The sequence below is a fragment of the Melanostigma gelatinosum genome (assembly GCF_949748355.1).
Source record: "Melanostigma gelatinosum genome assembly, chromosome: 3".
NCBI lineage: Eukaryota > Metazoa > Chordata > Actinopteri > Perciformes > Zoarcidae > Melanostigma > Melanostigma gelatinosum.
Window position 1 is genome coordinate 21,240,407 of NC_136636.1, and position 127,334 is coordinate 21,367,740.

The window sequence follows — 127,334 nt, forward strand, 5'->3', positions numbered from 1 at the left end:
GTGAATTATTCAGACGTGCCGTCTTGTTGAAGTTTAAAATTCTCAAAGTAAAATATGACCACTCATGTTTTCTGGTGGAACTGCAATCCAAGGTTGCAGAGTATAGCTGTGTTTTTAAGAGTTTTTTCGGAGGGTTGGATAATGTTGTCTCTTGTGTGTGCATGCAGTCTTAGAAATTATGCGGGGCATGTATCACTCCCTCTCAGGTAATTGTACACTACAATGGTCCACAATTCAAAATAATAACAGTACAATTCATTTTGGAGTGATGCAATTACTGTGATTAAAAGCCCAGTCGATAAGTAGTTTTGGGTAGAAGTTCAGATTCCGAAATTGAAATTGATAATTCTGTCTTCTGGGTTACACTTGGTTATCTTTCAGCCAGTCGCCAAGGAGGATACATTAAAGAGGCTCACAGTTATAGTTTGTCCTCAAACCCGGAAAAAGTTTGGCCCAAGTTAAGAAGCAGTGTTACTCGAGTTTTTCGAGGAATCTTTTTGACTTTACATGCTTGAAAATGATCAAGAAAAAATTACTTTGGAAGTTCAAAGTCAACAAATGAGAGTGTGTAGCCCACTGTGTCCATCGCATGTCAAACACACACGTCATACGCTTGTCTTTTGTCTGTTCCTTCCTAGTGCTCACGTTTCTTCTAAAAATCAGATCAAGTCAGAAAGTAAAAGCCCCCCTCTCTTGCTCTTCTTGTTACCTCTATGGATGGTGTGTGCGTTTACTGACTTGAGTCGAAACCAATGAAAAATGACGTGATTAAAAAAAAAAAGACGACAGAATTCAAGACAGACCTCAAAAGGTCAGCCATGAGGAAATGGATTATGTAAGCTTTGATCACTGAATCGTGGAAGCTGTTCCGCCGTGGAGCAGGTCCAAGTGCTCATCTGCTTCTAACTTCTCGGTCAAATGAATACCCGCGTGCTCGTTAGCAGCTTATGTTGAAGCAGTCGTTCGCTATCTCCGCCCGTCTCTCAGCCCGGAAGTGGGGGCCTGTCTTGGCAGGGGTTGGGTTTTAATTGAAATTGATCTTGTCTCCAGAGAAGGAAGCTGATGTAATGGATAGGCAATGTCGCGTATAGCTGCCTGCAAATATCCCATTGGGTCCTTAATGGTGTTTGAGGGCCCATCGGTCTAGAATTGTACAAAACAAAGCCTCTCTTGTTAACCTGCTCTTATGACACAAGACGTCTCGGCAGAAAAACGCACACCGATGCATGTTAGAGCACCGAACGCATCCTTCAGGAAGCTACGACTGTTGCATTTTATGTTCATTGCTACTCGTTTATGGTATTTCGTCGGCCTCACTTGCTGTGTAAACATCTAATAAAGCCATTATTTCAGCTTTAACTGTTCCCTTCACCGCTCTCATTTTATTACCTCTCTCCCCTGCCTCTCCATATCCCGCAATCTCTCTTTATAGTGCAACTATTCACCGTCTGTGTAGGTGTGTATCAGTGGAAAATTGCTTCTTCTTTCTTTCTTCTTTCTCTCTCTTCAAGTGGGAAAGTAATGACGAGGCGTTGAAGTGCGCAGAGGCTTGTCCTTCGGCATCAGGCTCAGATTGTCCGAGTGCAATTGTCCCGGCTCTTCGTGTACACCTCTAATTGAATTGAATTGAATCAGAAGCAATTGAACCCCCCAATCTGCTTTCTATTGAGTCAGATGTGTGAGGTGAGTGTGTTTATCTCTTTCCCTGCCGCGCTGAAAGGAAAGCCACTCGCTCTTCCTCGCACCAGGTGTCCCCGAGACAGGTCAACACAGAATCTGTACCGTGGGTTTCTGCCACTCGAGCTGTGTCGCCATTGATGGCTTTGCACCCACGACGCCTCAGCGAGCTCAACACAAACCCTCTCTCTTCTTCACGGCTAAAGGTCTTGTCAGTCCTAATCTCCGACACAGCCCCGTGTTACGGATCGGACAGTTGAATCCCAATAGCGGGGGAACATTTTACTTCCTCGTTCCTGTGAGAGACTTTGGCAGAGGACAATACAATGAAAAAAGACTTCCCTGTAGCGAGGTGTTCACATTCTCTCCCTCTCTGCTTCTCTCACCCATTATTGAGAGAAGGAAACCAGCGTCCACGTCACAGTGTGCTATAAATGGATGTGCCTAGGATGACGTGTAGTCAAGGAAACCATTTTAAATAGTTTGTTTATTTCTCTTTCTTTTGCAGAGGAAGCTTTCTGCGTGCTCCGAGTGGGACTGAGCAGAGTGGCGCTTGTACAAGATGAATTTAATAAGCGTTGTTCCCTCGATATTTAAACCGGTCAAAAGAAGAAAATGACTTCATGATGCTCCTGAAGATTTCGTTAGAGCCCGATTCAGTGGAGTTCCTTCTGCCTCTGACTTTGGCAACGACTGCGATGTGGGAGAATTACAGAGTGATTCATCTCACCACTGAGGTATCTGGCTCAGTCATCGAGCAGCAGTACACAAACTATCCTACTCTCATCCTGTGAGTAGGATCCCGGCTCCAACGTCGCCCTCTGAGAGCAAGTCTGATATTTAGTGGTTGTGTCTGTGTAGAGCTAGTGGAGGAATGTCAAGCTTTTAAAGTGGAAGATTAAAATGGGCACATTTCTTTAATTTGAGGTTGCAACTTTATATCAGATAATGCTTTTTTATTTTCATTAGTAAAGATGGTATTTATCCACCAAAAGAAAAGTGTTTTTGTCAGTCCTAAGGTTCATTATCTTTTCCTTACCGCCTCCTAATTTTGTGCCCTCAGCTGCTGCTCAAAATTATTGCATGTTGCAATTAGTACTCGCATCATTATTTTGTGCCCCACTGTACAGTTACAGTACCGTAGATTTCATGCCTCAGACCTACCAGCGCCCTTCTTCAGGCTGTGTTTATCACCCCTGAACAAACGCAAAGTTAATTAATGAAAGAACAATAAGCCGCGCTAATTAGTGAGCTGTTAAAATCTCTGAAAGTGCGTTCGTCCGACTCGGACACTAGTCCTCACACCTCAAAATGATTTGGTTTGTGCTTCCCTCTTGTGAACGTATAAGCGGCTTATGCGTTTGCCAAACATTGATTTGATCTTCTCCGCTGACACGTGTGCGCTGTGATGGTCATGCTTGTAATCCTGTTGGGTAAATATGCTTAGCTGTGAAAGCAGATTAAGACATGGCTCTGTTTTCTTGGCCAGATATTCCCAGTGGCCCGGGTGATCTAAGCAGGAGCTTTTGAAACATCTGTCCAGTGCTGTTGTGTTTAAGCATGACCTAAGGCTGATGTTCGATCAAATGTAGTATGAAAAATATAAGCATTGCTCATGTTACCGTTGTTATTGATTTCAGGGGAAAAGGCACTCCTAACTTTAGATATTGCCTCCTAACCATCAGACCTTTTCTTCAGTATTACAGTCATCCGGCTGATATTGTCTGCACATGGTAACAATGCACAGGAAGTGGAAGCCGCTTTTCACCCCCGATGCATGTGAGGGCGTAAAGCATGTGTAAAATGACTTAGAAATCAAAGAGTGCACCTATTTAAAATATGTTGTATGAAACATATTAAAAGTATTTTCATTTCGTTTTTCGCGCCATCAATATTTGTTGTCAAGAACAGCTCTGACTCAGATTTAAGCATGATAAGGAACACGTGCTGGAAGTCTTTCACCCTCGAGTCCAAGACGTTCCTCTGCAAAGGTGAATGAACCGGTCTCCGGTTACTGTGCATCTGTAAACAGCAGCTAATTACAAGATTTATGCAGTCATACTGTATAATCTGGGAAAATTGCAACAGGCCTGGACATAAATCAGCTAAAACTTAAAACCAACATCATGAACAAGAACAGGTTGTTGTTCAAATGGTTTCTATATCATGATGCATCTGAAGCAGACTGATAGGTACAAGACTTTTACAACGAACTAGTGTACGATATACCGATACTCTGCTGGGGTGTCTGTATCAGCAGCTGTTTTACCAAAAAGAAGAAATTATTTTTAAACGCTGTTTAATGTCATATCTGGTTGCAACAAGGAAGTTAAATATCAAATAAATCACTGAAACTCATGTAAAGGGGACAGAGGATTACTGTATACCATGTACATTTTTTAAGTTATACATTTTTACATTTTAATGAATAGAAACAATGATTTAAAGTTCCATGTACTGTCATCTATTATTCCACAGCTTTTCGTGACGTTTTTAGATTATTGCCGTGGCATCATTTCAGTATCGGTATCGAGATGTTTAGGCAGGGTGTTGTACCGAAGTCACAATTTTGCTATTGTGACAACCAACAAAGACTAACGGGTGCCTCTATCATTTCCATTTGGCTGTAGCCGACCTTTTCTTGTGAGCAGCTTTATCACAGAGTGAACTGTCAGCCAGGCGAGGTGAGAGCAGCATGCCTGGTGAAGGCTGCGTCAGGCTGAGGAGGGGTAGTGGACTGGAAGAGGGCAGAGCTCTGCCAGTGGGCACCGCAGTCTGGCACATGAGCAGCCAAGTGGAAAAGGGCAGTCTGGTGAATGTGGGACTGAGCAGTGATGTGTGGTGGATTGATTCGAGAAGGCACCAACACAAATACATAATATAATGTAATATATATATATATATATATATATATATATATATATATATATATATATATACATATATATATATATATATATATATATATATATACATATATATATATATATATATATATATATATATATATATATATGTATATGAAGGAGGATCTTCCTAAGAGATATAAATAGTGGAACAAATCATCATTAGTGCAAAACCACAAACATTCTGTGTGTAAATGCAGTCGGATCGTATTTGGTCAATGATCCATAAACATTTTCAATAATCATCAGTGAGTATGTTATACCAAAAGTGTAAGTGAAGCTGAACCCACATTGCTACCCAGAATAAAAGCCGATCCTAATTGGTGTAAAGGACTGTGAGCAGATATCCCGATTACTCACGAATCTAGTCTCGCAAATTCGGATTGAAAGTCAAACGCTGACGTTTCATCGTGTCGGCTCACATCAAACAGGATCAGAGCCAGCAGGACTCACTGGTGTCTCCCTCACCCCCTACTTACACTACATTAAAGACACGGTCCATAAATACAGGCTCTCAGCATGAGGCCAATCGTTCAACGGGCACAAAAAAAAAGCAAACATTGCAGCAAATCCATGCTGTGGTATTTACACATGCGACACACAAAGAGACAACACAGCGAGGGGGACGAGACGGCAAGAGAAAGGAAGAAGAGAGGGAAGGACGGCAGACCCACTGCTTGCTACATATTGGACAGGAGTGCCGTTGCCATGGCAACCGGCAGTCCTCGATCGGTATTTGGAGCAGCGGGGGGAATTACTGCAGAGGATTTGATGTTCAGTACACATCTGGGGTCAGCTAATATGCCGCTACAATCACTCCCTTTTGCTGGCTTTCACACCGCGCTCAGCGATCCCTTGTTTTGGGACCCAGCGGCTGGCACCCGAAGCCACCGGCGTCAACATCTCTCACCGAGTGCCAGATTAACCGACGGTTCCCTTCATCCCGACAGATGTTTGTGCCGCCAAGTACAATGTCGGCACTGGCGGACGTAAACAGAGCATGTGTTAGTTTCAGGGTAGCACTCATCATTGGCTCTGTGATAGTGTTTTGCTTTTCTTCTTGTCCAGCCTTTGTTCAAGGTCAGACTGCATATGAATGAAAGCAGCAGAAATACAGTTGGCTGTTACATATTTGTCAATATAATTGTTGCCGTGTTGGATAGAACATGGTGTATGACAATGTTATTCACCATCCATTTTAGGGCAAAATATAAAAAAGAGAGAGTGTCTGTGATGTTTTTTGAATGTGTGTCTGAAGTGTGTGTGTGTACCTGCTGTGTAAAAGAAGAGATGTTTACTCAGACAATGAACAGACGGGGGAGACACGCCATCGCTACATGTTGTGATTTGATGTATTCACCGGAGTGATTCCAGATGCAGAAGCCGAACCCTCAGAGCTGTAGAAGCTTGGTTTCTGAAGCTGCTTCACCCACCTGAAAGGTCAACTCCAAATACTATTCCTCCAATTTAGGGACACTGATGCGGATCACTTAAATGTCATTTGAATTGGCTTGTCCAATATTGATCACAGATTGACTTCTGCTCTTTAACATTATCCATCCCATTATCCGTTATCCCCAGAGGGTTGCGCCGTGGCTGGAGGCGTTCCCAGATGACATTCTGCGAGAGGCGCGGGGGGGAACTCTGGTCGGCAGTTAATCACAGGGCTGACACATGGAGACACATTGATGCGCGCATTTACGCTTCCAGGCAATTTAGAGTCGCCAATTAATCTAACATGCATGTATTTTTTGGACTGTGGGAGGAAGCAGACACGGGGAGAATGTGCAAACACACAGAAGGAACTCTCTTGCTGTGTGAGTGCTAACCACCGCACCACATACATACATGATATGATGCATTAAACCCTGCAAACCCTTTGCTGTATGAATGTATGATATTCAAGAGCTGTACTGGGCAACCCAACAAAGTAGAGGATAAGGCTGGTGATAGTCCATGTTTCCCTTTTTTTATTATCAATTAATAACATTAGAAGACTAAATCCAATCCACTTCCTCTGTGCCTCTGGGCCACACTGTGACACTGGGTAACATGTTCCATCATTACCATGAACATGGGTACGGTTGTTTATTCAGTGTGAACTGCGCATATACAGATATTTCATGGTTAGGGTACGTCATGTAGGTTTTTGTTAAGTCAGGAATAAACCCAAACACCCATTTAGGAAAAAAAACAACGAAGTATTTTGAAGCCACTTCCCGCTGTGCCCACAAAAGCAACTGCAGAGCTTCACGGCATCGTCTGGGAGCCTTTTGTGATTTGATAAACAAGCTTCATATATTTGTGTAATGATGTTTTTCTGTGCTGGACACGCTCCACTAAACAGAACTTCAAATAAATAGCTTTTTAAATTTCAAAGCAAACACTCTTCTATCGCTCTCTCTCTCCCCCTTTTATTCACGGGTTTCAACTTTTCACTTTGGATCCTGTCATTCTTTATACTTGAGTTGATGAATCTGCTAAAAGGGTTCAATGTCACACCAGCATTTGTCATTTAAATATTTGAATGTCGGTTTCACTTCCAGCAGGAAAAGAGAATGGCAAGCACTTTTATTCCATTTTTAGCCTCTGGTTGTAGATCCGCACCACTTCCACATCCTTCACCACACACTTTCCCTTCCCCCTGTGTATACTGTACACTAGGACGGACACACACACACACACACACACACACACACACACACACACACACACACACACACACACACACACACACACACACACACACACACACACACACACACATACATACTATAGACCTGCAGAAAAGATTTTATCCAAGTCTTTGAAGTCTATACACCACAAAATGTTCCCGAAAATAATTAGGAATAAGGAAGAAGAAGAAGAATATGATGATTTAGCAACGACCGGGTGCGGACTAAAGCAGCCAACTTAACTATGAATAGATTCCTTCTCATCTTTAAGTGCCTCATAGTCTCCGTCCAGAAGCTGTATTCAAAGACCCATTCACTCAACGGCACCACAAGAGACCAACATACAAACACAATAGTTTTATTAAAACATTACGATTACTGTGTGCTATTTTCACAGATGCATTATGGTTGTAAAAGCTATATTGGCAATTAGCAAGGCATTATGGTTAGTTTGTGAAATAGTCAAACAACAGGCAGCATGATTTCTCTACCTACAAACTCATCATTGCTTTGTTGTCTTATCAACAGACAGGGTGATTAGTTTAGAACTGAGTGGCTGCAACATCTCCCCCATCATTTTTTGTAAGCTGAGCAGGATAAACAAACTCATTCAGCAACATAATGCTCGTGGCAATCAATTTTTCACAAGTAAAACTCAAACAATGCACCGCAGCTGCCGCTGCTGCTGCTAGCATTCAATAAGGAGCTCTGGCTGAAACACACTGTCATTGTTGAAATTGACATGGATTAGGTTTCCCATGTTGATACTTTCTGCTGTGCGATGAAGTGGGTGGAGTGTGACCAGACACATCCATTCATTGAGCAAAGGTTGTAGGAGGTTTAACCCTGGGCCTGAGTTTTATGGTGGAAGTGATTTGAAAGAAAAGGGGTTCTACATCAAACACAGTGCACGCCAGAAAAGTAGGTAGGCCTGGTGGCAAGTATCTGTTGTTAGACTGACGGCAGCATTAAGGGAGGGACCCACAGTTCCTGTGATAACAGAATGTTGGACAGAATTGCGAAATTGCCATTGGCAATTAGCAAACCCTTTGCTAAGCCCCGCCCTTCCCCCACTGGTACTCTGTCAAGCTGTCAGATGGAGCCCACACAGTCACTAACTGCACTCCCAGCTAAAATCGAAGTAATTTATCTAAGTTTTGGTAAAACGAAGAAGCAATTTCAGCGACAAGCCGAGAGAACGGTCTGCAATATGCATTTTTACGTTGTATCGAGAATTTCAAACTGATTCAGCAGCGAAAACGGGTTAAAACTAGAACGATGCACCCGGTGGAATGCAGATTTCCACCAGGTGTGTCTGCAACAACCTCTGCTGTATTGTACATTTGAATTATTGCACTTCATTCTTAGCAGCATGTGAACACATTTAGTATTCAGTATAGCTTGTGTTGCATAGAAGTGCAAACAATAGTTATTAATTTGCTAGGGTACTTTGCTAATGTTAGCTCCACTGGTTTTTACATGAAAACTAAACGTTTTACAAACTTATATCTCTTTCCAACCCCTCCGGGTAATGAGCATCACTATTATATATGTGCCCCAAGAGCAATGTTTAACCATCACTAGTGAACGGCCGAATAGTTGTAGGCACAGGTCGGAGCCAGCCGATGCTACGCTATGATTGGCCAGTCTGCGCTTGAGGGGCGGGACTTGAAGGGTCAATCGAGAATTTGAATTGCTATAGACCATTTCACAGTTGGAAACATAAACATTCCAAACGTGTTCCAGGTCATTCCCTGTTGCAGTGTATATGAATGACATGAGCTTACAGGAAGTAAACATGGACCCAAAATGTTGCCTCGCATTGCAATTCTGTCGAAACGGTCTATAACACAGATTTCATAAGGTGCATCAGTTACTGGCAGTTTTGATTTGTAGATTGTATATAAAGATGGACATCGTGACGGCTCCCCCTGGTGGCTGGCTGCAGTATAGGTCATAAATCCTGCCCTCTCCACAACAGCGGGCGGGACAATAGCCAGACTAAGATTGTTGATTTGTTGAAAATTGAAGATTTGTACAGACTTATCCCAACTGTATGAAAAAAAATCATGATGTGAGTTTTTAGTTTATACACTTATTCATTTTGGGTTTTATGAAAAGCTATATTTTTAGGTTTAGTGTCATTTGGAGATGATGATTCATACTTGGTAGTTCAACATGTAGATAAAAAACAAAATGCTCAAACCTCTTCGTCTGAATTCATTGTAGTTGTTCCCCCATTCAAAGAGGAGAGTTGTAGAAGGTGCACGGGTGTGTAGGCTTAGATATGATGGGAAAGCGCTTCAGTTATATTTAGTCTATAATAAACACACACATTGACCACTGAATGACAATATTCTAAAGAAAATGAAGAGGTTGAGATGCATCATTTTATAAAAGGTGGTTTTCCGTTTTTTGTAACAGCAATAGAGACTCTCTCTCCAAAACATGCTGTGCCCTCAAGCAGGACTTTTGGCTTTACTGACTCTTTTTGTCTCTCTTGTTTGAAGAACAATAACCAGGTTTCCTACAGGGGATTGCAAGGGCACAAACAAATGGTCCTTGTTTGGCTCTCTTCTCGTGAGTCGTGCACAGGCTACAAAACCAAAGGAGGAAAGACTCGTACAGTTTGTGAAATATGTTTATTTGCTTTATTCACAGTCAGATGAGAACATCAATATTACGTTGATGGGTCCAGGGTGTGTTTGGACTCGCTGAGCTTTAGAGCCTTGAAGCTAGGGAAACAAAATGGGGTGTCAAAATAATAATAATATATGATAATATTTTCCTTTGTTGAGGTGGCTCCTTCAAACGAGGGCATGCATGTCCTTATGTCTCCTCCTCTCCCTCCTCTTGTTTACTCGGGGACTAATGAACTTACTTCTTCTGTATATAATTAGAGTTCAGCGAGTCACTTGTTTTTGTGCAGGATGCTGCATTCCCACATGCAGGCTATTTACCATCATACAAACAACACAGATTGTCCATTCATCTTCAAGTTGATCAAGCTAACTTCGGTTAGATTAGACCAAAGTTAATCGACAGGACATGTATGCAAAATGTTAGTACAGCAAAACTGACATTTTATTTTGTAATATTTCTTTAGAATTAAAAATATTTAGTTTATTTTAGTGAGGAAACCGAGGGAAATTCCTGAAATCCTGGATTCATGCAGCCCCAGTGATAGTCCGTCAGGACATTTGTCATTAAAAGCAATCCTAGGGCACGATGCCATTTCATTTATGAGTTCCCTCTATCCCTCTCCCTCGTCAAATAAACAGCCCCCTGCTCATTACTGCTGGTTATAGTCTCAGAAAACACTTTCTCTCTGCAGAATTCCGGGCTATTGTAACACTTTTATTTATTTCTCATTTAAGCCCATTTCCCCTCATGGTAGCAAAGTTAATATTTCATAAGACCCACGAGCTGACATCATCTTAAGGTAGTGCACGTCCACAAGAGCTCCAAACAGTCTCTGGTAGACGTTTGTGTGCTATTTCTGAGCCTCTGCAGAACATGTTGTCATCTTGTTTTTCTCTACTTTGAATGTATTCAGTTGGATGCTACGTGCACTCCAGCACTAAAGACTAATGGAGGTGTATGATATCGTGCACACTGAGCCGATAAAGAGCTCGGATTACTAAACAGAGAAAAGTAGTGTTTGCTTTTTAATCCGAAAATGGCAGAATCTTGCAAATCTGAGACTAAGACTGATAGAAGATGCTGAATAGTCATCTTAGTCTTTATTGGTCTTGAATTACAACATATATTCTCTTGTGAACAAGTGAACTACCACCCTAAAAAGAGGCTGACACGACCCTTGATCTATTGTGCCTCCAACTAAATAACATTGATTGACAAAAATGTCCATTGATCTCCCCACCTGCAAACTAGTTTTCACTATTTTCTCTTTTATATGGCTCCTTACATTTTGTGATGTGACAAAACATATCAATACTATATTATTATAGTTTCAGAAAAAAGTAATTGCTTTGGAGAGGAAAGACGTGCACAAAGTGTGAGCACCATAAGAAACTCTCAAAATCCAACATCTATTAAATTGCATATTGCAAAAAAGGTGGATTCACTGTCGAGGGTCGGAGTTGGGAAGAAGCTTAGAATTCGGGTCTGCAAAGGAGGCAGGATCAGTACACCGTCTGAGAAGAAGGTCTGCCCAGGAGGCTCCACTCGCCAACAGAGTTACCCCATAGCTTAATTTCTAGCTTACGTTATAATTACATCACACCTTTGCATGGTTCTTGGTACAAACACCCTCCTATGGAGTGGTCTCGTGTGACGTCACAGTTTAGCTGTCGGCCATGTTGGAGTACACACAAAGCCACTGGCATGCACGGCTGAGTCGCATAACCTATCGGTGGTGAACTTTTGTGCTGTCTTTGGTTGTGGCAGCAGAGCTGATAGAGACAAGAAATCATTCTTTCGTTTGCCAGCGGTCATTACACATCAAGGAAATGACACGAAGGAGCTATCCAAGCGACGTCGCCAGAAATGGCTGTCACGCATCTCTCGAGATATAAAGGAATGGAATTTGGCGTACACTAGAGTATGTGCGGATCACTTTATAAGTGGTCAGTGATTTTATTTACAAATTCGTTTGTGAACAGTATTTAATAAAGGAAATATAAATTAAACTTGGACATGAGAAGGTTACCGAAGCTTCATCGGCCCGTGACAGCAGTCGGTGCCAGAGACGTGTCGAGCGTGTACAACAGGCGAAACACAGAGATGCAGCCTCAGCATTGCTTGATATGAGTTTAACGTCAGATCATATATATATATATATATATGTATATATATATATATATGTATATATATATATATATATATGTGTGGGGGGGGGGATGAAGTTAGGAGTTAGTTGAAAGTGAATTCCTACACACACCGCACACAATGACATGCACGTACAATGTAAACAAACACACGTGTCTGTTTGCGCTGAGTAAACATTGAATATTGCTAAATATCGGACCAGATCTGTATATATTTACTCTTCCAATGACGAGATGAGAATTGTCGACGACCGTTGCTTTGACGTCTCGGACCCATCCACTGACAAACTGATTATAAGCGTCGAGCCCTTTGTAGCACTCCAGCTCGTCTTTTGTGTAAGGACTGGGGGTGTTCACGAGATACGCGTAGATGTTGGCGTAGTTTACCGATGGAAGATAAGTAGGATCGGCACTGAAACGATCTGCACTCATCGTATAGGGATCCAAGTTACCAATAACCTTCAATTTGGCCAGGTAGCGAACCTTTGATGCACTATCCAGTGATTCAAAGTATGGTATTTTCGCCGCACTTCCTTGTTTACGCGACGCCATGTAGGATCTGTATGTACTCCAACATGGCCGACCGACCTCGTAACTAAGGAGATCGTGACGTCGGTGAGACCACTCCATATGTGACAGACGCTAACACAACAAGGTAAAGGCTCTTGGGGCTGATGTGGTTTTGCCTCTTAACACTTACTAGGTTACATCATCTTCTCCTTGATGCTCTTTTCTTTTTTTCTTCCTCTGCTCCCTCAGCCTCTGTCACCCTATCCTGTCCACTTGATATTAACCTCTCTGGTAACACTTTATTTGAAGAGGTGTGCTTCAGACTGATGTGGTGGCTTGAATCTTCCCCACGGAGAGAGAAGGCCGGAGCGCATGCTCCAACTGCTGTTTACAGTAGCGTCGCTTCTTAATGAATCTACCAAAAACTGGTTTACAATTAAAAATAATTTAATCCTACTGAAGCTAATACAATTCCACAATGAAGTACACTACTAACAGAATATAAAATATAACATGATCCGCGGAAAAGCTGTTCACTAGCACCTCAGCATGGAGACATCGTGTCCAGGCTGAGGGCAAAGCAGGAAGAGAGAACAACTTTCCGAAGCCCTTCCTCATACAGTTTGAAACTCCCCCCCTTTTGTCCTTCCTGATTCCCATTGGCTATCTTAAACAGTCTCCTCCTCCTCGCAGGACCCTCGCACAGGTGTGATCTGTAATTGCCTGTCTAGAAATCTCTCTGTCCCTAAGGCTTACTCTAAATACATTCAATGACTGTCTTTTATGGCTTCACCCTTTTATGATAAACATTCTATGTAAAAGATAAGAATTGGCTCAGTCACTCATTCTGTGACCTCGGCACGCTCCGTCAAAGCCCCCAACTCCCCTCACTGCTGAGTCAGCAGCTGGTTTCTGAGGTTGTACCAGTGTGCGTGTGTCAGGTGGGAACAGGTGACGCCGCAGGGTGCAGGTAGACCTCACTGTGTCACTTTCGCTCCACCTCACTTCAAGTTTGTTTGGAGATGCCGCCCTCTCTCCTCCAGGCTTCTTCAAGCCTGTGTGAGCTGCATGGGACTTTGGGAGAAACTGGCTGGAGGCAGGACATGCTGGCACTCACTGTGAGACTTACTGTATATCAATTGTCTTCAATGCATGTGTAATCCTCAAATAGTATAATCCTCAGATTACACTGGAGCTTTTCTGGTCCAACGTTCAGTAGCTCAAAAACATATGGTCTTCTAACAAATAAGACTACACATGTGTATTCCTGTTGTGCACTTTGTTATCAGCGATTTAGACAAAAACAGTCCAACAGCGTTATTAACAACTTCTCAATGAGAGGATTTGGAATTTATAAATTCCTCGAAGAAGTATTTTTGGTCTTTCTGTCTGTCTTGTCTTGACCTCTCCCTTTTACCTACTGAACCCTTTGAAATGTAGCAGCTATTCACGGTGCTATTTTGACAAATTACACATCTACACACACACCCACACACACGTAGATAATGCAGTGTGACAGAGTAAGTGCTAACAAGCAAAGCGAGGCAGGGAGAGTTCAATCTGTCCCGAGTATCAGAGTCAAATGTAAGACATTCACATTAGCATTACATTATATTCACCTCCGCTCATGAAACATTCATCCTCCCTAAATATTGCATATGTTGTGAAATTTTGTTGATACATCAACCTCCTAGGATAACTGAGCAGGGATCAATTATTCATGTTATTCTCAGAAAGACAGCAGCCAAGAAAGCCAAAAGCTGTGTTTGTAATTAAACAGTCTGGAAAAGTTTGAATCTGGATGTGACCCTAATACGCACCGTGATAAACAACACTGCGATTCATGTGCCAGGTTTTTTTTAATCTATCATTTAAGCAAGTGCAGTAGAAAATGGCCAAAATCAAACTGTTTTGAAAGTAAAGCTTGTATAGTTTGCCTCCAGTCATTCAGGATAATAGGTGATGTGTGCTTACTGAAGATTTCTGTGTCCGCAGCTTCAGTTTCCTAAAAACGGAGAAGTTGAAACCAGTAACTAAATAAGTTCATAGCAGGCAATATTGTTTGACTCATATTCTCAACAAGCTGTGGCCAAGGATGATAACGAGTCCTCCAAATTAAAAGACAAAATACATCATTTCTTTGTATTTGCCATCCAGAGCGACACATCAGCGTTGTCGGCATTACGCCAGCAGCGGCTGCTGTAGCCTGGTGACGCTTGAGGAGCTACAGAGGTCTGGTATGCTCACTGCTTTCTGACTCCACATTGTTTTTTCCATTTTCACATTTGTCGTTTTCAGCCCCAAACAATGCTGACTCAAGTGACATCACTTGAGTAGATTTATCAGACTTCACAGCTCTCTGTTGTGCCACAAAAGGCTGTATACAACGTTTTCCACATCTGCAGTAGTATTCCCCAAGACCTATAAACAGACTTTGATGTGTAAACTGAATACTGATCTTACATTTGGGCATTGAAAAGTCCCTAGATCTTAAAAAAGATCAAGATAAAACATGTGTTTATACTATCAGTGGATGCATGTAGAAGATACAATCAATGAGAATACATGAGAAGAGTCTAATTTCAATTCTTAGCTGTTCTTGTAATGTCAGCTGATGTGAATTACAAAGTAAAGACACATGTGCCAGCTTTGAACACAGCCAGTTAAGTTGGCAAGCCAGCCAGCAAAACAACCTTCATCAGGCAGACGATAGCTTCCCCAGATGCAGCACTGCCTTTCTTTTCTTTTCTTTATCTGGTAATGTTCAATCTAAATTTCAAAGTCAGAGGAGTAGGTGGATGTCCAATGAGTGTGTGTGTTTGTGCCAGTGAGGCTCTTTCCAAGATGCCAGAGCCAATCACCACACGGAGTTTAGTGCCTCTCCGCTCCCTGCACCAGTGGGCAGATAAGATTATAGCATTTGGATTCAGAAGACATTCTGTCACTTCAAGCTGACTAAGTCTACACTGCACCCGTTAAAACTTGAGCAGCACGATATCAACAACATGCTGCTGCCATTTTTTTATTTTATTTGTGGATGCAATAAAGGTTTGCTGGGATTTCTTCAGTGTCTGACTGTAGTTTCACTTCTGTGTGTGTGTGTGTGTGTGTGTGTGTGTGTGGCTGCTGCTGATGTAGCAACTGTATTGACTGAGTTTTTGTGGCGACAGAAAACTTAACAAAATTCAATCTGCATAGACCGCCATGTTGAAATGCCAACTTTACAGCTGAAATGAACATTTTCACAGCCTGGTACGTTTTTGGTCTCTATAGTTAGACAAGGTAGGCGCTGGGAGGAGGGAGGGCGTGAACTTTCTCTTATTTCATAACGTAGATTAGTCCCAAACTGGCACTCTATCTTTAAATTGGCCTTTTAATATGATGGCTGTTTTAAAGTAGATGGGGTTTTGAGACATTTTGAGCCAGGAAATGCAGATTTTCATGAAATTTGGTAAGAAATGTCAATATCAACACCAGTATTGATGAGTTTCATCCCAGTACACTTATATAGTATCTTGAAAAACACGTTTAAGTTTGCAGTCTTTAATGATAGAGTTTGAATGACACAATGTCATGATCCAGGATACATGTCCATTACAGAGAAGGCAACGCACTGCCAATGTGTGACTCTATAGCTCTAAATGATCTACCTCCCTGATATAGTCTTAATTCTATCAGCCACGGGCCGAGCCGTAATCTTATTATCTGTTGTTAACAGAGTTGGGGTTGGGTGGGGGCTCGGCAGCGATGAGGATCTCCACAGGGCAGATTACCTCTGCATTATCCACTCAGAATAGGACATTATCACCTATCACAAGCCAGAGGTGTCAATTGATCCAATCAGATTGTCCCTGCAGTGATGCGGGCCACTCCCATCGCCAGTTAATTACAGCGAAGACGAGACAATTTACCTCCGTGGGACGAGCTAGTGCCGCCTGCTGGTCCGTGGCTGTACTGCTCAACAACGTGTGACCCCTGTGGAGGTTGAGTCATTTTACTTCTTGCCCAGTGACTTTCAGATGTAAGCAGCAGCTGTTCCACTGCGACTTCCAGGGAATCCATGAGTGTATTTATTAATAGATTATAAAGCTCAGCCTTGTTCCGAAGTCTTTCACTTGATTTACAGATAGAAAGGAAATGGCCTCTCTTCAGTTAAAACATTGTACTGGGCCACGAGATAATGAACCTCTGTGATCTTACACAATATGTCCTTTAAGGGCCATTTCAGCTTTTTTAAACCTGGGTCTTGTTTTCTGTTATCGTGGCACTTAGTAGATCCCTGTACAGTCAACAACAATAGCAAATCCAGGGGACCACTTTCTGTGTTTACTTTCATTTGAACTGGCATTTGACTGGATTTATGTTAAATATATGTTTAGCTGGGGGCTCGTGCTGCTTGCCAGGATATTTGTTATTTGATATTTGACCAGTGGGAAGTCACATGACCCGAAATCAGAATGGACGCAATTATGAGAAAGAAATCTTTATCTTTCGGCAGCTGAAAACTGTTTCTGGACATTGACATGTCGTCACCTTTTATGTTGATACGGTGAAAGCTTGCTTATCTACACCTCCAGCAGTTACAGAGCAGCGTTATCATTTATTTTGCGTCGTGTTTGTGTCCACCCGATGAACATAGGTCCAACATTTACTCTGTTACCTCTGTTTTGGTCTCAACTAACTCTGAAGGGAAATATCTGGCTCTTAAGCACTAATGGCTCCAGTATGTCCACCAGCTAGTTGTTGACTGAGCAGCTCGTGTACAATGGATTTGTAGAACTTTTCTATTAAAACAGCTGCCTGCTGCGACCAAAGAGGATGCTTTGAGAGCGGTGAAAGTGAACCAAAACAGTTAAGTTGCTCCCGAACAACTAATCGATGAGCTGGAGCTCTATATCAGTAAAGCTGAGGAGAACTTTGGATTCCCTTTTATATTGTCAAATTGTTTTCACATTGTCATTTGATACATTGTAATTCTAAAAATATTGAGCCACATTAAGCGCTGGGTGATGGAAAAGCCACCAAAGGACAAATAATGAAGGAATCCCACAAGGTATTGTGATGAGCTTCAAATAGAGTGCATTACTCTTTCAGAAAGAATAAATGACAAAACATCCATGTGCAAATAAGGAGCATTTGATTTCCTGTCATCCTGAGATATCGTCCAAGTGGAAACCACAGAAACCACAAAAAACAGCCACATGCAGACGTACTCTTTGTTTCTGCAACTGTGGCTCAGTGGTTCAAATGCGTTGGCTGCTTTTCTTTTGCACTAGATAGTAGTACCTGAAAACTGGAGACCAAAGCAGCTAAAAATATCAGCCGTGAACAGACACACCTTCTATCTCGGAGGGGATCTTTTCATCATGTAATAATTCTCCCTTGCATCGTGGTGTATAAATAAGAAAAACATAAAGTAAATTCGCCCAAAATAATAGGAAAGGGGAATATAAATGTGATATCAAAGGAGAGGAAAGCTTACCGAATGTCACCTGCCCTGACTGGCCATCTTCGATATACTTGCTCAACTTGCTCTGTACTTGAATTCACATTGAGAAAGATATAAAAGGAACACAATTCAAAGGGATATTTCAGTCTCACGTTGATGTGTTTATTTTGGGACAATGTCGCACTAACACAGACACTAAACAGTATTGGCTTTACTCGTCTCGACACCCAATTATTGTCCCACGGAGAAGGGTTGTTGGCGGATGTTAAGTATTTGCTGTCCGTCAATGCTGCACCCAGCGTTGAGCCATTCACCAACGCCATTCGGCTGCACATGATTTACTGGAAGCAGCCGGAACAGTGGCTGAGCACCAGTCGAGTAATCAACATCATGTGGAGACGTGGCCACACTGGTCATGAAGGTCTGGTGGAAAATCAAATCAAATTGCTTGTGAGTTTGTAACTGGCTTAAATGCACAACATGGTGTACTCTACTAACTACCCCATCGATGTCTGAGTGCCCCTCCCCCTCCTGAGTGCTTGTGGTGGAAATGTCAGCTTAGCGAGGGGCTAGCCTAGGTACACTGTTGCAGAACAGACAAAAATAGAAACAAAGGTCAATGTGGCATAAAATTAAATCAGATTGCTTAATGTGAGAACAGTAATGAGGTGACCTTCCATGAGGAACGCAGGCCTTGTGATCTTATCGCACAAAAAGCAGATGGATGAAGGAAAAGGTTTCTCAGATATGAACAATACTAAGTAAGACCTTTTAAAAACACGAGTGAGGCATTATTTCATCTGTTGCGTATTTTTTAGAATTGTTGCATGTTTTAGTTTTGCTCACAATAAAAGAGGTTCAATTGTATTTTGTTGCATTTGCCACTTTTCTGTAGTTCTGGTCTCATAATCGCTGGCCTGGTTGTGCATGCCTCGTACATTTGTACCGCTGCACAGGAGCGGAGCAGATAAACGATGGCACGCCACGTCTGGACCTCATATCCTGTGGCCCTTTTATGGGAAATAGTGTGTTACAAACCAGGCAGAGATCACACCTGGCCGCTAAATATGCACGGTTGGATAGCCTTGCAGTTATATATTCCGTTTGTTGCACTTTTTGACGTTGTGTTCTTCAACTAAATATAAATGTTCTGATACAAAAACAACTTCCATGAAGAAAATGTGTCTTTTATTTATGGTGGACTCGCCCATCATTTTGTTTAGATTATTATTATTACCAAAGACAAACTAAAACAACCTGGGCAGGTAGCGTACACAGTAGGGATGCACAATGCAGGTAAAGGCTGTTCATCAAACAAAACAAACATTGATGTGAACATTTCCTCCGATATGACATGTTAAATAAACATAATTATGACATACATAACAGAGATGCAACCAAAAATCTGTCTCATTGGTCACACCACTGAACTTGACATTTAGTGTGTGTGTGTGTGTGTGTGTGTGTGTGTGTGTGTGTGTGTGTGTGTGTGTGTGTGTGTGTGTGTGTGTGTGTGTGTACCAATGTGAAACATTAGTCTGGAGCCCTGTTTTCATGTAACTAGTTGTCTTGTTTTGCCCAGTGAATGTGTAAAAACCAATGGATTTTATGTCTGCATCTGCCAGCAGGCATAATAATATATGCTAATTCCACCACAGGAGAAACTTGATGTTCTCTGCAATTAAGTGGAAAAAGGTTATTATTAAGTTACACCTGTTTGACTATCTCTGCCAAAGTACATTGGAAGTAATTCAGCTTTTATCTGTGTATATTTAACATTTTTGACCAATGTTTACGATATAAATAGACTAACTGGACTATTCTTGTTTTATTTAGACTATCTGTCTCTGTCCATCTCACAATACTAAGCATCAGGACCATCAAATTACAACATTAAAGCAGAGCTAACCGCAAACACAGCCAAAAGATTGTCTTACTAAGACAATCCCTCTGATCATGTTTCTGTGAAGCCTGAACCAAACATTAATTTGTGTTCCACTGGATAAATCGCCCCCTTTCCATCTCAGTCAAGTGTCTCCTTTCTGACGTAAACAGATGTTCTGTGCTCTAAAGCAGCTTACATGAGCGGCCCACAGAAACCTTCAGCATGTCGCTCCGAGGAAGGAGCTCCCGACAGTACATCATGTACCGGCTCATCGGTGCACTGTTTGAGGGATGTTGGAGTGCTTCTTATTATAAAACCTATACATGTGTACTCTTGTATTATTAGGTTTACTGGTATAGATGGTCACCAATTCAGGTCAAGTGTGTACATAGCCATATTTGCACATCACTGTGTTCCAACATTAGAGAGAGAGACAGAGAGAGACAGAGAGATTTAAGCATATTAAAATGAATTCATATTGAGAGAGAAACTAAATGAGATTTGGAGACGGAGCAAAAGAGAGACGGAGAGAGAGAGTCCAGCAGGTGGAGGTGGTGTTGATATGGAAGTTAGTACTGGTAAATTCAATCTAACACGCACTCTTATGTGTCTGAACAAAATCAAATTGTTTCGTTCGTCTCTAGTGATTTTACATCATTGATGATCAGAAACCGCAGCATCGTTCTCCTATTTGTCCGTGTTCAATAGTCAATAGCTCAATAGTTCTGTCAGGTTCACCTTTTTAACGTGGGAAGATGTCAGAGTCTCCCTCCCCTCTCTCTCACACACACACACACACACACACTCAGATAAGCTACACACTTACGCTGTAAGATCAAGGAAGATAGCCAACAATACGAGACTACACCATCATGATACTGTGTGTTGCACACGATGACAATGATGACACAATACATTGTAGTCCGACCAATAATAGAGTTTTGAGGCTGATACTCATATATGAACTCTTATATACCATATAGTAACCATACAGTATAACACAGACATTTTTGATGATGAATCCTTTTTTTTATTGTTATTGTGACTGAAGCAGTGGGCGGGACCCTGCACCTGAATAATCAGAGCTCTCTGGTGAACAAACGATGTAACGTTGACGCTGTTTCTAAATTACTAGCACTCCCATACTGCAGTTTGGCATTTCTGCAGCACGATTTATTGTTGCTTATGGGCCAACGTTTACAGCATTAGATATTGCAAGCATTGATGATGAGTGATCTTTCTACGATAGTTAGCTACACGACAGTTCTCCAACTCATGCAGTTTTGTGAAATGCATTATGTTGTAAGCAAAGAACAGAGACCTTGTTTTTCAAATACAGCATCCGTGATATTTACAAATTTAAGTTTATCAAAATAATTTGCATAACAAATTACTGTCAAGTATTGAACGTTCCAGTGTAAAACCTAAATAAATATGTTCACCATCCTGTAGATTTGATGTAGATTTTAACCTGCTCGCTCATATTTGATTTTTAAAGGGAAACTGTCATTTTTCAACCTTTTTTGTGACTAATTGACTAATGGGGAAAACATTTAAATTTTTTATTAAATGGGCTGCAATGTAAGCCCTGGGTGCAATTCCTCAGTCAACGTAAGTGCAATAAAAGGGCTTATTTTTGCCGCTGACAGGGTCAGATTGTTATGATAAGTGTCTGACAACATTATGGTTTTCTTACCTTTTCACTTGATCTGGTCTGTCCTTAGAAGTCGCGTCCTGAAGTTTTACGAGAGGTGACTTGTTGCTGGAAAACAATGGTGGAAACGTGAGAGAGAGTTAGAGAGAGAGAGTTTTGTGGGAGTACAGAAAACGTAGCTTAGTGTTGATCTAAAAGAATTTCGATGTCATGGCTCAATATTTAGCTCATTTTGACAAAGTAGGCCCATTAGTCACTGAATCACAAAAACATGAGCAAATAGGGTCCGGGTTTAAAAATGTCAAAGTGTCCCATTAATGTTTAATATATATACTATGATAATATATTGAATTTCAAGAAATGTAATGATTTCGCTTTTGTAATTAACGTCACTTCTGCATAAGGATATTAGAGCGATTGAATGAAACCACTTTGGAAAATGAAAAACTCTCAACGAGCCAAATTTCAAGTTAAAGGAGAGAGGGGAACATTCCTTCACCTTACGTTGATTGATTGGTGTGCGGCTGCTAACTTTTATGTCTTCATGATCATAATATTGGCTCCCGCTGATTGCGAAGGTCATTTCACCAAATTATCTCCAGGAATGTATTGTGTGACATTCAAACGATATGGGGCTACTGTAGGAGCGTAACAGTGGACTAATGCACCAAATGACTGATTGAACACAAATACTATACAGTAGCACTACTACGGTTTTTGCCATAAGTCTATCACTATCAGCACTGCAGCCGACTCTGTCCCTTATATAACAAGTTCTAATTGCCTGCAGCTTTGTGCTGCTTTTACTTTCGTCTGATTTCTTTGGTATTAAATGTAACTGCCCTCGACATATACATGAACACATCTGTCTCTGCCGACAGTACACATATACACTACCCTTTAACATGTAGTGAGAGTACATGACCTCAGTCGTTGTTTTTTTTGTGAGACGCAGCGGCTGCTGTGGAAAGATTAGGCGATTAGGAAGACAGCGCTCTGCGATTGGCCAGCAGGCCTCATCGGATAAAACATGTTGAGAGCAAACAACAGCCCGGCTCTGGCCAGACCACTTTGATCTCCTCGCTCTTTACCGAAGAGGCTACAAGAATCTGCCTCACATCTTCAGATGCCTGTCTCGGAATCAAAGCCCCGTCAGTGGAGGGGGCCTCGTTTCTCAGGACTGCCCCGGCTATTCTCAGATTAATTACTCAACAGCCCCTCTGAGGGCCGAGAGGTTCTGCCAGCCGTGCAGGTTTTAACACTTAACAAATCTCTGACACCAAACACATGCAGTAGACTCTCTGCTCCGATGAACAATATCTTATGTTGTTGTAACAGTATCCAATCAGCCCGGGCTAACCAGGTCTGGGGACAGATTTTGAGCTTTTAGAAGGTTTCATGCAATTGTGCTGACTTGATTTCTGCCCCTCTCTCTTTTTCCCTTCGTCCCTCCATCACGTTTCCCACTCACGTTGGTTAATGATGGCCAGAGAACGTTCGTTCATATTGCAAAAATCAGCCTTTCCCAACCGACGAAGCGATGTGATTAGATTAGTCTTCTGAAGGACAAATTTCAGAAAAGCGGGTCGATTCAATAAAGAGAATTGTACACACTGGGTGTAAACTTATTTCATTCAGTAGCGTCAGGTTAACTGATGCACAGCAGTAGATGGAATCCACCCGGCCTCTCCCGAATAACATCCATTATTGTCCACAGCCTGCTGTAAATTACCCCTCAGGAGACCGGGGCTACATTCATATAGTTGCCATGTCATTTTCTTGAGCCCGTCCCAACACAATTTCATAAAAATAAACCAATAACTGTGTCCTTTAGCATGCGTGCATGTATGCGTTTGTCCTCAGGCTTGCCGTATAGGAGGATATGAGGCAGTTCTTTGAGCAGAGCCTGATCACATCTACAGTTGAGAGGAAGAGAGAATAAGACACATGGGAAATACAATCGAGCTGAACTCATCAACAGCAGTGCTTGGGTATTGTGCCAACAAACTGCATTCTCAAATTGTTTCACCATGCGCTCTGCAATAACACTCTCTTGCACATCAGCCTCCCTTTGTGTTTGTGGAAGTCATTTTCATGTTTGCATATTTCATCCCCGATATGGCCGAGACAGAAAACCAAAAATGCATTATTTATCACAATGCAGCTTCAATTAGATCCATCACAGCAGAATAAAGATTTAACTTACGAGGGATATTTTGAGCAGATGATATAGAATCTACACATGTAGCATGATTCTTTATTACGTGTCTAAGTTAACCCAGTGCTGTGTTTGTGTGAAGGGAACACAAACCTGTTGTGAACGTCGACATTTTTGGGATCAAATTGGTGGATTGTGTCTAATGCTGACTGAGCCTTTTTCTGACTGTGATTTTTTTTTTTTGACAGATCATTATTTGAATTATTTAAGTGTAAGTGGCTCCTCTCACTCAACATATTTTTTGATTCCAGACACTGAGGGAATTCAGACAGAATATTAAAGATGTCGTTTCATTTCAAAACTTTTTTGACGCTCCTTTCGCCTCACACTTGGAGATGAGTCGCAAATAACCACCTTCTTTAAACTTCCTGAGGATTTTAGTTAATCTTTAGTCTTTGTATCGTTTGTTGTCCTGTTGGAGTTTAACTCTGTGTGCATGCCAGGGCTTTAGTTTTTCTGTGGCGGCTGGAGGCTGTAAAATGCCGCATGCCCTTGTCAACGTTTGGAGGTGCTCAGACAGACCATAATGATCTGGCAGCGGTCCAAGAATCTGCAACACACGAGGAGACAAGTCTGCTACTGATACTGTAGGTTGGAAGTGGTTGTCCTCTTCATCTATCTCATCCTTCAACAACCCCGGCTCCTTGAGGACCGCTGTAACATAAGCTCTATATGTCCGACAGTTTGGTCCTGAAAAACAACCTGGACCTGCTCCAAAATGTACAAGATCTTGGGATGTAATAAGAAATTCCTGTAATTAATAACTGTAAAGCCAAGTTTGGACCTTTGCATTTCCACTTACATTCTGTAAGCATCCTTGCATGATGTGTATGTGTGATGTGTACATGATGTCTTATCAAAACAATCAGTAAAAAACTTTATTGTTCATCACAAGGCATTGGAAATGTGTCTTTGACATGGCTAACACTGGACACATTGAGTAAAAACAGTAACACAATCACTGCAAACAAATTGTTCATGCAAAGGTGTTCTCTGTCTAACAAGGGAGCAAAGTTTGGACTTCAGGAAATATTTTTTGGAAAAGATATTTGGCACGTAAGACCACAGACTATTACACGACGTATACCGTGTTAGCTAGTGAGATTTAGAGAAAGATTTTGTTAGTTTTGAACGGAGCCAGGCTGGCGGTTTCTCCCCATTTCAAGTCTTTATGCTAAACTAAGCTAACCGGCTGCTAGCATTAGCTTCAAATTTAACGTACAGACAGAGTGGTATCAGTTTTCATCAATATCCTGTGTGTTTATTTAGCTTCAGCTTGTGCTGTACCTTATATAAGGGTGCTAGGAAGTTTTGTACTTCTTGTAAGCCCGGAAGTTAGTATTGCACTGGTTCCCTCGATAAAAAGCCAATGGGATGTTTCCATTGGATTAATGCAGAAAACAATGTTACACGTTTTGTTCAGCAAGATAATCTTCAGAAATGGTAGAACCACTTTTAGGATTTCTGAAGCGGGAATGTAATCAGCAGAAGTAAAACGCAAATGTTAGACTATTAACGAACTACACAACAGTCCAATGAGCACGAGTAAACACAACAAGACGAGTCGGCGTGATGACGTTTTGTAGTCTCATTTAACCACTTGTTAGCCACCCCCTTTTTTTAGGATGCGTAAAAGCTTAAAAAATCATGAGAGGGGTATTTACTGACATTATGTCATAGAACAAAACTTTGAAATTACTTGTGTTAACCACAGTCCTCATTTTGGCCATCTGACAAACAAAATAACATGTATAAAGAACATCGTCTTTGAGACAAGAATGCTAATGATCATTTGGGGGTTTTAAGACTCATTCCTGCATTACTTTATTACACGGGTTAAGATTTAGTGGACGGTACAGTCTATTTTAGCATCATCTCAGATGCGTTGCACCATCGCACACTGATTCCTTCTCATTGATTCATTGAGTCAGATGGAGAACTTACAGTTTTTGCCCAAAATCCTACGTGAGCTTTGCATCTTGTCTTCGTTGTTATAACCCAGCTCACATCCGTTTTGTCTTGAAGGTCAGCACCCTTCCTTCATCTCTCTCCCGTCCCCAGGTCACGAGAGGTCAGCAAGCCCTGCTCAGGCCCGTAATTGAATATCTCTTTAACCATGGCCTGTCATCATTAAAAGTATTTGGAGTGTGTACGTTGTCCTGCTTCATTATAGGCTCTCGGGGAGAGCGGACCGGGTCAATATGACCTTAGCATGGTTCCATTTAGTAAAACATTACTCAACAAAGATTTCCCCGTTCCGGCTCTGAGTTCATGACATTTAAATGAGCCTGCAATCGAACCCCTTCGAAATGGAAATGTAGCCTTTCTGTTTCGACAAAACCTTTTGAAAATTGTTCTCTCGTCGGTGATTAATTGGTAGTAGAAGTAGTCCTCTGAGGAAAACGCAATGAAATTGCCCACAAGTATGTTGACACATGAATGCCGGCTCACACGCATGTAATCAGGCACAGATAACATGTACAACTTCATGCACTTCATGTAGAATATTCTCTTATTTGTCTCTCTGACAGGCTCTCTTTCCGTCTGTGTCTCCTCATCTTATCGGTCACATGCTGCCAAACCCACAACCTTGTAGTATCTACACCAGATTTTTTATTTTTTGTCATCGACTCTGGCTTTTGACAACGCCCCTAGGCTCAAGTGCATGTATTTTTACGCTTTCTCTCAAACACACTCAGGAGAAAGGTCCCAATTTTAGTGTCATTGTAAAATAACATGCATCTACTATGGTTACGGTCTTCACTGCCTCAACCTCCCATCCTGTAGAAGAGTTGCTTTTGGCAGTGTCTGAGTGGTGTAAGGGTTTGTCCTAATCCAATAACAGGGCTCTGTTTGTAGACAAGACACTGTTAAGTTGTCAGCTGAGTGTCTGAGTGCGTCAGAAGTGCATGCACAGAATAGTGCCCACAGAACAATTCGAATGGTATTCATAGACTCTGATGGCTTGGATTGAGCCAAATAAGGAATGTATATGACCTTTTTATTTTATTTTTATTGTACTATATTCATCCCAGAAGGGGAAATTGGTCTCTGCCCCGTCCCTGTATCTAGGGAGCAGTGGGCTGCCCATTACAGGCGCCCGGGGAGCAGTTAGGGGTTCAGTGTCTTGCTCAGGGACACTTCAACACAGGACGACCCTCTGAATTTCCTTCTTTGGATAACATAGTTAAATGTTATTTAATTTGAAGCACTCTTTAAGCCAGCCACCTCACCTCTACTTGATTAAATATGTTTCTGTTTGTAAATCCCAGGATGGAAAACAACATTTCAAATCGCGTTGCGTGTCGAAGTTTTAACTGCTGTAGCTTGAAGTAACTTTTTTTTATATCTTTCTCAAACATTATATCTCATGCTGCGTTCACATTCATGTTTGGTGTGAACGCACCATAAGAATGCATTCTAACATCGACTTTTATAAGTGTTCTCTGTCATAACTCCATCCAGTCTTATCAGTGCATTTCCTTTGGTTTTGAGAGGCGGGCCTTCTGTTTGTTCTTGCTCTCTATTGGAAAACAGCTGCTGTGCCAACAGGTCCCTCTGCTCCAGTGCACTCGATGCTTGTCCGCCGTCCTCCTCGTACATCCCTCTTTGTCATTGCCTTGAAAGCACGATGTATTCTCGTTACCCAACATATGAAGACATGAATGGCGCAAAGACAAAGCTATTTTGATGTCAAATCATCCCATTTTGGGTCCAAACCCTTGCTCTATTTCAGATACCATAATGTACTCTGTCACGGTTTTGTATTGGCTGTTCCTTGAAAATCCAGCCGACTGGTGTAAAGGAGGTGGTGACTGGCAGATGAATGCAAGACACCACTTTCTCGAAATGGTGAGCAGCCGTTGCGAATTGAATGCATGTCGTTGCCACACCATCTGCCTGATGGGTACACGCTCTCACCTGTCCCTTGTTCTATTTAGGTGATACATCGACCACCTTGTCCCCGTCCTCTCCCTTCTTCTCCTCCATAAAGCTCAGAACAGGGACCATTTCAACAACTGATCACATAAAAGACAGTTTCATACAACGCTCCGGCATTATATGATGGCATCGTAAGTGAATCAACAGAGGATTTATCGAGTTACATGGGCGGTATGCATCAGCCCTTCAAGTATGATTCATTTAGAAAATCCTAATTCATGCGCTACGTTATAAAGGAGCCCTATTTGAAGGTCTCCGTTGTCAAACATTACATTGCTCAACAATGTAAGAATTACACAAATTTGAAGTTGGCTCCTTGCCGACCCCCTTAATCAAAGAGAGAGAGAGAGAGAAAGAGAGAGAGAGAGAGAAGGGCACTTTATTCACACTTATCAATTTTTACAGTTAAAGCGCGAATGCACTAAAATCACTGATTGCTCCGTTTACACACCCACACATAACCCATCAAGTAAACACCTGCGCAAACACCAATTTATCTTTTACAATGGAACAAACAATATTTTTAAAACACCAACATCGTTTAAAAGCGTCTAAATCTCCAATGTGTGTGTAAAACCTGAACTCTAGCCAGAGTCTGGCCCTGATATTACATAGCCAGACTGCCCCGGCCTCCTGCCCCTCCCCGGTCTCCACTCTGGCCTTTCTACTCAAATAAATGGCCATTTTGGCTTCCCCCGAAAGATAGTTCAGTAGCTGCCACTTTTCATTTTCTGCTTTCTTATAGGCAGCTCCCATGATAAAAACCCTTTCAGTAAAAACCATGTTAAAAAGACTAAAAACCAATGTTAAAAGAGAGAAGAAGCTCGCGAGCCTCTTACACTCAGTAAAAACATGGTAGATAGTCTCCCGGAGACCGCAGAAGGGGCAACAGCTCAAAACAGTGGGATTAAGAACCGAAATAAAAGCGTTGGAGGCGACAGCACCGTGTAAAATCCTCCACTGGAGGTTGGCAGTCCGTTTCTTCAGGGGAGGCTTGTATAAAATCCTCCACTGTGGGCCAGGCCCGCCTTGTCCCAGTCTGCCTGACCACACAGTGGGGTGCCGGTTGCACAGTCCAGACCTGTTTGTGCTCTTGACACAATTAAAATTGTCTGCCTTGTGTAATGTCAGAGTCTCCGGGCACGTCGTAGCGAGCAGGGGGCCGGTGAGTTCCCCTAGCCACGGGCTCAGGGAGATATCAGGTAACGGGTCTGCAGGGTCCGGCTCAACTCCTCGGCTGTAGTCCATGAGGAGGCTCCTCTCCTTCCAGTTCAGCCTCTGCCTCCACAGCTCCAGGAGCCTCCTCGCCACCCGGACAGACTGCAGACCCAGTAGAGAGCCCAGGGCCGGGCATCGCTCAGCGTCGGCCCCACTGCATCCACCAGCTGCTGCAGGCACAGGGCTGGTGACCTCAGCAGCGCCCCCGTCAGGCCAGGGGTGACGCTGCTGCTGATGTCCAGCTTGGCCCTGTGAATCAAAGGTTCTCTCAGCAACCAGTACAGAGAGTTAGACTGTGGGCACCTCTTCCGAGTAAAAAGGGCCCAAGACTTAAAAACACCCTGATAAAATGGAGGCAACCCACTTAACTTTAAAATACTAGAATCAATTAAAAACAGAGCAGTATCCAACCCCAGGTCATTTGCACGCCTGAGGATGCAGCTGCCCACATCTCGCCACACAAAACCTTCCGGACTTGTGAGGTACTTCTGTAAAAGTGTCTAAAAGTGGCCGTCCGGCTGGCTAGGTGGACGAGGCCCTGTCCCCCCTCCTCTCTGGCTAAAAACAGCACCCCCTGTGGCACCCAGTGTAGACCCTCCCAAAACAAATCCAACATTTTCCTCTGTATGTCGGCTAAAAAACCTGAGGGAGGGTCTAGGCAGGTTAGTCTGTGCCACAGTTTGGATGCTATGAGATTATTTAAAACCAGTACCCTACCTTTAAAAGACATCTGAGGAAGCAGCCACTTCCACCTGGAAAGTTTCCCCTCAATCTTTTCTGTGACGCCCTCCCAGTTCTTCTGGACTATGTTCTCTTGCCCAAGATGTATCCCCAGGTATTTAAAACCGTCCTTCCTCCACACAAGGCTCTGGGGGAGAACTGGGAGGCCGCCACGCCATTCACCGACAGCGAGAGCCTCGCTTTTCCTCCAGTTCACCCTCGCTGCCGATGCCCTACTAAAAACCCCCACAATGTTCGTTAAAAGGTCTGCATCCCTCTGGTCCTTAATAAAAACAACAATATCATCAGCATACGCAGATAAAATCATGTTCTTACTAAAACCAGGTAAAACCAGCCCCTGCAAGCTAGCGCGTATCTTGATGAGGAGGGGCTCCAGGGAGAGCATCCCGGACAGGGCACAACCCTGCCGGACCCCTCTACCCACTCTAAAAGGAGCACACAGACTGCCGTTTCTCTTCAGCACACTCTCAACCTCATTGTACAACACCTTGATCTTAGCTATGAAGCCAGCGCTGAACCCAAACTTCTCCATAACTGTCCAGAGGAAGCTGTGTTCAACGCGGTCAAAAGCCTTTTCCTGATCTAGAGAAATCAGACCAGTGTCGATATCCAAAGAGCTGGAGACCTCCAAAACGTCCCGAATGAGGTAGACATTGTCTACCATGGACCTGCCGGGCACACAGTAGGTCTGGTCCCGATAGATGACCTGCTCCATAGCTTCCCTCCGCCTGGAGGCAAAGAGCTTGGACAGGAGCTTGTAATCCACACACAGTAGAGACACAGGACGCCAGTTTCCGATGTCCTGCAGGAACATCGGCATGGAACCAGAGGCCAGACTCTCATTAAAAACGTCCAGTATGTCGCTGGCAAACACATCCCAGTACGCTTTAAAAAACCCTACGGAGAGGCCATCGACGCCGGGAGCACGCCGCCCCTGCATCCCCTGCAAGGCGGCACTGAGCTCCGGCAAGCTTATGGGCCTGTCAAGCTCCCTGTTTGTCCCCTCAGAGACCTGAGGTAGCCCCCCACAGAACTCCTCTATGAGGGGTTCCTCCTCCCTGTACTCACTTGTATACAGGGATGAGTAAAAGCCCACAGCTCGCCTCCAAATCTGGCTTGGTTCCACAACCGGCTGTCCCGTGTCTGCCAACAGTGAGTGGATCACCCTCCCCTGCCCACTCTTCCTCTCCAGGCCGAAGAAGAAGCCAGAGGGAGTATCCATCTCCGTGATGCTCTGGAATCGGGACCTGACCAATGCACCCTGAACTTTAACGTCCAACAGGTCGGCCAGAGCCATCTTTTTTCCTTTGAGGACTTCAATATGTCCTCGATCTCCTGTGGACTCGCTTAAACTTTCTAGGTCCACTATATCAGTCTCCAGGTCCTTCATAGATCCGGTAATGTCTCGGGTGACGTTGAAAGTGTGCTGCTGGCAAAGGAGCCTAATCTCAACCTTACCACGGTCCCACCACTGCCTACGACTGTTAAAATCACTCTTCCTCAGCCTAAAAACACCCCAGAAATAGATAAGGGCCTCTCTAAAATTCTTATCAAAGGTTAAAACTGAATTAAAATGCCAATACGCACTTCTGGGTAAAACATTCCTAATAAAAACATTACATAAAAGCAAAGAATGGTCAGTAAAACTGGCAGGAACAATACTGCACATTTTAAAAATATTAAAATTATGCTTAAAAACATAAAAGCGGTCTAACCTGGCTGAGGAGATCCTACCCTCTCTAAAATGGGACCATGTGTACTGTCGGCAGTCAGGGTGCATCCTCCTCCACACGTCCACCAGGCCATGAGAGTGGACCAGCTGCCTCAGGACATGCTGGGAAGCTGGATGTGGCTCTGTGTGGTTACGGTCTTTAAGATCGTCCACCGTACAGTTAAAATCCCCACCCAAGAATAAAAAATCCTCCGAGGCACAGCCACTTAAAACATCATTAACTTTTTGTAAAAACAGCTTCCTCTCTGCACCGGTTGCCGGAGCATACACATTGATAAAAACCACTGTAAAAAGGTCGAACCGTGCTTTAACTAAAAACAACCTCCCCTCGATGATGTGTTTGACCTCCAGTGAATTCGGGGTAAAAGACCTGGAGAAGAGGAAACGTACCACACACCACAGCATTTATACCCAAAGCTAGTTTGCAATGCTCATTACCTGGATTGTGGGTACATCACCATGAGAGCTCAGTGTGTGAGGCACATTCACATCCATGCAGTTGTAAACAATTAACATTTCACTGTAATTCAAAGTTGTTTACCTGTAAAAAAAACAAGAAAGAAATCTGTTTTCCCATGTAGCCGGTGAACCAGGATAATTTATTAGCATGATGTCATGTCATGCTCATGCACATCGAACCAATCAGATTGCTTGCTTGAAACTACGCTTCGTATAATGAACATCAGGCGGTGATAAGCAGGCTGTTCAGGACACAACTCAACTGAATGTAAAGGCTCGTCCCTCGTGGATAATTTAATTTGTGCTTGTCTGTTGTTACAAACAAACTGCTGGCTCTGATGTGAGAGTACTCATGAACGAAGAGAGAGAAATGTATCTGTGCACACAGCTCAGCAGAGAAACGTATCGTCAAGGTATTGGTTCTTCTCTGTCAAGGTAATTGTACCTTGACAAAACCAGTTTTGTTTGAGACATCCGTAACAAATGTAGTCACTGGAGCCGAGCGTGCAGTTATATTTTTCCTCCTTCTCTTTTTGTGGGAATCTATTCTGTCCATCGGCGCTACCATGACTAAAACCAAGATTAATTGCTTTCATATCTCTGGTGTGGGATCACAACCGCCGGGACACACATAGAATCACACGCACGCAGGGCGTCTCCACACGGTCCACAGTGTACCAGATCAAAATTAATCAGCGTGCATCAATATGAGACCGGCCTAATTGACAGTGAGGCGTCAATGCTGTGCCGACGCCATACAGCATCTTTACACTCTAAAGGACGGATTAAAAGACAAATGTAAAAAGATGAAGACCCATGCTCTGTTTTGCACTTGTGCATATACAAAACCAAACTGATGGCCGTATTTGCTGATACGGCGTGTCTTTTAGAAGTGTGTCTGAGGACATGGCTCTCCATGTTATATATCATAACTGCATACAGATGATGTCGATAGTGCTCGTTCACCCCTTGAAGGGAACGGAGGGTCTATTTGCATCTGACATTAAAGTAGGGCGAGAGCGCAGCGGCTTATTACAAAGCTGACAGGAGAAAAAGCCGATGCATAATGCACCTGTGTGGACAGAAAGAGCGGCGAGGCTAACGCCGGCTCTCTCTTTAACAACATCTTCCCCAATCACCTCTGTGTCTGACAGCTGCGATGAAGAGAGCGAGGGCAGAGATATAGAAGTAATCACACTCCTGCTTGAATGTGCAATCACTTTGGCAGCTACAGTGACTGAGCATCATTCTCTGACCAGGGGACAGTGAGTGTTTTTCTGTATCTGTGAGTGGGAGAGATCGAGATCAGGAGTGAAAAAGGAAAAAAGAAAGAAAAAAAGAGACCGAGAGAAGGAAAAGAGGGGAGGAGGGAGAGAGCAAGTGTGCAGCTTTGAGGCGTTCCATCATCACCAAACTCCTGCAGCTTCCCTCTTCCCTCCTCCTCCTCCTCCTCCTCCTCCTCGTCCTCCTCATGTAGCGAGAGAGAGCAACAGAGAGAGTGGGGGGGCAGCAACAGACAGAGAGAGAGAGAGAGAGAGAGAGAGTCAAGCTTACAAGCCAGCGGAGAAGAGACGTCAAGAGGAGGATCTACAGAGGGAGGGGAAAAAAAATCCTTCTCTCTCTTCTGCTGCCTCTCTTGGTGCATCCTACGGGCAGCGCGGAGCGAGGAGGATCCGGCTGGCATATTTTCTACGCTGCTTCCCCGTGATTTCTGCGGCCGTATCACAGTGGGCAGGGAGAGCCGCCGAGAGCTCGATCGGTGACACGCTCCGCAGTAGAAGAAGAGTACCGTGGAGGAGCCGGGATGCTTAACAACCTGACCGACACAGAGGAGGGAGACGGGGGAGCGCAAAGCCAGGGTGAGTGATGGGATGTGTCACGCAGTCACGTGCATATATGAGCAGATATGCAGAAACAGGGGCATTCATATGGCAACACAAGGCACATAGATACTGTACATCTGCTCACGCACAGAGGGAGAATGAATAAATGTAGCACATGAAATGCCTCGTAAAGCACACACACTGTGCACAATTTGGGTTTACACTGATGGGAGTGAGCAAGTGTGTGTGTGTGTGTGTGTGTGTGTGTGTGTGTGTGTGTGTGTGTGTGTTACAGCACTGTACAGTGGTCTGCCTGCTTGCTTCCTCTGCTGCTGCTCCTACTGCAAGGCTGTTGTGACAAGAATAGTAATGGGCTCACTCCATACGGTGGATGGTTAATGTAAAGGTATTACAGCTTTGCCCAGCACACACACACACACACACACACACACACACGAATACACGCACACACAAACAGAGACATACAATGAAATATGCATACGTGCCCGCACAATACGGAACGTTTTCCTGCGCTGCCGTCCGATGGTTCATTTCTTCTTCCCGGTAAACATAAATGTTCCCACCACATATGGCACTCGGTGGACAGGCAGTATGGGCATGTGTATGCTCTCACACACACACACACACACACACACACACACACACACACACACACACACACACACACACACACACACACACTAGCCACTCAGAATTACAGATGCCGAGCCACCATTGCTGTTAATCCCATCGCCCCCAGCTGTCAAAATCAGCCCTCCATCCAATCCCCATCATCAGCCCAGTCCTCCGTCTCTGCAGGCTTTCTGGAGAAAACCTGTAGGTTGCTGGTTTGTGCAGAGCTGTGTCGGGAGTGCTCTTACAGTATACCGGCTGTTCACCAGAGAGCGCATACCTTCTCAGGCCCAGATGGAAATCTAACCTGTTCTTTTAAGTGCAAGGGAGAGGCACTGCACATTTTTGGAACATTATTCATGAGGTCATGAATGCCGTTAAAGTCCCACATATATGTTTGGTTTGGCAACCTTTCTAAAACCCATCAGCTCCTTTGAACCGAGGATAAATCTTCAGGCGCTGCACACCAGCAGTATTTTATTTTCCTCTCTGCTATATGTTGAGGATTGTTGTTGCTCTACACACATCTCTCTCTCTTTCTCTCTCACTCTCTCGTTCACTGCCCTCGTTTTCTTCCCTCTCTCTACATTCGTCTCAGCTTTTCTCTCACTCTTTCATGTCTCCCGTTCTGCGCTATGGTACAAATCTCCATGCTGTTAGGACTCTCAGGGATGCACTGGAGAGACAGGTTGCGGATGAGAGAACAATCACTATGCTGCTTCTCCTACCTGTGAGGGCTTAATGATAAAAATAGACCAGTGCTGGGAACATGAATATTTAACTTAATGCGGGCATCTCTTTTTTTTTGTCTGTGTGTGTGTGTGTGTGTGTGTGGGGGGGGGTATTACAATGGAGCGCTAAGAGCACGGACAGCGGTTGTAAGACGTCGGCGACAGGGTTGAAGCATGACCCCAATTATAACTACGACGAATTGAAACCATCAGGGGCAGGTTACCGAGCATGCCATAAAGCCACGCAACTGAGCATGCGGAAGCATTCAGCTAACAAGATTACGTAGAATACTGTCTCTGGATGAGCTTCTACCTGTTAGCGCTGTCGAACTTACCGTCCCAATTGACATATACGTGTGTGCATCCATGCGTGCGCAGAATGGAGTTTTAAAGTCAGCACGCATGTACATACTGAGACACACGCTATCTGTGTGTGTGTGGTCGTAGCTCATCGCCTCTCCTCCTTTATGTCTATGACTCTTTCATTCGTCACGCTGTCCCTTTTTATCTTTTCCATAGATGTAACCTTTGCAAGTAACAAAGGGCCGTGTTGGGACCCTCAAGAGAGCCGGATAAGTGCTCACCACCACCACCACCTCTTCCCGCTTCCAACACGTCTCTCTGTTCCTCTTGTCACTCTCTCCATACCTCTCTCTTTTTGTCACTCTGCAGTAGCAGCATCTCTCAGGATAGGACCTCATTCACACACACACACACACACACACACACACACACATCTATCCCCCTCATCCCTTTCATCTGAATCACAGGCCTGCTAAGCTAGCTGTGCAACAACCTGAATAACTCTGTTTAGTCATCAGTACTGTGCAGGCTTCTCGCCTCTTTACAGTAGGAATGTCAGAGGCTGTCGCTGTCCGCTCTCCCCCGGTGCTGAAAAGCGGCTCCCCCACTCACCCCCGCGCCTGACTCCTGTAGTGTGTACATCCTGGAGCTGAGGGCTGCCTAGCGCTGTCCACGGTGCTGATTTATAGCCTTCATTACACGGCTGGGTCACAGCCCGGGAGAGGAAAGCAGAGAGTTACACACAGCATTCAGGGTGGAGATGTTTGTGCGTGTTTGTAGAGGTGTGTTTTCGCACTGCGCACCTTTTTTTTATTTTATTTTTTTTTACGAGCACGCAAAGAAGAAAGGGCCATAAAAAGGTTGTAAGGCAAGAAGCGGATTCATGTTGAGTCAAGGCCAGATTTACATATTGTTGTCATGTTGTTCTCCCACCATATTGTTAATTATCTGCAGATTAGCCAGCGGTGCAAGGACGTGGGTTGCAATCACGAGTTGAAGGGAAGGCGAAGTTTTCGTGAACCATTTGCTGCTCAGATGGGGTTTTGATGTCTTGTTTCTTACAAGCACAAGCCGGGAAGCTGTTACTGTCTGAAAGGTGTTGTGATGCAGGATGATGGACACCTAAAGTGAAGAGTTGTTTCCTTGACAGGTCTAGAATGATGGATGTTGCGGCTCGTTTTTTTTTTTAGGTCAGATTGTGATGAGAGAGTCATAGGTTCTCTCTTTCTTTTGGTGTTTAAATGTGGAGAGGAGCATTTTTTTGTATTTTCATATCGTAACAAATTTGCTACATCTTCTGAATCGTGTACATTTTGATCCTGTCGTCGTTGCAATGAGCTATAGTGTCAACAGCGTTTGCCCGGACAGTCGGAGCACTCATTGTACATAACGCAGCATTAAGAGGAGCTGTTCTGGGTTCTTGTTAGCAAGCTGAAGTGGTTTCATGCTACTTCTCCAAATGTTTGTCGCTGTCTGCAGTTTTTCATTCATGTATTCAGTTGCTCATTACCGTGTCAGTTCAGTTCATTCGCTCCAGTTTAATGAGTGAGTAGTTTTTCGTAACGTGTGCATAATTGAGTATTGCTCATGAGTTCTGCCTGGACGGCCTCTGGCTCAGCAGGTCAGCCGAGCTGCTGATAGCCGGCTTACTCCACATAGATCACAGTCTGGAGTCTTATTTAGAAAACATTTCAAAGATTATTGCCTCTGTTGGATTCGATTACGTTTTATTGATCCCATGCAGAGAAAGGGAACTGTCACAGTAGTATAAGTACAAGAACAAATGTATAGTACAGATAAAAATATCATGTACCATCAACATCTGCTATACGCAAACAAAAATGCATATTACTATATGTAAATAGAAACGTACATTTAAACTGTGAAGGGTAGTGAGACTAAAACATTTATATACAGTAAGTGAGGAGACATTACAGTTGCAAGGAAAAATAAAAGTTGTAATTCGTAAAAGTTAATTCCTGATTTATTTGGCGACACCTAATGTTACTGTGGTAATAGCAAGTGCTGGTTATAGCAACTTCAGTGCAGCCAAACAAACTTAGATAAAGAAGTCGGTCAAGAAGATTCCATGCTGCACTTGGAACGAGTAGTTTTCTAACAGCAGAGAACACCGTCCACCTGCAGCTCCTCCTCTAGCAGCGTACTGTGGCTAATCGCTAGAATATTCCAAACCGACAAAAAAAAAGCCCAAACCCTCATTTTATAGACGCCTCTTTAGATTAAAGATCACGTTAAATATAACGAATGCATTGCGTTTCCTGTGATTGTTTCACAATAAAAAGGCACCTGTGTTTCGCCAGTTGACCACTTTTAATGTGAAGCAGCAACGGTAGGAAATGTCCGGTTTGCATTAGCAGCTACTTTACACAGCTCTGATACGGCGTTGGAAGGGTGAACAGTGAGGCCGATATCAGTGAGATGAAATTGCAAGCGGTAAATCTGGATTACATACACACCTCATTTCCTGTGAATCCCTCGTGCGTTTGAAAGCAATTTGAATATGACGCGGGAATGGAGGACTCCGCCACTAACAATGTTATTAACACATGGAATGGCTATTGCTGACAAGATCCCAACCATACATAATATACAAATTTAATAAAAAAAAATAGATTATGACCTTAAATACAAAAGACTTGACTGCTTGTGATCAGATGTTTTTTTTTCTTTGTCCCACTGTTTAATAACTTTCCCTTCGCTTGCTGTCAGATTTGTGTTTAATCAGTGTCAGTAGTGTTTAAGCCCCATTGGGAGCTTTACATTGCTCGTTTATGTATTTAGGACTGGATTTCGTACCGGAGTAAGAAACATGAAGGCAATGGCCTCAGTGTTACTGTCCTGCAGGTAAATGCAATGAATGTTAACATCTGTGAAGTGCATGATGTCGAACCAAGCTGAATTTGGAGAAGTTTGTGTTCAATACATTAAACCATGGCGTCATTCCATCTACATAATCACTGATCCATTCATCCATCTAGATAAATAATCTGTATCTATTGTTTTAGTCATTTAGTCTAGTTCCAACCTCTCATCAGGTAAATTATGTGTGTTTTTGTTTGTTTTGTATGACAGTTAACAGAATGTTTTGGGGTTTTGTATTGCTGGTCAAATAAACAACGAGCAATCCATCCATTCACTCATCCATCCATCCATCCCTCCATTCACTCATCCATCTATCCCTCCACCCATCCATCCATCCACTCCTCAATCCATCCACTCATCCCTCTATCCAACCATCCATCCATCATCCACTCCTCCATCCACCCACTCATCCATCCATCCATCAACTCCTCCATCCATCCACTCATCCACCCATACATCCATCCACTTATCCATCCATTCACTCATCCACCCACCCATCCATCCATTCACTCATCCATCCATCCCTCCACCCATCAATCCATCCACTCCTCAATCCATCCACTCATCCCTCTATCCAACCATCCATCCATCATCCACTCCTCCATCCACCCACTCATCCATCCATCCATCAACTCCTCCATCCATCCACTCATCCACCCATACATCCATCCACTTATCCATCCATTCACTCATCCATCTATCCCTCCACCCATCCATGCCTTCATCCATTCACTCATCTCTTCATCCATCCATCCACTCCTCCATCCATTCACTCATCCCTCCACCCATCCATCCATCCATGCCTTCATCCATTCACTCATCTCTTCATCCATCCATCGCCTCTCTCCAGTCAGTCTACTCTTGGTCAAGGCTGTGAATATGGTTGTAATGATATTTTAGTTTGGGCTGACTGCATAATACTGCAAAATGCTCCCCGGGGCCGTCTCCTAGGGAGGCAGTTGTTGTGCCTGCTCAACGTCATTATTCTCCGTCTACCCGCTCTGCGACTTATCTACTGTGAATATGGAGAGAGAGAGAGAGCAGAAATGCGCTGTAAGTGATAGAGATTGCTGGCTAATACAGAACCACAGGCACTTGTTACTTGGGAAGGTAGCTCTCTGGCTGCACACAAAAAAAATGCATTTTCAGTAGCTTAGCGCTAAAGTGTATCATCTCCACATGAGTAGCCAGACACATAGGCCTGTTGTAGCCTGCAGTACAGCACTGTGTAGGTCAAGTTCAATAATCTCATTGCTGTGTCAACCAGAAAATTGTCTGAACCATAGTGTGTTAGTAATAATGTGTACATATGCGTAAGATGCATCTTTCTAAGATGAATGTGTGCATTTAAAGGCATTGTTACAACTCCCACCGCTCTTATTTTATACATTTAATTGTAATTTATTTGATGTTTTTATTTCATTTGGTAATTGTTTTTATGAAACTCACAGTACTCACAGTTATGCCCATCATATTCATATTTTAGCAACATAATTTAGTTTTTATTATTCTTAAAAAATAATAAAATGTCATCAAGATCAACCCAGTTTAATGGTGTAGCAGGACAATGCTGTCCACTGCATTACAGTTTTTCCTGTATTAGATGCTCTAGCTATTCTAGCTAAATTTTTTTGCTCTATTTCTAGCCCGATACCATGGCCACAAGAAACACCTGCTTATGAGTCAGAGCTATTTTTCATCAGTGTACCAACCGTACAAATGGCTCCTGAAATCCAAATGTAGATTCTAATTACGTATACTTAATTGAATTGAATAAAGGTAGATATGAATGAAACATGGCTACAATGGCTTACGTAACGATGGGGCAGATTAATTGGTTTTCTTGCTAATTAGAGTATGGTTACCATCAGAAGTGGGTGACCAGACATAATGGGCGGGTATTCATTCATTTGTTTTGTCAATTAAAAAGCAGGAGAGTGTATAATCAGCAGTGAAGGGCTCTGCTTCCCCAAAGCTTGACTCACACTGTTCTGATGAAAAGCAGGGGGGCTCATGCACACACAAAAAAAAACATGTTTGAGAGACCTCCATTAGTCATACTTTCCCTTTTTAAAGTCTTTTATGCACAATGTCATTTTAGGAATGTAGTTTAATTGCATTTTAGACTCAAAGACAGAAAGCAGGATCACTGCCTTTCATCTGGAACACATAAATACGTTGACTACGTTAGTTCTGTGCATCGCTATAAAACCAGCGGTGGAAGCATATGGGCGCTAAAGGGTTTCTGAGGTAAAAGATTTCAAATGGATGGATGGTCTCGGAGAGAAATAGATGGCTGGTTTTATGGAGGTCAGTGGAAGGGAAAGAAAGTGATTAATCATGCCAGAAGAAGCTCAACCAAGCTGAACACAGGAACCAACGTCATCTCTCTCTCTTTTAGAACAATGTACTGGAACGCCGTGGTTGTTTCTGCATCATTACTGTATGAGACAACCACACAGGTCAAACTGTTTCAACAGTTAAACACATAAGAATAGAGTGAGACTCTTCATAAAGGCAGAATAATGAATACAAGACAGTTATATGGTATGAAACATGACAATTTTGATAAAGAATATATTCATTAATAATCGAAAAGACATGTATGTAATATCCTTTTACAGTGAAAAAGAGAAGAAGCAAAGGAATAAGCAAATGGTAAAAACAGCAGATGACTTTACAAACTAACCTGTTGTAATAGTGCTCTGGTGCAGTGGGTTTACATATAATTGTAAAAGTACGTATATAATCTTCAAATAAAATAGCAGAAAGAAAAGTAGCTCTTAAATGATCTTGTATCATCAACACATAATTGAATACCTGAATAATTAAAGAGCAATTTACTTTCGAGTTCATTGTAGTCCATCTTCATCATATTGCAGGACACCCTCAGTGTATTATTGCTCATAGCATGGCCCACAAACAAAGGCAAGGTATTTTAAAGTATTGAGAGTAATGTGCCAACAGACAGCAGCTGCACATGTAAGTGTAGTATTTTCTCGGACCACGGTGTAGCTGCTCTATCTACATCTGACGACCTTCATCAGTCTTTAAACCTGGGCTAGTTGTTATTGCGGAGCCAATGGGTCACAATAATATCAGTGTTAAACAGAAACCTTTGGCGTCAAGTTTAAGTCCTTTAAGGCCTTTTTCTCCAAGTTCACCAATTTCCCTTCTAGTACTCAGAAATCCATGAAAGAGGAGGCAGAAATATAATCGTCAACATGCAGCTCAAAACAGCTAAAGTAGATTACAACATCAAAACACAACTCTTTCGAATGCATTGCATATGTTACAGCACTATAAACTGACAATTCAACACTTTATCTGCTGGTCTTAAAGATGTGAGCTGTCCCTGAATGCGCGCAGCTTCTTATCAAGAGGAATCCGTTCGGTTCAGGTGCAGCTCCGTGTGTGAATCTGCACACAGCAGATAAAGTAAATCAAAACCAGTCCAGTGGAGCTGACGGCTCACGCTGCGCACCGGTGACACATCCTCGGCTTCCTGCGGCTCCTTATTGAAGTGACCGAAGTCCTTGATGAGTCTTCCAATTTCCACTTCATCTGACATTACTGTGAACCCACCTGTACCGGGAGATGGAACCATAATGAAAAGCCCCGTATTGATTTGCTCTCACTCATATACCTATTTGTGCTGGTGTGCGGTTGAGACCGGCCTCAGCACCGTGATACCCGCTCGGCTGTGTAACACGACAATCAGGTGTGTGTGTGTGTGTGTGTGTGTGTGTCAGAGCCTGGTTACATCCCATTATATCAAGCTGTTTTCCATTGGCTCAGGAGAGAAAAATAACCGAGTAGGTGATGTGGATTACCATGGTTACAGTCTGGTCTGTTGGAAATGTTCCATATATTTGTTAAATATGAACCCTTTCTACTGAGGTTAAACATGACAAACACGATACAGCAGGGCTGCTTCTCTTCTGCCGTTCACTTGTTTCTGCAGGTGAATCACTGATGTGGTAGATTCATCGCATGTATTTAAGGTATTTAAGTTGGGGACTTTCCCTGGTGGATAAATCATTTGCATTTCACAAAGCGAAGAGAGAAGTCACGTTGCCTTCTTTTCAAGCTCACGCGCTACCTCGGCACTCTCTCCGTCTCTCCGAGGAAGGCTAAACAATCCTCTCAGCTCCATCTTTAATTGCCTAGGTAACCACCAGCCAACTGAAAAAGTTTTCTTCTTCTTTCATCTTGATGGTAGTTGTTATGCAGTATGCGCTTTGCCGTCAAGTGTGTACTTGGCCCTGAGCATGTGTGTGTGTGTACTGTAACTCATGCATAAGCACGTGATACCTTTTAATGTATGTGCATGCTAATATTGGCAAAACAAATAAAAACAGCGGGACCTGTAGAAGAAAACCGCTGGTGTCGAAGTCAGACAGCCAGCAGCAGTGGAGAAACTCGTTATTGTGTGTGTGGGGTCGTGCGACGTGGACGTACAGCTTCAGCTGTGGAAACCCCAGTTTGTGTGTGTGTGTGTGTGTGGGGGGGAGGATCCTCTGTTGTACATCATGGCATTGTGGGATTGCTGTGTCTTTAAACTAGAAAGCGGCTTAATTGGAGGGTATGAGTGGGCAGAGGGACTGCAAGGCGACCGCGAGGCCAGCGGTGGAGGTTTCTGTAGAACCGAGAAACATTGCCTGGACGAAAATCAAACACAAGTCTTGTAATTGGGCAGTGTAGGGGTGCGAGGGAGGGGCACAGAGAGGGAGCAATCCCTCACAGTCTGCTTCATCGCCAGGACACTAATTCTGGCCAGCAGTGGATTCGCGACACACACACACACACACACACACACACACACACACACACACACACACACACATAATGTTTGGGATGGACTGGAATTGCTAATGAGGCAGATGGGCACGGCATCAACATCATGCGTTTGCATGAGAACTTCAGTGCACAGATTGAAGTTCAGATCATTTCACAGCTTTGATGGTGAAAACGTTACCCCTGATGAATTACTGACGCAGTGGAATGAACAAGTGAAAGTAATGAGGCTACTCTTAAAAGCAGAGGGAGCACAGAGAAAGGCAGGGACACGTTGGAGGAGGAAGACATAACGGCAAATTCAAATGATTTTCTCCTCCCTTCATCTTAGATTCAGACATTGAAACGAGTTTTTCTACATCAGTGAAGAAAGTATCCGGTGTTGGTCATGTCCACACTTAAATATATATTTTAAAGTGTACAGAGTTGATGGACTTTTAATGCTAACAAGCTAAGCAAGGGGTGGGAGGTACAGCATTAGGGCTGCAACGATTATATTTTAATTAATAATAAAAAAAGAAAGAGTTTATCAATTACTCATTGCGACAATGAAATACTAAAGAAATATTTTAGTTTTTTTTAAATGCCACATTTTATAATGTTTAATTTTGTCCGACCAACAGTCCAAAACTCGATATTCAATATTGAAGATATAAATATTCAACTAAAAACTATACAAAAATGGAGAAAAGCAGTATATCCCTAAATTAAGACAAATTCTACAATAATCTGATAATTGAAATTTTTGAAAATCATTTTCTGTCAACGAATCTATTCATTGATAAGAAAAGTTGATGATGCTGTTGATATTGACCATCTGATTTGTTAAAGACACAGTGCCTCTCATTCGTTCATTGCCACAATCTGCTGCCCAGATGCCACCGTCCTATGAAGGCCGACATTGAGTATAAATCTCCTCATTTGCATGATTGACCCCATTACAAACCAATGGCCCATTTGAAATTTTGTCTTTAAAGATGAAATAGCCAGAACTGGTGATGAAGTTTTAGCGGGTCCCGTCTTTCCAGTTTTCCTGTTAGTTCCTGTCCATTAGGGTACCCAGAGCGTCATTAGAGGATATTAAGGTTTGTTAGTGGAAATGGTTTGGCATAATGAAACGTCTCTTTCCAAGGCTTATAATGGGGCGCCTCGGCTTGTTTCTAACTTCATTTCAAACATCCACAGGGTGATTTGAGGGCGACTGTTTCAAGAGGAACCATTATGTTCTTTATTATCGTGCCAAACAATGAAATTATTGATGATTCATAAATATAATGAAACGGGTGAATCCCAGTGTTCTATATGTAGTCAAATACTGTTTTGTTAGCAGGTTGTTAGCAGGTTGTCACCCCTTTATCCTGCCTCCCCTTCATACATTGCTTTAAGTGTCAGATACATGTACAAGGACGTTATCTATGTGGGTATGTATCTATGTATGTATCTATCTATGTATGTATCTATGTATGTATGTATCTATGTATGTATGTATCTATGTGTATATCTATGTATGTATGTTAGGGGTGTAACGATACGCGTATTCGTATTGAACCGTTCGGTTGGAGGCTCACGGTTCGGTATGCATGACGAACCGAATACGTTTGAAAAAAAAACAAAACCTTTATTTAACCAGGTAGTCCCATTGAGATCAAAAATCTCTTTTGCAAGATGTAAGTAACAATACAAGATGTAAGCAAGATGTAATTAACAATACAAGATGTAAGCAAGATGTAAGTAACAATACAAGATGTAAGCAAGATGTAAGTAACAATACAAGATGTAAGCAAGATGTAAGTAACAATACAAGATGTAAGCAAGATGTAAGTAACAATACTACAGAATATTCAGGAGCAGTTTTTGTTTTTTATGCTTGTGTTGCTAAGAAGACACCCCAGAAGATGAGTCACTCAGGTACAGTTCCATCATTGTTCAAAGTCAAAGAATGACTTCATGATGTTAGTTGTAATGAATAAATATATTTTAAAATCAAGTTCATTTCTCTAATGTATGTATCTATGTGGGTATGAATCTATGTGGGTATGTATGTGTCCTTTCCATGTCTCAAAAAACATTGATCAGAGAAGACAGAAGAGACGTGCAGAGGTAGATAGGCTGTGATTGATACTGCTTTTATCAGCTAATAGCCTTCATGATTATTGCCTGAATTTAACACACACACACACACACACACACACACACTCACGCTGCTCTATGGCTTGTCATGGGAGCAGCAGCACACATGCACCAACACAAATATTTCAGCCCGATACATATCATTCCAGCTCATTTAATAATTGACGATACCTATAACCACTTACAGTCATATTTCAGGTGCATCTCTAAACATTTTACATAATTCGTCTCTCTCGCAGAAAGCAATCAAATGCCACTCGCACGCCCCACAGCAAGCACTCATTATCTGATTCAATCATTGCCTTTCAGCCGTCCACCACTTAAACACAGCCCAGTTAAGTGGACATATAGATGTAAAGTATAATCTCACAATCAAATATTTATGTATCTAGCTATGAATTTCATGCACTGTTCCCCTGAGTATTTGTGTCCTTTGGCTCGCCGTCTCTCTCTGTGTCCCTCCCTGTCTATCGGTCTCTCTTTCTCTTTGACGACAGCTCAGTTGACATGTCTGCATTACTCAGCCGAGTGTCTGGGGCTGATATGCCTGTATGAATAGTATTTCCCATTTTGCCACGGCCCAGAGAGCCTATCAGCATCCTCAGCAAATGGAAATAAACCATCTGTCAGCCGGGCCGCTCCACAGGCGGCGGAGAGCCGTGCCACTTGCCCCGTGTCCCATCTCGGCCCTCAATAGGAACCCATTTATCTGTTGTCACACAGGAAATGGAGCAACTTAACTGGAGAGCTCCGGGATTGGTGTGGTGTGTGCCGCAGCGTAAATACAGAAGATTTCTCAAGGCGCTCTCAGCGTTTAATGTTTTATGTTCAGCAAGCAGGATTCGAGGATATTGTGTCTCTATTGATTCCCTATTTGCAGAAATTATATTCAATTTTAGGTACTTGAAAAGATCAAATTTAACAATTTTTCACATTTTTGCCCCTGATTTGTGTTAACAATTGACACTTAAGGCTGTCAGTTGATGTGTTGTATGGAGGTAGTGTTTTGTTAAAGTAATAACCTAATCAATGTTTTATGTTCAAGGGGTAGTATGTAGCATGTAGGCAGATCTTTCAGCAGATATGGAACATATATATTCATGTGTTTTCATCAGTGTATAACCACCTTGTGTTTTAGTTATCTTAGAATAAGCCATTCATATTTACATAGGAAGTAGGTCCTCTTCACGGAGCCTGCTGTGTATCACTGACATGTTTCTACTGTAGCCCAGAGTGGACAAACCAAACACTGGCTCTATTGAGAGCCATTTGCATTACTACATGACCTGAAGGCCACCGTAGTTCTCCGACACACTTCACTGCGTTAGCGTAAACCGCAGAGTGCACAAAACCACTGCACCGCCAGACGCCATCGGACTTCCGTTGCTCTTGAAGCAGAGTAAAGTAATTATGGTCGGGATGGCCTCTGAGCAAGGCAAACCATTACCATGGTTTTACTCTCGCTGGCTCACGTTACCGCAGTCTTGGAGAGGGAGGAGTGAGCGGAGGGGTATTGGGTTGGTTCCATCTGTAACTACGCTGCTAGATGCCACCAAATCCTAACAATGGGTCCAATGACTGTGTATGCGTGATGTAAAAGGGCTCACTGTAGTGGTGAGCTTCTAGAGATTTATCACCTGACTCTGTAGTGTCCTTCAGCTCTACATAGCTTATCATCTGTCAGCTCATTGTTCTGGTTTGACAGCCCACTACTTTACTGTACAGGTTCACTCTCACGGCTCTCATCAACCTGGTTTTCAGCTGCAGCCGCCCACAAAAAACGCTCTTAAAGCTGTCTCTAGGCCACCTGCCCAGCATCAAACAGCTGTCAGACAAAGTTAGCATGTAGCTGGTGAACACAGTGGAGCAGCTAGAGAGCCAGATGTTTACCTTGGTGGACATAAGAAATAAAAATAAAAACAACAAAATATTCTTCTTTTCTTTGACCAGGTGGACGTCTCAAAATGAATGCTGATGTCGCTGCGTTCACAACTCGTTTCTGCTGGACGTGTCACTTGGCAGCTGTTTGCTGCCAACACGTTTGTCATAACATCTCTACAGGATGATGATAAAATGCCAATGTTGTGTTGTGTTTGCAGCTTGTTATCCCACCCCCAAGCTACCAAAGAAAATCCACTGTGGTTGCTTCAACAAAATGTGTTTTGACACTCTGTCACATGACCCCAAAACGTCCCATGAACTTCTTGTACTGTAGCTAAAATGTTGATGAAAATCAATGTAGAAATGTGTTTAATCCAAACAAACTCACTGAGGTGAGCATTAGTTATGATCGGAAGATGGTTTTTCGGATCATTCTTCTGACTTGATTTAGAGTTCCAGCTATACTCTCATCTGTTCTCGAGACTGATTTGAATGGATGCTGTCTTTTCTAATACATGTTCACTCTGCTCCCATTCGAGTGATGGTAGTGATGCTTTCCACCACTGTCACTCCCCCAATGAATGCATTTATTCTGGTCTTATGGTCTTTATTATTCAATAATGAAGCTTTCGGCTTCTGCTAAGGGACATAAAAGCCCTCAGCTTCTTAAAATAGAAGCCCTTATGATCTCCTATTTTGCCTTATAATTCATGATCTTTCAAGCCTCATATATTATATGAATGCTTAAAACAGAAATCCATCACCAGTGGTGCTTCACATTTTATAATATTTTCATTTTTCAAGGGCTGTCAAGTGAAGTCTCATGTCCGTCTCTGAGAAAGAGATTTCTACATGTATGCTCCCGTCTGTGAGAGCGAGAGCTTTCCGTGACCTCCATCCCGTAATCCTTGGACCTCTACTTACACTCTGCTGATCCCTCCTCATTTGCTATCTATCGTCTTCTTCCTTTCCAACCCTGTCATCTTCATCCAGGATGTCTAGATTATTAAGGCTGACACGTTCTAATCCTCTCATCCTCCGGCTACGCAGCTGCCTCCCCAGATTGGTCATCAGACCGTTACTTTCTTTTTTAGCTTAGGACCAGGACCCCGACTCAGCAGCTCTTTCTCACAGCAGGGCCTAGCCTCAAGATCCCTCTGCTGCCCAGTCGACTAACAGTAATGGTAGTTTTAGATCTTTTGAGTTGCTAATGATTGTGCTGATTGTGAGATTGGTGCAATGAACAAACTCTTCTTCCCTTTTTCACCACTCGTTCTAACCGTCTTCCCTCTTCCTCTAACCTTCTCATCCCCGCGTCCCGAGCATTGTTCGGACTCCTCCAGGATGCGACGGCTGCAGCTCGTCACACATTCAGTTAATTTCATTAGGTTGATGGTGCAGAGGGAGGGAGCGAAAGGAGCCTTTGATATTTCGGAGGCACAATGTGCAGGAAGAAAGAAACAGTGGGGCGCATGGGATGGGGGGGGGCTGCCATCACTGCTCGGGCACATCAAAGGATTCCTCAGCAGATGTCTCTAAACAAGATGGCTGCCAGGTCAGCTTAGTCCATTACCTCGGTAATAAGAACAGGTTGGTGTTAACTCGGCACGCTCTGGTCCGTGTGCACAGCGTCGCTTTTTTTGCGCAGCAGGCATCTGTTTTTTCACGATCTTTGAACTTCATCTGAGCTTTTAAAATTGGAGCAAATTTGATTTGAATTGATTGAAGTATCTTCTGATCACACGGAGGGAAGTGAAGGGTATTTGTTGTGAGCTAGTGACTTCCTCCTCCTGAGTTTACTCCCCAGACAGAGATAAAGAAAAAGAGTTTCAAAGAAAATGCATGCCCATGGCTTTATTTTTGCCTCTTTGGCAGCTGTCATCCTCTGTTTCAGAGGAAGAAGCAACAGGGAATAATCATCTGTGCTTGGTATGGTTTGGGTCTGAATGCCTGACAGGCCTAATGGTCCATGAGGGGCCAAACCGTAGCTGACTGAATGAGGCCATTATGTTCATATTAGGGGTTTTGGTGCAGGAGGCTACAGATTAACACGTTCATGCTGTGGTGACCGTCAGCTAAGTGTCGACTCTGTGAACATATACTCGTTCATTAGGATGCCCACAGCCTCGGTCATTACTGCAGCCTCACTGCTTATGCGGCTGCTCCTCTTTCAACTCATAAATATGGACACAGATGGCATCAAACAAAAAATGTTACGCAAACATTTCTGCGGCCTCCAGGGTTACTAAATCTAAATGTTTGACTTGGAAGGCACCAACGTCTTTCAAGGCTCATTTACTAAAAAAAGAGACTCGCCTGTTTTATCCAAAGAACAAACACTTATTATTTGTATCAGTGTCAGCATTAACTATCACACATATCATCACGTATTGACGCAGTGAAGATATTTTCCTGGCTCCATTATTCAACAACGCAGGCACTTGCCTCGAGAAATGATATTGGCAGCAACACTGTCTCATGCATACAAATGGGAAGGTTAGCATGTGATCCATCCTGGATTGAATTGCTCTCTCTGGCTTTGGTAACATGAAAAACACTGTAGCGAGATTAAAGTGCTCCCCCCCCCCCCCCCCACCCCTCATGAGTAAATGTGAAATGACACAGTTAGATGGCCAGTATACTTGATGTGTTATCTGTTCACCGAGAGCATACGGAAGCTGCTCAGATGGTCAAGCAGCGGCTCTGCTCATCTTTGTGAGATGAGAGAGCGAGAGAGAGACTCTCTGCATGGCTAGTTGCTATAGCAACATGACTTCTCATTCCTTTTCACCTGCCGTTTTTGATCAATTCTCACTCTTGTCTCTCTCCTCGCCAACCTTCCTTTGTCCTGAAATGCCTCGCCACTGCGAATGATTTACTTCCGCTGTTTCATAGAGGACTACTGCCATGTTCGCTCTACTACCTGTAATATCAGCTTCCCTTATGACAATTCATATAGCCTGACTGCAATCATGGCGTACACCGTCCTGATCCTCATTTAGTGTGTCCCAACTCTGAGTCCCTATGGGGAAATAGGAGCCACATTGTGCTTCACCATCAACATATCCCCACTAACGCTGACTAGAGCGCTCTGTTTGTGTGGCAACACCGCTCCCACAGAGCCAATCACGCCCCAAGCTAATGATTCATCAGGAGCCAGGAGTCGCTGGCGTGTCCCTGGACCTCCTCGGCTGCAGCACAGTCCATCATGGCCTTATTGACAAATTACAGAGGTGTTTGACAGAACCTAACCAGACCTTCATTAGAGTCCGAGGGCTTCCTTTCCTCTCTAGAGACAATGAGTGAGGATAACAAAATAGTGTAGTCAGAGGTACCTGCCATACATACACCCTTTATTATGTGTTCGAACTAGCGTATGTGTCACTGCTTCCATCATTTTAAACCTTGTTTTTCCAGAGGGGTATCGTGCTAATTAGACTGTCTTTAATCAGGCACATGAAAACAAGAGCTCTGTGCGGGGTCTTGCGTAATGGGTATATAGATGCATAGTGACAGTCAGTCCTGCAGGGGAAAACCATGCATGTAGGGAGTAAAACCTGAGCTGAAGGCACTGAGGCGTGACTACATGGCTCTCACGTAAAATTGCATTTCCACTCCGTGATATCTGCTTATAGCTCTGTTCATATTAAATAGCTGCACACAATGACTAATGGTTGCGTACATCCACATGCACCTATAGCAGTGGAGAACAGTAGCAAGTCCATATTGATTTATCTGATAAAAGCCTGCACAGGAACATATCAATTCGTCTCTTTCTCACACAGAAACACTCGTGCAGATTTGTGAAATGAAATGCACTCATTCCCATCCTCCTCCACCCTGCTCAGTGCAATCATGCAAGTGCCTTCTACTCATCTAATGCACATGTCGATGTCCGCACAACAGCGCATCATTAAAATGCAGCATAATGGAGGAACGATCTGCGGCTGTCTTCATGAAACGTCTCCGATGACTTGGCCATGTCGACGTTTAATTGGATCGTCTTAAGTATCGTTCCCTTCGACTAAATTGCGCTCCACAGGACTGTGCGTAGAGGTGAACCATTGAGGGAATGCAGAAATGGGAAAAAAATTATCTGAATATGGTTTTCAAAAATTAAGAAAAGGGAGAGAGATGACATCATACAAAGTCTGTGTGGTTACAGGGAAGAAAAGCAAACAAAAAAAGTGGTTTGTTCCTTGAATTAATGTCCATAATATGACACGGTGGCACTAATCTCCCAGCTCATGAGCACAACATCTGGAGTAGGTCACACAATCCTGCCAAAAAGCAAACAGAGGAAATTGCAGGAAATCACACGGGAGCTGTATGTGTCACCACATACATAAGCAGTCTTACACAATCTGCCTGCAGTTTGCTCTGGCTCTATCAACTCTCCATTGTTGATACACGTTGGACCGTGACTGACAAGTGCAGGTACAGTGCAGCACTGAGAAAACACAGCTCAGTCACGTCTCCTTTGTCCTTTATATATAGCACCTGGGTTCCCCAGAATGATTTGGGTAATAAGGCAGAATCGCGCAGTGTGTTTGTGTTTATGCTAGAGCGTTATTCATTAATCTCCCTGTGGGTTTAACAGGTGTTTACATATATCTGGAGAGATAAAGGAGATACATCCTGCTGGGTGAACATTTGATCATTTGTTTTTCCTTTTCCCGATGAACCCTCACTTCCTGCTGTGGGTTGTGCGAACTGAGAGAAACAAACAGGCATGGGTCAAAAATTGGCCAAAATATTTGGTCAAATATTTGATGCCAAACAGTTTGTTCCAGAAAGTTACTAAAAAAATAAGGTCCGAATGATGGGACACTGTAATTGAATATCTGACTGCATTGGCATTGATCTGGTTCTTCAAGCTGGCCAGAGAAAAGAACCGTAATGTAAAGGATTTTAGTCCAAAACTGTTAACAAGTTAAAGATAAGCCCGCCCACATCCTTAATTTGTTAAGCAAGTTAGGTGGTTGGTGAGCTTCTTAATTGGCTACATTATCTACATTCATGAAAAAGAACAACAAATAATAGTGACAAGCATTGGCGAGATCTTCAGAGCTGTAAAAGTTGATTCACTTCATGAAAGCTTTTACATTTTCAGTCCCAAGCACCCAGTTTCAAATATACCTTTTCCTCATTATCAAGAGTTTGTCAGCACCGAGGCTTTGTTTGGAATAGAAAAAGGACATTTGCAGTTAGCATTCGCAGTGATAGCCAGGCTGATTGAACAGACGATGACAATCGCTACCTACAGATGGACGTACAAATGGGTCTAGCAGATTGCCATTTTCAGAATCTAACAATATGTGAAACGAAATGAAACAATCTCATTTCAGTAAATGACTTACCTTATTAGGAAACCAGGCAACACATAAAGAGTCGTGAATTACACAGGAAAACATCTCCTAAATAGACACGAATGAAGAATCAAATTCACCTGCAATGGAGAAATCTAGGTATTTCAGACTGTGCACTCAGTATTTTTCTTTTCCTTATATGCAATAATTTCTCTGAAAATAACATTGAGAATGGTTGATATGCAATTTCGTAACCACAGCCAGGTCAGGAGACGGACAGATGCAGGGTGAGCAGTTGGACAACTATTTATTCTTCTGTGTCTCTTGGTGCTTAGAGAGTTTCTGTTGGCAGTGCCCATCACGGGAGCCTCTCTGGTGCCTACATCTCTATGCAAACTCCCAACCATGCCAGTCAGCAGCAGCAGCAGCACAGCTAAGTAGGTCACACTGCAGTCACACTGGCTCCCCAGCTTGTGAAGGAGGAGAGAGAAAGACAGGGAGAGAGAGGGAGAGAAGAAAGATACAAAAGAGAGATGGAAAGGGAGGGGAAAAGAGGAGGAGAGAGGAGGATACTGAAGATAAAGGAATGAGGAAGAGGAGGGAGGAGCCAGAAGATCAGGAGAGGGAACCGATAGGAGTGACTGAGGAGGGACGGCAGCAAACCGGAAACGAGGCAGAGGAGTCATGAAAAGGAGAGGAGCTGATTTCTAGATGTGGATCTTTAAAAAAAAAAAAAAAAAAAAGCAACGATGATTCAATATTGCAGCACGGAGGGAGCGAAGGTTGAGAGTTGACGAGGCGCACGGTGAACATGGTAGGAGGTGACGGTGAGGCAGATGAAAGGAAATGTTGCGTACGTACACCCAATCTGCACCGATGCAACAGTCGCGTCATGCAGAGGCTCTCGTCCAAAAAGGCTGTACTGTTATTCCACTTCTGTTTGTTCAGCAAACAACATGCACAGCATCTTAGAGAGTGTTCCTTGTGTGCAGCCGAGCCGTTGAACGAGAGCACGCAGCCACATCGAGACACTGTGGTGCAGTCATTGCTGCAATGTTCATTTCCAAAACATTCCCTTGCATGCCTGAAATTATCGAATGAAAAAATATATAATTTGGAGATAAAACTTAGCTGAATTCCAGGAGCAGGCCCACACCTCAGCCACTCGCCCACTTCCGGCCACACTCCTATAAATGCCTACCCACTCTAAGCCTCGGCACACTCGCGTTTTCTGTACTCGCAACCGGAACACCACGCAGAGGACGCCGCCAACCGCCATCGAGAGGGTCCGGGCAGCCAAACCCGCGATCTCCACCTCGCCTACCAGCTGCATCCACCCGCCAGGATCTGACAATTCGAAGAGTCAGACTCACGGCCGTCCTCCTTTAACTCACATCTCTGTGGCAGAGGGAGACCCGCTACCTCCTGACATAGACAACGGAAACGTAAATCCAGCTCTCTCCTTCTTCGCTCGCTCCAGACCCAGCTTGGGAACGAGCCTCCGACGACTCTAGCTGCCCGGCACACAGCGCTCAAAGACGCCGCCCCGGCGCTCCAGCCAGGTCCCCCATCGAAGACTCACCAGCTGATCGAAGACGCGCCAGCTGATCTCCAACTCGACCACAGTCCGCCTGCTAAGAGCATCGACGCAACAACCAAACCGTGCCAACTCCTCACAACTTTCCCAAAGTCACGTTAGGGAAAAACAAACACACACAACGTACCTACATGCAAACACTCCGGCGCGACGCCAACGACCGTGACGCCACCACGCACCCCGAGGCTCCGCCCCCCAACCCACAAGTTCCGGGTTGCCAGGTCGCAGCGCCTCACCTCTCATCCCCCTCCACCACCAGGAAGAAAAAGAGAGAAGAAAGGGAAAAGAAGAGTCGACGCAACAAAGCAAACTGTGCCAACTCCTCACAAACTTTCCCAAAGTCACGTCAGAGAAAACCAAAAAAACACAAACGTACCTACATCCACAACACACCTGGGTAACGCCAACGTCTGCGACGCCACCACTCCCCCCGAAACTCCGCCCCCCAAGTCCCGGGTTGCGGGTCTTCTTTCTGTCCCCCTTTCTAAGCTGTCCCCCTTTCTAAACCGTCCCCCCCTCTAAGCTGTCCCTTTACTGTTCTCTTACACCACCTTTCTTCTGCCGTACCTAGGCACCGGGTTGCCAGGTCTTCTTTCCTCCGTCCCCCTCCCCTATCCTGCTTTTCCTATGCAGATTCCTGGCACCGGGTTGCCAGGTTCCCTCTCCTCTGTTCCCCTCCCCTATCCTGCTTTTCCTACTACGCATACTCTTCCCACTATGCAGGTTCCTGGCACCGGGTTGCCAGGTCTTCTTGCCTCTGCAACGCAACCACTGAACGCAACCACTGAACACAACAACGCAACCACTGAACGCAACAACGCAACCACTGAACGCAACAACGCAACCACTGAACGCAACAACGCAATCACTGAACGCAACAATGCAACCACTGAACTCAAATTCAGGCTGCTGCTTGTTAATTGATCATCCAAATGATTGCAGGATCATTTTCAGTTGATCGACTAATCGTTTTGCAGTAAAAATGTGGATGACCAACAAATGTGACTATATCATTTAGTGAAATGGTGTCCTGATACTGTCTCCACATCACTGGTGCATTAAAAAGATCAGTCATATATTTCCGGTTTAAAGCTAATATTGACATTTATTTGTACGTAAAGACTGATGGTGATACTCTGTAACAGTGATCTTACTGTAGCTCAGCTAACAGCTGTGAGGTCTGATAAGAACAGAGACATTTTTTCTTTTCTGGTGAACACCCTCTACCTCTCATCCATTATCACTAAACAACATCAGTTCTCTCCTTTACTTCTGCATTTCTTGCACCATATCTGTTCGGGACATCTTCACCGATTGTTGCACAGGACAGAGCTTTTGGGAACACACACACACACACACCGTGTTAACCAAGCACACTGTGACAGTCTAACACCCTCATTATGTCGTTAATATCTGTGGCCGTGTCAATAGCCTCTAATGCCAGTGTCAACGCCCTTTAATGGAATCACTCACATCAGTGCTGCCTCTCCTTCAACTGTTTGCCATGCAGAGGGTGTGCAGTCGTCCTCCAGCCCTCCCGCTCAGCTAGCGGCAGGGGGAGGATGAGGAGAGAGTGACGAGGGCAGGAAGAGAGGAAAAGACCAGGTGAAAAAGCACTCTGACACATTCCGCAGACGTAGTAGGGATTGGAGAGGTATGGAGAGGGATTGGCAAGGGTGACTGAATGCTGTGCAGCTAATTTTCTAATTTTTTTAAGTTACCATTGAAATATACAGTGCTGTATCACAAAACTCAAATCAGTGATCTATCAACGTGTTTAAAATGTCATGGCAACAGCTGCCCCGTCCTCACTTCCCTTCTCTTCTGTCTTTAGTTCATCTGATTAATCTCTGGCCTTGAGCCCGTTGAATCTCCGCCAACGACGGTGACGAGCGAAGAGCTGTTGTGCTCCCGTACACCGCAGCAGTGGAACACCTCTTCTCTCCATGACGCTTATAGCGTTCAAGGAGAAGGCTGGCAACAAAGCCCATAACAGAGACCGTGAACAGCCTCCCATGAGTCACCCATAGATCAGGAGTCTGTCATTGCCCTAACCATCTGGACTGACAGCTGCCTGAGAGATCATGAATAAGAGGAAGGGGCTGAACAGTCCAGGCAGCACCGACATACAGAGGTCAACCAAGACGAACCAAGCCTTCACAGTCGTTTACCTGCAGCCCTCATTCTGATTCAGCCCACCAGCTCCTTGTTGAAGCTGGCACTTCTGATTTGGGGGAAGCAGCTGTCTTGTCTCAGCCCAATAACTGAAAATAGCAATAATCTTTAGAGGCTAGATGGGGCTGCGCAGCGGTTTTTGGCTGTGGAACAACCAGAAGAATCTGGAATATTTAATCATCCAATCGTCTAGTAGGCCAAGTTGGCTCTATTCTGCAGATGAGTTCTCTCAACAAAAGTTGCTGGACAGATGGAAAGGATAAACCAGCAGACGGGGCCAGCCCTGTTCCTTTGGCCCTCCAGAGTGGCTATACCTTTTAACCTTCATCAGGTCCGTAACAAGAGGAGGATGACCGTCTGAGCAGGCCTTCATCCAGTGATGAAGAGGCAGATAAAGCTGCAGATGAAGACACTTGTGTCCCCCTAGCTAAAACAGGCTGTTTACTTTATCCTCTTTCATCCTTTTCCCTAACCTTGTTCTTACCACATTAACTTGTTTCATGGCGACCTGTAGCATGTTTCCTCGGAAGTGACGGACAGTAATTTACTCGGCTTGACCTGACTTGACTCTGTCTTGGTCAGATGCAGCATGTAAAGGGGCTTGTAGATAAATAAAATACTCAGACTTCCTTAACATGGCAGGCCTCCTGCTGTTGCCAAGCTCCTGCAGTTACAAAACAGAAAACTTTCGAGTGTCACACAATGTACCTTTCCAGTTTGGAAAGTAAAGACGACATGTTGATTCATTTCTTTTTAATTGGAGAGTGGTCGTTTGACACAGGTACCTAAAAAATGTAGAACGATGAAATATTCATTTGGAGCTCTGTTGGAAGACAGAGCCTGTCTGCTGGATGGGACGAAGCTCGCGGATGAAACGAGAAACGATGTCTCGTTCACTTATTGCTTCAGTCACAGACTCCAAAACTGGGACAGCCAAAAATAGCCCAGTCAAGTCTTTTCTACCACACTTTGAAAGTTTAACTTGTGTGTCTTTTTGGTTGCGGGCGTGTCCTTTCTGCAGACAGACATGCGTGTTTGTGTGTGTGTGTGTGTGTGTGTGTGTTTGTGTCTTTCCTAAATATTTACAGACAGTAAACTGTCAGTAGAAGCAAACTGGTGCAATTATTCTCTGGAAATGATTGATGACACGATGAGCTGCAGCTAATGATGAGAGTCCCCTACTACACGCCCTTATGCTATGTAGTCAACACACACACACACACACACGTTTTGTCAAGAGCAGTGAAAATGCATCGAGCAGTAACTTGTTGGCACTGGGCATTCAAGGGTGATACATCAAAATCCCCCTCAAATGCAAACGCTTGCAAAGCCGTCATGTTTCATAAATCACCTGAGGAGGCAGAGTTGGTGTGTGTGTGTGTGTGTGTGTGTGTGTGTGTGTGTAGTGTAGTGTGTTGCTTGTGTCCCGCTCTGTTATCCTTCTTCAGGAAGTGACCTCTATTTACTTGTCATACACCGTTACCTCCCCCAACATACACACACACACACACACACAAACAGTCACTGCAGAGCAATGCAGCATCAATTCATCGCTATTTATTCCAGTTGTGCACACGTCGCAAGCTGAAAACCAGAGGGATTTCTCCGAAACAACAAGTAAGACGACACTTTAGGAAGAGATTGGGGAGGGAACAAAAAAAAAAAAACTTTTACAGTTCACTTCCCAGATTTCCTGCTGGATGTTTTCTTTCTGATTTGTTAGAGATACTGCTTTAAAAAAAGAACACCGTGTACAGACAGTGAGAGTGTAGCTTTCAAATCTGCAGCATCATGGAGACTAGAGTGTCTTCCAATACGCGGCCACTAAAGAAAGAGCACCTCATTTTACTATGCTTACGAAAGCATATGCATACAGAGCCCCTCCACACACACACTCATACCCACACACTCTGGAGGCGGTGAAAGGAGTAGAAAGGGCGTCTCCGCCGAGGCATCCGCCTTTGGTCGTCGAAGAGCTTCGGAGCGGAACAGATTCACCCCGGCGCTTTGAGGTTCGACTGCACCCGGCCCACCCTTTGAACTGGACACGCGTCCGGCCTCGTGGCCCGGGGTAATTAGCATTTCACCGGCATCCATCTTCAAAGCCAGGGGAGAACGCAAGGAGCATCACACACACACACACACACACACACACACACACACACACACACACACACACACACACACACGCACACACACACACACACACACACGTTCATATCAAAAGAGGGCTCCTGTCCTCCGCGGAGGGGTCTAATGTCGCAGTTTAAAAAGCTGCTGTGGTTAAATGTTCAGTGCGCTCAGGTCATTCAACAGAAGAGATTCTGCACTATATAATATGTAATACACGTGTATCAACATCATTTATTGAGAGCAGTTAGTAGATAAATCAATCGATGGAAAAGTAAGTTGCCAACTATTGAGATCATTTATTATTTTGAGACTTTGTTTTTGTTTAGAGGATGTTTGTTTGAATAGATTTACATTGGGCTCGGACAGGGAGGGGAAGTTGGAAAGTAGATGCACAAATACATTGTGAGACAGATAAAGAATACTGCAATACCAGGTTTATCCTTAAACCGTTCTTTAATCATGCTAAAATTAAATATTACGAGATTACACAAAATAAAATATCTTCCATCCCCAACAATTTGATTGCAAAATATTTCATGTTGCCCATTGTCTTTTCGATTCAAGTTAGAACAATGCTTGATAGCTCGGTTATCATGCATGCAACTTCTTTCTGTTGAGCAGCCAGTCTGATCTGGTATCAGTGCCCTGACAGTAATCAGTTGGCCCGGTCAACCTGCACTTTCAAGGCTTCCGATGTGTACTTAAGTGAAGCTGGAGTGTACTTACCAGGAGTGTACTTAACACCAGCAGCACATCTGCCAAGGCTCAGTGAGAATCCACCGACAGAGAGGCCAACAGCTGTTTAGAAAGTTGGACAGGGAGATGAGGAGAACGACATGAGGAACGTGAGGAAGGGAACCGGAAAATAGGCTATAGGGGTGAGGAACGCAGGGAGGCGGGAGGAGAATTAAAGAAGAGGACCGTGTCCGAGGGAACATAGGACGCTAGACTCAGAAACATATTGGAGAGATGATGTTGTCTCATGGATGTGACGAGGTTAAGCTGAGCGAGGCTGAGAGACAGAACATTGCATTCCACACGTTGGTCATAAATGACTCAGCGGTGCAAGATGTTTACCTCTGGCGGACGAGATCTTCTATGTCTAATAAAGGGTTTACATATCCTTTTGTTTGGCTGCGAATGCATTTCTCGTCCCTGAGGCGATGCGGTTGCGGAAAGAATTGAATTAAGTGAGCCTTGATGCTCATGAACCTATGTTCACTCCCTTTCCCAGTCTGCCTTATTAGATGCACAAACTCAAAATGAGTTTCATTAGTTATTCCGTATAGAATCCAAAGGATTATTGTCACATTGAAAACTGGTTTGCAACTTTTCTTTTCTGTTTAGCACAAACTCATGAATGATAAATATGTCGATGTAAACTTATGAAGGAGCTGTTCTTGTCTCACGCACACCTGTCTCATCATCCGGCGGAGGCTTGCGTCTGCTGACAGCGTGTCTGACTTCATGTTTTATTCAGCTGGAGTGTGTCGCCCTGCCGTCACTCAGACAGGCTAAGAAGATGTGCTGTGGATAGCCGAGCATGGACATTTCATCAGTCACCACCTAACTTAATCCACACGCACAATCCAACTCAAGGACACACACAGAGGCAGAAACTCTGCTCTCAACACACACACACACACTCATATCAGTACAGTTTGTGAAACACTCAGTATTCAAAATACAACCCCAGACGCGTGCACACACACACGCACACACACAGTTGGATGCTCAGAATTCATAAGGCACGCAGCAGAGGGATGCCAAAGAACTCGGCAGTTACGACAAATCACTGACAAGCTAAATTCATCACACGGGCCCACCGCCTTACAGATGGGGGAGAATGTGGCAAAATGGAGACATGACTGACAACCACAACACCAAACTCACAGCCAAGCTTCCCTAATTAAACATTACGATCGTTATGAGCAGACCCGACTCATTTCAAGCTCACTCACAGCTCCTCTTCACTTTAGGGCATTTACTGAGCGTGCTGTGCGACCTCCAAAACAGTCCCAATGAAATACTGAACGACAGGCTCATTCCAGTCATCAACGTTTATGTTCTCACCGGGGGAATCCCACCACCAACCAATAAGTTGGTGACAAAAAGCTGCATTGATAACATCTTGAAAGCTTCCTCCTCCTGTCTGCTATCGGCTTCAGTCAAGCTGTGTCATAATTGGCCATATATGAACGTTGATCGTTGGTAGAGTAACTGGCCTGTCAGCGATTCCCAGAAACGACGAGGACTATCCAAAATGGCGGCCTGGTTAACTGCCTCTTGGTTGGAGTCCATTCAGTCCCTTTGAGGGAGGCTCACGGGCGACTGTGCCAGTCCTGTGGCTGGAGGCTGGAGGCTGGCAGAGGTGGCTTGTCAAACACTAGACAATACACACAACCAGGGAGGACAGGGAGAGATTAGCAGCCCGCTGGCTGCTTCCTGTTGATGCTGCTGCTGCAGCCGGAGGGACATCAGTCACTCTGGCAGCCGAGAAGAAACGACTTCGGGCCTTTTCTTGTTTTGGCCTTTTGTATCTTTACATTTCAATCGAACATCAACAGCAATGTCACCTGAAGATCAAGCTGTACAGTATGACATTGTTTAGTTTTCTGTTGCCTTCAATGAGTGGGTATGAAGGTCTTGAGGTACTTTGATGTCCGGTGACGTTCTGCTCTGTTCACTTCTGGACTGGTTGTGTGTGGCTGTAAGGGAGAGCAGATTTTGAGAACGGAGCGCCCTTCTGTATTTTAAGTGAAACACGTGGTCTTTAACGAGTGCAGTAAAATGGTTCTTGTATTTAACTGGAAGGAGATACATTTGAGTCTGTATTTAGCTATTTTTGAGTTGAATAAAATAGTGTATGTGATGCTGCTGTGTTTTGTTATGGAGGGACACATGCAACAGTTGGGAAATTAAAACCTGCCAAAACTGATTTCTTGGCCACTTTGATGCAGCGGGAACACAACACTGACATATCACCTTACAAGTTGATATGTTGTTATTATTTACACATCCAGCATAAGTCAATAAAGCAAGATGTTGATTTAGTAAATGATGGCCCCATTTAGAGTAAAATGTACCATAAATCAGTGTAAGCTTTAGGGTGTGGCTACCTTGTGATTGACAGGTTGCTCCCAAATCCGTATACGGCATCTGTACCACGGCGTCGCTCCTCCACAGTCCAAATATGGTAACTTCCATTCACTGGTTGCAAAAAAAACGAGATGCCTACAGCCATAAACCAAGCTGCAGGCCACAAACCAATGGATGACGCACGATGACTACGGCCACTTCTGACATACAGTCTCTGACGTAAAGAGAGTCGGGTCGACCAGCTGAACGATGAGCTGAAACTTGCTCAGAAGCTCCGTAAAGCCGAGGTAAGCTGCAGAATCGGGTCATAGTTCTTTTAAGTTCACCGCTATGAGTGAACCCTTTCACATTGTCAAATTGTTTTCACAATATTGTTATTATTGCGTTGCTATTACAAGCAATTGGAAAGCTTACCCTTTAATAAAATTAACTGGAGGTCAAGTAGCCTCTTCAGAAGCTTTCAGCAACCCGAACGAATTCCCTCTGCTGATAAAGACTTTTAAATGCAGTTGAAAGCTCTGGAGAAACTAGTGACTATTCTTTTAAATGACTGTTTCCAAGGTTAAGACTGAACTTACAGGCTTAACTGTGTTGTTGATGTTTTGAACAACTCAGGGTACTTACTGTATCATTACGCCTGGAGATTTATAGGGACGGTCGCTGGAGGAGCCATTAAAGCAACCAAAGAAGAATCTAAAGGTCGACCTGATCAGTAATAAGAGAACAAAAAATGGACAAGATGACTCTGTGGTGATGTTATGAGAAAGTAAACGGCACAGGAACCAGCATACACAGATCACATGAAGCTGGCAGGTGTGCGAAGGCAAGCTGTGCAGTTTTTAACCTTTAAGTTAAAAGACAGTACAACCATAATTCAGTTACAATGAAACTAAACCTTTTGTTTGTGTTGAGTGCGAAACTAGCAGACGTTATCTTCTTTCTGTCAAGAGACCAAATAGCGTAGATACAGATGGTCTGCTCCTGCATGCATGAAAGGTTGAAATGCATCACAAATATAGTTTTTAAGTTGTGTAACATTTAACCCTCACAGGATTCAACTTGTCTCGTTGCCAGCGCAGCGTTTGCTAAATGGTTTCTGTAACCGTGCGGAGCAGCATTTCAATGGAAGGATCAGCAGGAAAGGCGTGTTCACCGAGCTCTCTGAATCTCCTCCGCCTCAGTGCTTGTGGTAACCACATATGCGGCCCTGCTTGTGCTTCATTTACTTCGGCCTGTGTGTTTGTAAATACTGAGGAATTGTGTGTTTCGTAGGTTTTCTTGTTTGTGTTGTTACTGCTCTTATACGGTAAATTGAGCTCAAAACCCAATTTCATCTCTCGCAAAAAAAAAGTCGACCGGAAATGTTTTAAATCTAGGTTAACATTGCCATCTGTGCAAAACATTGTACCAAAAAAGTTTCAAGTTGCTGATCTACACCCTGTTCTCCTTCCTGTTGAGACTGGAAAATGTGAGCCATGGGAGACGGTGAGAGCAGGGGACAGGTGCTCAAACCCATAACAGCGTGGCATTGTGTGTGCTGGGCCCCTGCTGAGCTGCTGGGATGCCTCGCGGCTCTATGTCTTCAGGACTGTATCTTCTATTCAGTGTAAATGTGGTGCATGGTGTCTGAGATGGATGGCTCCAGATAGCAGCTGAAAACCAATGGATTCCCTTTTGTTGATCTCTTCCTCAATTTCTACCTCTGCACTGGCTTCCCCCGCTAAGCTCGAATCCGTCCTCCACAACTGTAACAACACATCAGTCCCGCCTCCAACCTTTCGCTCTCTTTTTTTTTTCCTTTATCCGCAATAATCCTTTCCCCTTTTTTTTGTACTTTTTCCCCCATCTCTCCTCACTGAATATCCCTCCATGGCCACACGCATACTGTAGAAAAAGGAAGGCAGAGAGTCAAATTACAATGAGGAAAGAAAAACAGATTGCTGAATGCATCACCTGCTATCTTGTCAGTAAGAAGCATGATTGTTCAGCTTCGGCGTAAACCGCTGCATATTTCAAGACACCCAGCCTTCTCCATTTGTCTATATGCACAGCACACACAGTCTTGAGGGATTTCCGAGGCCATAAATGTGGGATGGTTCCAGACTCGCCCTAATCTCCTGTTCAGCAGAGAAGGACTCCTCTGGGCCTGAGAGAGGCGATATGAGATGGGCATGATGGATGGATGTGGTGATATAACCGTTTTATTCAGCACAAGTTTGCTTCTTAAAAGTGCCACAGTGTTTCACTCTATTTGGTTTTTACCTGGTCTGATGTGGCCCAGGAGAAATCCACGAATGAAAGACAATCTCTGGGACTTGCTTGTTGTTTGCGCTCTCCCCTTAGAACAGCTACTAATGGCAATTAGTAGCGCTCTTCAGTGTGCGACACACACAGGTTTTAATTAATGATCTTCTTACAGTGCTGATGGAGCGTAGAGGAGGTTTGTGCTTTGCATGATGATGAAATAACACATTCTTTCAGTACACTGGGATGTTACACTAAATGTTAGCTGACGTTTGCAAACTTAACATGTTGCTGACTTTTGAAAGGAGGACTTGAGAGCATATCTATCGCCTCTCAACGGCTCCCGACATGGCGGCGGCTCGCAGCTGACGGTGCTAACAGCTTTAACAGCGCAAACAACGGCAACAGTGCTGGCAGAGCCGACAGTGTGTACCTGAAGGGGAACCGGAGGGGAGGTGGCTTCGACAACACTGTTGCCGTGCAGAGTGGCGGCCGTGAGTTAGCCAGTGGTGCACGCTCACATGCAATAAAAGGCACATATGGTCGGCTAAGTAAACAAGGCACCGCAACAGAATGCAACAACTCTCACTATCATGTAACCATATTGTTAAAAAAAAAAAAAAAAGGTCCTTAACACAAACTGGTCTGAGAACAGAAACAAGCATCACACACACACACCAAATCATGTTGTGGATGGATAAAACCTTAATTGAGTGCTTTGTTTTGGTTTGCAGTTTTTTTTTGAGCAGTTAAATTTGATACTCCATTTCTGTCTGACAAGCTGGCAGCTCACCGAGATTAGTTCCGACCACAGGATCTGTAGACTGAACAGTCCATGTCTGGCTATCAATATCCCCTCTCTCTTTTAAAACAATGCAACGTCCCTGTAACAGCATGTACCACAGACTACACCCTGTTTGACTTAATTACAGCTTTTCTGACCTTCACAGTGTTCAGAAGTTCTGGCTCAGATCTCTGACGGCCAATGAGAGATGAGAGCGTAACGAGGAGACAAGGACAAATATCAGTCACACTAACTGAGTTTCCACGCGTGTAACAATGTGTTATTGTGTGTCTGCGTGAGTATGCATGAGTATGTGGTAAGCACTGTTCACTTGAATAGATTTGCTGTGTGTGTGTGTGTGTGTGTGTCCTTGTGAGGGAGAGTCTGAGAAGGGCAACGCAGTATCAGTCACTGTCACTAAACACTGCTCGGTTCCACACAGACACACACACACTCAAAGACACACATGGACACACAAGCAGAGAGGTGCAGGATGCATAATTCATAGGAGTAATCAAAGGCAGACAAAAGCCACAGTCTTTGAGTCTGTGGGCCCACCAGGATGCACACACACACACACACACACAGCTATTCAAGTGAACAGTGCTTCCTACCAGCCAGGCAGTAGTCTTCAGAGGGTAACCGAGAGAGAAAAAGGAGGTGAATAAGAGGAGAAGCGGATGGTTTTTCAAACAGCCCCTTCACTTCCCTCCTCTGCCTAGAGGCCTGCTCTTACAACTTCCTCTCCCTTTTTTTTAAACTTGAAAAATAGTTTTGTCTCGACCAAAAGAGACAGCAGACTGGAGATAAACTCCCCCAGCTCACTGGCTATAACTTCCTGTTTCATTTGCCCCCCCCCCTCTCTTTCCTCTGTACATTTTCTACAGAATACATCCAAAGAGAGGGAGTTTAAAAAAGTGTTTTTTGGGCTGCATTAATATTTCATAAAATGCAGGTGACTAGCACACATGAGAATAAAAAAAAGCGAGAGCCATATTTAGCATTGACATAATACCGTGCAATGAATCAAGGTGTGCACTTTAAAGAGGCAGCCCCTCTGGATGAGCATGTGTGCCCTAATGTATGTTTGCGTGGTGCCATGTTTTCTCTCTCTCTCTCGGCACAGCTGTGAAAAGCTCAGCTCTTAAAGCTTCCATCTCTGTCTAAATCCAAACCAGTGTTCCATTATTTATTTATCTGCCAGAGACCAGAAATATCCGCTAAGATCTGCCGGGCTTTGACAAGATGAACCTCTGCCTTGCGGTGGGTCTCTGGGCAGAGAGCTCACATGCACACACACACACACACACACACACACACACACACACACACACACACACACAGGTGTAAACGCACTCACAAATAAAAGTGTTAGAAACTGAGATTCACACACACACACACACACTGAGGCAAGTATACTGTACACTATCAGTAAATGACTTGGACTGCGCTCAGCTGTCCAGGTAATGCACCTGTACCGAGGCACCTGATAAATCCCAGAATGCTGTAGTCTTATCTGCCCGGGCCAGATTGGAGAACAAGGCTCTAATCTTTCGGTGCGCGCCTCCGTCTGCCTGCCTGTGTCTGTCTCTCTGCCCGCTTGCTGCAGTGCTTCAGTCTGCAGTCAGTCTGACTCCATTACTTTTGCCCATTGAAGTTGATAGGCTATAAACTCTCCTCATTACAGCTGATCCCTCGCTCCCTCCTGCTCCCTCGCTTTTTATTTCCTTTAAAATGTCAAGTCTTTGGTGCTGATGCAGCCTCACACGTTGTAGTTGAGCATAAAACTGCAGCGCTAATCAATATTTGTATGTATAACCATGGGCGTAGTATGAAAGACGCCACATGTAGTGACAAACCCACAGGGAGTTATCACTCCATTCGGCAGTTCCCGTCGCTCTGAGCGATTTTGCGATGTTTTGGTTTTACCCTTCGTAACGTTACTGCTTTGTTTCCCCTGATCCAGGACCTTTACGCTACACACACATGCATTCATTCATGACAACATGACAGGAAACATATTGAACAGACAAACGCAATGGATGATCGACAATCTTCTTGGCAACTTAAAAAAAGAAGAACACATGTAAAGTAATAAAAAAAACATCTGTCGGCCACAAATACATGATACATAGGCCTACTGTGACGGTCCTTGTTGAAACTCTTCCTCATCACACGCCTGAACGGGCCTGAGATTCATTTGGTTGTGTGAGTTTTATGAACCACTCTGATCGCTTATGTTGTTGCCTTGCAAATCATCTGAATGTATGCTGTTCGTTCCTTTCCAAATTAGCGTGACGCAGATGTATCCCCCCTCAGCCTTTCGCCCCACCATGCCAGCCTGCCCTCGACGTTCAGAGATGATGGTGATCTGTTTCACTCAAGTTATTTTTGGCCATGTTACATAATAACTCTCTCTCTTTCTGTCTCTTCACATGAAGTGGTATGATGCTGCATGCTTGGCAGACAGGTCAGGACCGAAGTAGTTGTGTCGCGGAGATATTTAAGGATGTTTTAGCTCCTTACAAAACTATTCTGAAGAGCTACTGTGAGAGACGTCTGCGGTACAATAACTGTGTGCCCGAGTGCTGTTTGCTTTCATTTTGTTTGGGCAGTAAGACTTCACCAGGCCAGCGGAGGCAGACAAACCATCTGGGGTTGTGGAAGTTTTCCCAGTAGGCGAGCCGACCTGTGAACCAGAAGTGGGTCCAGTAAACACATTGAAAAAAACTCATGCTGTTGGGCGGATTTGCATTCGATTAATCAGCCAGCTCGGTGATTATGTTATGCATGAACAAACAGCGTTGACCTGACTAATTAACATTGTGCTGCTTTTAAAGGTGCAATATACGAGATTCAGAGCATCGGAGAAGCAGCAGACAACTATTTGCTGTGCAAAGTGGAGTAATGTCTACCTGAGCAGAGGGGGAAGTCACTCTCATACTCTCTCTGTGTGTTCGTTGTTGTCTGAACTTCTCCTTACTTTGTTGTGTAAGGGTGTGCTTTTTGTGCATGTGAGCGCATGTGAGCGTGCCCCACTGGCTACCTCACAGACGCTGCTCTGCACTGCTCTCATGAAGTCGATAACGCCGTCCTGTCCAACGGCGTCTTTGCAGAAGTTTAGCGCTCACCCTCCGGTTCCCCCTCCGGTAAAGGCTGTCAGCATCGTTAGAACTGATAGCTGTTTACTAGCGGCTCAGCCTTCTTTACGGTGAGAGCCATTTGGAGGCAATTTAAAATGCTCCGAATCTTGTATTATGCCCCTTTTAAGAAATCTCAGATATTACAACTTCCTCTCACCTGAACTAGATATGCACTTGAATATATAATAAGGAATTCCTTCAATGCCCAAGTTACTGAAATGTGACATTTTTTGTTCGGCTAAGACAATGTGAGAATGGGGAAAAAAGAGTTTTATTTTGCTAATTTATTTGTCATTATAATTCACAAGTTTCCTTTCATTTGATCTTGTTTTGTCATCATTTAACACATGAGTTAATTTAATTCAATCGCTTAGTTGAGCGACGATTCAACTCGGTGTGTTAGATTGGTTCTCTGTGTCCACGGCCCTGCCTGCCTGCCTGCCTGCCAGACTTAGTTGTTTTTGTGGAGGATAAAGGACTCGAGGGGTGAGAATAAGGGCGGAAAGGAAAGAAGTGGGAAGGAGAAAGAGGAGAGACGCGTGGGAGGCAACGGACCACGCGGATGTGGTATCACACCTTAGAGGAGGAGACGCGAGACTTAACTAAATGGGGAAAGGTTCTGAGAGAGGAGAGGATGACTGTTGTCCTATGGGCTTTGGCTAGATTGCTTTCTCTCTGACTTGTTGAAGTCGAGGTGGGGACGGATGGAGAACAGGGCCACAGCCTGGGGGAGGGGGTCGGTCAACAGAGAAGACACTCAAGTGTTAATTTGCACCTCGAATCGCACCGCCGGCATTCCATCACAGCCAGAAAGCTGCAGACCTGTTGAGATGATAGCCCTGTCACCTATACCATCAGACCTATGGATCGCATCAACCCTCCCTGCTATCTATAACACATTGCTGCAGGCAATGGGATTGCCCAACATTCTCTCTCTCTCTCTCTCTCTCAAATTCTGACCCAACCATGATACCTCTGTCGTCGTCCTGTCACACACTGCTGAACCCTCTTACAGGAGCCTCTTGTCCAAAAAAATGTGCCAAAATGTAATAAAAGCGTGATAGCGCTTGGCTCCTCGTCCGGACCTGGCACCGGAGCCCCGCCAAGGAAATTATGTTTCCGAGTTAAATTGGTTTCCTGGCATGTGATAAGTTGGGGTGAATTTTTAATCCACGACCTCGCGGAAATATGTCAATCCCCCAGCTGCTATCGTTTCTCCCAACCCGTCACCTGGCAGCTGACTGACATGACACAGGGTGTTCTCCCATAGCCAGCCCACCACCTGAGGGAGGCTGATAGCCAGGCTCCACCGGGGCTCAGTGTTGCTGGCTTTTGCATGGCTAGCCATTCGCTGCAGCGCATACCAGGCGGCCTCCTGGCTGCCTCGCACTTTGCTTTCCCCAGTAAACTTGCTGAAAGGCTTTGTGGACAGGCGAACTTGCCAAGGTATGTCTGCGGAGGCTCGTTTTGGTTTTAACAGTTTAAACGTTGATGTGCCAGCGTGTAAGTTGAGTGTGAAATGGAGACATAGGAGCTTTGAGAGGAGAGTGGTGATGCGTGTTCTTTGGCTGTTTTCTCTGAATGCAGCACGAGAGCTTCGGTTTGGTTTCAGAAGCTCTGTAAAGTAGAGCTGAATCGATCAGACGATCGAAACTATTTTGGTAATCAATTCATCATTATAAAAGCCAAACATGTTCCCTTTCCAGCTTTTACAATGTGGGGATTTGCTGCTTTTGTATGTTTTTTTGGTCTTGGAAAAGATATTTGAAGACGTCATATTTGACTCTGGAACACTGTGACAACTCATCAATTAATTGAGGGAATAATTTACAGATCAATCAATCATGAAAATAATTGTTAGTTGTATCCAAAATTGCTGCATTATCAATGTACTAAACCCTGTAAGCATTTATAACTTATAATATTTAAAACAACTGTTTCCAAAGTCAACAATGAACCTTTGAATTTAACAAAATGTTAAATGTCCATATTTACAACAAAGACCACTGACTGTATTATCCTTGAGTGATGATCAGATCTAGCATTGTTTAAGGAGAATTATCTCTAAACAATAACTTATTTTAATTTAATTCCATAATAAAGACCTCGATGAGCATATGAACGGTTCGAGAGTCTCTCATCTCGATGTTGGCAGATGGACAGAAAGATGTTTGTAAATGATTTAGAGAAAGAAACAAACTGTCGAGTAAATGTATGATTCTGAAAAGTGGAAATGACACCCCTTGGTGCAACAGATAAAAGTTTATCTATAAGGGCAGTTCTATTATCTAAAATTATTCTTTACAGTCTAGCAGAGGCTGTCTATATGCCTGCCGGCTCTCTATTCCTTCTTATCTGATGTATCGAAATTCAAGACTCTTTAACAAGGACACTAATATGTTTTGCAATCTGTGTTTTCGTGTCAAATGGAAAAAAAAGATTCTTATCTTTCAAATATTAGCGCTCACGATTATTGGACGGTATTCCGTGATCATGTGAAAACAGAAGCAGGGGAATGAATTGAATTCTGTCATAGAACGATAAGACCTCGTGAAAGAAAGGCTCCTTATGATTTACAGTGAATACAATTCTCAATCTTTTCTCTGCATCTTTTCGTAGTCTGGCAGTCGTCCCCATCCAGCGACGTCTGCGTGTCTTCACGATATTCCTCCGGTCCGCCGGTTGTTGCACAGATAGACAAATAAAGAGGGGAGGGATGGCTTAGTTTTATTTGCCTGTCAGCCTCCTCCTGTGCACAATTACCTCCAACGCCTGATGCCAGATAGAGAGGGTGCTGCTGGGAAGACGTAGCAGGGGCCTGCCATGAAACAAAAATGAATCCTGACGTGCACAGCTAGAGGCGAGGCAGTGGCAGCGAGGGGACATTGGTCCAAACCTACACATTCATCATCAGACCGTGACATGTGTGGAGGCCCGGTCAACATGCTAAGAGCTTGCTATACACTCTCGTGTGCGTGCACGGGCATCCTCCTGCTTCCCTCTGCTCTCAGCCAATCCTCTGCCGCCGGCTCAGGAGCCAACCAGGCGCGAGGATCTCTGCTGGAGACGTCGAGGGGCTGAAGAGAAGGGACTGTGTCAAAGTCGTACACTGTGAAGCAAGGCTGCATTAAAATTCATATCGAGCTAAAGCACCAGCCTGAATACTGATCAGGGCGCCGGTCGTGTCCTGCAGCACCAACGAGGGGAAAAAAGAAAAAAAAATTTTTTTACGTGTCCCCCACATAAATATAAACATAAAAACACATCATATGAGAGCTGCAGAGGCAGAGAAGAAGAATAAAGAGAGTGAGATTGGGTAGAGTGGGAGAACGAGAGAGAAAACACGGAGCATGAGATCCCGTTATACAAGGCTGTTGTGTCTCTGATGTGGTGCTGGAGCCATGATAGGAAGGAGAGAGAGTGAGAGAATATCTATTTATGACAGTGTGTGGGGGCAGATGTGGGCATGTAACCATATGCTGTTGCTATATTTTCCTCTCCACATTATTGTTTGTGCTTTTGAAAGCGTGTAAATCACTTGTGAAGGCAGTATTTTTAAAAGCAGGTACTTTCTCACTTCTTCTACCTCGTTATAAATAGACGTCTACAGCTGGAGGTCATGATCAATGCTCGTGACATAAACCTGGCGAAAGTGGTGTTGTTAAACAATGTGTCTGACTTTGACGATGGAGGCAGTGTATTTGGTTTCAATCAATTGGAAATGTTAAACTCATTTTAGGTCTATGCTGGGCAACAATATAATTATTTGTTTTATGATCATTTCTCATCTTTGAACTTTATTGAACCGTAATGTTATGATCACATCTATTCATCATTTTACAAATGTTTGTCGTCCAGGAAGAAATCGGAGAAAATTGTGGTTCAAAAGTAAACTAAACTACAATTAATCAGCAGCTCTTTTGATCATGAATTATTTGTTTCAGTCAGTTATCAAGCAAAAATGCACAAAAACCTCTTCTGTCTTCAATTCATTTTTTTGTATCATTTTACATTTGATATTTTTGAGAATCTGACTCTTGGTTGGACAAGACAAACGATTTGAAGACGTTATCGTGGGCTTCTGGAGTGTCTGATGAGCATGTTTCACCCATTTTGTGAAAATGTATTGAACAACAATTGAACAGTTAAGAAAAAGCTGCACACTGTTTAAAAGAAGATAAGATGAGTTTTACCACAGCAGCAGAAATACATGAACAGATGCGTAGCAACTTTAAAACTTGCATACATACATTATGAACATCTACGACATATAGATGCAGCATGAAGACTAAATACATATTAAATATGAAAGCAGTGAGACAATACATTCACAATTAAAATGAGGAGAACAGAAAGTTGATTTATCAGTTTAAATTTGGTAAATCTTATTATTCGATTTTAAGCATATCGCCCAGCCCTGTATCGTTACGTCATACATTTATTTTTATAATATAAAGTCTTGTAGCGGAAAGCTGTTACATGTAGGTCAATTTTATGCAGAATTGCACATGGATATGTTTGGGTACATATTAAATCACCGTCAATCCTGATTTGTCTGGAATTTAGATTAAACTGACCTTAATCCTTCACCTGACTCCACCCAACATCCCCGTGCTATCAGCAGAGAGAGAGAGAGAGAGCGAGAGGGGGGGGGGAGAGAGAGGGGGGGGAGACACCTCTGCTATTGTTTGCCAGACGTGAATTAATGTGCTACTGTGGTGACGTTCGGAAGAGACGAGAGAATCAGTAAATGAACTCATGACCTGCTCGGATTTGGCGATGCACCAAGGAACAATGGCGGGGAACGCAGCCAGAAAATCCAACTCTGTCTTTTCTTAACAGTTTGTTTCCAGCCCACCAATTCCATTTAAATTCCTCACTCTTCAACCAGATAAAGCATTTCTCTCTGGATACAAGTGAAATGTCTCTGCGAGCACATGCGCTCACTGTTTACTCCACTGTGAGTCTGACTAACAGCCAAGAGGATCGTCTATATTTACCAGCACTTTCATACATGAAGTAGCTGTGAATACATTTTGGATGTGTATAAAAAGACACATTTCTTTCAGTTATATTTAATTTGTCCCTATTTGTACATGAAATGGCTGAAATCCAGCCGTCTCTGCCCAGAATAAGGCCACGTTTGTTTTTCTGCTGCTGCACAACACCGTCGGCAAGGTCTGGGCCAAGCATATGCACCATCACATGTAGCTATAAATACACACACGCCAAATCAACAAGTGGCCCCCCTCAAGAACCAACATCTAGCACGATGGCTTTTCCCCTTGAAGTTGGTTCGCTGAGGGAAAGAGCAGTATGGCAGCGCGACACAGAGCACAACAGTCCGTACGTGTAAAGAGAGAGAGAGCAATAACTGTGCCTGTCGCCACCCAAACCGTCGCACAAGGTGGATCAATAAAACAAAGTCCAATAGCTCTCATAGCTGTGGGATGACACATCAAGCACAATGTAGGACCATACTGAAGTGTTTTACCCATTTATGAAATATAATTCTTGCAAACGTTTTCACACCAAATGACTAAATATATTAAATATTTCATATTGTGCATGGTAACAAAAAACTGCAAATACAACTGACTATGAGGCTATTAATTACACCAGAATCTGAACAATAGCAACTATATTTTTTAAATATATTTATCACGTTTATAGATTGAATTTTGTTTTCCAATCCTCCCTCTGAAGTCACTCTGAAGATAGAAGAGTAGTCGCATAACTAAGGGCATTCAAAGTTGCACGAAATAAGCAGCCATCATAACCTCTGTTTTTTTATTAATTAGAGCTGAAACAATGAATTGACAGAAAATTCATCTGAACCTATTATGTAAATCAATATATATATATAGATATATACATATATATATCTATATATATATATAGATATATATATTGTATATTTGTGTTTGTGTATTTCCAACCACTCACTTTGTCTAATGTGACAAAGTAATGTGAAGGTAAATATCGTATGACTTTTGAGTGTTGGTCACCGGATAGAACTAAATATTTGAAGATGGCACCTTTCACTGTTTTACGACATTTTATTTACCAAACAATGGATCTAGAAGAAATTCAATAGGTTTATCCATAATGAAAATAATTGTTTGTTGGCTATTTGGCGAGTAATCAATTATTTAGTCAATACGATGTCATAATGGTGAAAGATGCCCAATTACCCATCAATATTTCCATGAGCCCGAGGTCAGATCTATCGATTGCAATGCAAACATGGGAAAAGATGCAAATCCTCAAATTCAAGAAGCTTAAAGCCACAAAGCGTTTGGCTTTCTTTTCCTGAAAAATGATCAATCGATTATCAAAAGTGTTCAAATGAATTCAATAGAATATCTGTCAATGCTGGTTGGTCTTTTCTGTCAGACAACCAGCGCAGTGTGTGCTGCTGTAGCTCGGACAACCGCGCTGAACGTCACAGCGACGGCATTGAAAATAATGATAGCGAGAGCCATTGTTGGACGGATCCCATCAGATTGAAGGAGGATAAGCTGCTTGGGCGATGCGGTCCGAGCAAAACTCTTTTCGGCACTGTCATTTCTCCAAAACGGGGGTTATCTGTCATTCCTTTGATGGTAGAGTTTTAATTCCTAGCCGGTGAGGAGAAATGGGCCGTGGCGAGATAAGTGATGGGATAGAGAAGTTGTCTCTGGGCATTAGCCCTTCAGATGTACAACAGTGTCTGTGTGATCCTTGAAACACTATTCACTCCCAGTGTTGTTTTACAAATCTGACTCATATGTTAAACAGTGGAGCGCAGTTGAAGTTCAGGCAAAGCATGTGTGTGTGTGTGTGTGTCAGCTGTTTCACTGAAGCTTCACCACATCCGTCAGACTATCAGCTGACTAGTAACGTCCAATCAGATACATGCAGGTGTACAACACGGCCATTTTAACCGGTCACATTTTACTGTTAGTCTGCTGATTCATGCCAACATATTTAACAGTCACAACTCCCACGACCACCTCACATTTAATGATATAACCATTTGATGTAAATGATAAAGGTATCTGTATTTGTTCCTTAGTTAGTTAGTTAGTTAGTTAGTTAGGAGAAAGCTAGTTAGTTAGTTAGTTGAACTGTATTCCTCATTGAGATCTCTTTTCTTATAGAGATTTAAGAAGACAATACACAAGACAAGTTGGTCTCATGAAACAATCACCACACACAACCTCACTTTTTTAAACAATCACAAATGCAAAAAAATATCAGTGTGTAAAATTGTACTTGTTTATTCCAGTCGTACAGTGAGTGCATAGTAACAGAAACAGATTTGGTATGAGGAACATTCAAAGCTCATGTATCCTGCGATCCAGTGTCATGATTGCTCATTTGTACTAAGGTGAACTTCAAACAATAACATTATGGATTCATCTGTGAATTGCTTGATGAATGCATTCATTTATCATTTTAGTCTTTAAAATGTCTACAATTCTAAAGAGGTTACACCTTGAAATTGCTTGTTTTGTGCGACTAACTCCAAACCCCCCCAACAATACTTTACAATGATTAAGAAGAGCTAGATGTACCGTATGTGAGTCCGTTATCGACTGTCGAGCAATATTCCAAGTTATCGCCGTAGTACTGCACTGCATTAAGTTGATGTAAACCTGATGAAGCAGCCTCGAGCGAGTGGTTTCAGTGTCGTGTGTGTTTAAAGGCGTATACATTGTCGCATACTGTACACCTCCCTCTGTGCTCATGGACGTTTATCACCTCTCCCCTGCACAACAAGCCTGACACTACTTCCCACTGATGCATGTAGCACTATCGTAGAGGCGTACGACCCTCACATGGTCTGAAGAGGTACAAATAGTTTTAAACAAGCAACTAAATAATACGCGTCTTCTGAAAACCCTCTGCAGGAGCTTCCCTTTTACCGCCTGTGTACGTTTTAACCTGCAGGTCAAAGTGAGCTCAACCTTAAGTGCTGCAGAAGCTTTTACATTTTACAGTGTGCCTCTCTCTTCCCTCCCTCCCTCTGCGGGTTCCCATTTCAGGTCTGGCCGCCTCGTCTTTGTCTGTCTGAGCCCATGTCTCTCTCCTTGTCACGATCCGCTCTCGCCCCATCTATCTGTGTCTCTTTCCATCTTCTCATCCGCACCCTCATTCTCTTGCTCTCCATCTCTTTGTATCAACCTCTCCTCTGCCAGCTTCTGTCTTTGTGCTCTTTACGTGCCTGTGTCTCCGTACACCCCCCCCTTGTCTCAGTGTCCCCGTCTGAGTGGCCCTCTCGCTGTGTCTCCATAGAACAGCGCGCCGGCTGTTAGCGGTGCCCCGACGTCATGGCACATGGCTGCAGCAACCCGGCTATAAATAACTCGGTCTTGGTGTGCTCGGCCCAAGACGGGACGGAGAGCCAGAGGGAGAGCGATCTGCTGTCTCCCTCAAGAGACGCTCGAAGGGGAAGGTGCAAATAAGACAGCTTACTTTGTGCTGCTTTTTGCCACCAAGACATTCATTGTACTTGGGGAACAAAGGGATTCTGAATTCTATTTTTTTTCCAGACAAGTCGAGCAAACGTCTGGTCGGGAAGCAGTTCAAGTACAAAGACATGTTGAAGCTTCATGCACACAACAGTGAGGAGTAGAATAATCAAACACAGGTCTACAATCAGCACAGACGACTGCAGACGTTGAACCATTGTTCTCCATCTCTGTCTTGGTGCATCGTCGCGTCCAAAAATGACAAATCACCGCGTCCCAATTCACAATAGGCCTCAGCTATAAATTATGGGAAGAGCGAATTTGTACATAAATGAACGTTTCTGACCATTTTTACTGCCATTTCCGCATCATCTGACATCGTCGTGAACAGGTAAACCAGCCATTTTGAAAGACACATACGTCTGATGAATCACAACCTCGTTTTATGCACGTGCTTCACACGTGTTGAATACTTAAAATAAGATGAATGCATTTAGGCAGAGTTAGCAAATCTGAATATTTATAATTTCCAGGCATGCGTATGTGATGATGATTTGTTGTTTCATATTCATATTCAGAACCACCGACCCTTCAATATATGGCAAAACAAAAAAGAAACTGTTCTGTGTAGAGATTCAACCGTGAGATATTTTTCCACAGGTGTCGAATGTAGAACCACAATTATGCGGTTGTAATTCTATCAGCAGCACAGGCTGTTTCTTACCTAAATGATGTATATAACAAGAAACACCTGAAGTCCTAACTCATGAGCTACCGTAGTTAAGCTCAACAAATACCTGTTTAAAAGGTCCAACAGTTCAATGGCCCAACAGCTATCAACCTTAACTAATAAAGCGAGGACTACTTGTGAATTCCTGTGGCTTCTTCACAATAAGCTGCTTTACTTGCTGGAGGGCTCCTATTAGTAGTCGTGGTAGTGGAGCAGTCACCCTGTGAGACGTTTGTGGTCAATCTTCAAACCTCAATTGGAAATCAATGAGCTCGTCAATGTTCTCGAGTCAGACGCAGTCCTTCCCATCTCGTTTGTTTTGGAGATGTGCCTCGTGCCTGATACTGTCAACTTCTTTGACGGATGTTTCTGGATGGAGTCATGACGCCTGCAGCCGAAATAACATGTTTTCTAGGGTGAAAAGACATTTCTTGTCATTTCTCTGCGTCAGTGTTCAAACTTGTGATCTACTTGTTTGTCAGTGTCGCGAAGAACTGATTGAGATGTTCCAGTTTGTGTTCTTCCTCTGGCCATATGGAATATTTAGCGCTGCACATATTGTGAACGCACACTCCATTAGTTATGGTTCTGTTCCTCTGCTTTCCTGACTGTGGGCGCTTTGTGCAGACAAAAAGCCCCCCCCCCCCCTCCTCTCCTGGCAGACCTCCTCCAGTTGGAGCTTTCTGTCTGTGTGTATTTCTTTGCTTCGACAATGAGTTAAAAGTGTTATTTTGACACGAAGAAGCTCATGTCTGGTTTGTGCATTAGGCGCTCTGCTGGTTTTCTCTATTTCAGTCCAGTCTAAAAGTGGTGTGTATGTGTGTGTGTGTGTGTGTGTGTGTTTCTGCTTCCAGGTGACAGTATTCCCAAGGAGAGCAGCCCCTTCATCAACAGCAGTGATGCTGCCGCAGAGAAGAGCCAGCAGTATGACGGCAAGAACATGGCCTTGTTTGAGGTACGGGCCACTGTTCTACACACACACACACGTTGATTTGTTAACACACACAATCAGTCCTAATCATAAGAAGCAGGTTACACTCTCTGTCTCATAATTCAGTGATTAAATAGGGTCTCTGACATCTGTTAATGAGGGTAATTACTGAGTGAAGGGCATGTTGGAGCAAATATCCCACTGCTACAGGAAAGAACTTCAGCGCGGCAATTTGCCACAGCTCTGCTCAAATTGACATTGTGCTCTCACTGGGATTTTTTGATTAAACATGAAAAAAGTAAAAGAAATCAGAAGGTAAACTATTTACTGTGTCGGCACTTTTTTTCCAGATGGGTTTGAATTTGCAAAATCTGTGTCGCTCAGTACCTGAAATAGTAACACTTAAGAACACTTGATATCAATACAGGTAAGAATGAATACAGTTACAGTGCCTGGTTCACCTGGCTGGCTGAGATGCATTGCATTTCCTTCAAAAGCCCATTAAACAGACACTCATTCTGTGTGTGTGTGTGTGTGTGTGTGTGTGTGTGTGTGTGTGTGTGTGTGTGTGTGTGTGTGTGTGTGTGTGTGTGTGTGTGTGTGTGTGTGTGTGTGTGTGTGTGTGTGTGTGTGTCTGCAGGAGGAGATGGACACCAGCCCCATGGTGTCGTCTCTTCTCAGCAGCCTGGCCAACTACTCCAACCTGCCCCAAGGTAGCAAGGAGCACGAGGAGGCCGAGAACAATGAGGCTGAGTCATCGCGCAAGAAACCCGTCAAGGTATTTGACAAAATCCACGAATCCATACGAGACAGTACACACATGTATGCTTGCATCCTACATAGGGCTGCCACTAACGATGATGACATCTAACTATTGTGTATCGATTAATCTATCCACTAGTGGACAGGAGGCAGGGTTGGTAACAATCTTCAAATACATTTTTGTTCTGACAATGAATCAAATCCTTCTTAATTGGGCCCCCGAACGTAATGATTGGACTTTGTCGGTGCATGTGTTCTGAGCGGGTGAGCAGGGTGGATCTATGTGTGCTGCAGCATGGAAGAAGCACGCATTCAGTGGAATTTGCGAGGTAGCAGACCGACAACTTTTCAGCTTTATGGACGTATGTAGCAGCTGCAAGGACAAAAAACATATTTTCAAGAAAACCAAAACATGCGTCGATTTAAAATTTTCAGCATCATCGATTACTCCAAAATAATCGCGGCAGCCCTAATCCTATGTTGTGGAGGTAACAGTTTGATAGATGGATAGATAACTTTATTCATCCCAAAGGAAATTTGGGCATCCAGTTGCTTAAACGACACCAATACACAACAGGAATAAAGACTAAAAATATTAATTAAAAAAAAACAAAAAAAAAAGAGCAGTGAAGTGATAGTCTAGCCACAAGAACTACCACAAAGCGCTGTCAATGTAATTAAGTATCTTACATTGGGCTGTAGTAATGGGTTTTTATTGTAATTGTATCCTAAAATCGGTAATTCATAGGAATGATTGGATAACTGAAAAATGTATCTCAGTTCTGAAAAATGGGGGATTTCTTTTGTTTTATTTTACAAAAAAGTCAAGGGATTTAAGTTTTAACTTTCAAATACCTATAGAATTTTCAATGAATATGCATTATCAACATTTATCATGCAAATCCTATTCTGAGCTGACCAGAGGAGGACCAAATGTACTGAACAATTATTATTCTGCTGATCTTTGTCTTCTATAGCAGCAAACACAACAATACCTGATACATGACGCTGAACAATCTGGATGAAAGTCAGGTGAAAATGGCCTGCTCCTTTTAGTAAATCCTTGTATTTCAACTGAAAATCAATAAGAACTGCAAGAGGTCAGTTTAAAGTGTGTTAAAGTGTGTGTATCTGCAGTAAAAATAAGAGCACTAATGGGTTTTCTGAGGTCAACGTGTTAAAAAAGAACAGGTGTAGTGTTTTCTATCAGGCAATGTGTGTCATCTAGTGTAAAAACATGCATGGGGGAGACTCCAAACAAGTTTTCTTATTTTTTTTTCTTCAAGCAATGTCTTTTTTTTTTCTTTTTTCTGGCCATTCCTCCATAAAGCCACCCTCCTAAAGTGGTCCTACATACAGATCCTCTAATCTCCCCCCTGGAGCTCCAGGGTTGTCTTTGGTCTCTGATTAATGTTACATTTTGTAACATTAATCCATTAGATCATGTGAAATTTAGATTGCACACAGGAGAACTTTATTCAAATAATTATGTGACTTCTGAAGATAATTGTAGCACCAGATCTTATTTAGGGGCTTTCATAGAGAAGTTTTTAATTTCACTTCACCAATTTTGACTATTTTGTGTAGGTCCATCACATTAAATCCCCCCCCCCCCCCCCAAAAGAAAAACTATTTTAATTCCAGGTTGTAATGCAACAAAATAGGGAAAAGGCCAAGGGGTGTGAATACTCCTGCAAGGCACCTCACATCTCTTTGCTGCGGATGTACATTTGCTATAATATTGTTTACTGCGCACCCTGGACAACTTGTTCACCTAAGGGGTTCTTGTGCCTGTTGCCAGGAGATGGTCATTAAGCGACACCAAATATAGATTTGTAATAGCCGTTACATCATTAATCCCTCAGAGCAGAGTTTATTGTTGTTTGGCTAACACAGTCACTGGAGAGAAAGGAAAAACTCCACCAGTTTAGAAGCTGTCAATCATTCTCTGTTGATTTTATAAATCCCCTGTTCGTGTTACCGGATTGCATCTTAAATGCCACTCACTAATGAGTTCCTTCCACATCATCCCCTGGTATTTTCTGCTGTTGGGTGTTGAGATGCCAGCAGAAAGGAGTTTACTTCTCAGCACTTGAATGACAGGCAGGCAGCTACATTATTAATCCTGTGGGAAATGGTGATTTTAGCAGCAAGGCCAGATGTGACATTGCAATGCTGAGATGAGAAGAGATGCTGATAATGATGACGATGACGATAATGCAAATAATGAAAGACGTCGTCCCAGAGGAGGCAGGCTGGGGGGGGAAATGGACTGATTCACATCTTTACACATGATTAACATATTTATCATGAGGCTGTAACTACATATGAGGTGAAACGCATGAAGTTTAGACGTTGAGTGGCCACAGCAGTGACAGGTTGACAGCTTTTCTATGACCTTTGACCCAGTCTGTCTTCCCAGGTGCCCAATCAGCCTGATATTTGTGCCTTTCTCCTCACGTGTGTCAGTCAGTTTTCCATTCTTTTCCTCGTGAGTGAGGTTTTTCTTATTTGTTCTCACCGTGAAGCAGATTACTGAAGATGACCTCGAATGGCAGTGTACCTATCTGATATACTGTCTGGTTTACCCACTGTGAATCCAGATGAGTCCCGTAGATATACAGTCGATCCTCAGAGGAAACACATTTCAAACCGACAACGGAGACGAGCTTTCTCGGTACAATCGACCTCATGCCGGTATTGATTTCTGCATGTGTGTCTTTCTTTCACAAAGTATAGTGATAAAAACAGCATGAACAAACAGACTACTGAAGTGCATAAAAATGGAGAATAGTTTTCATCCCACATTCCACTTAATTATTACAGAGATTTCCGCCACATCTCATCAGCGGCTGGCTTTCTCATTAGCAGTGAGATTGTTTAGTTGTTGTCACATGACCCGAGTAGCTGCTCTAGTTAACCGCTTTAGTCCAGACTAAAATATCTCATTGATGGATCAATTTGGACATTTTGTGCAGACAGTCATGGTCCCCAGAGGATAAAGCCCCCTGACTTCGGTGATCCTCCAACGTTTAGCACAGCGCCACCAACAGGTTGACATATGTGGCTTTGAGTGAAATGTCTCCACAATAATTGGATTGATTTCCATAAAATGTGATTCAGGGCTCTAGAGTGTGACCGTTTTGGTGGCACCTTTCATCACTTCCAACCCCCAACTTCTGGTGTCGTTGTTCGGACCACTCCCGTCTTCGAACTCAGCCTTCATGTTGATCTCAACAACACACCTGTAAAATTTCATGACTGCATGTTGCACGGTTGTGACGCTACCACGTTGACTAAATCTGTCCACAGACAGACATATCAAGTAATCAAAAGCCCTTCTGCGGTAGTTCAGAACAGTAGGCGTCTCTAGGAACACATTTTGCCATGATGACACACACGTGAGCCGCACGCTGTATGGCTGTTCATTTCATTCAAAAACGTCAACCTCTCTTTCCAGAAACACTCTTTTCTCAGTTCATCAAGATAATCCACAGACCTCACTGGAACTACTTTCTACAGAAGAACTAGTCCTCATGGTTCATAATAAGATTGTAATTTGGGTGACCTAACCTTTGAAACAGGTTTTAAAACTACCATCTGTCCTGATCGTACAAATATAGCAGGCAGCAGCTTTAGAAAACAACAGTGTCCACATGGGAGTTGCATCGGTTCACAAAGTCTTCACTGTTTCTCGGATGTAAGGTGAATTTGTCTGGTTCCCCTCAGCTCGGCTAACCCTGGGAGCAGGTCTAATCTTCTCCCTGTCACCCCAAACCCTTCAATACTTCAATTAGTCTGCACGCTACACCAAGCTGCTGCTTCTCCAATCAGCAGCCTATTCCACAGGCAATCTCTCCATCGCCATGAGAGGCTTTTCATTAAGGCAGCCTGTGGCGTTTTCTCTCTCTCGCTCTCTCTCTCTCTCTTTCTCTTTCTCGCCTTCCCTCTCCATTTCTTGCCCCTCTCCCTCGTCCCCGCTCTCCATCTCCTTCACCATCGGCCCCTCGAGTTAGGGAGTTGTGAGCGAGGGAGATGGAGGCAGCGGCCTTTCTTCGTCGCAGTGTAAAAGCCCACATTAGAGATTTGGTTGGCGTGTGACATGAGTGAGCAGTCCCGAAAGTCACACAGGTTCAAATGGAAACCAGTCACAGCTAATCTGCTGGCAATTTTCTCTTTTCCTCACTCTCTTCCTTTTGAAACCTAACACAACAAGGCAAGCTTATTTGATTTCCATCTTTCAAACACAGGGTTGGGGTTAGGGTTTAACCCTAACCCCAACCCTGTGCTGCAACTGCACTGTTTTGGGTCACTGTTACCGCTCTCATCAAAAACTCCTAAAAACCCCCCTCACAGAATTTGCAGCTGGCCTGTGGACATGTTGGAGCATTTAGCAGAGTAAAGAACCAGATATTTCCCTCAGGAGTAAATAGAGACCAAAGGAGTGAATTGTGGACTTGTACTTATACTCGACAGGTGGCCAAATACTCCAAATGAATGCTAATGTTGCTCTGAAGCTGCTGGATGAGCAAATAGGCAAACGCAGTACATCAGCTTGGCAAGGAAACAATATGTCAGGGACAGTTTAGGTCAGTTTTACAGCTTGTAGCGCTGCCCTACCCAAGTGGGTAGTAAAGGCAGGTTAAGGAACACAGTGAATTGGACAATTCAATCTTTTAGAATAAGATGAAATCAAATAAAACACAAATAGTACAAAAAATAATTCACAATGTACAGTTTCAGTGCAGTTACATTTAAGTTTCTCAAATGTAAAAAAAAAAATAGATGAAGAAGTTGCGGGACGGTAGCTAAATGACTCGTGTTGGTTTCCTTAAGATCAGAGGGTTCCTACGTATGTTCTTAATTATCAGAACTCTATTTTGCTCCTGATTCGTAGTGATATGTGCAGAGAGCAGCACTTTTTAAAGCATGATCCATAACTAAATGGAAGCTGGTGAGGAAGATGTATCAACAGGAGAAATACTTTCAGTCGCCTTATAGAAAGTGGAAATCCTGCAGCGTCTTCCACAATATGTTGCTGTTGTCTCATGATTTGTACGGGAAGACAAGAAACCTTTTTCAGTTGTACATCTGGCTGGAGATGCAAAGTAGCTTCTCTAAATCGTATCTGGACATGAGACCTCTAATTCTTGCAACTTGTTTCAGATGATAAATAGCCTGATTTAGTCATCACCGTGACATCAGTGCTGAACTTTAAATATCTTTATGAAATGACACGATTTCGTACTTGGCCTTTAGTATTTGCTCTGTAAAGTCTTGTGTATGAACCAAATTCAACACAATACAAATCATGAACCGATTCAAAGATACTTTTATTCATGTTATTTTCGAGACGAGTGCTCATGCCAAGAATTACAGGAGCATTATTCGATACGCTCTCTGTCCCTTTTTTATTCATTTTTTTTACAGCATAATGTTCCTTCACATACACGTTGTCTCCCTTCTCGGTGTTTTATGACCCCTGCTCTTATCTCTCTCCCTCCCTCCCTCATTAGACCGGTGCATCGTATCAGTATTCCCATCGTCACCCCTCTGTAGGATGTACCGTGATTTAGTGTCAGTTCATGTTACACATTACAGCAGCATATACACTTGAGTTCACAGCGGAGATTTCACACCTTACATTTTGTCCATTGAGTTAAGACACCAGGCTAATGAGCTGAGCACCGTTTTTGTTCTAGGGTTGCAGTTATTATTTTCATCATTTTTCAAAGATATTCAATTCACAGTCATGCAGAAAAGCAACAAATCATCTCACTGAGGAGCTGGAAAATGCTCGAATTTTCTGCTTGAAAAGTAAATTATTATTCATGATAATTGTTGATTATTCATTATTTGTTATTTTTCTGTCCAACTCATGGGTTAATCAACCAACCACGGACTATTCAATGTCATTATGTCTTATTTCAGGTTCTTAAATTAAATTTAAAAGATTTGAGTCAAGCATCATTTGCATTAAATTGTCAAACTTGATTGAGATGAATTAAAGAACAAATAATTTGTCTTTAGGAACTTTTATCCTGAATTTTTATTGTTAGTTTTAAGATATTTTATCTTGATTCCTCTTATTTTCATACATTATTTGGCAGATGTCTTGTTTGACACTTTCAAATTCCTCTCGATTCAACATTATTGTGCTTATTTGTGGGCGAGTTTCTACAGTTCAGAATCTATTTTCAACTCAAGTGTCCTGCTCTTATCCGAGCCAGGTTACTGATGACCTGATTTTCAGCGTGTACCTGCTGTTCAGAAGCACATGTGCATTAGTGGCTAAGGAGACTTTTAGTCTTGAAGATGATAGTGGAGGCATCACACATGAGGCTTTGTGGAGTCTTTTAACCTGAAGAATATTCTAGTAACACATGTCACCGCTATTTCACGGTGGTGAGCCTTCAGCACCACAGAGCACGTTTAGCTACAGCAGTCGGTGTTGTCAGATGGATAATGCTTTTACACATACATGCTCGCTCGCACACACACACACACACACACACATTGACCGCTGAGTGACTGGTTCATCCACAGCTGGTCAGGGAGGCTGATGTTCCCTGGCCTCGCCTCTTGCTGTCTATTTAATAATTCAGCACACCTGAGCAGAAACACATTTGCCCTATCAGCTCCTGTTTGGCCAGCAGAGCGTGGAGATGGCGTTACAAGCTCCCAGTCTGTCTCCCTCCCTGTCATTAGCCTCCCCCTCTCCCTCCACCGCTCCACTTCATGCCTCAACTAGTGTGCATGCTCCCCTCTCCTTTTTTCCTCCTCTTCCTCCCCACCTCTCTTGTTACCTCTTCTCCAATTCCCTCCCCTCCTGGTTCTTCCTTTCCTTTTGTTTCCTCCTCCTCCTCCTCCTCTCCTCAGCCCTACCTACCTATCCTCTGCCTTCCTTTCCTGCTGTCTCCTCTCCCTTGTCTTTCCTCCTAGATGCCTTCACTCTCTCCTTCACTGTCTCCTAAGTTCTTGCCCAATCTGTCAGAAAAATCCAACACCAATGTGTAACATCTAACAAATGAACTATCATGTGCATTGATAACGTATCGGTGGAATTCATTTGATCTACAGCAGAAAATAAGGACAAATAATTCATGACGTTGAATTCGATGATGGTGCTACAGCAGCCTCAGCTGGCCTGCATAGAAACAGGGATATACCGATATTGGATATCGAGTTAATTCTGTCTCAATTAGCTGGATTGGGTGTCGTGGGCCGACCTATTTAATTCAATTCCATATATATATATACACATTATATTCTGGAATTTTAATTCCTGTTTGAAGTTTTGACCAATTTGTTGATTTGATTTGTAATTTCTGTTTATTTTGAAGATTTTCTACAAAATTGCTGGTGTACGATTTACTATTTCAGCAATGTTTAAGTAAAATTCTGATGTTGCCTTACACATAAATCCCAGTCACTTCCACACAGTGAGGCATTCAGCTTATTAATATCGAATCATTACTCTGTATTGGCAGACATGCAAAGCCCAGGTATCAGTATCATATTAAGCGTGAAAAAGTTGGATCGGAAATATGCAGCTCTGATTAGGAATTAATAAACATTTGACCACAGATTTATTCGGCTCGACGTGCAGCAGATTCTGGTCCTGCTGGTGAACATATAGAAATGCTGTAAGAAGTGATTCAAATGATGACGCTGGTTTTGCAGCCTAAGTAGGTTGACAGGGTATCCCAGAGCCAGAGGGCCTGGACTTTTCCTCTCCTCTCTCCTGTGACTCTTGTCGAATGCATGTCTCCCCACATTCCTCCCCCTACTCCTCTTCCCCTTTTTTCTTTTTCTATCCCCTGCAGCTAGCCATGGATGTGAAGCTGCTTTCACCTTCCCTTTTCAACTCTTGTCTTCTCCATCCTCTTAAATTCTAGAGAGAAGGGGCTACCTTTGCTAGCCTCAGCAATTCAGGAGATGTCCATAGGAGGGTCGAAAGAAGGCTGTGGGGGGTACGAAGAAGATGGAGGGAAGAGTAGGAAAGACATATTAATTAATACAGTACATGCAACACAACCAACCTACAGTACAGGTTGGTTGTGTTGTTCCAAAAACGACTCCGAGTGTTTTCTGATCTGCCACCTCTGTGGTTAAATTAGGTCTACTAAAACTAATTGGTTAAAGTTAGAAAACTATTGCTGTAAATGTTAAAAGAAAGCAATGTTGCAGAATTTAGTGTCTTGATTTTGCACCTTTTATGTTGATAGCTATCACAGGAAGCAGCGCACACTTGATGTAGCGGTTGGGTGGTGGATGTGTGTGGTCCGTCTGGCATTCATGCAGGAGACTGGAGTTTGCATCCCGTCAATGACCTGCAATTAACTATTGTGTTTTAGTGAAACCATAACCACAAGCTTTCTTGTGTTTTAGTTGGCTAACCATATATATATATATATATATATATATATATATATACACTGTAGCCATATTGTATTAGGCATAACCAGGATCTTCCCTATAGACTTAACTACGCCGCTTAGTTTCCATGCACATATATTGTATAAAGCAAAACTTTTAAAAACGTTGGACAAGAAGTATTTTTGGATCGTACAGTTTAACCTCAATGCAGTATTTGAAATTACAAAGCCATGATTCTTCTTATCTATTTTTGGTGAAATCATGTAGAGATATGTATAGAACCCTTTAATGCAGAAGTATAAATGAGGCTAAGCCCTTACCTTTGTCTTATTTGCCATAACAACAATCTAACAACAACCTCCCCTCATATCACAGTCACATGCTTCGTCGACCCAACCATCCACCACAACCTCCTTCCTAATAGCTTCTGCGACATTACAACAACGCCACATTTGCTTCTTTGAGAGGACAGTAATTACTCCCACAACTGAAAGAGGTTGCATACCAGTAAAGCTTGAACTGGTTTTTTTTTTCTAAATGTTGAAAGAGATAATGAGTGCTGTTGTTTTACTGATGAAGGCAGCGTCGAAATGAAGAAGCACACAGAGCATTTATTTTAAAAGCAATGACACGGTGTTTGATTATTGCTTCAGTGGGCTTCAGGGCTCGGTGGATCGTGTGAATAAAGTGCTTGTGATAGATGTAGAGAGGCAGAGAGAGAGCGAGGTCCAGCCTGGTGAGAGCTAGTTGTAAGTGGTAGGGCAGCAGGAGGCAGGGAATCTGAAGTAGGTGCCTCGGCAGATGTATTCAAAGGTCCTGTTGTGCGTCTAACACACCTGAGCCATCCATTCAGTGGGTTCACTTCGCTTCCCAGGGGGTCGGTGGGCAGCTGTTCATTCCTAGTGCAGTGGTGCCACGCTGGCCTACCTGTGGCTCTGCAGCAGTCAGTGTTGCCTTTGCTCACGGTGGCCCGATCTCCAGGGAAATCATCCCTCTGCTGGCTCCCAGCCCGTTAAACAGACACTCTCTGTGTGTGTGTGTGTGTGTGTGTGTGTGTGTGTGTGTGTGTGTGTGTGTGTGGGTGTGTGTGTGTGTGTGTGTGTGTGTGTGTGTGTGTGTGTGTGTGTGTGTGTGTGTGTGTGTGTGTGTGTGTGTGCGCGCCGCTGGTCAGGACTGCAATCCCCGTCCTCAAATGAAACACCAATTGAATGAAAATAGAAAAGCAGCGCTTTCAATAAACGTCCAGCCTTTTTCTCCCAACAGTGTCATTGATGCAATGCGTGCACAATTGTCTCATCTGTTCCAGGCTATTTGTCAATATAAAGTCATTAGAAGCATCCATTAGTTCACCAGATTTTTGTTTTGTTTCGGTGGCTGTTTACCAACCCCACAGAGGTTTTCCATCATGTTCAGGTTCTCCGACTCGGTGTAAGCCCGCTCAGTGTCTATTATCTGCGTCTGTACATCTTATGTAACACCCAGGATTTCTAGCAGACACACGCTGTTTTTCAAAGCCCGCCTTTTGTTGAACGAGGATTATAATTTATCACTCAGCTGCCGCAGACTCTCATGCAGCGGGCCAGCGTACGAGGTCTGCTTGATTATGGTTCTCCATTGTGTGGGAGAGCAGGCGGGGGAAATGACATTTAGCAGTCTGGAGAGGGTTATTGCCTACCTTTGCTGATGTTACTCTCCCGTGGAGTGTTGTGAGACATACACCTTTGTGTTCTAATGCTGAATAGTTTTACACACCTTTTTAGGACAGATTATAAAGTATTTTTTGCAGATATTAATGAAAAACATTAGGAGAAGAATATGTCACTTAATTCTTTCACTGCACTGTAAAAGCGTTTCTGACAAACTATTCTGCCAAGATGTTGTCTTTTTTGGATCCCTCAGTCTAACCTCAATGTGCCGTTTTGAGTTTACAAAGCCATACTTTTTCCTTTCTTATCTATTTCTGATAAAAATCAACATTCCTGGAAGTTATTATCGTTGGCTGCGACTATCTCTGAGACATCTTTTTCTCTGTTTTGATCTGTTTGAAGTGAATACTGTGAAATATTTTCCCAATAAAAGAGGCTGTTTGTCATTGTAGTTTTAGAGATCCTTTTAAATTACAATCACCCACCTTGAAAGGACTTCAGAGCCGTCGACCTCTTCAGAGTGTTGCGTCTGCTGTTGTAAATGCTCACAGGTTTTTCTCTAATAACCCACCTGTTATTACAAACTGACCTCGCACCACTTTCTGCAGCAGCAGCAGTTTTAGTCGAACAACAAAGTGCTGATGGCAGGTTTACCTTTCTGTCTGCAACACCTGACTGCTAATGTACGTTACACACCAAGTCCCAGAAGAACCTGTCCATGGAAACTCTGTCCTTTAATTACAGCTGAGCTAGAGAGAGTCATGAAAAGAAAAGGAATTTAGAGGTGAAAAGATTTAGCAGCGAGTTTGGAAATGATCCATGTTTTCTGTTATTTTATCCTTAAAGTTCGAAAGCCAGCAGATCTGACTGGTTTTGTTTCATTTTACAATTGAACCATAGATTAATTGAAACACAGTGGACCGTTTCATCTGACCAGTAGCCTAAAGAGCCTCTTCACGTGGTGAATTAAGCAAAACGATGCTGCTTACTAGGGGTGTAACGGTTCACAAAACTCACGGTTGGGTTCGGTACGATACAGTGGAGCCACGGTTCGGTACGTTTCGGTACAGTAGAAAACTATAAATGCCAGAGAAATGTACTTTATTTTAAAATATATTTATTCATTACAACTAACATCATGAACTTTGACTTTGAACAATGATGGAACTATACCTGAGTGACCCATCTTCTGGGGTGTCTTCTTAGCAACCCAAGCTTAAAAACCAAAAACTGCTCCTTAATGTTATGAAGTATTGTTACTTACATCTTGCAAAAGAGATTTTTAATCTCAATGGGACTACCTGGTTAAATACAGGTTTTTAAAAATATATATATATATATATATTCTTTTCTTTTTCTTTTTTTTTTATTTTAATTTTTTTATTCAAACGTATTTGGTTCGTCATGCGTGCCGAACCGTGAGCCTCGTACCAAACGGTTCAATACGAATACGCGTATCGTTACACCCCTGCTTACATAATACTTATATAGTTTCAAATAGAACCCATTTCAGGTTTATTAAAACTTTATTAAGACCCTCGACAAGCAGGTGATGAAAAATCCTCTCCGCCTCACACTGAAGGGCACAATCACAGTGAGTCACGATCTGATTTGCATTAGCTCAGACAACACTCAAACTGTGCGAATCATTATCATATCGTGGGGGAGGCGACAGAGATGAACGAGGTTTTCTCTCCGCTGCGCCCTCCAGCACCTGTGGAGGCCTTGATGTGCATCTTTGATTCAAGGACAATGAGGCTGAAGGTTGAGAGATTCCCTGCTGCAAGGATTTAGTTGTATAAGAGGGCAAAAAAAATTGTAAGCTCCACGGAGGAGGAACTATTCACACGTGACAAATGCAAAACATATATAGCTGAATAGAACAATAGAACCTACAAAACGACAGCAACACACTTCAGTTCATGTCTTTATTGTTTTTTGCAGTAAAGCATCATAAAAAAACCAAGAAAATTACAGACATAAAATGGTAAAACCATATTACAAAAGTAAAGTGCAACGATACCAATGGGGTTAACATAAGATTACAAGCATTCACACTTCTACAGAACATATAGTCGGTGTCCCCGTTTCTTGTTCAAGCTTCCCTGTGGAGTTGTTGACCTTTAGAAGCGCTCTGAAGGAATGTCTTTCTGTGCGCACGCATACAGAGAACATGCATGCAGGGGACACTGGATGTAAACGGACAGGGCATCTTCATTACCACAGTACACTGTACTTATAGCGCGCGACAGTTTCCACTACTCGTCATTAATAACAGTGGTTTGAGAATGTGGAAATAATTTCAAGAACAAAGTCTCGAGTAGTTTAACGGTGCCGGTCTTATTTAAATGCTAACATAAGGATTGTTTAAACTACAGTAGTGCATATATGTCATGATACTGTCTGCAAAGGTGGAAAGTAGCTAAATACATTTAAGTACAAGCACTACATGTTGAGTACAGTTTTGAGGTACTTCACCTGAGTATTTCCATTTTCTGCTGCTTTATATATTGTTCTTTTTACTTTACATGTATTTGCTCAATGTAGTTTCTAGTTACTTTACAAATTCAGATCATTAATACAGAATACTATCAACAAGTAAAATCATATATATCACGATAGATTAAGCTGCACACATATAAAGTCATTACATATACAATCAGTGATGATTTTATATTATTCTGAAAGAGACATTCTGCATGAGTACTTTTTACTTTTATAACAAAGTATATTTTCATGCAATACCTTTGTACTTTTACTGAAGTGAAATATGAAACGAAGGACTTTTACTTGTAACTGAGTATTTTTACACTGTGGTATTGCTACTTTTACTTCAGCAAAAGATCGGAGTACTTCTTCCACCACTGACGACATGTCACACCATGTTAATGTAACGTCACATACGAGGTGATACAACTACGTGATGAATGATATGTGCACATAACACATAATGTGAGATGTTAGGATCTTATCTGATCTGACACATGATAGGATATGTGACAGGATAGGATTCAACATGTTTATAAGCTATTTGCGTCTCTTCACATCCAGATCAAGGGTTTCTAGCGTGATAAGTCAGCTAATTACAGTTTTGAGTGTGAGTTCTTGCTCTGTTGTTTTTCTCAAGGAAATTAGAAGTTCATTACATTTGCAAGACCTGTTTGGACTGGCTCTCGCTCTGCTTCTCTCTCCTGCTCTTGCTCTCTCTCTCTCTCTGCAAACAGTATATTATTTATGCTTGGAAGCGAGCCTCTCCAAACAAATCACATACTGTGTAGCGTCAGACAGTATTATTCATTTGATGTCAGCCACTTGTCAGGATGATTTGATTAAAAGTCTGGATTATGAATTCCCATCTGCTGTCTCTTCCCAGTGCAGGTTTCTTTTGTGTGTAAATCCTTCATCTTGTTACAACAAATGTAATAACCACTTTTGAAGAAATATATTCGGGACCATCACTGACAACCAATCAGTGTTCAATGTACTTTCCAAAGGACATCAATATTTCATGATGCATTTTGGAATTACAGCCCGACCGATACTTGACTTTGAGGTTGATGTTGACAGATGTTTGAAAAAAAATGAAAATGAAATATTCGTCTTTTTTTAGGTAAGGAGAAAAACACCCCTGAAATCTAAGTTTTAACTGATAAAATACATCTATAATACAACACCTGCACAAAACACAAAATTGTTAGCAGAGAATACTTTACGTGCTGTTTGGACACTCAAATAAACATTTAAACATTTAAAACACGCTAGTATAGTCAAAAGGGAGTGATTTTGGACACAGCCATTTCTCCATAGCACTGCAGTGGTCAAAAACTCCTCAGTATAACTTTTAATAGAGTGTATACCATAATTATTTACAATGAATGTTTGCCAAGATAACATCATTACATTTTCTTAACGTGTCTCTTGCAAAAACGGTGACAGCTTTTCCTATTATAGTGGTTATCATCATCCTCACTTCACCCACTCAGGGAGAAAAACACATACTACTACTTTCTTGTACTCATCTGCATTTGTAGTCATAAACTGCTGCTGCTGCTGCTGCTGCTGCTGCTGCTGTTGTTACTTAGACTTAGATGTTCTGATTTGGTAAAGGATTATTTGATTGAGGAATAGTGCCCTAGAGTTTTATAACAAACTCATTTTTCTGAAATGTATGTCTACTTTTGGGATTATATTATATGCATTTAAAGACACAACTACAACAATCTTAACATATTATTTAGCAGTTCATTTTGAATCTAAAAAAATAGTATTTGGAGATGGAACAAAAACAATTGAACAAACAGATTTGTTAAGCTCTCAAGTGTTTGTGGTCTAATTGAGCTTGTAATCCCTATTTTGCTGATACTGCTCATGTGAGATGAATGATTATCCCCCAGCTTCATTTTGCTTCCAATCTGAGGAATGTGCACATATTTTTGTGACAAATTCCTGCGTAATAAAAACATCTTTACTGACATAAACCACAGCTAATCATCCCTCCATTCATCCTGTTTGTCTGTATTTAAGCGTCGAGATGCAGCAGAAAAGGTTTGTCCGCGATGTAATGATGTGACGGTTCAGGTCTGCACTCTCACTTGGTAAAATGGGTCATGGCCGGCTATCACTATAATTACCCTTCATTGGCCGGGCTGTCCTTGAGCAGGAAATGAATATTTTTCAATTACGTACAGGGTCATCTGATGTGTCCTTCAGATTTAATACATGCCATTACGTTGGTGCAGGCACACACAAACACACACACGCACACACAGGACACATTAATACACAAACAAATGGCTTCATACACACACACACACACACACACACACACATCAAGAACATCCCAAACACCATCAGGAAAAGAAACCTCTCGTTAATCACTCTGACGTGCAACAACATACATCTTCAGTCTCCATGTGTCAGTAATTGCTTTCAATGGAGCAGCCTTGAAACTGATTCTTGTGCTGTATAAGGACGTACTGTACAGAGCAGCTCTCTCTTTGTCCACTGATCCACACCCGGGACAGCACTGCAGCAAAACCAACCAGAAGAAATCCACTGCAATAAAGGAGACCGTAAAGAAATAAAGTATTATCCATCCATCCAATGAACGGACTGGTCCCCTGGCTGCCTCCTGATCTCAAAGTGTTCTTTGTTTCCTGGTCTCAAAGTAATTATCGTTCTGGAAATCAACAAAGGGTTTACAGAAAGCAGTGGGGAAAAGCGGCAACTAAAATGTGAAAGCTTTGACATGCTGAAATAACGAGCAATCATTCAAGTTTAAAATGCATGTTAAGCTGCAACCGTAACATGGAAGAGTAAAAGAAAGAGTCCGGTAATATTGACTTAATGGAAATTGTGTGTGCAATAAATACAAATGAACTAATGTGAGACTTGTGAGACGAATGCAACACCAGCTATCTCAACTCAAAGCACCATACAGACCCTTTTACAGCTGACGTCATGATTATATCAACAAAAGAAAGACAAAGGCAAAGACAAATCAGCTTAGAGTATAGCGCAAACGTCATACAGAATGTCATCTTGCTGTGTTGTTTAGTACTAGAATCGATATTGCATATCTTTAAGATAAACTGATTCAAGGCTCTAGCGAGCTTTAATATTGGCCAAGTGTTTCAGAGTCGGAGAGAAAATGTTGCTAAGAGGCTAAACTGTTGGAGAGATTGAGAGATGGACCTCTTATGGGCTCTTCCTCTGCAACCTCTCTGCCTCACTCCTCACTGCTAGGAGACGACCTCGCCAGGAGAGACGGAAACTAGCTAGCTAACTTGCCCGCTCTAGAGATGGACAAGCTAGCTAACTAACCAACTAGCCAGCCGCCCGCTACGGAGCTCCAGTCTGCTCTTCCCATAGCAAACCAGACTATCAGCGGCGTAGGATAATATAGTCTTGTTGGTTAACGTCAACAACCAGTAACACTCATCGTCCTGGTTAGTGACTGTGCATTTTGAGAGAAGCTCGAAGCCATTGTAAGAAAAAAACAAGCCAACAAAACTTGCTAGCCTGGGTTAACTAACGTGTTCAGAGAATTATTTGCCTTTCTATATGCTCCGCCCACAAACATATGCCACCCTGTTTACAGACAGAAAAGGGGACTATTACGATTACAAATTGGGTCTTTGAAAGCAATCTGTGAAGTCCTACACGGTTAAGTCGAATATGTGTTTTGCTTTAATGACAGACTGACCATCTGCAGTGTGTTTTCTTTGCATGTGACCTTCGGAGAGAAAACAAAATAGACATGGTAACTATAGCAAATGTGCACACTGTGATTCCCAGCATGCACGGCTGGTGTGTTGACTTTCATTGATTCTTACTGATGCCCAAAGTGAAGCAGGAGTCATTCGGTGAGTCTTGCAAATCTGGTGTGTCAGGCTTTTAGCAAATAAGCATGAGACAGTTCTAAATTTCATCATACACTACAAATTAATTATTGCTGGAACTTAATCTTCATCAAAATTACATAAACAACTGTGTCACTGCAGGCCAACTGATGAGTCATGTCTGGGGATATGACCACTGATCAATCATGTTGCAAATAAAGCTTAGAAATGAACCTTATTTGGAATTTTACAAACAATAACTTTTGCCCTCGTCCTCCTTCAGGCCCCCCAGCTCGGCACTCTGATGGGTGTCTACATGCCGTGCATCCAGAACATCTTCGGAGTGATCCTGTTCCTCAGGATGACCTGGTTGGTGGGAATCGGAGGTGTCGTCGGGACCTTCATCATCGTCTTCATGTGCTGTACCACGGTGTGTGTGTTGCCTGCTTTTATTTTAGCCCTCTGTTGCAGCACATAAAAGTCTCATTAACAAGTGACCTTAAACTGAAGAGCAGCATAGTAGCGCAGCCGTGGCAGCAGATCGTGTACGGGTATCTAATGAGCTGTGCAGTACGAAAAGATACCAGATGTTCACTATTATAACATCAGATAATATCAATTTGTCTCTCATGGGAAATGTTGTTTACAATGCATAAAGCGGCTATCACTTTAATACTGTATCTGTGAGTGGTTTAGGCCAATGCAGCCTTTTTATATGACTTTTGCATGAATATGATGAAGTACTTTGATTTGTCAGGTATTCACTGGATTCGCCAAAAACATCTGGTTATTTTATACGTAAATGGTTCCTCAGTTGTTTCACAGGAACATTTGCGATATCATGAAATGTGGTCCATATCAGGGCCATAATCCTCTCCGCCCCCATCTAAACACCATAGCACAAAGTTTGCAGTACTTTTAGTTTGACCATCATCTTCCTGTCTGAAGCTGATGCTGTCCTACAGGCAACTGCAGGGAGGGACAGAGTGTCTGAATAATGTTGGTCTCCTCAGTAGGGGAAGTCAATTTGGGCTCTGCAAAGCCTTTGTTAGATTAGTTAGACTTTATATTCACTGTTACATTCCCACTCCCACTGAAGACCTACATCTAGAAGAATTGGCCCTGATGATGTATTCTCTTTTTTCTTTTTTAAGAAAAGTGAGTAATTTCTTAAACCTGGGTATTGTAGTTTTCAGCCAATGCTACTGAACAGGAGTAAATGGTGCATTAGTTGCAGCCTATATCCAGCTGCTAGTGAGTATTTACAGCAGCACAATGGTGTATGTGGGATCAACTCGCTATGGACTTCAGAGCCCGTCTTCATGGCAATGAAGGAATGCTGTTTTCTACCAGTAATTATACAAATATAGTCATACATAATGTCCCTTATCACTGCCTGACATGTGGACCAACCTGTGATTAGCAATGTTGCCTCTTGACACACACGATAACATACTACTGGTTAAGAGAGAAAAAAACAACTATCTTTCTTTGCTAAAGTGGAAATATTGACTCTGCTTCAAACCCAGCAAATCCTTCTTCAGGCAGCAGTTTATGGGAGGAAGTCGCATCTTATTTTAGCCTTCGATCATACTGCCCATTGGGGGAGTTTAATGATGCTGCAACTGCAGTCCCATGACAGTAGCGATGAAGACTATTTTCAATTGTGTTGTACTAAACAAGGTTGCCATTGTGGTCGGCAGAAAGAAGGAAGGTGCCCCTCTTCCGTCGCTTCAGTTGTAAATACGCCGCACATTCGATCTGTAAAAAGAACAAAATGGATTATGACACACTGATGTTCCTGGGTTCCCATTAATGTCAGAGGCTGTCATGTGTCAGAGGGACTTTGGTGTTGGACAGACACCCAGTCGTGGCCATGGGACTCGAATTACAAAACACAGTCCCACAGGATCATCAGCGCTGCTGTCAGTGATCTGAGTGGCGGTTCCACTCTGATTGTGTTTGACTTGTTTGAGGCATTTGATTGTCATGCAACATATGATGTGCCTCCTCACTGAATGCCCAACGTCTATTCAGGAGGAAGGAGGTGAATGCATTTTACAACATCCTATGTCAGCTATTTGATATATACTGCAACAAAACCCTTCTTAAGTTCTCGTACAAGGCGGTTGAATCACACTGTGCTGCGTATCAGCTGTCAGCGATGTGTGTGTCGTTCTGTTTGCAGCGTGCGATGTGGCAGGACTGTATGTTGGCATGTCTGTGTGTTTGTGCAGCCTAGATTCTCCTCTAGCACAGAGTGTATTTATAGAACAACCCCCCTCAAAATCCCAACCATCGCAAAGTTGCCTGCACAGACACACAGGCAATATGCTTCCCCATCATGTTTCTCTGTGACAGTGAAGAGAGGGCTTTGAAATGGCGTACTGAGGGAAAGCAGTATCTTTTTTTCTTTCACTGGTTTTATTTAATTGTTGTACTCAGTTGAAAACTGAACCATTTTTCAAAGAAATATGTTCATAATTTCCATGGATATTAAAAACTGTAAAATGGCTGCTAATTAGGTGCAATAACTGATTTTTGACTGTATCGTACATCCATTTTAAAATCGTGGTTCATTGGTGAATGTGCGAACACTAATTTTATCCCAGTGTAATTGTTGATACATCTCCATGGAAGCCTCTGGAAAAAAAATGATGATTATCTCTTTTATACTAAACATAGCGTCAGATTGTAAAAAAAAAAAATAAAATAAAATACTCCAAGATCAAAGCTCAGACTCCGTTTGAAACACAGATTACATGTGAAATGTCTCATGCTTACTCACACACACACACACACACACACACACACACACACACACACACACACACACACACACACACACACACACACACACACACACACAGACATTTCTTTACATATCACATACTGAGGGATATTTAATCCATCAAACATACATTCGGTTCCCCTCTTCATTTGTTTCTCACCATTTCTATCCTTCACACACACACACACACACACACACACACACACACACACACACACACACATTTTTTCTTATCAGTCACACCGAGCTCATTGCAGACCCCCGGTGGCGATAAGCCTGAGCGTGAACAGTGTGTGAGAAACCCCCACCTCTCTCCTCCTGAGCTCCTTACATAACACATAACCACCCAGCCCTCCAGGGGTTGCCAGCAACATATCGCAGGAGTGTGTGTGTGTGTGTGTCTGTGTGTGTGTCTGTGTGTGTGTGTGTGTCTGTGTGTACATACATGTACGCAGCCATCCCCACCTTTTGTGAAATCCACAGGACTTGAAGTGGGAAGGGATAAGGCATGCTGTAAAGCTCGATGAAATACAGCCCATGTTTTATTCACATGAATGCGTGATGGGATATCGGTGACGGAGCACTTTTCATTCGATGATCAATCACAGCGACACGTATCTGCAACTGTCGAACACTTACACCGTTATTTTTCCGTCGCGCAACATTGTGACAGAACATTAACGATCATTGTGGGAGTCGTTATTATATGAGGGATGTAACAGCATTGACACCATTAACTATGAAATTATACACACAACCATTTTAATAGCCAGCGTATGACCGCAGACGACGTTAATACGTCCAGATAATGAATGCAGGCTTGTCACCAAGATAAAATGAGGTTTAATATTCTCGATGGAAAGTCATCTGTTGTTTGGCCTTCCTCATTCATTCCAGGTCTTGAATCCAAATGCTGCGAGGGGAAGGGTGGTCTGCCCTCTGTCGTGACTCATTTAAATGCTGAGGATGCTTTTCTTCCTTCATCCCTTTCATTTTTCACTCTCATCTCAATTTCTCGAACCCTTTTTTTTAATTTTACTGTCTCATTATTTCCTCTCCTCCTCCTCCCCGTCTGCTTCCTCTGCCTCTCTTTTCACCTACCATCCAATTTTTGTGCTGCTTCGCCACCTCTCTCCTCCGCCTCGCTCAAGCTGCATCTCGTCCTCTTGTGCTCTGTCTCCTTACCCCCCGATGTCAGTCTGAAAGTAAAAAAACAACACCTTCTCCTTCACCTGACACTTTTGCCTTCTGCAGTATACCATCCACAGGGACTTCAAGTGATGAACAGCACACTGGAAATAGACTTCTACTGTACCTTTGTATGTGAATTGATGAAGTTGTACTTGACAAAACTTCTGCATTTGTACAATGAAGCATGCTAATGAAGCACGCTCTCAGGGCAGTGTGGAAACTCCATTCCTGTCAAAACTAATTGCTGCTGGAGTCCGAGGTCGACTAAAGGCCAAATCAGAGTTTGACTGTAGCTCTGGGAAGAAACAGACTTTAAGTGTCCTTTGCTGTCAGCGTCACGGCTATATCAGCAGACTATTCTTAAAAATTTAAATGAGTTCCTTCGCCATATGCATTCCTCAGGCTCAGACGTAATCATGGCGGCTTAGCAATTATTCGAGCTTCACACTGCCTTGGAAGGAAATTGTCCTTTTGAACAGATATGTAACCTCATATGAACAAGACAGATGGAGAGGCGGCATAATCTCACGCCGTCTACGGGCACGCTTAGAGGCCAGAGGGCGTGTGGGTGCATGGTGACTTTGGAGGTACAGTCGCTGACTCCAGGCTTCATAGAGAAAGATGGTTTTCGTAAACCAGACCAGTACGGCGTATACTCTATTAAAGAAACTCTCTAGCGTCAGAGTTTTAGGCCCTGCACAGCCTGAGAGTGGGACGATAAAACGGGCTCTGGGTCAGTGGGAAAAAGGATGCAGCACAACCTGCCTACTACAACAGAACACTGCTGCCTCCAGAGCAGTCCACCAATCAGGTGCTGATTCAGACACGAGGTCATCAGGTAAAGTAGTCGGGCTCTTTGCCTATCAATCATGTGACCAGGTGAACTATACAAGACAAAAGGAGGAAAAATGTTCGTTTTGAATTTGAGACAGTTAATCTACATGTCAAGTTCTTTTACACTTCAGATCAGATTCATTTTCCTGTGTGAGCGTCTGAGATCAGTGCAAACGGTGCGGGACCGTCAGAGTGATGCTCAGTGTTTGTGACAGCAGCTGATTGATATCATTTGTTAATAACCCTGTCTGCAGTGACGCCCAGAGGAGTTGTGTGATATAAAAGTAGGACACTTTTAAAAGTAAAAGGAAGCTGACCAAATAGGATTTCATAAATGAAGATGATAGACCATCAGGAATTCACCAGTGGATAGAAGTGAAATAACCGATCTCTGCAGAGACTAAATGCTTGATCGAGTTCCTGTATCCTGTCTGTAGCTTGTTATGTCTGGACCATAGAAATGTCTTGCGGACTGTTAACACACTGTCTCACGTTTTTTTGCTAGACCTTCATCAGGCAACTGATTTTTAACAGTGAATAGCTATCTTAAATAAGGAGCGCATCCTCACATTTCAGACCTCCTGTTCAACAGGAAGGCATGAATGCCAAACACCAATTTACTCTACGGTGGGAACCAATTTCATATATCGAGCGACACAAATGTTCCCCAAAACACTTACATTGTATGAGTAGATTCCTATAAATCGAATGCTGGTAATAATTGTAATAACTGGTGTCACTAGCATACTTTACCAGCTGTAGCTATCTAGCTAGGTAATTATCGTTAGCTACATGATCATTGGTTGACCCAACGTTTACTTTAGCGACACAAAACAATATAGTTAGTTAATGATGTAGTTTAGAGGAAATATGACGTGAGCCGTACGACTGTAACATAGACTGTTTATGGTAGTAAACAAGTTAGTACATGCTAATGCTTCCAGTTAGAGGAAAGAAACACACTTTTGATTGATTTTTTTGATTTTTGAAAAGGTTAAACTCATTTAACTGCCCTCCACACTCGATGCACTAACACAATGGCTGGTCAGGGATTTAAATTATTAAGATTTTACAGACAAAATCAGGCTTTTCTGAAAAAGAATGTTTAACTCCTTTCTTATCGTATTGCCTTTTACCCTTACCATCACCTCTATCACCTCTAATGTACATCAGCCATGTTTGACTGTATACGAGTCCATCTCATCATATCATTCCGTCGGTGGCTGTCCTGTCCAGTTGTGCGGTGATTCAGAGACTCAGTATGCGACGGACTACCTCTGCATGGCTGCTGCCCACATCAGATAAAACACTTAAACAATTACTGTCTTATCTGCTGTGGTGTGAGAAGAGCTGGTGGCCTCATTATGACTAGATTAGAGAGAGAAACAGAGCCCAGTCCCACTCATTCTTCACTCCTGATCGTCAGTCCACCGGGCCCTCAGGTGACACTAACCACATTACAGTCTTCACAGAGACGGACGTAATGATAGTATAACATAACGGCTGGGACTCGCCAGGCCTTTCTTCCATTATAAGTCTCACCTTTTATTGCTGGTCCAAGTTACCAATGTTGTGTCTTCATCTTCAGGGACTGCAGGGCAGGAAAACAACTACAATGACTTCTGAGTGATAATATACAGTATGAATGAAAAAAATACCATTCAATGTTATTTATAATGGTACACTGTAGTGTAATCACATTTATGGGTGAAGCATTTTCCAAAAGTAAAGCACTTAGCAATGAGGATATCAAAAGTAAAACCCATTACAACATTGAATTCATACTGGACTGCTGAGTCACACTATTTATTTTAATTTTATTTGTTTAGTTATTTTTATATACTGATATTGATATTTCAGAGTTTAAAAAACTACAACAATTTGTCAGACAATATTTGGTTTTACATCAACATTTTGGGGCATTAAAGAATTGCAATTAACGTCTATACTGGCATGTGTCTTTTAAAGTTATAAATTGACTAAATGTCAATTTTAACGTTGCCTTCACTGGAAACAAAATCTGTCTAAAACTTTAAACACCATTCATAAGAAAAATGTATTAAAGTTGAGCTAAAAAATGAGCCCCAAATAAATGGAAGTGCAGTTCTTTGCCACTAAACAAGCCCAGATTCAGCTATACCTGCGACCGCAGGCATATGCATGCATTGACACAGAAGCAGTTCTGCCCCTTTGTGTTACAGTCCTCTCGCTGCCACACAACCTTTTTTCGTCAATGAACACAAACACCTAAACACTGAACTCCATGCCAAATTTCAGCCTCCGAGTGTGAAAACTGTGGCCGCCAAGGGATGGAGAAAGTGTGAGCTGCAGAGCTGCTGGTCACAGCTAAAACTCTGTAAGATACTTAAAGGTCCCCCATCGTCCGCTCAGGTATGTTTCTCTGTGATCACCTTCAATCTCAGTTGAAGACATTTACCAATGAAAATCATTTTGTAACATCACAACTAGTCTGGAAGTCAATCATTGGTCCAATATGAAGATGTTTAACAGGCTACTTAACATATAGACATATCAGACATAAAGTATTATTCCAAGCTGAATATTTTTTAAATGTTTTATTATATGTCTGGAGGGGATCTTTAACTATAATAAACATTCAAACTCTGACTTATTTCTGTGTTGCGATTGCTCGTTACTTATCAGCTGACGCATAACACCGACAACTATATTCCTGTGATTAGCTGAAATCATTTGATGCATCTGGCAGGCTCTGATTCATAATCCATAAGATCAAAAGTAGTTTGGTCAATTTTTCCCTATTGCGCAGTCAGTTTCTGTATCACGGAGGAGATCATCTCGTGCCTGGAGCCGGGCCTGAGTAGATGGCTGTCATTGTTGACATTTGAATTACCCAGTTTGTTTTCTGTACCACTGATGTGCTGCTGTAACAGATGCTACAAAGAGGTATACCCAGTAAAGACCCATCTCATGCTGAATATGTACATCAACAGTTTTTTTGCAAATGTGAAAGCTTTCACAAAGTGGGTCAGAGCTGAAGCAGTAACAGCTGTATGACGATATCTTAGACTGTAAAAGGGCATATTTTGAAACATTGAAATTATGACTAAAACAAAAACTGCATTGGCAATAAAAATGGAAAAAACATTACAGCAGTGGAGAGATGGCACTGATTTAAGCAGCCTGCCCTCACATCTCCTCATGCTTCTCTTTATGTCTCCGTTGCTCTCTTTCATGTGCAGAAAATGTAAAAAGACACTCAGAAATTCAACAATAGTGTTTGAAAAAAGAATGATGAAATCTTAACGCTGTCTTTGTTCTGTCTCACACACACACACACACACACACACACACTACCCTCTCTCTTTCTCTCTTTCTCACTTTGTCGTTTTTCTGTCTTTCTCACTTTGTCGTTTTTTTGTCGTTTTTCTTCCACTCACTGACTGCATTTCTCTCTCTCTCTCTCTCTCGCTCTCTCTCTCTCTCTCTGAATGTGCTCTGACAGTTGTTGACAGGCCTGGTGGCATTATTGTTGATCTAATCCACAACCGGTCAGTTTCTGCATTGCCGTAAATTGGTGTTGTCCTTACGTAATCTCACAGGTTATGTTGCTGTTATATACCACAGGCCTGACGCTGATATCATGGGCGTAACTCGGCCCACTGACTGAAATACCTCAACAACTATTGGATAGATTGTTGTTGATCTTGACTTTTCCTTCCTTTAGCACTTATATGACAGATGAATCAGATATTTTACCTCATTTAATAACTTCAACTGCATTTTAGTTTTGAATTAATTTACTCCAGATGAAAACCAATGATTTGGCATTCAGTACATTTGGGTTTAACTGACAGTTTATTAAAGAAAACAAGTAATTCTACTTTTTAAAGGAGTAGAGGATGAGAAACTCAAGAATCAGCTCTCCACAGAATATGCAGAATTAGCTGAATATGATGTAATGTTCTTCTTTCTGCTCCTCTGTCGTTGCCCCTCCCTCTCTGTGCAGACCATGCTGACTGCCATCTCGATGAGTGCCATCGCTACCAATGGAGTAGTGCCAGGTGGGTGAGCAGACGCTGGCACCGCACAGTCATCCCTGTTTGAGTCTGTCCGCTTCTAAAATCTTATTTTCACTGATTGCTTTTGGCGCATTACGCCCAGCGCAGCTTGATATCCCCAGAGACATTGAAAGCTTTAGTCTGGGGTCTTGTGCACTTTAACTTGTCGCCACACAATGTAATTTACACAAAATACAACGTCAGCCAAATGCTTGAAACGTAAAACTGAAGGTATGTATTTGCATCTGTATGCAGACACATTATGCAGTATAACTATATTTTATCATGTGAGTTTACACAGTAATGATGGCCTGCGTCTTACCAGTCGGAGTGCATACAGCAGGTGTCAGCCAATTACAGGCTTGTGGAAATGTGTGGAACTGTACACCAATTATAACTGTCTCTGTTATAACTGGTACCAGCCTTTATGCTGCTGCAAAGTGCTGATTAAGCTCTATTTATTTATGCTTGGTTACTTTATTTGCACACTGTTAGGAAATAGAAGCACTGTGGTAAAAACACAATGATGACAGAAATGGCAGAACCAAAATTACAACTATTTGAGAGCAAGTCTTTAAAAATATGATCAATTCCTGCTGTGACAATCAATTAATAAATTTTTAAATAAATAATTGCAAACATTAACTTGTTATAGTTTCACAAACTTGGCAATTTCCTCCTTTTCTTAATTATAAATTGAATACTTTGGGTTGAATACTGGCTGGGAGACACTGACCCCACCCTGCTGGTCCCACCGGAGGGAAGGGAGGCACAAGAGAATTAGAACCCGTACTGAGCGGAGCAGACTGTCGGACCCTGCCGAAGTGAAATTAGAGGTTTTCCTCAGGGACTCTGGTGCTCGGATTCACGACCACTTTTGTTCACAGGGGCCGCCAAAATCAACACAAAATGAATGTCCCTTGTAGTAGCTTTAAACAGTGATTTCTTGACTTTGTATGACAAAATGTAACAAATCCACATACATAGATGTAAATGTTGTGAATTGTTATTTATTGAAATAGTGGCATCCGATAATAGATCCAGCTATTTGACTCAGAATCGAACAGATATCCAATATCAGTATTGGTGCATCTCTATTCATTGCATTTCATTTATTTACATACATACCTACATACAAACATTTTCTGTTGACATTGGTGTGTGTGTGTGTGTGTGTGTGTGTGTGTGTGTGTGTGTGTGTGTGTGTGTGTGTGTGTGTGTGTGTGTGTGTGTGTGTGTGTGTGTGTGTGTGTGTGCAGCTGGAGGTGCCTACTACATGATATCCCGTTCGCTGGGCCCTGAGTTTGGGGGAGCAGTGGGGATCTGTTTCTATCTGGGGACCACCTACGCTGGAGCCATGTACATCCTGGGGGCCATTGAGCTCCTTTTGGTGAGAAATATCCTCTCTCTTTTTCTGTTACAGTCCTCACCTGCTTTATCATTTACATTTTTAAGGATTACATTTTTTGTGCCTGTCACAATATTTGCAGCGTGAGCTCACCAGTGGTTTTGTGGCGAGAGGTGAGTGACAATAGTTGAGACGTCACTTGGAAGAGTGTGTCGAAAACGTACTTTCTTAACAACTATTCAAATAAGGCATTGTAGATAAGATCCTAATTGCTATCTCCCGCAAATCACGAACTGAGTGAGAGAAGGATTAGCCACAAACTCCTCCATATCAAAAGCTGCCGTACTAACCCGGTGAAAACAAACACAAAGCAGAACTAGCTCAACGCTAGCAACAAGATATCGATTTCAAGTTCCATGCTCTTTATTATTAAATGCACAACAGTTACAGTTGGCAATGACAATCTTGGATCTCTGTCTTTTTTCGACAATGCTCAGTAAATATGTTTAAAAAAAGAAGGAAATCTAAAAGGAAAGTAAAAGCTGAATCTAAGACATAAAATAGTGCAAGATAAAATTGAGGGCTAAAGTATGAACATTAATCAAATATAAATCCAAGTCATATGAATGTTTGTCAGACAGTAATGCAAACCTCAGATTTATTCTGGAACAGCTGCCATGTTTTCTCAGACCAGTAAGTGGGTTCATGTCGACGTGAGAGACGGAGAACACTCTTTTGTGCAACCTACTTGAAACGACATCCATTTCAAGTCAATTCAAGCAGTGTTGCCAGACCGCAATGAGTGAAAGGGAAAATAATGGGATCACTCTGCGAGGTTAGTGGGGGATGACCACTCAAAGCACAGCTTTTCCTTCCCAGCAGTAAACTCTGCAACATCATACTTTTGACAATTTTGTCATCGTGATAACACTCACAAAAGCTCGAGGTAGACAGAGGAAGGTGATATGATTGAGCACCGAGTTCAGAATTGCCATGATTGAATATAAACCCTTAGATTCAATTATGTTGGTGATACATGAAAGATTTGGTTCCGTGTTGCTCCGGCCCAAAACTTGTGCCAATATTGGAAATGGTTCAATTATATGAGGCAAGGAGCCAAAACACAAGCAGCAGCAAAGAGGCATTCAGGAAACCAATCACCGATGTCTACTGAGAATATGGGAACACTTTCTTTCTCTTTTCTAAAAAAGGTATCATTGATATTAAAGTGTCTTGGACTAATCAGACTGAAAGACCATTTTTGTTTTTCCGTTCTACTATTCAATCTGACACTGTGTTCGTGTTAGCCGCTGTCTGGCTGACATGTCAGTCTCATTGATCTCGTGTTGCAGTCGGCACAGCAGTCAAAAATTCGGACATGGGCTTAAACAATCAACATATTACGTGGTAATTAATGAGCTTTAGACAGAGCTAAGCTATCTGTTTCTTCCTGTTTCCAGTCTTTATGCTAAGCTAAGCTAACCAGCATGACTTGACTAAAAGTAAATAAGTGTACTTACCAAAATGGCGAGCTTTTCCTTGAACTATTTTCATGACAATCATAGAAATATATGTTTAAACACTTTGACCAAAAATGTTCCAATTTTTTGACATATATTTAAAAAAAAGACAGGATTAGAACTTGAAAATGTATTTTTTTTTTTGCTTCACTGTGTAGTTAAAAGGTTTTTAATCAAAGTCTAAATGAGTATAATATAATCCAGGAAGAATGTTTGATGTCACTGTATCCCTGTCAGCAGAATGCAGTGCAGCTTGATTGCTGTGGACTGGTGACACGTCAGTGCATTAAAAAATAATTGAGAATGTGCAAATGTGGAAAAAAAGACTTGTGCTCTCAATAAAAATGACACCTAGCATTGCATCACTCATGCCTTTGAAAAACACAGCTCTCCTTCAGTTTATTTTCCTCCTCAGAGCACTTTGAAGCTAATTTTTTTCTCAAGCTGAGTGTTCTTCAGCGTGAATTCTCATCAGTTGACGAAATGCAGGGATCTTTCATCTCGATCTTCATTCCTCCTCCTCCTCCTCCTCTTCTGCCTTTTATTCTACACTCCTTCCACTGCAGTCCCCCTCTGTTGGGTAATTATGCAAATACTGCATTCGCGAGCGATCAAGACACTGGCAATTCCTTGGAACAGCTCTCATCACTTTGGTCCGCTGTTATCAACCTAACGGAGTGTGTTTTTTATTTTTGTATTCTTCCATTATTCTCCTTCTGCTTGCCTCTAATGGCTATGCAGAGTTTGATCATGCCCGGAGGTTAATTCTGTCTTCTGGGTCAAAGCTGGCTTAGTTTCCATTGTAAAATAACAATCCCTGCAGAATTGTAAGGAGCGGATCTGGAGAGGGCTGATTTGAATACGTTTCATCCTTCCACCCAAGCCAAGAACACAAACTGATGCTGCTATTTTAGGAAGCACGAACAGTTGACAGCGAAGCAGGAGATTTGTTTGCCTCGTGATAATGCTGCTCTTAGCACCAGATCACTTCCTTCAGCCAAATGGCCAAATTGAACCACGACTGTACTTCTCCATTTGATTTCCTCTTTATGGTGATTCAACTGTTTTGGGTGGAAACCAAATGATTACTTGAAAAAAAAAGAGAGACATTCCCATGGTTATGTAAGCGCTTCGGCATGAATCATCTAACGCTGATGACAGATACTGACGGGCTAATTACGGGTTTTTATATATGATGGTACTATTCTTGGATTGACCCGTAGTAAAAGTGTAATAAAGGCCGTGCATTTTGAAGATTAATACCACGCTTGAGTTCTTTAATTAAGCTGAATTAAAATAGCAGAGTAGTTTTAGGCTTCAAGCTCCAGTTGAGGACCGTTCATGTGAGCGTCACATGTTTTCACACTTCACAGACTTGTCCTCCTCACTCACCTCACGCCTTTCTCACCTCTCTTTTATTATGTTTCGGCTATCTTTTCTTTCTTTTCATTACCGAGGGTGAAATTGATTAAATTCAGCAGTAAACGGTGAACTAGAGGAGCAGGCTTGTGACCTGATATCTGCGAGTTTAAATCCCCAGACAGGCTGGTAGAAAAGTGAGGAGGGAAAGTGGATGAGTAACACTGCCTGAACATCTACCACCATGATGCCCTAGAGCAGCGGTTCCCAAACTTTTTAGGCCGCGCACCCCCTTCTACATCCCGACCGGGTTCGCGCACCCCCCCCCCCCCCCTTAATAAAAAAAAAAAAAAAGAAGCAACAGAGCCTTTTAAGCCTTCATAGCCGCATAAGAATCGGACCAATGAGAGAACAGTTTGCTCGCGCGTGGCATTTGTTTACAAGATTTAGTCCGCTGTTAAATGTTGCAGTGTGAACACAAACCGAACAAAGGAGCAACTGCAACATTGTATCATATTAATCCCTGAATCAGAACAAAGCAAACGAACTGAAGGTGTGAAAACGCCCTGAAACACTGCAACAAAGTTTCAATAACTTTCAGTGACACAAGGCGTCACTTTTAAAGAGCAATAAGGATGCGAGCACACACGCACAGGCTCAGAGGCAGATTATCACATTTAATTTACAATTAATGAGCGACTAATGTAGCCAGGATGTCTTCGGACAAAGCATCGATGCGGCGCGACACAGTGTTGTTGGACACCGGGATCATGTCCAACTTTTTTGCTTCTTTCTCCCCAATCATACATTCCACCATCTCTCTGGCAGCTGGCAAGCTCACGTCTTCAGTGATTGTGTGCGGTAGCCCCTTTCTTGCTATTCTGTAACCAGATATGAAGCCCGTAGTGCGTCATTTATAGACCAACACATGAATGAGACTCCAGTTGTTTTTGGCTGTTTTGTAACTCCTCCAATTTGGATATAAACAATGTACGGGGCTTTTGACTTGCACTGGCATGCTTGGTGTTCAGGTGGCGACGTAAATAAGAGCTTCAGACTGTTAGCCAGAACCTCACTGCACACCACGCACTGTGGCTTTGGGGAATCTGCGTTGCCAATCCAAGTGAAGCCCAGACACAGAGACTTTTCATCATATTTCCTCTTTTTTCCCCAGTCTGCGCCGTCTCATCTTCCTCTGACTCTGGCTCGATTTCTTCTCCCGGTCTCTCCCCAACGCACCTCTCCGTTCCCCTCGCCTCCGATTCCTCTCTCTCTCTCTGTCCCTCTCCTCTTTTACGACTGATAGCTTCAGATGTCCCACCTGACAGTTTTTAAATTAAAATTACATTTTTTTTAAATATTTAATATTATTACACCATCAGACCGCCATTACACTTTTCCTCTCGCGCACCCCCTAGAGGCAGCTCGCGCACCCCCAGGGGTGCGCGCACCCCACTTTGGGAATCCCTGCCCTAGAGCAACAATGAGATTGTATGGAACCTTTATGAGAAATTGTGCCGGTGTGATATCCCTGGATATATATTACAGGGGGAAAACCATAATAACACAACCTTCTGCTTCAGATCTACATAGTGCCCCAGGCGGCAATCTTTCCCCTGGAGGGCCTGGAGGGCCCCGAGGCAGAGGCCGCCCTGCTGAACAACATGCGCGTGTACGGGACCATCCTGTTGACCTCCATGGCCACGGTGGTGTTTGTCGGCGTGAAGTACGTCAACAAGCTGGCCCTGGTGTTCCTGGCCTGCGTCATTCTCTCCATCCTGGCCGTCTACGCCGGCGTCATCAAGACCGGCATCGACGCTCCGGATTTCCCGTAAGCAGTGACGACCAAGAATTAAATGTGCTATTATTGTTATCATTATTCTGATGTTATAAATATTCAAATTCTTAAAATAATGATGATTGTTTTTATTAAATGTTTCTATTGTAATTATTGCTTGTGTTGTTATTTTTATTAATGCTTTTTATTATTATTTGTATTATGCAAGACGGCAACAACTAATCTTGTGCTTTCCCTCTCTCCAGTGTGTGTCTCTTGGGCAACCGCACGTTGGTTTCCAAGAACTTCGATGTGTGTGCCAAGACCGTTGAGACAGCTAACGGGACCGTCACCACCCAGCTGTGGCGCATGTTCTGTGACTCACCTTTACTCAATGCTACCTGCGACAGGTACTTCACATCCAACAATGTGACCAAGATACAGGGCATCCCAGGGATCACCAGTGGAATCATGGCAGGTTGGTTTATCCGGTTTGGATCTGCATGTCCACACAAACACACAAAAGGAAAAAGGTTTTGTTAAACTGAAATCTTGTGGAACAGATGTCTTAAAGCAGGTTAAAGCTGTGTGCTTTGTATTTCTGAGTGATTTTCTGTTGTACAAACATCTGAAGTCAAATAGGAAAAACAATAAGGGGCATTAAGCGTAAATAAGGAATAATTAAATCATGAAGGAAGGCTGTCACTGATAAATAATAGATTCACTGAACTTGCTATATTGGATTAGAATAGATTTTTTTGAATGTCTGTGATACAGAAAGAAATTTCAGAGTCTGAAAGTCTTTCCTGGAAATGTGGAAAATGATGAAGTGACTACCAGAAACCCGAGGTTATGGAAAGCCCAGAGCTAGCTCAACCTCGTGTCTCTCTCTCTTCCTTATCACAGGGCTGACAGTAAGCCCTGTGTTCAGGATCCACGTCTAAAAAAAATCCTTGTTAATATGTCTATAAAAATAATTCACCCTCTATGAATGTTTTAACAAAAACCCTTCAATGTCAGTTAGTCAGAGACTTCTACAACCAAAAGGCTTCACCTGTCACCTATTAAAGGGGGTGAATACTTTGTTTTTATTTGTAATTGTTAATATGTAATGTGTTTTTCCACAAATATATTTTTTCTGTTGATTCGTGTAAAAAAGTCACATTAAATCCTCTTTGATTCAGTGCTTTTTATAGGCACTGTATGTTTGGAAGACGCTGCTTTATGACAGCAATGTAATCAACCAAACGGTGGGTTACACTAGTGATCTGATTACCATGTATTTGTTTTTGGGGCTAGCTCTTAAAAGTCACAGTTGGAGCACCACAGCAGGTTTAGGTGGGAGACGACCATACTTCGACATGAATATAAGTCCAGACCTTTTGGAGCCGAGTGTTGCTTAAAATCCCGACGTAATAACTCCTGGAATGCATTTTGTTTGTGTTTATTGTAAAACAAATACAGAGCATCAAAGTAACCATTTAAAAGTAGAAATCACTGTAAGTAAGTCAGGTGGTCTTAGATTCTCTCGACTCAATTCTTCTCCACGTCCGTCTCGCCCGTCCAGAGAACATGTTTCCGATCTACTATGAGAAAGGGGATCTGGTTGCCAGACACAACATGGACTCGGTGGAGGACCCGGACGACCCTCTGACCAACGCAAACCGCTACGTGCTGGCCGACATCGCCAGCTTCTTTACGTTGCTGGTCGGCATCTACTTCCCTTCTGTGACAGGTGAAGATCTGGATTATTGATATTCTGCTTCTGCCAACTCGCCCTGTGTTTGTATGTGTGTGAATCTCCTTCATCTTGCTAATGTTTGCTTCTGGACTATGCGTTCAGGGATCATGGCTGGCTCCAACCGCTCTGGAGACCTGAAGGATGCCCAGAAGTCCATCCCCATTGGAACCATTGCAGCCATCACCACCACCTCCTTTGTCTGTATCCTCTCACTACTGCCCCCTACAGGATAGCACGGGTCGCTGCACAGACCGATTTCAAAAATATTTTAGTTTTCCATTCAATTTTGACATTTAAAATGATGCCATATATCAAATATTGTATCCCAGAGAAGACATTACAAGTCAAATATGCTTTACAGGATTGTTAATATTGCACAATTCCTAATTATGACCTTGTTTAGATTATATTCAACTGTATTGTCATTGCACAGTGTATAAATACTGAGGTACTGAAATGCAGTTTAGCATATAAGTGCAAAAAGAAGTAAAGTGTAGAGTTATGTACAGAATATGTACAAAATACAGAATAAATAGAATGTGGAGTAAACAGTAAGAGGTATAAATACACTAGATATATACAGTATGGGCAATATGAAACATGTGCCGCAGTTACAGTAGGAATACCAGACATCGAAAAGTACTCGAAGTATTCCAGCCAGATATCCACTCAAATAGTATTTTAAGCTCAGCGATGATACGCAGACACCACTGATTTTGATTGGGGTTATTGCATCGTTTGTTTCTGAAGTATGTCTGTGTCGTTCATGGGAGATGACGACTCTCTTTTCCTTAATTCATGGTGGCATTGCTACTGACTCACTCCAACATCAGCTAGTTTGTTTTTCACTCAAATGACATCACATTACAGTCATTTAGCAGACGCTTTTATCCAAAGCGACTCACAATTCAGATTCTATCACATACGTCTGAGTTCTCCGACATGTTCATGTTTTATTTAATATAACATGTCTTCTGCTGTAAAATGATGAAGCAGGAGTAAAAGATGCACAATCATGGAAAACTAAAGATTCTTGAGCATAAAAAAGAGGCGTGTGACACTCTAACTCCGAAGCAGCCATCTTGATTGTCTTCCATGAATCTCGGAGGAATCAGCTTGGAGTCCAAACTAATTTGATTAGGACGTCTAATCGCATCAGTGGGCTGCCCTTGCAATCACAAGTGAATAAAGCAGAAGGATATTAGTTACATTGTCATTGATCTCTGAGATATTATCCGAAACAAAATCGATTGATTGTCTTTTCTCAGCAAACGCAGTTTATGGGTTTATCAGATTATTCAGTGCATCTTCAAAGGGAAAGGTTGAAGATGTCTTTATTCATCAAGTCCCGTCCGTCACTAAACAGGTCTCATCTAAAGAGCATTGATGACACCCGTCTGTGGAATACTTTTACTTTCCTGATGCATAACTGCTTAGACATGTCCAGTGTGATTCTGTTTGGTGCCTGCATCGACGGCGTGGTCCTCAGGGACAAGTAAGTCGATCCTTTGTTAGCTGAGACAAACAAACCCTGAGAACAACTGATGATTCTTTCCATACTATGCTTGCTATTAATAGTGCAAACAACCTTTCCCCATCTCCTTAAGGTTCGGAGAGGGAGTCCACGGGAATTTGGTGATTGGCACGTTGGCTTGGCCGTCACCATGGGTGATCGTGATTGGCTCCTTCTTCTCCACCTGCGGGGCGGGGCTGCAGAGTCTGACGGGAGCGCCTCGTCTCATGCAAGCCATCGCCAAGGACGGCATCGTGCCCGCCCTCCGGGTCAGTCTGTCTACTTATTTACACCGTCATCATTTTCCTTACCTTCTCCAATGAGTTTACATACTGGGACAAACAGCACACCTAGCAGACAGTTAATGTATCTGTGTTGCCTCCACAGATCTTCGGCCATGGAAAGGCCAACGGAGAGCCCACGTGGTCCCTCCTGCTGACAGCTTGTATCTGCGAGAGCGGCATCCTCATTGCTTCCCTGGATGCGGTAGCTCCCATCCTCTCCATGTGAGCACTGAACTCTCTAATTAACTGCCGTTTCTGAAGAACCAACAGTGGGAGACTTCAGAGCAGGACGCCCGCCGCTATTCCTTAAACGATGCAAATGCCAAATTGTATGGGCTCGAGATTTAGCTCATCACGCAAAGGGCAAAAACGCTTTTCTGCTCTACTAATACATATAAATACCAGCGAATGTGACGGATATTAAGACAACACACTTCTTGGACTGCAATCAGGGTGAAATCACTTGATTATGTCAAAGGACATAAGAAGGGCTTTGTTTTTAAACTGAGTGTGTGTGTGTGTGTGTGTGTGTGTGTGTGTGTGTGTGTGTGTGTGTGTGTGTGTGTGTGTGTGTGTGTGCGTGTGTGTGCGTGTGTGTGTGTGTGTGTGTCCTGCAGGTTTTTCCTGATGTGCTACATGTTTGTCAACTTGGCATGTGCTCTGCAGACGCTACTGAGAACTCCAAACTGGAGACCCCGCTTCAAGTTCTACCACTGGTCCGTTCAGCAGCTGCTGAGACTAATAGCAGCTGAATAATTGTATCTTAAGTCAATTGTAAATGTGTCTCTCTGGGCCTCCACCTCACTGTCTGTGTCTCTCCACAGGGCTCTGTCCTTCCTGGGGATGAGCTTGTGTCTCACTCTCATGTTCATCTGCTCCTGGTACTACGCCATCGTCGCCATGGTTATTGCTGGCTCTATCTACAAGTATATCGAGTTCGCAGGGTGAGTGGAGCGCAACCCCAGGAGAGATTGGATTCGCTGGCTGCCTTTGGGTTTCGCTGGTGTGTGTGTGTGTGTGTGCCTGTGAGAGTATGTGTGTGTGTGCCTGTGAGAGTGTGTGTGTGCCTGTGAGAGTGTGAGTCTGTGTGCTGTATTTTAAGAGTTTTCTGCTCTTAAATCCATACCATCAATATTGTTTTGTTTAGGGGTTTAAAGGGAAATTGGTGTTTTGGGTTTTAGTACTTCTGTTTGTTTTGGCTCCTGTTCCTCATGTGATAGTGCTGATGTCCTAGCAAAACACTTATTATACTGTAGGAAACATGTAAATACCATGTGTTACACATAATCTCCTCCTTATCATTATGGGTGCATCAACTGGCCAATGGGCACGTGAAACGCCCCCTCACCCCTCCTACATCAGAGCAAAACCCCCAGACTCAAAGAGACACAAAGTAATTACAAACAATGGGACTGAACATCATTCAGTGATGTTTTGCAAGTAAATATTTAAAAACTATATATGGTAGCTGTGTTGTCTGTAATTACTCTGCATCTCTTTGTAGTTGTCTTGCGTCTATTTCAAGGACATTTTCCGGGTGAAGCAGACCTGTAAGGTACTGCCGTTGGTTCAGAAACGGCACCTGAACTTCCGTATTTACTTCACACTGGAGAGAGAGTGGCTGTCGGACTCGTGTCTAAAGCTTCCTGCCACAGTAGATCCTCACTGAACCATATATCATACTGAACACAAGTGCACATAGGAGGCCAGCAAAGAAAGCCTGAGATGATGATTCTGTCTTAAAGTAGTGCCCTCTCAGTAATCCATCCATGCTCATGATGGAGTTGTACCAAGCACTGCACACTGAGTATTTAAGCGCTGTAATTCCCTGTGGTGAGTGACATCATGTTCACTTGACATTTAACAGTGGTGCCGAATCCTTCATCACACTGCATTCTGTCAAACTGTCGTCTCGAAGTCGACTGTATCACTGTCGCGTTTTATATTTCGAACGAAGCCGCTGAACTTTTGTTCATGTTCTGATTGAGGAATGTTGACTGGCGCTTGTTTGTGTCACAGTGCGGAGAAAGAGTGGGGCGATGGGATACGAGGGCTGTCTCTCAGCGCGGCGCGTTACGCTCTCATGCGGCTGGAAGAAGGTCCACCGCACACCAAGAACTGGAGGTACAACGCACCAACACAAAGGCACACATTGTGATGTTTCATCCTGGTTCTAATTAACAGAGACATGAACAACGAGTCTCTCCGTTCATGTGACTCTCCTCATCAAAGCTGTCAAACATTGAGAAGTGTTGGTGAACTCATATTAACGCGTCAACCTTCCATGCTGTTTTTCTCTGTCTCTCCTTCCCAACTAGGACGTATACTTGTCCCACCCTGCCATTTCTTTCCCCACGCATCTATTTGATTCTTCGTTGCTCTCCCTTTTCTGCATTTCTCTCCCTCGACTTTTTTCTGCCCGGTGTTTTCACTTTCTCTCCCCTCTCTCCAGGCCCCAGTTGTTGACGCTAGTTAGTACAGACGCAGAGCAAAACGTGGAACAGCCTCGTCTGCTCTCTCTGACCAACCAGCTGAAGGCAGGCAAAGGTCTGACCATTGTTGGAACAGCTCTAGTGGGAACCTTCCTGGAGAACCACGAACAGACCCAGCGTGCAGAGCAGGTAGGGAGCCCTAAAATTCATTCGAAACGGAAGCGCTTTCAAAATCTGTTCTTCTGTGGAAGAAAATGTATTTTATTCAATTTGATCACAGATAAGCAAACTATGCCTCGACAGCTGCCAAAAAGACATACTTGAAAATAGACATGAAATGTGTCAAACATGGATACCTGTGTTCTGTTAACACAGCTAGCCTTTCACCTGTTCTCTGAACCGTGGCAACATTTATTCTCCGTCTCGTCTTTCTAGGCGCTGCGTAAACTGATGGAGACTGAGAAGGTGAAGGGCTTCTGTCAGGTGACCGTGTCCTCGAACCTGCGCGACGCCACCTCCCACCTCCTCCAGGCCAGTGGGCTCGGAGGCCTGAAGCATAACGCTGTGCTGGTGTCCTGGCCACGCAACTGGAGGCAGGGAGACGAGCACCAGGCCTGGAGGAACTTTGTCGGTGGGTCATTGGGAAAGCAAATAAACCAATGAGCCCATCCTGTCAAAGCGTCGGCCCTGCCGATGCAGCTCATCCAGCTATTAGCTGTTTGTTTAGTCTGTTCGAGGGCGGAGGTGAAATGAAAATCTCTCTTATAAAAAGAACAGCTGATCAAGCACAGCCAATTAACTACAAGAAAGCCATGCAAAACAACATCCAACACACCTTAAAAATGTGACTAGTCATCATAATCAAATAACAGTAACAATAACAGAAGTAGTATCGCTAATACTTTGGCTCTCTGTATGTGTCCGTTCTGCAGAGTTGGTGAGAGAAACCACCGCCGCTGACCTGGCTATGCTCGTCCCGAAGAACATCTCGGCCTTCCCGTCCAACGGAGAGCGCTTCACTGAGGGACACATTGACATATGGTGGATCGTCCATGATGGAGGCATGCTGATGCTGCTGCCCTTCCTTCTCCGCCAGCACAAGGTACCGTGCCATCAGTTAATATTACAAAAAAAAAGTACATATTTCAAGTATAGTACAAACAAGTAAACAAGCAAAGCGTGGTCTAAATGCTTACAGTTTGCAGTTTTAATACTCTGAGATGCGGCTCAGAAATAGTTTCTGTAGTATTGTGTGGTGAGGTTTCGTGTTCTAATTTGCCAAATCATATAAAACAAGATTTACTAATGATAAAAAAAGCAACATGAAGGAGTCACAGAACAATTCTGTAAGAGTTTGTAAGAGGGTTGTTTCTGCTGCTCAGGTTTGGAGGAAGTGCAAGATGCGCATCTTCACCGTGGCCCAGTTGGACGACAACAGCATCCAGATGAAAAAAGACCTGACCACATTCCTCTACCATCTCCGTATTGAAGCCATGGTGGAAGTTGTAGAAATGGTGAGTTTTCTGAAGACTAGACTGACTGCACTGTTGCGAGGTTCAGCATGAAATAGTGTGTGAAGGCATCGGTAAAACCAAAGTGGGAGTTGGATGGTCAAACGAGAGTCTGAAAAACGTCGCACCCCCCCCCCCCTGCATCTTACAGACGTTGCAATTGGGAATGTGTCCATCAAATCAACATTAAGACATTCACACTCACTTTACTCGACACTTTTTCTCCATTTTGCACACAATTATTTTGTCATTTTTGTGCGTACAACCAAGCTCAAACACAATCAATGCCTTCGAGGAAAGATTGCCCGAAAGTGTGCTCCTTTGTCCCCGTTTGTACGATGCATCCCGTCTCGCTCCTCCTCTGTAAAGACAGGCTTTCACCCTCTGGTGCGGCCAATGACAACAGACGTAAGCACATTTGCTTTGAGACGTGGTCGGGCGACTCGTCGGTTGGCTCGTTGATGCTTGTGTTCAAAGCGCGTCTGATCCAGGATTCGGCAGGGACAGAGACAACGACTGGTGAATGAGTATGAAACAGGAATTAAGTGAAAGAAAATGTAACGTCCATTTCTTTCATCTCAGCATGACAGTGACATCTCAGCCTACACCTACGAGAAGACCCTGGTGATGGAACAACGGTCGCAGATGCTGAAACAGATCAAAATGACCAAGAATGAGCGTGAGAGAGAGGTAGGAAAGTTTTGCTGTTTCTGAAATGCACTCAAAGATGCACACAGAGACTTGACAAGACTTGACGGGCCGACCTGGCATGGCTGACATGATTTGACTGGACGTGACACATAAACCCCTCTGGACAAAAGCATATCTACGGTTAAACCGGAGCAGTGGGAGACCATATTTCCCATATAACCGCTTTGCTTTTGTGAATCACAGCATGTTGGCGTTTTGACAGATGTGGAAAACAAAAGATATTGATCTCAGTGTTGTACTATTATTAGCTGCTCCGAGTTCTTTGTTGAACTTTAAGATTGCCTGGTTCTCCACGTCAGTCAATTTGATAAGTGCAAAAGAAGTATTCTCACTTTGACTTAACTTTTATTTTATACGTCATTGCGGTGATATCAAAATGAATCTCCTCTCATATCTCTCTCCCTCCTCGTTTTCCTTCGTCTGTGTCTTCACAGATCCAGAGCATCACCGATTCATCCCGCGGGTCGATCCGCCGTAAGAACCCGGCCGCTGTGACCACCCAGCTGAGTGTGACCGAGGACCCGCCGGCAGCCAGCAAGGAGGAGAAGCCTGAGGAAGAGGTAGAGCACGGCCGGGATCAGTTCGAAGTCTAAAGTTTGTGCTCACGTGTTGGTGATTTCACACAGGGCGAGAAGGGGAACAAAGGGAGCGATGGGATAAAACCCGGGGGATTTCCACCCGGGGGATTTCATGACAAACAACAAGTGGATAACGTAGAAGAACAAAACACAAAGTAAAGAAAAACTATTGGTAGAAGTTTGGTGTAACAGAAATACTTCAACTTTACATGAGGACTAGTTAGACATGTTGGGAGATGAACTGAAGAGGGTACAGCAGTACGTGGTTGTTGAACTGATTTCAAGGTAATGTGATAGCGATGAACTTTTGTCCTGCCTCAATCACAGCCCATGTCACTGCAAAAGAAGCTTCATGAAATGCAGACTGAGCAATGTAAGGCTCCCTAATCTCACTTCTCCCCCCCCCTCTCTCAAACACTTGTGTCTCTCTGTGACTTTGACCTGCATTCCTACATTTCCACCTGAACCGTGACTCATTCAACCTTCCGTCTGTAATGTGCGTGTGAATCCACATCCGTCCTCTCTTCCTCTCGTCTCGTAGTCAAAGTCGGCCTCTTCCCCTGTCTCCCCCCCCGCCCAGGTCCAGCTCATCCACGACAACACCACCCCAGCCAGCCCCGCCACCCCGGCCACCCCGCTGACCCCCGCAGAGGGGGCGAAGAGCCCCGGGGAGCAGGTCCAGATGACCTGGACTGAGAAGTGTGACGGCGAACCGGCCAAGCCGCCTGGTGCACCAGAGGGCATCAAAGACTTCTTCAACATGAAGCCGTGAGTGCTTTGAAATGCTCCTTGAACCTTTTACCTGTCGTAAAGGTGAATTGCCTTCTTGTTCCTGACAAAAAAGAACCTTCGAGTCTCTTTGTTTCTGTTCAATGTAGCACCAAAGGGGTCTGCCTGCGTGCTGTTAAAGGAGTAGGAACACTAGATAATACGTTCACAGCTTAGTAGTGATGATTGTGTGTTTCTCTTCCTGCCACGCTGCAGCGAGTGGGAAAACCTGTAAGTATTTAAGTCCTTATGAACCTCATTCAGTTCATTTACATCCCATACTGACCAAGATGTGTGTTGCGGGTGAATGAGCATCTTCCACCTCGACCAGCTGAGTGGCACAAAATGCTTCGTAACAATGCTCTGAAACAGTTCGACCTCATTTTCTCATTTCTGACTTCACTCAGGAACCAGTCCAACCTGCGACGCATGCACACGGCGCTCCGGCTGAATGAAGTCATCATCAAAAAGTCCTCCGAGGCCAAGCTGGTCCTCCTCAACATGCCCGGGCCGCCCAGGAACCGGACAGGTGACGAGAACTGTATCCTTCAGCGGGACAGAAGTAGGTTTACTGAGAGGAGTTCTTAACGCCGGTGTGTCAGAGACAGAATGCGCTGCTCTCATAACACAAGTAGTGAGCTTCGACTCTGCAGAGTCACTCGTATCCTGACTCTTGTTTCTGTCCCATTCTCATGTTAGGTACGAGACTGCTAGTTGCGTTCAATAGCAGTCCACTCCCATGTTTATTTATCAATGGTACAGTTCTTCTTTTCACACCTGATGTGAACCGTAATCGAGACCACCTTTTGAAGTCGATCCACAAACTAGACTTTGGGGTCAAGTGTACTCTGATCGGGGGCCTGGGGTCGCTGAAGTGAGAGCCTCAAATATCACGATGCCACACTGGCAGATCCAGAAACCTGCGACACTGAGCAGGTATCTCCGGACAAAGCTGGAGGCTTCAGCAGCGGAATGTTTGTATCTGAACAGAAGGGATGGTCGAACACAACACCCAGTCCATGTGCCGTTGAATCACTGACCTACGTAAGTATGAATGACGTAAGCGGGTCAGGTGGTGTGAAAAACACAAACTTTAAGTCGAGCTCTACGGACACAAAATCAGTTTAAGCCTCGAGGCACTTTCCTTCTCCAGGAATAAGATTACATTTTGTATTTTGAGCAATAAACGGTAAGTTAATTGACTTGGCACTGTGCTTTGTTATCAGAAAATATGTGTGAGATGGCAATAACTAGTTATGATTCATAAGCAGACAGTGCCATCGCAAGCAGAAGATGAACCTTTTCAGTAACATTTGCAGGTAATGTTTTCGTTTGATTCTTTTTAATTACTCTTTTAGCCCCTTGCACAGCTTTTTGAAGTCAGTTACAGTTGATTCTATGAAACTAATTATGAAATATTTTCCTGACTGTCCTCATTTTGTAGCCGTGTTTTTAATCATTTTAACATGATGTCCTGTCGGTGGGAGAATATATGAAGAGTTGATCTGGTATTGTTAGCAATTCACTGCTGGGCTAATCCATACGTATTCATCTTCTACAGGTAAATGCAATCAGAACGTCTTAAAGCAATAGTTTTTCCCAACACGCTTTCTTGCCGACAGATGAGAAGATCAATCCAACGCACATCTGTCCGATCAGTAGAAGGCTACAGCCAGAGAGACTTGAGGAAGTGGCTGCTCCGCGCCAACAAATACTTTTGGCACATTTACCTCCAGTAAAACCACGACTTTGGTTGTTAGTACGGATTAAACAAACACGGTTTAACACGATTGGATAAAGAGTTTGTTCTCCTGTTGACAGTCTTAATGCTAAGCTAAGCTAACTGTCTCCTGGCTCTAACTTCATAGCTATCGTACAGTCACGACGTCTTCTCATCGAACTCTTAAGCAAGAAAGCGAATGAGTGTTTCGCCAAAACGCCAAACTATGGATTTAAGTCTTTGTTTTGTTGACTTGCAGTTTATTTTTATGTTTTGTGTTTTACCTGCTTCTTCTAGTTTCTTTAACACTTCTCTCCAAGACATGGAGTTCCTCGAGGTCCTCACTGACGGTCTCAACCGGGTCCTCCTGGTCCGCGGAGGCGGCCGCGAGGTCATCACCATCTACTCCTGAAAGAGCAGCCCCCCCACTACCCCCCTCCCCCACCCACCCCTCCCTCTGCCCTGTTCCGGTGTCACCTTTTGCTCCCACTCTCATCGACGCTGCTTGGTTCTGTCGCTCTCACCGTTTATTTCTGTAAGATAGTCCTCTCGCACCCAGCCGATAGCTCAGCTTCAGCACCTCTCCCTCCGCTCCATCCCCAGCAGACCGATGAGGCAGAGTCACATGCTCAGCTACTACACCCTTCACTCCAGTCCAGTAAGCTACTATAACTATTGCCGGCTGTAGACTCATTTAGATGCTGCCTAGATTTGTTCCTGAACACACTTCGTCGCTGTCGTCTGTAACCTGCTGTAGTAACTGGCGTTGAGTCTGCGTGACTCGGTGAGGAGGAGGAGGAGGTGGTGGTGTTGGGTGTGAGGTGTGAGCGCACAAGCATGTTTGTGTCCGTCTTTGTTCAAATCTCTGCCGATTCTTATTGATGTTGTTTTTTTTTGTTCCAAATACGAGTGTTGGCATAGCAGCGGTTTCTGCCAGCTGACGTGAGCTGGGTGTAGGATTGTCTGTTTAGCTCCCTCGTGGGGATCGGACAGCTCCCACAGCGCACCAGCCTGTTGTCCTCGATGTGATTAATCTCTCAAGGCAAAAAGACACTGCTACCCACGGTCAGGACCACCAGCTGGAAGGAGAGTAGTCGCGAAGCATGAACTGTGAAATTCACATTGGTATTTAAAGAAGACTGAAAAGGCACGTGGATCAAAGCTGCAAGCGCCATCTTTAACCCGATCACTCGTTAGCATGGCGTCCTTATAACTGTGTGTGTTTATACTCGTTCCGTGACCGCCATCACCGTCTTTCTACCCGTCCTCCTTTCAACTCATTTCTTAGTGGCTGTTCATCCCCGTGGCCACTGTTAGTGCCAAAAACAAAACGAAAAAGAAGAAATACAACAAGGCTAGCTTAGTTTGTAGAGATTGACAGGTAATTACAACTGTGAATTGTGCGTCTCCTACCAGAAGGCTGGTGTAACGGTGGGGAGACGGCACAAACACCCCGAGGAGATTATCATTGCCAGCACCCCTCGACCCTCGTGTGGGACCGCTGTAAATAATGTACAAGCTCTGACGCGTTGTTCAGTATGAGTGTAGTATTTTTGTGACATATTAAAAAGCTTCTAGTGGAGAGAAAAACGCTCCTTCGCTGAGAGGGACAGCTCAAAAACGCTGTTTTAAAAATGTATGTATGTATTTATTTATTTATTTATTTATTGGATGGCATAGGCTCCTGTCACTATGGTAACTGTCATTGTAACCTCGACAAGCACTGCACCTGCACTGTCCGCCACTGTGCAACAAGTGAACTTTTAATGAATTCATTCAATTACACACAAAAAATACTAAATGTTATTTTTTCATCTAGAGAACAAATGTCTATTTATGTTTATGGACCAGAGTTACACATATTGATGAAATAGTTGTATGTCATTTTGATTGTCACTCAAATATATATTGTTGTTTTGTTTTTTTGCCTAATTTAGATACATTAAATGTGCCATATCAAAGTATTTTTCAAAGAGAAATAGTGAACAAAAATTCTATTGATTGGATTGGAGAGAACAAAGCGTGAAAAGTCAAATCGGAGGTGTCTACGTGAAACTGGTACGGTAATCTACTGTCGTCTGAAAGTCTCCCTGTAGATGATGATTAAAGCGCGGGTGTTCAGACGCTCAGAGTTGAAGCGTATCAGCTGTTAGCGAGGTGAGATTCTGAACATCTTGGCGATCGATTGTTTACCGGGTCAAGTCTGAATCGATAGAGAGGACGAAGGCTTCTGTAGCTAGGAAACCCCACGCTGTCCATAAGACTGAACTCTATGCAGTAGACTCTCCCGTGAGATTTTGTATCCTCTAGATTGGCTGAGATTTGAGTCCTTGACTGAATGACTGGTGAGCAAATCATATTTAGGTTCAAAAAGTGCATCTTGGAAGGAATGTGCAATAGTTAAAATCCGGACTCATGTGATCATGTTATTTATTTTTTTACACATATATTTTGTATATGTAGATTTCGTAAGTCTTTAAAAAAAAGAAAATCCAGAATCATCTCACTTTGACCAAGGACAGCTGTCACTTTACGTTATTCCAGTTTATTTTCTCGAAGAAACCGTTTTTGGTCATTTGCACTTGTAGTAGAAATATGAGTATAAATAAATACGTATATATAAACAGTATATACAATATAGGGAAGCAAAATAAATTAGTTTCTAGAAGTATTTACAAACAGTATTTAATGTTTTTAGTGTTGCCTGAATGTCGGACCATATGTTGTGAATGCTGCTAGTATCAATAGATTTATCTGTACTGTAAATAGAGATGACTAAAGCAACATTAAAGATCAAGTGAAAAAGGGATAGACATACATATCAGTGGTACCTGTAAACATTTGGCCTGAGAGCTCTGGACAGGGTTAGCTTTCTGTTTTATGAGAAAACTATTCTGAAGACCTTGATGCAATATTACAACTGAGGGTAAATCCTCCACCTTTTTATTCTCTTTTAAAAAGAAACGCTCTCCTGGTTATTCCCCATCTTTAATCCCATAAGTAAAGTCAACCAATTTTAATGGAACAGATTATTAATTTACTTCGAGAAATCGCCAAAATATGTTAAAATTATGAATATATATTTGTCTTCTAAATGTTACTTCTTGCTCAATTTTGAACACACCTTTGACACCTGTGACACTTAAAGAAGCAGCCAGTCCCAGGTTTCAAAGGTTTTAGGGTGCCGAGTCATGAAGATTTTCTTCAATATGCTTGCCACACTTAATTAACTCTGACAAAGGGGTCGTTTTAACGCTCACATACGTTTTTTTTTCGAAGAACACGGCTATTTTGGGATTGTCTCCACAACATTGCCTGCATCAACTGAGCCTTTTAAATTGATTCGAAAGAAAAGATATCTGATGTTTATTGGAAAATTAGTTTATTTATGGAATTATAAATGTTTTATAATTGCTGTTTGCATGGTACTATGTGGCAATATTTGTTTTCGTGGTTTCTATCGTGATGACTTACATGTTTGAGGGCCAGAGACGGGTAAAAGGTTGTGAAATGTTCTCATCCAGTTACACATTCTGAGAACTCTGGAGTGTTTGCGACACGGCTAGACCTTGAAATATAAAGTATGCGTTCACTATATTGTTACTTGTTATATTTCAACCTTGCTCAAACAGTCTTAATAGATTTTGAGTTAGCGAATGGATGGGCCTTAGAACTGGTCATTTCACCTTTGTAAATGTATCACTTAAGTCAGAGACACTGTAAACGACGAGTGTTGTCTTTCGTTGTACACGGTTCTATCACTGTGGACGAAGTCTTAGAGTTTTGTAAGATCATGTGCAATATTGTTCTCACATTGGTTCTTTTTCATTTGGTCACAGTTATTTGTTTTCTTTAAACAAACTGGAGGTGTCGCTTATTTCATCAGAATGTTTGTCACCAGGTCTTACAGACAAAGATCGACAGTGTTCATCTCAAATGTGGCTGAGACAGCAAAGCACTTTACACTGAGGGGGGTTCTCTGTGACGGGATCAGGCTGCAGGAGTGGGGGCGTCGAACAAGAGCCAGCCTGCTCTGAGCGGACTCTGTCCCACAGTGACCTCTGGTGGCACACGAGTGTATTACAGCCCAGCCGTGGCGGTGTGACAGCTCAGACTAAAAAGATCAGATCAAGTCCACCGTCCTGCAGCAGTTATGACCTGCACGAATGCAGAAACCTACCTGCTGATTATGTTTACATCTTAGCGGTTCAGCATTTTCTTGGACATTTTAGCATGCATCACATTCTTTCCTTTCTCTTGCCAAAAAAACAAAAAAAAGAATAATATTAACTGTTAAATTTATTGTGCTTGTCACTCAATCTGTGAGGTGAGCCTTCCCAGAATCCCTCCTCCCGCGCTCCTCCCCCCCCCCCCCCATCTGCCCGCAAATCCCTGGCCTCCCCCCATCCCAGCCACTAAATCCACTCCAGCTCTGTATTTTAAATGTGATTGCAGTATAATTCAGAAAAATGATCAAAGAATATAAAACTCGCGCTTCCAATTCTGGCACTGGCTCTGTTTGGACGACACAAGATGGTCTACTTAGAAAGCAGCACGCCCCCTCTCCCCACAGCTGATCCATGATGTAGATCAGAAACTTCGCCTGCACAACTGTAGCATGAGACAAACTTGCCGGTGATCATTACTCAGTCTCCGTCCTTAAATGGATATTAAGGGCTCTGAAACACATCTGTTACCGGGTTGAGGAGGCTGTCCTGTTCAGACACCAACAGAGAAAATAATACAAAACCAGCCCCAGATTATGGCAGAGAGGGCGCAAAAACCCCCGCAGTCTGTAGCGGAGATAAGATCGCATCCTTCAGTATATCTTCACAGAGGCATCAGACAGACGTGCCTGATGTTGGAGGTGTCAGACAGTCGACCGCTCTGGGAGTTTAAGAGAAGAACTCAAGTGGCTGTCCATGCAGTGCAAGCAGAGCCAGGTCCCAGACATGTTGTGTATCTCAGTGCATGCATGCAATTACCCTGAACAAGGTGTATTGAAAATATATTGGGTGTTTGTGGTGTAAAAGTATTTTTGTTTATATCAGTTAGAAACATTTTCTTTCTAGTCGTATGACTTTTTCTTTTTTCCTCTTTCCTTAGGACTGGCCAATGTATTCAAGATGAATATTATTATTATTATAGTACGAGATTCTATTTTTTATGGTAGATTTGTTGACAAGGTCTTCTCATTGTGTCAAATATTATCTGCAGATGAACTGATTACCAAAGTATATATTTCAGTGAACTACATACATGATGGTGTGCAAATGTGTGCTCCGGTGAATTAGACGCAGACCAGTAAACACTGTTTTCTTTCCTTCAAAAAAAAAAATGTGACTGTTTTCAGTTAACAGATTGTTTCAATTGGATGAGACTCTGAAAGTGCCAAAGTAGTGGAGGAGGTGCCTGCAAAACCACACTTTAGTGGCAGCCTGTCCAAAACTACATTTACCTACTTTTTTACTCAATAACTGGTTATATTTAGTGTGTATTGAAGTATAATCATTACAAATGTGGTAAAAAAAATAAACTGGTGTGGTTTGTCGATATTCAGACAACCTTATGCACTTATTCGGCGAGAGTTGGCACAAAGACCGAAAGCTGGGAAACAGTCGGCCTGTTCAACGATAAAGTTGACCAATCAGCATCTCTCACGCTCATTAATTAACATCTCCTCTCTGGTTTGTTTGGACAAAAAAAACAAAGTGTAACTCGAATTGTTGCAGTCACTTCATTTGATCCTATTTGACATTTGTGTGAAATTGTCACTATGAGAATATTAATTCTTGAGTTACGGCCAAAAACATTTTTGTGAGGTCACTTTGACCTTTGACCCCCAAATTTGAATGAGATCTGCCTTGAGCGCAAGTAGACATTTGTGCCAAAATTTTAATAAAATGTGTTCACGGCAATTTATCGTTTTTACATTTGGACTTTTGTGTGACTTAGTGTTAAGTCGCGTGTTCGTTATTGAGCTTTACATGTGCTGGTATCAGGTCTCATCTTTGGACAAAGCCAGGCTAGCTGTTTCCACCCATTTCCAGTCTTTGTGCTAAGCTAAGTTAGCCGGCTACCGGCAACGTTGTCGATCTTCTCATGCAACTCTCGGGAATAAACACATTTCCTACTTAATTGCTTTTGAAAAGTACAGAACTTCATTTCATGAGTTCCCTCCAGAGGAATCCCGTCACTGTCCAGGTTTGAGTCTAATTCCCCGGAATTGTGGGAAACATTTCGTATGAATGCCTGACAATATACCTGATATATACAGCATACACACAGACACACCTGTATCAAATTTCAGTAATATGAAAATGCTTTTGTCATTCCAAACTGTTCATTACTCTTCCTTGATACTGTACCTAGTCTTATGGTAAAGCCGTAGTGTGTTCCTTTAAGTTTTGTGGGAGTGTGTATGCGTGTACATTGTGCACTTGTAACTGC

General features: G+C 43.0%; 1 protein-coding gene across 1 annotated transcript; it reads left to right on the forward strand.

Moving 5' to 3' along the window:
- Nucleotides 1-33,660: 33,660 nt before the first annotated feature.
- Nucleotides 33,661-121,391, forward strand: slc12a5a (solute carrier family 12 member 5a; the record flags this gene model as incomplete). The annotated part of the gene is made up of 26 exons (XM_079297159.1): nt 33,661-33,719; nt 77,569-77,662; nt 78,279-78,416; nt 95,050-95,196; nt 103,571-103,625; nt 104,882-105,012; nt 109,433-109,680; nt 109,893-110,104; nt 111,194-111,361; nt 111,470-111,568; nt 112,805-112,862; nt 112,975-113,149; nt 113,268-113,386; nt 113,782-113,880; nt 113,989-114,108; nt 115,184-115,288; nt 115,617-115,785; nt 116,032-116,227; nt 116,529-116,698; nt 116,979-117,110; nt 117,690-117,797; nt 118,253-118,378; nt 118,938-119,164; nt 119,381-119,395; nt 119,572-119,705; nt 121,205-121,391. 26 exons carry the CDS (start codon nt 33,661-33,663, stop codon nt 121,294-121,296), a joined length of 3,396 nt encoding a protein of 1,131 aa, XP_079153285.1. The 3' UTR covers nt 121,297-121,391.
- Between the last annotated feature and the right edge of the window lie 5,943 nt (nt 121,392-127,334).